The sequence below is a fragment of the Martes martes genome, assembly GCF_963455335.1.
Source record: "Martes martes genome assembly, chromosome: 10".
NCBI classification, from domain to species: Eukaryota; Metazoa; Chordata; class Mammalia; order Carnivora; family Mustelidae; genus Martes; species Martes martes.
This window is the reverse complement of record NC_137898.1, coordinates 42936277-43063900: the sequence shown is the minus strand read 5'-3', so window position 1 is coordinate 43063900 and position 127624 is coordinate 42936277. Positions and strand designations below refer to the sequence as shown.

Here is a 127624-nt window from a genome sequence, read left to right as displayed (position 1 = left end):
TGTGTATGTATAGCCATCATTTCCTGTGTGGAAGGTTCTTTACTAAGAATTTTACGTGCTTATCACAGTTAATCTTCTCAGAACCAATGACCTACATAGAATTATCTCAATTTTGCTGGTGAGGAAACTGAGGTTTGGGACTGTATTACCTATTTTCTCGTTTCTGAGATCCTGTTGAGTAAGAGGTATATTACTGACAAGGTTTTGGGAGAGAAGAGGGTACAAAATTAAATATAAATACCAATTTTAACACTTACACCTATTTGAAAAGAACTAAAATGTGAAAAAGTTTGCACCTTAAAATAGAGGATTTATGATATAATTGGCTCCATTTTATGGATAGGGAAACCAAGACTCAGGAAGGTTAAATTATTGCAGAAAGTGGTATCAGAGACCATGTTCCTTCTCTGTGCATTTTGCTGCCTTCCTGTGTGTGAATTGTGATGAAAATTTGTGATTAATAATCTCCAGGAAGCTAGAGTTCTGTGCCTATTGGTACTTAGTCATAAGAGGAAGATTGTGGAGTATAAACACTGGCTGACTTTGGTATGACCCCAGACCTCCACGTCCAGAAACTGGCACTATTACAGCCTGTAATGTAGGCAGACTGAAATATTCACTTTTTCCCCAAACATGTTATGTCTTCTGTGCTTTAAGCTTTAATGCCCTGCTTGGGTTTTTTTTTTTTTTTTTATGGTACTGGACTACTTCATCTCTTCCCCTCTTTCTGTCCCCAAGGACTGTAAGATCCTGACAGGTGTCAGATCTCATTTGTCTCTGTATTCCCAGTGCCTTACATACTTGAGTTTATGCATGTCTTCATTCTTCTGATAGTTGGTAAGTTTGCTGAATGAATATAAGTGTAGGATGACCAAAGCCATAAGGAGAAGATGGTATAGTGTACTAGTTCTCAGCCTTATTAGCGTTTCAGACTTCAAAAAAGATCTGTTGGAAGATACAGACCTTTCCCAGAAAAATGTACATGCCAACATACGCAGTCCATTTTGTGTCCAGTTCTGGGAATGTTCAGAGATCCACTGAAGCTCATCCTTGCACCCTGGTTTAAAAAACTCAAACATAGTCAGTGGGAGCATAATTTGCTACAATCTTTGGGCAAAGTAATCTGACATACCTTTGACACTATAAGAAAAATTTTGGAAATTTGTCTTACTGAAATTAAGGTACCCAAGACACAGGTACAAAGTTGTTAATTATATTAAAAGGAAAAAAAAAATCCCCAATCTAAGAAATGGGAACAGTGTATATTTTGCATCTTTGTTTGTAGCTTGAGAAAAGTCACAAGAATGGCTTGTTTAAAATTAGAATTTTTTTCTTGGTGTTCTGCTTCTGATCTCTGTTTACACTCTTTGCTTTCATAGTTATTGGTCCTATCAGAAATATTGTTCAGGGATGAAATTGTGGTATTCCAAATATCAGACACATGTACCCTTATCATTTACTTCTCTTTCCCCTCATTTTTTTCATTGTGGTAAAACACACATAACGTACAATTTACCATCTTAACCATTTTTAAGTATACAGTTCACTGGTATTAAATACATTCATAATGTTGCCCAGCCATCTCTACCACCCATCTCCATAATGCTTTTCCTCTTCTAAAACGGAAACCCTGTATCTATTAAATAATATCTTCCTACTCTTACCTCTTCCCAGCCCCTGGCAACTCAGAATTCTATTTTCTGTCTGTATGATTTTGACATCTCTAAGTACCTCACCAATGGAATAGAATAGATAGCCCAGAAATAAAATCCTTGCATACATGGTCAAATGATTTTTGACAAGCGTGCCAAGACCATTCAATGGGGAAAGCCAGTCTTTTCAACAGATGGTGCTGGGAAGACTGGATATCCATATGCAAGGATGAATTAGACTCTTACCTAACACCATATACAAAAATTAAAATAGATCAGACCTCAATGTAAGAACTAAAACAATATAACTTTTAGAAGGAAACATAGGAAAAAATGTCATGACATCGGACTTGGCAGTGATTTCTTGGATATGACACCAAGGCATAGGCAACGAAAAAAAAATAAGTAAATGAGACCGCATGAAAATTTTAAAAATGTGTGAGTCAGAACCCAGTATACTTCACTTAGATGTATGGAGCCTGTGTTGCTGTTCATTGACCAACAGTGTATGCTGCATCCAGGCAGTCCTACCACAGGCATCCTTTGTCCTTATGAAATGAAATTATAATCTTTCTTTTCTAATCTTAAATTCTTTTTTTGGAAGGATTTTATATAGCCTTTCCATTGTCATGCTCTATCGGAACTGGCGTACTCTGTCATCTTGCGGCTTTCCTGGTTAACAAGTAAAAACTTGGCACTACTGAGAAGGAATTGTTTAAGAAATGTTGTGTAACAATTACAACATTATGTATGATGGTAAAAAGTGGGAGAAAACCTAAATGCACATTGTGTCATTTATAAACTCACTGTCCTTCAGCTCCGAATCCACCATTCACCGCTTGCTCTGCTGTAATGAACCTGAACCTTGTAAAACCCTTTTTCCTTGCTCGTGGGGATGATGTTAAGTTTTATCAATGGAGTGCCTTGGGGAGCTACTAGAGGAGGAAGAAACTTCTCTTCCTGGTTCCAGGATGACTTTGTTTCTCCTTGTTCCGTTGTGCGGCTGGCACGTGGGGGCTATCCAGTGGTCCTCACCCATGTTGACTTCCCGAGGCCTCTCTATGGACTGTTTTCCATTGAGTTTCAGTGGCGTCCCTGCCACCGAATAGCTTGTCCTGAGTTCTACCAGTAGCACCCCATGGGGTAGCTTCCTGGTATATTCTGTTGGCAGATTCTCAGCAATGATCAGTGAGCCTCCCAGAAACCCCCTGGAGACTTCCTGGCAAATTTCACCAGCATCTAGTGATTCTCTCATTGTGAGGTCTGGCCTGCAGCTGATTGGATTTCTCTACCATCCAGTCGGGGATGGCCACCACTTCTTCACCAAGTTTTGGATCTCAGCTCTGAGGGGTGGGGGGGCACTCTTACAAGTTTGTTTCTCCCTTGGGTGCTTTGCATCAGCCTTAGGGGTGGTGGCTTCTCCCTATATATGCTATGTCTGTATAGGTAGAGCTTTCTACCTTTTCCTTAGTTAATCTCTTGTTCCTAGTTAATAATTCTCTTTATTAAACTTTCTCTGTTGAAATTATTGTGTGGTTTCCATCTCTTGACTGATAGATTCATTGTTAGGAGAAAGAGGAAATAAATGTGGACTATTATTCAGAAATTTAAAAAAAGAATAAATTGGATTCCTGCATCTACCTAGAAGGATCAACTGCTACAGAGTTGCCTTCTCTCCATAAACAAAGAGAAGATTGCACGAAATATATGAAATAATTGTTTTCAGATCTTGCACAAAAAGCAGCAAGCACAGGCCTGTGAACTTTGAGAGACAGTAAATAAAGGAGATGAGCCTTGCAATTGCCCCAGCCTAGTGCCCGGAAGTGATTTTCAGACTGCCGCACAGTGGGGTTCCCCAAACCATGATTAGTCTTGCTAGGTTATAAAGAAAGAGCAGAGTACAAAGGAGGCCAGAGTGCCAGGAAACTGCAGGATGGGGTCCTGGCAAAGAAGATTCCACAGAGAGAGAACTCTGGGGATCTCAGTAGGGGTCCTCATGAGTGTTTGGCTGAGTTCGGCCAGGATAAGAGTCACCCACAAACAGCAGGCCAGACACTTCCTGGAGCTCCCAAAACGGCTAGGAGTTGTGGAAAATTCCACAGATTTGAAAGGCTGAACACAGTAGGCATCAGAGAGAGTGCCCAGTGGGCATGAGAAGGGTCATAGCTCAGTAATGGGGATAATTATCCTCAGAGTAAAAGCTGCTCTTTGCTCACTTAACAAATATTAAAACAAGCCTCGGAAGAATCAAACTGATCCAAACATCCTTGAAAAAACAAACAAACCAACCCACACTACTGAAAGGAATATAACCAAGTCCAGCAGACAGCCTTGTAAAATTCATCATGTGAACATCGAACCAAAACTTACCAGGCATTCAAAGATGTAGGAAAATATCACCCATAACAAAAAGAAAAAAAATCAACGATCAAACATCTCCAGAAATGACAGAGATGGTAGATTTGCAGATGGAGTCCTTAAAATGTTTATCATCGGGACGCCTGGGTGGCTCAGTTGGTTAAGCGGCTGCCTTCGGCTCAGGTCAGATCCCAGCGTCCTGGGATCGAGTCCCACATTGGGCTCCTTGCTCAGCGGGGAGCCTGCTTCTCCCTCTGCCTCTGCCTGCCTCTCTGTCTGCCTGTGCTCACTCTCTCTGACAAATAAATAAATAAAATCTTTAAAAAAAAAAATGTTTATCATCAATCTTACAAATATGCTCAAGGATACAAAGGGAAGCATGAACCTGACGTGGAAAAAAAAATGAAAGAATTTTTTAAAAGACAAATTGAGCTTGAAGAGATGAGAAATAAAACATCAAATGAAAAATGCACTGTATGGGATTCACAGAAGATTAGACACTGTCGGGGAAAGATGAGTTACCTCGTAAAAGAAAACAATGGAAACTATCCAAAATGAAACAAAGAGAATCAGAAGACTCAGGAATGAACAGAAGCACCAGCAAGCTTTGGGACACGTTCACATTGGTTACTGGCTTCTCACGTAACGGAGGTCACAGAGGGGGACTGGGAGGCAGAAAAATATTTGAAGAAATATTAGCCAAGTATTTTCCCAATTTGAGGAAAACCATAAACCCCAGTTCGAAGATGCTCACTGAACCCTAAATAGAAGAACCATGCAAAAAATTACATAGTCACAGCAAAGTAAAATTGCTGAGAATAGTGATAAAAGGTTTTTTTAACAGGCACTTACCATATGATTCAAATACCCCTGCTGGGATTTACCCTAGAGAAACTAAAACTTATGTTCACACAAGAAACTGTACCCACAGATTTATAATAATCCAAACTCTGCTCATAATAACCCAAACTGGAAATCACCCAAATGTTCTCTGAAAGGTAAATTGATAAACTGTGCTGTCCATGCAGTGGGCTATGTGTTCATTCAATAAAACAGGACAAGCTATTGGACAACATGGATGAATCTTCAAAGCTTTATGTTAAGCAAAAGAAGCCAGTGAATGAGCCTGTCACTCTCTTTTTGTGAAGTTCTGGAAAATGCAAAAGCAGATAAGTGGTTTCCAGGGGGCAGGGAGCCCAAGGGAGGAGACTTATTGCAACAGGGCACAGGGAACTTTTTGAGATAATTGAAATTTCTTCTCTCCTGATGGTGGTGGTAGTTACGAGATTGACACATTTTTCAAAACTCATCAACTGCACACTAAAAGGGAGTGGATTTTTTCATATGTGATTTATACCTCAATAAAACTTCTTATTAAAAAAAGGAATGTGTTTAAATTTTTTTATCCATTGACCCAGGAGGATGTCCATGATGTATTGTTGTTAACAGAAGAAAAGCAAGGTTCTTAGTAGCTTAAGTAGTCTGATCACCTTTAATAAAGCAACACTGGAAAGAAATCCTCTATATCCCTCTATATGTGTACTGATGTTTGCAAGTTCATGGAGGATCCTTTGGCAGAAGGGTACACACCAGGCTTGGGTACATCATGAGGGTGGGAATTGAGAGGGAAAAGAGGGGAGATTGTTAAATTTTTCTTATATGTCTACAGGTTGTTTCATGTTTTACCATGAGCACCTATTCTTTTCATCATTCAAAAATGTAAAACAAATAAAGGGCATATCAAAATAAGACAGGGACGTGTGTCTGTAGAAAGATTCTGGTGGAGAGAAGGGTCCATTGTGACAGTGCACGGAGGTCAAAGGGATGAAGATGAGGTCATTAGACTTGACAAAAAGGAGGTCTTTGGTAACCTCTGAGAGCATCTAAGTAGTGGTGTGGGACCAGAAGTTGGAATGTGATATACGGAAGAAAGGTAGAGATTGGGAAGAAAGGCTTTGAGTGTGGACCACTTGTTTAAGAAGTTTGTGGTCATAAAAGGAAATTAGGAAACAGGTTAGGAAGGGAGCCACAGCATGAGTTGGAGGTTTCTGCGAGGAAAGGACTTCCTTGTGGCTTCTTGATGGTCAAGTGAGGAGAACCAGCAGAGAGTTACTGACCAAAGATATTGAAGAATTGTATAAAATGATGGTGACAGAGCCCTTGGGATGATGAGAGAGTTGCAAGGACAGAAATAAGAGATGTCTCACTTTCCCTGGAATTCAGTTTATTCCATTCACACCCTTCCCAATTGCTGTCTGCCCTGTCTGTAGTCTAAGGAGCCCAGCTTCCTAACGGGTAGCTGGGCCCTGAGTCCTGGCCCTGGTCTGGAGCACCAGCCTTGTGACCTGGTGCAAGTCACTTAAGCTCTCTATGTTTCAGTCTTCTTAGTAAATGGGCTTGATAATAGTACCTACTTCATATTGTTGCTATGAGAGAATGCATATAAAAAGCTTAGTTTGCTGCTCAGCTACTGGTCTGGGGGCAGTCTCTCTGACCTCTTGTGAGCCTAGGCCATGTGACCAATGATGTCACAAAGCACTAGTAGACTCCTAACTTCTCCACTAGGGCGGTGTGGATCCTTTGGAGCCAAGGACTGGAACTGACATGCAAGACCTCTACCAACTGAGGGTTTCATGAGCACACTCCTTTGCCAAGATCTTGGTGAATAGTCTTTAACTGTGCAGTTGTGTCTTAGACATTGTTTTACTTGTTATCATGATTGTACTTGGCTGGATGCTTTTTGTTGGACTTGCATGTTACATGGGGACATTTCCGGAGTTCATGGTAAGTAATGACCCTGCCTGTGAACCCCTGGTAGTGGGCAGTCCTGGCTCTGGCTCCCCCCTCCCAGCTGGGATTTCTGACCGAAGGGGAAGGATAGTTGAGGTCTCACCACTAATTAGAGGTCAGGATGCAATGGGAACAGAGTTAGTTTCCCAGGCTACTTCTCATCCCCTTGGGATATCTTTAAGTTCCACCTGCCTCTTGGGTACATAATAGCACTTATCTCAAAGCTTATGGAATTTATAAGGGGTCTGCTGCAGACAGGGTTTCAGGCCAAGCAGATCAGTGGTCACTGGTAGGAAAGGGAATGTGAGCATTGGGGGAACCTCCCAACGGCCCTTGTGTCATACAGAGGCGGTTACCTACTAGGCCAACAAGTAGAACCACTTCTACCTTTACATTTCTTTCTGACTCAGCCTCCAACTTTGAAGTGGAAAGAGAAGTGGTCTGTTCAGGAGAACAAGACACAACTGAGGAGCCAGACCTTGGATGAAGACCCACAGCTCTGAGTGAGTGGTCAGGTCTGCTGGACTCAACTTCTCCCTTTCCAGAGAACACCGCAACGCTCTGAAATCTCAGTGGAGAGTTTATGTCCCCCTGGGAAACATATCAGCTGGCAAAGGGGAGGTGGCTCGAGGTATGCGGTGGGGAAAGAAGACAGCAAGCCTTGCTTTGGGCAGCAGGCCAAGGTTCCAAGATTGGTTCAGCACATCTCCTAAGTATTCTTTTCAAAGACTGTTCCTGTCTATTAATATCTTTTCTCACAAACTGTAAGAAGTTGGATGAGTATTTTCAGTGCCCCCTTTTTGGCAGCTCCCAAGACTTGAGTTATGGTGAATGAGTTCAACCCCTAACCTTGCTCCTCACTAGCTGTATGACCTTGGGAAGGTGGAATTCTCTCTAAATCTCGCTTTCTTCACCTTGCCCAATGGCAATAGCTCAGTATCTTACTACTTTTGTGAGGATTGCATTTGGGAATTCATGTCAAGCATTTGATGCAAAGTATTTACTAAGTGCTAACTTAACAGATGAGCAAAATAATGAACTGGTCAGCAAAGATTGACTTGAGACAACAACCTCAAGCTATTTACCCAAGCCCACAGACCAACTCGTTTGTGAAGCTGGGATGCAAGCATAGGACTTAATATCCTCTTGGACTCATTCCACTGGACCAGGCTGCCTCTAGGAAATGTGAATACAGTATCCTTTTAGCAAGCAGCTCCTGGGGTTCTCACATCCCACTCCCTTTCATTCAGACCTGTTTTTTCAAAGATGTTGCCACTGTTAAAGAAACTTAAAGTCTTAGTAATAAACCGTTACAGGAGCAGGTTTTCTGGGAAGCTACTCTAGATGGCAGGGCATCAAGTCCCAACCCCAGGGGTACTAGGAACAGGGCATGAGGGTTCTTTTTTTCTTCCTCCACCTGCCTCAGAATGTCTATGTGAATATTGACCCAACTCAGTTCAGACCTCAGACCTCAGGGGATGGGGATGTGGACGGGGGCACTGGGCACCAGCTTAGCTGAGCCGCCTGATCCTGACCAAACCACCGAAACTGTTCTGCTCCTCAGCTTTCTCCTGCTGTGAAATGAGCGTAACAGCCCATCTTCCTTCCCTTCCCTTTCCAGCAAGACTGAGAGGGAGCATACCCTGCATAGTGAGGGTTTACCTGTGGTGTTTCACAAAATGCAAGATTTTTCTCTTTCAAGTAGCCTAGCAATAGTATATAAAGTAAATTGCTCACAGCATGCCTAGACAATCCTCCCAATTAATCCAGGGTATTTGTCTTGTTTTGTTTTGTTTGCATAGCAATGCTTTTTTGCATCTGATTGCATAAAACCGGTAGTTAATATTTTGACAAGAGAGGAGTTAATAAAGATGCGATGCCAGTTAGATCCTAACCACGAAGGGTCACCAGTAAACAACGCCCTTTATTAAGGGTTCTTTGGCCCCAACATGCCAGGCACCCTGGCCAACTGTCCCATAGCTGCTTACTCTGACTGGTCCCCCCCCAAGGTCACAGGAGCTGATGTCACAATTGGTGTCTGAGCTCTGGCCCCCAAAATGGCCATGGCAAGCCACTGCAGTTCAGACTAGACCACAAAACTCTCCAGCCAGGAGCTATCATGCTGGGCTATTCACCATCTGGTCTTGAATGAAGACAGCCCAGTTCCCAGGACTCAAGGAACTGAACACCTTTCAGAACCACTCATTTCCCCCAGCACACACCGCCCGCTGAGCAAGAAACTCCACGATGATTGTTGTCTTATGGTTGGTTCTCATTGCAGGAACCATGTGGAAGGGATATAAGTATCCCCCAGGAGGGGTAAGTGTGCTTTCAACTTTGTTCTCTATTCCTACTTTGAAATGTATTCCCCCGGATCAATGAGCTAAGCATCAAGACCCAACTCTAGTAACTTTAGAAACGAAGAGTCTTGTCTTTTTTTTTTTTTTAAGAGTCTTTTCTTTATTAAGGAAGTCCTTGTAGCTTGCGTCCTATTATCGTTCACTGAAAGTTCCCTCTCATGTCTTTTATACATATTTCCTTAAGAGTCTTTAGTCTTAGATTCATCAGTTTCAAAGAACCTGGAGGTATGGAGGTAAAGACATCTCAGGCCCAGAGTCACAGCTGTCTGACGTAGGTCACCTCGTCTTGTGCTCAGAGGGCCGTTTTGTGTGCTCTGGCTTCAGTAGCATCTCTTAAATCAGCTCACACCAGCAACCCAGAGACCTCCCTCTTTCTCCTCGAGTAAACGGTGGTCAATAAAGTGGTTCTGGTGCTAGAGATCTTCTCTCTTCCTGGTAGACCTTGGATATTTGTCCCTTTTTGGCCTCCTCCTCCGTGGCTATGTCCCTCTGGCAACTGGGATCAAAGGCATTAAGACACAGAACTGGACAAAACTACTTGTGCCTGTCCTCAGCAATGAGGGCAACTGCCTCATGCCCACACTCCAGCAGACACTAGGTAAGGCCCACCTGACATACTTTTCTCCCCCCAGACCCCGGTGGAAATAAGCAAAGATGATCCTGGCGAAGTAATGCAGCTCTGAAGCTTACCTGGCCGGCTACACAGCTCCTGTTGTTGGTTTCGCATAAAGTAATTGCACATTATTTTGTCACATTTTATGTAAAAAGTTACCGTACTTTTTAAGATGAAGACTTGGTATTCTGTTAGCTCGAAATGGGGATGCAGGGTGGGGAGGTAGTTAGATGAAATGATTGGGTCCCCTGTGTTTTAAGACTGGCAGTAAGACTAAGATACCTCGTTCAATTTGCCCCCTATTCTGTATCCTTAAGGATAGAAATTCTCCAAAGCTCCTTAGACCCAGTTCCCAAGTATAGGCTTTTTCCTGCGTCCAGGGTTCAGGGTTGAAAAAAATGTTACAGAAAAGGCTGCTGGGGTAACCTCAAGCCTATCCCTTGGGGATACTTCTCTGTGGCCTTTTCACAGCTATTATCAAGAACTTAAGGCTTACACTGTATGGGGAAAGGACTGCATTTTAATATTGGGTGCTTGTTATACATTATTTTTACCCTCACAATAACCTGGGTTGGCCACTGGCCTCATTTAACAAAATGGTAAAAATGAAGATGAGAGGTTCAGGGATCTTACCAGCCCCACAGCTCTGGATTGCAGAGTCAAGATTAAGATGCAGACCTTCTCCTTGGTTTTTATGTGCCAAGGAAAAGATCCAAACAAGAGCCCGGAATATCCAAGATCTTGGCTGTCTCTTGGCTCAAATGCCTCCCTCACCTGAAGAGCCAAGAAGGTGCCTGATGATTCTTTGAGCAGTGATTGCCGCTAACAGAAACACAGAGGAACAAAACATAGAAACACATAGAACAAAAGCCAACTAACTGCTCAGTCCTCAGTAGGATGCAGTTTGAGTTTGAGACCAAGGATGGAAACCTAAGTATAAGACCCATGCTATTATTCTGGGCGCTTGAGCCCTAATTCTTTGTAAGCCCTCTAGAGGTGGTTCAGGATTTTCTGACCTTGAGGGGAGTTGGGGGGCGGGGCAGGGGAAGAACCTAATGAGGGCAAGTACTTTTGAAGCAAACTGTATGGAACTTTTCCCATCCTGAGCTACATGGGGTGACTGATAGTTCCATTGTTCAAAAGGGCAACGTTACCACCAAAGTAGATCTTTTGGTTATGTAGGTAACATTTTGTCGATGACTATTTGGTTCATGTTTGCTAAAAACTCTCTTTAAGTGGCCCTGGGCACTGAATGGATTGCCCTTATTTTTTATGTTAAGAAAATTGAACTCAAAAGCCGTAAGCAACATTGTATAATCCTGACTCTAGGATAGTAGCATTTCTTATACCTCTTATGTGACCAAGACTCTGCATCTCATCCAGTTAAGTGCCTGCATTCTCTGGCTGCACAGCTGTGCCCATTTCCCTCCTATATATTCCAAAAGACTCATCTCAGGGACTCATCTCAAGTTATTTCAGGCTCTTTCTATTATAAGGGATCAGAGCCTGCTCATTTTCTTGACAAGAACTATATACCCAGTTCTTCTTCCCTCCAGTTTCCTGAGTATACCTCCAAACAATTCTCCTAACTTGGGTATCTGGTAGCAGACCAGCTCTCTTAAGCTGGTGGGGGTGGGGAGAGGTGTCAGTTGTGAGAGGACATGAATGTGTCAGGAAGAATGATGTGTGTGTAAGGAGGCAAATCCCATCTTAAGTCTGATGAGCCAACTGGGGGTTCTAGCTGGGAAAATGTTCAGGGCGATGGGAGAAGGAATATCTGAGTTTTGGTAAATAAAGGCAAACCAGTGAAAATATCAATAAAATATTTTTAATGCCTACAATTTCTTTTATACATAAATTGCAAAACTTTCACCTGTATATGCAAAAGTAGATTCTCTTGCAGGTCAACAGCACCAGAAAACAAGCTAAGCTAGGTAAATGTTTTCTTTTTTAAAACTTGATTTGTCCATTATGTAAAAGACATGATGGATTTAATAACTCCAAAGAAATCTATATCTCACTCTTAAGCATACACTGAACACCTGAATATTTTATCACATCCACTCACAAAATAAATAGTAGTCTAATATATTCAGCACATTGAAAATAAACCAACCAGTCTCTCTTCATATATTTATTCTCTTTCCAAACATGTTTTGGTCTCGTGCTATATCTCAGAAATGTACTAATAGCTGCTTTTAAGTTACAAAATACAAAACAGTAATTTCTTGGAGAAAATCTTGGGGTAACATTAAAAAAATGAAATTTCGAGTTCCCATATACTTTCTTTTTTGTTAACAGTCTTTGAACCCTCTCCTGGCACACATGTAAGGCTGTCTGTGACATGTGGTACCCTGGCCTCCAAGTGGACATAACTGCATTTACAGTTTAGAGAAAATACAAAGACAAGTTCTGAAAGTAGCTCGAAAAGAAAGTGCCCCTTGCTTTGACGTAGCAGCATCAAAAGCAAGTGGGACTGTGCAATCAGAGCCATATGAGTTTTATGAAAACTACTTTCCTTTCACATCATCTGTAGAGAATGCCACACCCATGATCATGTAACATTACAATCGTGAAATAACATTACTACATTCGTGAATTAACATTACCCAATAAAAGGCACATCTTCAGATATTGAATAAAATCTGAAAACCAAAATGGTAGAGAATACATTAAAAACCAAGCACTTAATTTGTAAACCTTGATAAAATAACAGCTTATTCCAGTTTCTTCATAGATTTGTGGGCTTTTTGAAAGGTCAGGAACTGCAGAACAAAATGGAAGACAGGATTTGGAAACAAGGCCAAGACTAATTTAAAAGACTTTCTCAGGACTTTCTTTTTAATTGAGCTACAGAAGTGCCCTTTTATAATGCTGATGCTGAAGAAGAATAACATCCGTAGAAGAAATGCATTCAAAAGTGATACACACATAAGGACACAACCTGACTTTTCAAGGTCTGGAACTTTTATTATCTAGCACAGTGGTGCCTTTAAGTACAAATAACTGCATATTGAGTAAAGTGCTAGTAAACTTTAAGCCACGAGAAATCTTTCGGCTATGATAAGCACTTGATTGTAATAGATTTTCAAAGTCTGCATATTGAAAAAATACATCCAAGAAAAAAACTTTTGAAGGGGGGGGCAGGGGGGAAGCACAAGAGTGACAGCAAAGGAAATAATGTTCCAAACCTGTTTCATTACATGGAACAGCACACTACCTTTAAATCAGTTTCACTGAAGGTATTTGAAATGGGTGAGAGGCAGCTGATAGGATTTTCTGCCAGTGTAACAGTTCTGTGTGGATGTTAGAAAGGGTGTTATTCCTAGTGATGAATACATCTTTCACAGGATTCAGCTTCAAAGTTAAATCCTTAAACTTTTGAAATTTGAAACTCAATTCAAAATGAGAGTCTTAAGGGCCTGGGTCACATGGCTGTCCTGTTAAGGGAGGCTAACAACAGTCATCTCTACTACCAAACTTGAATAAAGAAAGCTTTATGGATAAAAAGGAATACATGAAAGCAACCTGGAACTGTTTTACAAGCTTATGTCCCACTGCCCCCAACCGTCCACATTTAGAACCTAGGACAAATACTCTCTAGCATCCTATCTAATTTTCCGTTGTTGACTTTCCTTGAGACTTGGCTTCTCTCCAGCCAGAATCTACGTCAGCCTGATTGGAATTGCCAGGATTTGAGGCTTAAGAGATATCAAGTCTATAAATATGACTTGAAAAAAGTGAGAATGAAGAAAGTTCCACAGCCCAGTGAAACACCAGTAACAGGGAACATCCTTTCCTACCTGGAAAAAACATCTCTTCACAGTGCATAGTTAGAAATAAAAGTGCAATACGGGCAAAAGAGAAGGTGGTGCTCTTGATACACATGAATTTAGTTTTTGGTTTTTGCCATTAATTGCTAAAGAATTTAAGATAAAATGCAGTCATTATATCAAGAGGTACAGGGGTACCTTTTTCCAAAATATTTTTATAATGAAGGAAGAGAGGAAAGGGGAGTCTCACATGTCACTTCCTCAGTTTTTAAACTATTACTCTTCCAAATCTAATGTTTGAATAAAATAAGCATTTTTCTTCAATATAAAAGTGAATTTTGTAGATAAAAATCAATCAGCACAGTGACCTTGTCTATTTTATACTAAAGCCAACATAACAGTAAATCTGAAAGGAAAACTTGGAAACATGTATTTTTAAACTAAATGGCGTAACTTGTATTTTAATTTGAAAAAAATTTTTAATTGCTTTATCACCTAAATTAGTGAATAAGAATGCTCAGCATCCAATCCACGAATAATGCAGAATACAATATAATTTATTCTACTTTTTACTTCAAAGTCACAGAGATGATATCCATATGATAATTATAAAGCCTACTCTACATTTTCAAGTTCTCAATCCAAACATATAGATTAGGACAGGTCACTTTATTGCTGGCAACATTCATGGAAGGGGCCAGGTTCCTCATTGAAAGACAAAGTGAATTGGGAGCCGGGCAGTGCCCTACTCACACATCAGTAGAATTATGAAGTCACGAGGCAATCCTTTTTCCTTTTCGAAGTAGCAAAGGAACAATGTTAAGATTGGCTGGCTGGTGAGTGGCCCCACCTTAGAGTGCATAGCTCATCAGGATCAAGGCTGGCACCTGTGAACAGTTAACTTCCTAAGAGCACTCAACTGGGCATTCTATCATCTGCATTACAGATTTAACCCTGGAAAGTATCTGAAAATACTTTATGCTCCAATGACAGCCTGCAAATGACAGTATGCATTCCTTCTCCTTGAGTACCCAAGTATAAATCTAAAATCATAAAGGGGATTCTTCATTCTGAAGGCAGGACCTCCTTGCAACAGAGTGTCCAGAATTTCACAAAAATAAATACAAGCAGCAGCTAACGCTTCTTCAGCTTCTTGGCCTTTCGACGCTTCATTTCTTCTTCTTCACGTCTCATTTCCTCTAAGTCCTCCTGCATACCTAGTCTTAAACTGTCAAAAAAAAAATATTTGTCAATATACATGAAATTAACACTCTTTAAAAATTAAAAGCAAAATTTAAACAGAGCTCACATGGAACGTGCTGATGCATTAAAAATGCCTCAAAGCTTTACCACTGAAAACAAATCAGCAGGTATATTTTTTACTAGGAGCCTCTGCCACTGACTTCACTTACAGTAGAAAAAAGACCTCAAATAAAACCTCAACACAAAATATCTTAATGTTCCCAATAAAGTAGTAAGATATAAATTACTTATGATTAACAGCTTTTAAAAATAAGAAAATTTAGTCAATAAATAAAATAACATTCTATTTTTATCCCCTTCCTCCATTCATATCCCTTCTCAGGTCCCTAATGCCAGCAGTGGTATAGGTTAGCAAGATTGAGATGTGTCTGATATAGAAAGGGAATTAAAGATGGGGAAAGAGGGGCGTCTGCCTTTGGCTCAGGTCATGATCCCGGGGTCCTGGGAGCGAGCATGGCATCAGGCTCCTGCTCAGTGGGGAGTCTATTTCCCCCTCTGCCTCTGCTCCCGCTCTCTCTTGCTCTCAAATAAATAAATGAAATCTTTAAAAAAAAGGGGGGGGGCGCCTGGATGGCTCAGTGGGTTAAGCCTCTGCCTTCAGCTCAGATCATGATCTCAGGGTCCTGGGATTGAGCCCCACATCGGCGCTCTGCTCAGCAGGGAGCCTGCTTCCCCCTCTCTCTCTCTGCCTGCCTCTCTGCCTGCTTGTGATCTCTGTCAAATAAATCTTTTTAAAAAAAAAACAAAAAAACAAACAACAACACATTGTAATGGGATGAGAGGAGGCTTCCAGCACTTACTGCGTGCCTATATGGGTGAGGCAATGCACTAGGCAACTTGGTACACATTATTTTAATATAGTATCTCAGTAAGTAAAAACAGTAAATTCTCACTTTACAAACAAGACAACAGATTCGGAAACGCTAAGGAATTTGTCTAAAGCCCCATAGCAAGTAAGCAGGATTGTAATTCAGAACTGTGTGGCCCAAAGCTGCTGCTCCCAATGGTGCATGCAACTGAAGCAGGAAACAGAAAGGAATGTTCAGAACATTTCTGCACAAATGTGTTAAGTTTTGTGCTTACCTCTTTGCTTCTTCCTTCTGCTGTTCTTTCCAACTACTCTCCATGTAACGTAAGGCATAATCGCTTTCATCTTTGTATCTGGTAAGAGGAAATCAATGTCATTAAAAAAGTCCAACTTCCCAGTTTTTAAAAGGAACTGATTTTAAACGTCCTGGTTTAGGGGCGCCTGGGTGGCTCAGTGGGTTAAGCCTCTGCCTTTGGCTCCGGTCATGATCTCGGGGTCCTGGGATCGAGCCCCGCATCGGGCTCTCTGCTCAGCGGGGAGCCTGCTTCCTCCTCTCTCTCTGCCTGCCTCTCTGCCTACTTGTGATCTCTCTCTGTCAAATAAATAAATTAAAAAAAAAAACAAAAAAAAACGTCCTGGTTTAAAAAATCAGTATCTTTATAACTAAAACAGAAACACACAGAGAATCACTCTTTCTTGCTTGTCAAGGAGTGAGGTGGGTAGAGGATGGGTTGAGGGGAGTTTCTGAAAGCAACTATTCCTGAATTTCATGTTGATGAAGATACCAATCCAACGATGTTCACCTCTTTCACCTCTAGTTACAGGATAGTTTATATTAAAATTCTGAAAGTACAATATCCATGAAATCATTATATACATATTAATCTCATTTGAGCTTCATGAGAAAGGGAAGGACTTTAGAACAGAGACTGAAGGAGCGCCTGGGTGGCTCTTGTCAGTTGAGCATCTGCCTTCGGCTCAGGTCATGATTCCAGGTTCCTGCGACTGAGCCCTGCATTGGGCTCCCTGCTCAGTGGAAAGCCTGTGTCTCCCTCCCCCTACCACTCCCCCTGCTTTTGTGCTCTCTGTTAAATAAATAAATATCTTAAAAAAAAAAAAAAGAACAGGCACTGAAGCAGGCAGAATAGTGGCTTGATCAAGAATATGTAACTAGCTAATGACATTATTAATATTAGATATTTAAATCTGATTTTTCTTCCAGTTCTTTTTACTACTAAATACCTTTTTTTTTTTTTTGACACAGAGATTTTTTTTTTTATTTGACACAGAGAGAGGGAGAGCACAAGCAGGGAGAGCAGCAAAGGGAGAGAGAGAAGCAGGATGTCTGCCGAGCAGGAAGCCCGATGCAAGAATCAATCCCAGGACCCATGACCTGAGCTGAAGGCAGACACTTAACAGACTGAGCCACCTAGGTTCCCTAAATATCTCATTTATTTATTTAAAATATCTTTTTTTTAAACACCTTTTCTTAGGATTGCCTTCTAACTTCTCATATTTGATGGCTTTAAAGGAGATGGCAAATGTCGACCGATAGGCACTGAGATAAGTCCCTTCTGTTTTACACACATACTACATTTAATCCTTCTAGATGTCATTTTTAATTTATTTATTTGAGGAAGAAAAGAGAGACAGAGTGAGCAGAGGGAGAGGCAGAGAGAGCGTCTCAAACGGACTCCACACAAGCTCAGAGGTTAACTTGGGGCTCAATCTCATGACCCTAGGATCACCACCTGAGCTGAAACCAAGTGTCGGGTGCTCAGGTCCCATACTGACCGCTGTCCAGGGACCACACTTTTGAGCAGCATAGCTTTTTACATCAAATGAAAAGCAGATGTCAGATCAGACCAGCTTTCAACATAGCTCTATGGATGGCTGAGTTAAAAGCCAATCTAGTGCTCCAACACTAAACTGCTTCACTCTCATTAAATATACATCCTATAAAGAGTTTAAAAAGTTATTTTTGGGGGGCACCTGGGTGGCTCAGTGGGTTAAGCCTCTACCTTCGGCTCAGGTCATGATCTCAGGGTCCTGGGATCGAGCCCCTCATCGGGCTCTCTGCTGAGCAGAGAGCCTGCTTCCCCCCTCTCTCCCTACTTGTGATCTCTCTCTCTCTCAAATAAATAAATAAAATCTTTTAAAAAAAGAAAAGGTATTCTTGGCATGCAACTACACAAAAATTTCTGACTTAATTCTTAAATATTAAATGCCAAAAGAGTAAATCTAAAGAATCATCCAATGATTCCTAATAAAGAATTGTGTTCAATGCCTCTACTACTATTGTTTGCTTTGACTTCACAGCATGAGTCATTCAAAATAAGTGTATCATTTATCTAAATCTTCTTTAGTCTTACTTTTTTCGGTCATAGCCAAAGATCTCTCGAATGTGCTTGGATATTTCTTCCTGAGGTTCTCCTTCATCTTCAATAAAATCTTCCATTTCCGAGTCATATTCATCATCATCTTCCTCCTCTTCATATTCTCGCTGCCTTTTGTAACCACTAGGGAAGGGAGGTCTTTGAGGAACTAAGAAGAGAAAAGCCATTATTTAGGTGAGTATTAAAACTGAAAGTAGTCCCAACAAAGTTCTACATAAACTGAGATTCTGAGAACTCATTAAGACAGTATCCTCAAAAACCAGAGTCAGCGTGCTGGGCGGTAGCAGGGAGTCATTACTACATCATCCCTGCTGCTTCACGTTGTTTATAAATGGCTTACTGGAAGCATCTGTTACATTTTCTAGCCTAGCAATTCCCTTCCTTCTGGATTTTAAAAACTGGTAAAATTAAAAATAAATAAATAAAAATAGCTTACAGGATCATTAACTTTTATTTTACCAAGAAAAGACATTCAAAGCTAACAACCTACCATCTACGATCACCATAACTTACGTACATTTTTTTAGAAGTTCAACAAGGTATGAAAGATTCCCAGAATTATGGATAAATTGTTCAAAATGAATAAGGCTAACTTTAAAAAAACTCACTACATTATCCTTATTTTGTCATTTTGCCAGAAGACTGATTAAAGCTTTGCAGAAGACAGACACTGATCAGTGCACTACCATCTGGGAACAACTGCTTTCTAGTCCTTGATTATAGAGTTCCTCCTCCTGTTGTTCTCGAGTTATTGTTAATATGCATGGCCTGTCTCCTCAGCGCAGGGTTTCCTTCTCAACCTCTGCACTGCTGACATTTGGGGCCAGATAATTTTTTGTTGTGAGGAGACTGTACTGTGCATTGTAGGGTAACAGCAGCATCTCTGGCCTCTATCTCAAAGATGCCAGGAGCATCCCTACCCCCAGCTGTGTCAGACAAAAATGTCTCCAGAACTGCCAAATGTTCACTGGGCATCAGAATCATCCTTGGTTGAGAACCAAGGTTCTAGATGAATTAAGAAGTTTAAAGCATGGAATCTCGTGTTTTGTTTCTTTTTATATTCTCCATGGCACCCAACAAGTACTTTAACAAATGCTTATCACCATGAAGAAAAGCAGAAACACAAGGGCAATCAGAAACAGTTCCTGGTAGATGGTGGGTACTTAACATGTGTCTGGTGAATAAACAATGCACCAAAAGGCTTCAACTGTACAAATATGCTCCAGCTTTTGAAGAAGAGTCTCTCTAGTCCTCGTGAAAAGGTAAAGCTGAATTAACTCACTGAACCACATAAGGCATATACACTCACCCTGTCCTACAAATCACAGAGCCAAGTTTATTGCACTTGGAGATGTTACAGGGGTGAACACAGAGGGTCCTAGATAACTCTTTCTGAAGCCCTTTCCAAGTTATGATCACTCAAGGGACTCTTACACAACATAAGGATTTTATCAACTCAAGAGTACGTGGAAGGGTTCACAAGGCCTCTGGTTATCTAAAACAAAGTATTCTTTCCAATTTCCTGGTAACAAATAAATATTCTTAGGGTAAGGGACAATTTTACCTTGAGCAGATCTGTAGCCAGATAAGGAAGGCCTCATTCCGTTCATCTGTCCATTGCTGGATCGGCTAATTATATTCTTGGAAGAAATTGTTTCTGAGACAACAGTGCACTTGGGCTTTAGGGGGAGACTGGAGCTACCAACTGGTCGCCCAGGTCCCAAGCTGCTCACTGGTCTTCCGGGCCCTGAACTACTAACAGTCCGTCCAGCCAGAACTGAGCCACTTACTGACTGGCCAGGACCACTGACTGGCCGCCCAGGGCCACTGACTGGCCGCCCAGGACCACTGACCGGTCGCACAGCACCACTGACTGGCTGCCCAGGGCCACTGATTGGCCGCCCAGGGGGGCCAGAGCCACTCACTGGTCGTCGAAGGTCATGTGGACTGCGCATAGGTCGTCCAGAGCCACCAGAGCTGCCTATAGCTCTCCCAGAACCACCTGAGCCACTGGTGGGTCGCCCAGGGCCACTTGAGCTACCTGCAGGGTGCCCAGGGCCACCTGTACCACTGAGTGTCCGTCCGGAGAGACTTAAGTCACTGGCTGGCCTCTTGGTCCCACTGACCGATCGCTCAGGTCCTGAGCTGGAGCTGCCATTCTGGCGCCTGGGCACGGGGCCAGAACTAACTGTAGGCCGAGCAGTCCCTGTCCCAGGCCGTCCAGAAGCTGAGCTAGAGCTGTTGCCCGGATGCTTGGTACCTGGACTCTTAGCTTTATTGTGTGGGGTAACCATGAGTCCAGGCCTGGAATGGCTAGGATGGGGAGGAGATTTTTTGGCTTTGTGCTCAGTAGCAGGTTTCTGAGTCCCTTTAGCAGAAGTCTTTGGGACACTTGGTGAATAGGTACTGGAGTGGGGCTTTCCAGCCCCATTGAAGACAGGTCTGTCATGGCTCTCATGAAGTAAGGGTTGAGAACAATTGACAGATCCTGCTTTGGTCCTCTCTCCTGGCATGGATTTGGATGAAGACACACCTAAGTGTTTCTCAATGGCTGTGCTGGGTCTGGATTTCTTCTCAGCATGAGGAAGGGGAGTACCCCTGGAAGAAGGATGCTTGCTAAGTTTTGTGCCCACACTTTCTTTGTGAGAGGGTGCCTTTTTGGTTGGAGGTAGTCTTGCATCTGTCTCAGGTCTCCTTTTCCTTTGCTTTCTTTCAAGGAATTCTCGCTCCCTAAGTTCTTCTGCAGTCATAGGCCGCTCTTCTGTTTTCTTCACTGCCTTGATCTCCACTGGTTCGTACTGCTTTTTCTCAGCCAGCCTGAGTAGATCAGTGAAGTTCATGAGCGGTGGGGCACTTTTAAGGGGGACCTTTGGTTTGCTTTCAACTTTGGGAGGTTCTTGCTCTTCCTCATACTCCTGCTCTGACTCTGCTTGATTGTATTCTAAGAATTCATCATCTTCTTCCATCTCATACTCTTGTTCTGTTCCCTGGCTAGTGTGGCGCTCCACTGCCTGCCTCTTCTTTGATTTTTCCTCAACGGGAATCCCGTTGTAACCATGGAAATTATCCTTTGTCCTTTTGGCCATAGCTCTTGCTTTCTTGTCATGTTTTAGCTCAATTCGCTTTTTCACTAGTTCTTCTTTTCTCCTTTTCTCCTCTAAAGCTAAAAGAGACAAAACAAGAACAAAGTATTTCAAGGTCTGGAGGTCTCAAGCATTTCATCTGAAATCAGTAGGGGACCAAAATACAAGCAAGATTCAAGTTACAGTTTGAAGACATCTAGGAATGAAATGAGGAAGTCCTTTGAACAAGTATCTGTTGAGTCATCTTTACATAACGAGTAGGTCACATATGGGTCTTTCAATATGACAAAGCAGGTGAGAGACTGGGCTTTTAGTTTTAAATATAGAAAGTAATTCGTACCAAAAATATACCAAGTTAAAGAAACAGTAGGACCCATTTCACAGTCATTATTAATTATGAATAAATGAATACCTACATGTATTAAATCAGTTTCCTTGTCATTTGTCTGACATAAAACTACTGCTTGAGTTTACTGGTCTTCAAAAACTGTCCCTATTTTAACCTTTTAAGATAACATTCTTGATAATAATAACAAAAATTAAAAAACAAAATACGTAGAAGCAGATTCAAAATGAAGGTCCAAGAGTGGAATTCCTATTGGGACCTACTACGGCCAAGTGGAAGATATGGTCACTACCCCAAAAGCTCTTCAGAGGAAATAACATATGTAATCCTCTAAATACAGCTGATTTAGACACATGCACAAATCCGTTAGCCTATTATGTTATAACAAGCATCCACTAGTTAAGTACAAGCTAGTTGTGAAGGTGGAAGACTTTAAAATTGAGAATAAGATTACAGACACATACCTTTTTGCCTGAGCTCCTCTTCTTTTCTTCTGAGAAAAGCCTGAACGGCTGCAGACTGGACACCCTTAACTTTCGGGTCTTTTTTGGGAGGCCCCACTGCCAAACTATACCTTTTCTAAAAAGAAAAGGAGAGAAAGTTACAATCAATTCAACTTTTTAAAAATGTATTTGCTATTAGGTGTAAGGCACCATGCCAAACAAAATCAGAAAAACTGATTCTGAATAATTAAGAGATCATATAACCCACATGAAAGCTTAACTATAAAATTTTGGTCTGAATAGAATTATGCATGACAGGTTTTAGGCACAGAATTTCTTTGTAACATCCTAAATAATGCATAAGTGAACAATTCAGAGAAATACCATTTTTGGGTTATTTTCCCAAAAAGGTACTTGGACTGGGGAACTTTTGAAAAGAAATCACCACTTAGAACAGACTGGTTTTTTTTTTCCTCCAGATTTTATTTATTTATTTGACAGAGATCACAAGTAGGCAGAAAGGCAGGCAGAGAGAGGAAGGGAAGCAGGCTCCCCGCTGAGCAGAAAGCCCGATGCGGGGCTCAATCCCAGGACCCTGGGATCATGACCTGAGCTGAAGGGGAGGCTTTAACCCACTGAGCCACCCAGGCCCCCCTAGAACAGACTGTTTAAAGAAAATTTTTTTAAAGATTTTACTTATTTGAGAGAGGGAGAGAGAGAGAGAAAGCACGCGAGCTCGCACAAAGGACAAGGTGGGGAGGGGCAGAGGGAGAGAGAGTGAAGCAGACTCCCAACTGAGCAAGGAGGCAGGAGCAAGGAGTGGGGGGGAGAAGTAGAGGGGTGGCTCTATCCCAGGACCCTGGGATGGCGGCCTGAGCCAAAAGCAGATGCTTAACCAACTGAGCCACCCAGGCACCCCTGGGTTGTTTTAAAATTCTGATTAAAAAAAAAAAAATCGGGGTGCCTGGGTGGCTCAGTGGATTAGGCTGCTGCCTTCAGCTCGGGTCATGGTCTCAGAGTCCTGGGAGTAAGCCCCGCATCAGGCTCTCTGCTTGGTAGGGAGCCTGCTTCCCCCTCTCTCTCTGCCTGACTCTCTGCCTACTTGTGATCTCTCTCTGTCAAATAAATGAGTAAAATCTTAAAAAAAAAAAAAAAATCAACCTTCCTTAGAACTAAGCCTTTCAAAGTCTAACTTTTCAAGCAAACAGAAAAAACTACTCATAAATTTTCTCTCCTGAGTACCTTATTCCAGGTTGTTTTCTAGTAGAGACACAGCTACATAAGTTATTCTGTTTATAACATCAAACACTGAGATTTTACTTTGACCCTAGGCAAAGCAGATGGCAAACCACGGCTAAAAAGTATTTCAAAGAAATCTAAGCAGCAAGAAGTGCCCAATTCTCTTATAACCTTTAACCGTAGCTCTTATGTTCATTAAATATTAATATGCCACATAAACCATTTAGACAGGTTTCTACATCACCCAAAAAGTACTAACATTATCCTGGCACATATGGTATTTCTCTGTGCTTTGATTTTTATGTAACGACATTGGGAAATGACTAACACTATAGGTGTGTTAATCTGAACTATGATAGGAAAAATATTTCCATTTTATGAGTGTCTATCATTAGAGGAATAACTCAGAATACAGAAAACAGAATAACTCAGATTAGGATGATTCAGCTCTAGGACCACTGCACATTAAATATATGGGTAGGAAATAAGTTTTTAAATGCCCTCCCTTATTAGTTAGATGACATTCTTATCTACCGCACCTGTTGTTCTCCTAGTTAAAAAGGAAACACTAACCTCTGAACACAAATTGAGCTACTTAAGAACCAAAAAACGGATTCCCAAAATGTGTATGAAATTCCTAGAGGAAACCCAAAGGATCCATGCTTACTATGTGGCTGGCAAATATAAGGCATCCTGAAACAGGCTGGAAGTTCCAGCTACATTAGTCACCAACAAAGCTGGCCACGGAAGCAGGCCCTAATCCAACCTGAAAATCCTGCATGATAGTGATGCTGCAACCTGACACATCCCCTGACCGAAATCCCGAGAGCATCCAGATTCCTTTCCTCCATCCAGATTCCTCACTTTGGCTGAGTCACAGTAAAATCCAGTAATAAGTCCCTATGTTTGTAAATTCAATAGTAGGCCCTTTCCATTGTGGATTGGGGCGCCATATTTAAAGGGAAAAGGAGAGGGAAAGGAACACTTAGAGAAAGAATACTGCTTTACCTAACTAGCCATATAAAATTGCCCTGATTTACAAGAACCTCAAACATAGGCCTTATCTACAAGAAGTTCACCTTTTTCTAATGGATGAGCCATCATGAATATGATTTAAATTGCATAAGACATAATATAGACTCATAAGGAGACACATACACTCACTTCACCCTATCCCATTAGGTAGATTTGTAAGATGAAAGATGGATACTTGTGTCTGCAATTACTTGGTCCATAGATTCACCTGCCAAATCAAAGCTTATACAAGGTTTCTCCCACAAAATATCAATATACATGTACTGTTACCTTAAACAGCATTGGTTCATTATCTTGCTGTTACAGCAATGAGCACTTCCTAATTTGATTTCAGGATAGAAATCTTTCTTCCTAATCTGGGATTTCAAAAGATAGGTAATGGGACAGGACTAGCTGAAAAGCTACTCACGACTAAATACAAGCACCCAGAGAGAAAACAACAGTATCAATGGGGGCACAGTTGACTAAGCTTCAGTCATTTGCATAACATCTTCAATAATTTTTGCCCTTTTAGTATGCCACCTATATTTTTACTAATTTTAAGAGACCTAACACCATGACATTATTATAGTTTTACTTCAAACAATAATATCCATGAAATGATTGGTTTGAAAGGCCACATTTTTCCAAGTCATACTAAAACACAACCATTTTTTATATATGTATGTATATATATACACACACACATATATATAAATATACACATATAGATGTGTATATATATATGTATATATATATATATAAAAACTATGAGAACTAAAAGCATTTATGTATCATCTAAAATCACTGTACAGCCAGAGCTATATGCACTGCACTTCGGGAAACACCAAAAAGGAACTTAAAAATACAGGAAAGCCAAAGGAGGGGGGTGTTCAGGATCTCAGATTCACTCAGAAAAGAATTCCAAAAAGTATCCACCTATTTCCATCCTATTTCCATCCATTCACACTGCCAATTTTAAATTCAGCTTTTTTGTTCTAACACCCCTAATCCTCTAGGGTACTTATTAAGCTGGCTTTATATTTAACCCAATAATTTTGCAGTACTTTTTGTCCTGTCCTGTGATGTAGAAGGAATTCAATGAATCTATAAAAAGTCTTATTTCATGGGTCTGCTAGGAAACAAGAAGGGCAAGGTCCTAACTTGATGAGGTTTAATCTTATTCACTGACATGAGCTGAATCATAATGAATAGCTTCTTACATCCTTTGTAGCTTGATGTACTCAAAAGCCAATACCAGGTAAATACTGAAATATTCTCTTTAAAATATTCTCTTAGGCAAAGTTTAGGTCAAAACCTAGAAATCTGGGGTTAAAAAGGGGGGGGCTGGGTCTTCACAGGTGATTTTCTTAACAGTTGTATTGAGATATAACTCACATACCATAAAATCTGCCCACTTAATGTGTACAGTTCATTGGTTTTTAGTATGATCAGAGAGTTGAACAATCATTACCACTACTGGATTCAAGACATTATCCCAAAAAAGAAATCTCACCTTTTAGCAGTCATTCCCCACTTCCTTTTGCCCCTTTGTCCCTGGCAACCACTCACCTACTTTCTGGCAACCACTAACCTACTTTCCTTTGCCAATTCTGGACATTTCATATAAATGAAATCATGTACCCGGTGTACCATTATACAGTGATATGTATCACAATATAAGGTAAACTTTATAGGCCATAGACGAATAGTTATATATATGAGTACTTATACAACATATGTAAGATTTTTCAATTTTGAAAACCCTTATTGTTAATTTTCACTTGACTCTACTATTAAGTTTGAAAATAGATGCCTTCCAAAGGCCAAGAAAGTATCTTTGCGAGAATGCTCTGTAAGTTGGTTCTTAACATCCCTGAACTGAGAAATTGTAATTATTTCTCTGCCTTAACTAAAATTAAGAAATGATTAGTTTCTATGACCATTAAATGTTTCAGTAAGGATATCATTTTAATTCTTTTGGAGTAAAAACAGAATATATCTAAAACTTTATTTTTATTTTATACCTAGAACGTTAAAATGACAATTATTTGAGTAATACCTAAGTAAATTTAAATTTAAATGGTGATAATGTAATTTTACTATTGTCAGTGTTGACTTCTCATAATTTTTTTTTTGCTCAAATAAAAACTGAAAGGAAAAAAATAAAATCATACACTATATGGCTTCCATGGTCAATTATATGTGTCAACTTGGCTAGGCTACAGTGCCCGGTTATTTAGTCCAACACTAATCTAGGTGTTGCTATGAAGGTATTCTGCAGGGATGGTTAACATTTGCAATCAGGTAACTTTAGGTAAAGCAGTTTACCCTCCATAATGTGGGTGGTACGCATCCAATCAGTTGAAGGCCTTCAGAGCAGAAACTGATGTCTCAGAGAAGAAGGTATTTGCCCTACAAATTTCAGACTTGCCAGCCCCCATAATTACATGAACCAATTTCCTAAAATAAATCCTATTGATTCTGTTTCTCTGGACAGCCTGACTGATATAGGGGCCTTTTGTATTTTGGTATTTTCACTTAGTACAATGTTCTCCAGGTTCATGTTGTAACATGCAAAAGTACTTCTTTTTATGGCTGAATATTTCACTGTGCTGATATACCACATTTTATCCACCACAAGTTGATGGGTATTTGTATTTCCATCTTGGCTATTGTGAATATTGCTGTCATGAACACATATGTACAGTTTTTTCTGTGTGAGTACCATTTCTCTTGGGTATATCACTATAGATCTTCCTAACATTGAGCTAGCCAGACCTTTCAAAATGGGAGACTCTGGTGTCAAAAGATTTAAGATTTGTTGTAATAAAATATATTAGATAATCTCCTAGCCCTACAGGGGTAGCCCAGTAGAGAACCATGTTTTAAAAAGCCTCAGGCTGGGATTATATTCTATTCTATTTAATAAAGCAGATCTATTTGGCACTTTTTCCTGCATCAGATGGTCACATTTAGCTCTAGCAGCAGCACATCAAGATGCACCCACCAATTCTGAATCAGATTCAAGGCACCAGGCTGCTTCATTGTTTGAGCTTCATGAAAAGCAGCTGGACAAGAGTTTCTTTTATCCTAAGTGTATCCATTTTATTACACTGCAAGCCAACTCAGTCATTCTGCTGGACCCCAATGAATGATCCACAGCAGTGAAGCCTATGCCATTTAAATACAGTCTGAGAGATTTTGCCAAGATTTGTAATTCTGAAGCCAACAGACCTAAAAAACATTAACTCACTTTAAGACATATGTGTTCCTTGCATTGAAATTATACTGCCATGGTCAGATTAAGAAAATAAGGAGTTTTCTGTCTGGAAACCTGTGTTAACCAAATACGTTATGCTGGAATCAATAGTCAATCCCTTCTTGAAAGTTGTTCTATACTCAGGAGATAACATATAGTTGTAATAGTAGGAAACACAAATTTCCTGATGGCTTTACATATACCAGAGATTTATTATTGGTTAGAATTAGGAGTCAGGAATATTCAAAGAGTACATCCTTGAGTTTAATAATCACTACACAATTTCTGACATGTTCTCAAAACTCATAGTCAGGTCCGGAAAATTAACGGTTTGCATTAGGCTTGCTTAGCTGGGTGGTTAAGAGGGTAAAAATAAAACAAGCATGTTATTCAGGATTGCTATAGGATCAAATGTAAAATTTACTATTCCTGTGTCTATAAAAATATACCTGATTATAAAATGTAGTATCAGATAGGTACCTCAGAGCCTCTAGTCCAACCTCTATGTTAGAAGTGGCCCCAAAGGGGTGCCTGGGTGGCTCAGTGGGTTAGGGCCTCTGTCTTTGGCTCAGGTCATGATCTCGGGGTCCTGGGATTGAGCCTGCTTCCCCGCCCCCACCCCGCTCTTCCTGCCTCTCTGCCTACTTGTGATCTCTGTCAAATAAATAAATAAATAATCTTTAAAAAAAAAAAAAAGAAGTGGCCCCAAAAGCACAACTGTGTATTTACTGGTTGTCACACAGTTTGCAACAGAGTGTGAATTAGAATCTAGGTCTCCTTGTTTCAGGTCCAAAAGTATTCCCACTACAACATGTCTCACTTCTAACATAATCCAACACTTTCATCATTTCAGCTCTAACCACAATCTTAAATGCCCCCTCTTTAATCTCCATCTGCCTCTTGGATGGTGCCATGACCTCAAACAGGTCTACCACTTAATTTTCTAATCTTATCTTCCCTCACCCTCAGACTATTTCTGTTAACCATGCTGGCACTCTCCCAAACAGACTGTAAATCTCTCTCTACCCACCAGTTTCCAAATTCTGTTGGTTTGCCCTTTAAATTTCTCTCTCATCAGACTTGAGGAGAATTGCCATAAAAAAACCAAGAGTTATTGCCTAAAGCTATATTAGGCTGGAGTTGAGGGTAGGAAGCTGGATGGGTTTAGGCTTTATAGATGACAATCTTCCTCACATCCAATATACTCTTCATTTAACACAGGATCATGATTAAGAGCAAGAACTCTGGAGCCATAAGCAAATTCCCTGCTCTGCCATTAGTAGCCCTGTCGCTTATTAGCTGTGTGACTTTAGGCAAGTTTCTTCATCTCTCTGGGCCTCAGTTTCCTCATCTGTAAAACAACCTTCCTTATATGGTCATTATAGTGATTAAATTAATTAATAAACACAGTGCTTAGAATAGCGCATGGCACCAAGTAAGCATTATAAATATTAACTTGTTATCACTATTGTTCAGAAGGAGATTCTCATAGGTAAGAGAGATAACAGAATCTCTGTGGGGGTTAGATTTTCTAAAGACCTTCTCCCTAAAACACTGGTTAAGAAGTACTGCTCTAGGCTAGCAATCCAAAACTACTTCAGGCACTGGCAAAGTCATCTTCAGATGCAAGCATGGGGAGCAATCCCATTATAATTGATTACAGACCAAAAGTTGTAAAGTGACTGTCCACAGAAACAACTTTGTTGGCCCACACTGTTCTTTAAAAGGAAACAGGGGCACCTGGGTGGCTCAGCTGGATAAGTGTCTACCTTTGGTTCAGATCATGATTGGAATCGAGCCATCTTCGGATCAGGCTCCCTGCTCAGTGGGGAGCCTGCTTCTCCCTCTGCCCCTCCTCCGGCTCGTGCTCTCTCTCTTTCTCATGCTTTCTCTCTCAAATAAATAAAGAAAATCTTAAAAGAAATAAAAGGAAATACAACTACTATAACATACGGTAGGCTTCTTTTGAATACACAGAGCTTGGCCCATATCATTTTATATCCAGACTACTTCACAAACTTACATTACCTACCTGGCCCTGAAGACATCTGAATTTGCCACCTCAGTTCAAGTCCCTAAGCTCCTTTTTCAGTACCTATATTCTTTTTTGGTGGGGAGGGGGAGAGAGAGAAAGAGAATCTTAAGTAGGCTCTACCCCTAGCACAAAGCCTGATTCAAGGCTCAGTCCCAGGACCCTGAGATCACGACTTCAGCTGAAATCAAGAGTCAGACACTTAAAACGACTGTGCCACCCAGGCATCCCTCAGTACCAATATTCTTATCCTCAAGGGGCTATCACCCTCCAAACCCTTACATGAAGGCTTCTTCTTTACTCTTTGGTTTGAGGATCACACCAGAACTACAGTTATCTTGTCTGGGATGATTTTCAGAGTACAGCTGTAAGAAAGACCAAATAACTTGTCTCATGCACTACAAGCCATCAATTATAGTTACCTGCAACCTACAAGAATCCATATTCCAAGCTCTATTATTCTATTAAAACAAGAACCTTTATTTTTCCTAGAAGAACCAGGGAGAAAAAATTTAAGTCATGATTATCAAAAATAATTTTTCTCCTTTAAACTTAAACACAGCTTAAGACAATAACTGGTTACATCACTTTGATCAGCTGTTTTTTAAATTCAGTTTTCCACTGGGAAATGATAGCATGCCTAATATTGCTAGGCATGATGCAATACTTTCTTTGTTTTAACTAAAACATTATAAAGGTTAACTACTTTTCCTAGAGAAAAAAAAAAACAGGGAAGAAAGAGGTTGCATTACAGAAATGTTCATTGCCTCTCAAACCAGATACAATAGATACCTCTAAAAAATGACACCCTGGAAAGAGTTCAAAGTGGCCATCCAGGTGTTTTATACGTTAGCCTCCCTTGGAGCTAATCAGTGCTAGTCACCCTATGCCCTTTCTATAGCAAAGGTCTGACATAGAAACTCTGAAGACTGAAATCTGAACATCAGCTCTGATAAGATCCAAATGGAAGGTGGGGAAGAAGAGGACTAAAGGGAAAATAAGAACCAAGCACTAGAGAGGGAAGGAGTTATACCTGTCAATTACTGCAAAGCCTCTGTGGTTCTCAGACCATCAATCAATCAATCAATAAAGCTTGTGTCAAACATGGGTGTGTGTGTGTGTGTGTGTGTGTGTGTGTGACTTGAAATGTTTCTTTACTTGGATGATGGTTAAGATACCTGCTTTGCAATAATCTATTATACTGTACAATATACATTTCACAATTGATGCTGTGCTTTCAGAGGCTTTACTTTGAGCTCATAAAGTAACTTAGAATAATTAGATGAACCAAGTGAAAGCAAAATCATGGATTAAATTTAACTACTATCTTGCTCTGTTCCTCAACAGTTCCTTTTGTGATATACTGCATCTGATGTAAAAAGATAAGGATTATAATGGTAACTAAATCAAACTTCTAGGCCTATTACTTTTTGTGGGGGTTCGAGGGTAGGCTGGGGAAAGCATGTTTTCATAAAATATATGCCTACATTCCTCTATTAAATTTTAAATGACCTCACCAGTTTATCTGTCTTTTGTGCTTCCAATCTTTGTTATTTCAATCACAGATCTGTTGATAATGTACATATTCTGAAATATACACAGATTTTGAAACCTTCTGCCCTAGGAATACCTGCTTTTCTCCCAGCAGCTATTGGTTTTTAGCATAAGAGATGACTAACTTGGTTCTGATCCTTCTAAAGAATATTACTGGACATCAAAGCTAGTATTATCTATTCTTTGACCTCCACTGAAATTCAGGAAGATCCAAAATATGGATCTAACTATGCAAAGATGAATGGTTACCAGCTCCAATATTGACTTGTCTAGGAAATTTACAGTATTTGTAGAAAGTGAATTCTGTTGTTCAAAGTTTCAAAGGTTTAAGCCTATAACTTCCACCTGCAGATCTTATGACTCATGATTTAGGGTAATGATTATTCAGAGTATTTGGGATGGGAGATGAACATAGAGCAATTTAATAATTATTATACTAACAGATATTAGTTTTATTTATCAGTTATTTTACTATCTTCAGATTAACATTTTCAAAAGGGTAAAAAAAATGGGCCAGCCTCAGAAGACAAGAAAAGTACAGGAGTGGGAAAAACAAACAAAACAAAACAAAACCACTGCAAATACACAAAAATCTAAGAAATGCAGAACGCATAGTGAGAGCTCAATAAATTCCAGTTGAATTGACTTTAACGGAGAGCTGTTTGAGCTCTACACCTCAGTGCTCAAACCGCAGGTATCACAATGCAATTTGTCGGTTTACAGCTGTGCTGTGGGTACCATCTGAGGATCCAGAAATGATTAGTTTATGCAAAACAGCTACAACCCCGCAAACCAGGCACTCTCCATGACTTCAGCATGTAGATTTTAAAAGTCTTACACCGCTCTGCGAACATTAGCGAACTGGCAAATATTACCGAGCAAATGGGACCTAGATTTCAAACAAAGACAAATCTGGAAGGCCACAAGTAAACGGAAGGTGAAACTAGCTCACCCATTCTGTTGGCCAGGGACTTCGTGGAATCCGCTCAACTTCTCTTCCCAATAGAAAAGGTATTATTAACCCTTTGGGAGGTTATAATTTTATCATCTCGTTGGCTGGGTGGGTGGGGCCACACGTCAGAAAACTTCTTCGAGAAATCCCACAATGTTTAATCCCATCTTCGGCGGGAAATCAGCCAAAAAGCTGTAGTCCCTAAAACCCCTGAAACTCCCTAACATACATGCTTCTTTCCCAACCTCTGTGCTGACGTTTACGCCGAAGCCAGAAACTACTAGTGAAAGATTCCACCATGTACCAGGCACGGTTTCACTCACCAACCTTCACGCAACTCTATAATACCCGAACTGCAAAGCCCAAGTTGCAGGGGTGACTAAGCCAGCGAACTTCACTCTCCGGAAGGCTACCATCTCGCACTCCAAGCCCCTTTTCACCCGGAGTCCCCAGGAGTGCATACCCGAGAAAAGGAAATAAGGAGTCCAGGTCTTCCCTCTCCCGGAGAGGACAGGCGGATGCCTGGAAGTTCCACGGGCCACAAATTCCAAACTTGAAGATTCCCTAATCCCTACAGTAGCGCCCGGCTGGTACTTACCGGCACGTTGTTGACACCCTGTCCTTTGGAGGCTATCAGGAGAATTTCCCTGAAATCCATGTTGGCTGAGGCGGAGACACTGGGCCAGGCTTTCGGAAAGAAGCGAAAGTACGCCTTACCGAAGCGCCCAGCAACAGCCAAGTGAACTGCCTGGCCCACCCCTCTCCCACCCCTCCTCAACACGACCACTTCCGGCGCCTTCCAATGCCGTCTGCCCGCCCCTTTTCCTCTTGCGGCCTATATCCTTTCAGGTCCGGCGCTCCGCTCGCGAGTCTCTAGCGTAACTTCCGCTTTCAGGCTCCAGACGCGTAGAACGTGATACGTGGCTGCTGGCGTTAGCTCGGAGGGGCGGGACTAGGCCCTTCACCGACCTAGGAGACGCGGCCTAGTAAAATGAGGGGCGTGGCTAAGGGAGAGAGCGGCTTCCCTGGAGGCCGGGGCGCGCGACCTGATTATCTCGGTGTTCCTCGTGAGCTCTGAGTAGGGTGAGCAAGGGGTGGGGGATTACTTACCAGGCCTCGGCTCGCTGGGTGTCACGGGTGGGCGCTCAGGTCCGAAACGGCGGGGCGCCAACAGCTGAGCCGACAGTTCTCGAGCAGGGGGTTTCAGTTACCGGTTTCTAGGCGCTCGTGAAGTTGCGCAGGCGCACACGGTACGGACCAGTCCTCAGTGTTGGATACACATTACTCATCCCGTCCTGGCACATGGTGTGTGCTCACCTCCTACACAGATGCATGCATGTCATGTATAGATGCGCAGGCTTAGTGCTTTTGTCTCATCTAGATAATAAGCTTCACGTAGTGGATGAGTGAAGGAATTCTTTGCATACAGATCCAGTCTGGACATAACTTGGCGCACTGATGAAACATACATATATTTTCCGTATTAATTGGGAGTCCAGTCTCGGCTTCCTTTTAAGAGTATCTGGGCCCTGTAAAGTCGTCTCCTTCAATAAAATACACTAATTAGACCCGGGGTGGGAATAAGCCTCTACTGGCTGCTAACTAATTGGATGATCTTTTCAGTGTGATGGGAAAGTTCCCAAAGTGGGTCGTGGTGATGATTGTGCTGTAAATTTACTAAAATTCATTGTACACTTAGGTGAGTTTTGCAGCATGTAAATTATATCTAAGTAAAGTTGTTTTAAAGTATTAGGCAAAGCTGCTTGATCTTACTCTTTACAACTAAAGTTTTAATGCTGAGCTGTGGCCCTGACTGCATTTCTCCATTTAAGGCTGCCCCAAAACAGACCCAGATGAAGACTAGACTGATGGAAGACCTGGAATTCTCAACCTTCCTATTCCCTCCAAAGAGCCCAGCATAGCCTACGGCTCACGTATGCTATACATTCCTTTCAAATACATGCCCACCTACTTGAAGTAGTTCTCACTTGCAGGAGGCCAACTCTACAAATATTTCTCCATCATAATCACAGATTATGAAGAAGCTTGAGTGTAATGTACTGAAGAAGCTAGCAGATCTTAGGGGCCTCAACTGTAAAAAAAAAAAAATCAATACTAAGATTTTTGAATTTCCTTCAAGTGATTCTCTATTCAGCAGGTAGGATCATCTTTCAGTGTCTTCTGATTGTTCTTAGGATAAAGACAAAAATCTTAATCCTAACTGTAGCTTGTAAGGACTGCCATGATTTGCCCTGGCCCACTTCTGTAACCTCATCAGCCCTACATTTTCATTCCCTTATTTGTGCCAAGCTCTCTTCCATTCCAGGTCCTTCCCCACTTTTTCCTCTTTGCCTGCTCTGCTCCCTCTAAACTTTGCTGGGCCAGCTCTAATTCATCCTTTGGCACCATGGCCTTTGGTGAGTGGTTATCTGGGTTTAAGCCCCACTTCTGTTGATTTCTAGGTATTGTTTGACTTTAGTCAGGGCTTAACTGTACATCAGTTTAATCTATGAAATGAAAATAACAGTGTTATTAATAGTGTTATTAACAGATTACTGTAAAATAATTCAAGTAAGGTTACATGGCTGTTACGGGCTGAGTTGTCTGCCCCCAAAATTCATATGAAGTCCTAATCCCCAGGACCTCCCAAGTGTGACCATATTTGGAGATAGGGTCTTTAAAAAGATAATTAAGTTAGAATGAGGCCATTAGAGTGGACCATAATCCAGTATGATGGGTGCCCTTATAAGACAAGGAAATATGGACGTAGACAGGGACAGAGGAAGACCTTGTGAAGACACAGGGAGAAGATGGCTGTAAGTCAAGGAGAAAGGCTGCAGAAGAAACCAACGCTGCTTACACCTTGCTGTCAGACCTCTAACCTCGAAAATTGTGAGAAAATAGATTTCTGTGGTACTTTGTTGTGGGAGCCCCAGCATTCTAATACACTGGCATATGCTGAGTATTCAATAAATGTCAGGTATTATTTCTCAAGGAAGCACTTCCTAAACTAGTTCAGGACCCCTTTTGTGAATTCTTCCAGCTCCCAGTGTTTTCCTTTATGGAATCTTGCACTGTTTGTAATTACATATTTGTGCTTTTTCTTTCTAACTCCTTGGTTATCTCATGCTAGATTGTAAGGTCTATGAGAACAGAGACCACGCCTATATTACCCATTATTATTGCCATCACCAGCACAGTTCCCTGCTCATATACATAACAATGTGATGCATATTTGAAATTTGTTAAGAGAGTAGATCTTAAAAGTTTTCATCACAAGAAAAAAAGTGTTGTAACTATGGTGACAGATGTTAAACTAGACTTACTGTGGTCATAAATTCACAATATATACAAATACTGAATCATTATGTTGTATACCTGAAACTAATGTTATATGTGAATTATACCTCAATAAACAAAGGAAAAAGACCTACCATCAAAAAGACCTCCAGGTTTTGGGACCAAATTAATGAATCTTTAAATGAAAAGCCTTCAGTATTCAATATCATAATAGCTAACATATATTGAGACCTGACTATATACCAAATGCCTGACACCTGGATATCATCTGATTTAATCACAAGTTCCTATAGTAAGGCACTTGTTACTATTTTATGAGTGAAAGAAACTGGACTATTATTATACAATTAGCCAACGGGAAGCCAAGACTTATCTGTGAGACATTAGCCACCATGCTAGCCCACCTCTTTATATTTCAATTATTCCATTTGAACCGGTATAAATATATACACATAAGATCATAATCTAAGAGAGCTTAAATTAGGTAACTAATACATAGTTACTCAAAATCATCAACAACAACAGCCAGAGATGGGAGTGAAGTAAGGAATGAGAGGGAAGGTGCCGTTTTCCTGTACCCAAATAAAAGAAAATGTATTGGGCGCCTGGGTGGCTCAGTGGGTTAGGCCTCTGCCTTTGGCTCAGGTCGTGATCTCCGGGTCCTGGGATCGGGCCCCGCATCGGGCTCTCTGCGCGGCGGGGAGTCTGCTTCCCCCTCTCTCTCTGCCTGCCTCTCTGCCTACTTGTGATCTCTCTCTCCGTCAAGTGGATAAATAAAATCTTTTTTAAAAAAAGAAAATATATTATCATTGAATTCAGCAAATACTTCCTGAGGAACTACTGTGTGCCCAGCCCTACATACAATACAAAGAAAGGAAAGACCCAGTCCTTGCCTGGTTAGAGCGTTCATGCTTACATGAACACAAGTAACGATGTATTATTCACTGCATTAGGGTACAAAGTATTGGGGATAGGGTTGACAGATTTAGCAATAAAACAAGATGCCCAGTTGAATTTGAATTTCAGGTAAATAGTGAAATCCACTAGAAACAATCGTTGTTTATCTGAAATTCAAATTTAACTGGGTGTCCTGTATTTTTCCCAGTAACTGGAGAAGTGATAGAATTCCAGTTAGAACAGAAGCAAAGACAAGAGAGGCAGGAAAGCACATAAAAGGATTCAGAGAACAAGTCATGGATGTATTTAGAAGGAAAAATCAGGAATAGGGATAGGAAATAAGGTCAGAAAAGTAGGTGAAGCCATATTGCGAAGGTCTTGAGAGCCAGGAGGGAAGGAGGAAGAGGAGCTAGTAAAAGACCAGGCAGAAAGGCAGGTAGAGAACCAAAGGAGGAGAGTGCAATGTTCTAGGAAGCAACAGAGAAGACTTGCCAATGAGAAAGGGACAAGCTAATAGGTCTATGCTTCACATGTCAAATCCCACGAGGAGGTTCAGTAGGAATAAGACTGTGAAGGTCAACTGAGTTTATCACAGGAAAATTAAAATCATGAGGCGGTACTTTTTTTACCCATCAGATTAACAAACTTCAAAAAGTTTCAAAATAAGCAGTGTTGGTGAGGATCAGGAGAAATAAGACACTCCGGTGGGAATATAGATTACCTTAACCTCGTGAAGGCAATTTGACAAACTAAAGAAATAATATAATACACTTAAGACCCATACTATGTGTTTTTTATTGGACACCAGGTGCTCTTCTAAGCAGTTTTTGTATATTATCCAGTTTTCACATATTATCCAGTTTTCACAGCAACCCTAAGACAGAGGTACTGTGACAGATGGGGAAACTGTGGCACAGAGTGGCTAAGTGCACCTAACTAGGAAGTCCAGAGCTGGCACTTGGCTCTAGGCTCTATTCTATTACAATATACTGGCCTTCTCAGTCAAAAGTCTAAAATACAACTACTCTAAGACAGAAAGTCCCTTTCTAGGAATATGTTCTACCAGAATATTCACATATGGGTGCAAAGACAGTTGAACAGAGTTATTCACTGCAGCATGGTTTGAAAAACAACCTGAATGTCCGACAGGAGGAGCCTAGTTAAATGTCGGTACAACCTTAGCCTGGAAAACTATGCAGCTCTTACAAAGAATGAGGCTGATCTATATGTCTGCATATTTCTGAGGGATACAGTTACTGATCAATATTTATCAATCTCTGAGATACATAGTGAGGTGAAAAAAGCAAGATGTAGAACAACATGTGCTGCTAAGGGGGTTAGTAATGAATATAGAGGTACATATACACACATCTATGCTTGCACGTAGAAGGATGATCTTTGAACAGATGGGTGCCAAGAGGATCTAGAAAACAGCCATCTCTGGAAGAGAGAGCTCAGTCACATGTGGGAGGGAGGGAGGCTTACCTTCACCTTCTTCACTTTGGTGCTGTTTGAATGTTTTCTCTTGTGCCTGCCCTGCCTTTTCAAAACAAACCAAGTTTTTTTAGGTTTTATTTATCTATTTATTTATTTATTTTTGTTTTTTAGGTTTTAAAAAGGGATCACGGCAGCTAGTGACTATAAAACACTCCCCACTTTATTATGTGCCCTCACATGCATGTTTTTTCATTTTTTAATTTAAATTCAATTAGCCAACATATAGTACACCATTAGTTTCAGATGTAGTGTTTAACAAATTATCGGTTGTGTACAACCCCCAGTGCTCATCACCTCACGTGCTCTCCTTCATGCTCATCACCCAGTTTTACCCTAGGGGCACCCGCACCACAGTGCTCATACCAGCAGTGTCCACGGTAGCCACACCCTGGAGAAAGACGAGCTGTCCATTGACAGCTGAATGGATAAAGAAGATGAGATATAGATATACAGTGGAATATTACTCAGCCATCAGAAAGGATGAACGCTTACCATTTGCACTGACGTGGCTGGAACTGGAGGGGATTATGCTGAATGAAATAAGTCAGTCAGGGGCATCTAGGTGCCTCAGTGGGTTAAAGCCTCTGCCTTCGGCTCAGGTCATAATCCCAGCGTCCTGGGATCGAGCCCCACATGGGCTCTCTGTTCAGCAGGGAGCCTGCTTCTCCCTCTCTCTCTGCCTGCCTCTCTGCCTACTTGCGATCTCTGTCAAATAAATAAAAAAATCTTTAAAAAAAAAAAAGAAATAAGTCAATCAGAGAAAGACCATTATCATATGGTTTCACTCATATGTGTAATATAAGAAAGAGCACATGCATGTTTTTGGTTTTTTTTTTAATCCTCAGTCTTTGAGGAAAGCCTTGTTTATTCCTTTCTGGAGAGTTCTTTTATAGACATGAAATACCCTTTCAGAGATGCCCTTCTGGAACAGAGTCTGGACCAGCAGGGCTACTGCAGTGGCGCTTTTGTGATTCTTAGCGAGAGCCAGAGGCCTGGGCAGGGCAGGCCTGTGGGGTTAGCGGTCTCAGAACGTGAGCTCCGCAGTAATGAAGCCACCCAAACCTGACGGCCAGGCTTTTTTTTTTTTTTTCTTTTTTTAAGATTTGAGAGAGAGTGTGGATGGGGGGAGGGATAGAAGGGGAAGCAGACTCCCTGCCGAGCAGGGAGCCTGACATGGGACTTGATCCCAGGATCCTGAGATCATGACCTGAGCTGAAGGCAGATGCTTAACGACTGAGCCACCCAGGCACCCCAGCCAGGCTTTTATAAACAGTTGCAGCAATGTGACCGGGGGAGAACAGAGCAACTAGGGGTTAATGGGCAGGAGGAAGGATGGGTGGCCATGGTCTTTAAAGGCATTTGGTGAAGAAAAGGAGAGAGACATGCAGTCATGAGGGTAGAGGGCAGGGGCTCTTGGGAGAGAGGCAAACTCAGATTGTGTGACCAGTTAATGATGGAATGAGCTGGGTCTTTGCCAAGCTCAGGTCAAGGCTTTTATCTTAGCTCTGCCATGGCAAAACCATGCCTCCTTAGGCAAATTAATTTTTTTTGTCACTTTTTAAAATGTAGGTATTGCATAGTATTTGAATACAAGTCTTGACATTAAAAAAATTCATTTAGTATGAATAACATAAAAGCCCCCATCAGCCCTACTCAGTTTCATTTCTCTTACGAAGGTAAGTACTACACCAGATTGCCGTGGGCTCTTCTGAGATGCTTTTTTCTCCCACAATTATGCCTAAGGTACAATATATATGTAATACACATACATAGGGTACAATATATGTAATATCTACAAAGCAGTACAAATCTACGATACTATGTTTGGAAGCACAATTTGGCTTACGGAACTGAGATCGTTCTATGTATGTGTATTTATGTACGTATGTATGTGCAATTTTTTTTCAGTTTAAAATATGTCTTGGAGCTATTTCCAGAAAAGTACATATAGATGTACTCTATTTTTTATAGCTGCTGCGTCATATTCCATAGTACACAGTTAGCATAGCTTATTTAACCACACTACTGTTAATGAGTTATAAGGCTTCTTATAAATTTTTACCAACACGAATAATACTGCAAGAAATATCCTTGTACATGCTTTCATGTGCAAATATTCCTCGTGTTTTTCTATGTGTTAGATATTTAGGTACCTAGAAATTGGGTTGCTGAGATGAAGGGTATATATGCACAATTAAAATTTTGATGGCTACTACCTAATTGTCCTCCAAAATGTGCATACTCACTTCGATTTCCATCAACAATATATTGGAGCACCCTTTTCTCTGTACAGCAGCTCTGGACACTACCAAACTTAAGTTTTTGCCAATTTGATGAGTGAAAAATAACTCGTTTTATTTTTCCTATCCTCTTTTCATATGCTAATTGCTAATTTGTTGTTCTTTTTCTTCTTCTGGAAATTGTTCACATCTGCAATGGATATTTCAATTATTTCACTGGCATCTGTCCCTTTCCCTCTGCCATTGTATAGCAGAAATTCCATCTGGGTGGGATAGACCCTGTTCCCAGTTCTAGCGAGTGCCATAATCTAACCAGTATAATCTCACCCCCATTTTCCATGTTATTAAGGTAAAAGCTCTGTGGATCCAGGTCTAAATCAATCAAGCAGGAACATATATCCCTTAAGTAGAATAGACACAATGCCTAGGGCTCACAGTCTTTTAAAGACTTAAGAAAATGCCTTAATTTTTTTTAGAATCAAAAGAAAAAAACCAGAACTTTTAGGTTAAGGAGGATGCTTTCTTATATGTTATGAACTGAATTGTGTTGCCTCCCCTCCCCGAAATTCATATGCTGAAATCCTGATCCCCAGTGCAATAGAGTGTGACAGTATTTGGAGATAGGACTTTTAGGGAAGTAATTAAGGTTAAATGGGGTCATAAGACTGAGACCCTCATCCCACAGGTATCCCAAGGGATACCCAAAAGTTCTCTCTCTCCACGTCCACACAGAAGAACGGCCATGTGAGGACACAGCAAGGAGATGGCTACCTGAAAGCCAGGGAGAGAGGTCTTACCAGACGCTTATTCTAACAGCACCTTCATCCATAAACGCCTTTTCCTTTGCTTCCTTTTGCTATGCAGAAGATTTTCATTTTGACGTAGCCCCACTTTTTACTTTCGCTATTGTTGCCTTTTGGTGTCAAATACAAAAAATCATTGCCAAGACCAATGCCAAGGAACTCACCCCTGATTTTTCTTCTAGGAGTTTTACGGTTTCAGGTTTTATGTTCCAAGTCTTCAATGCATTTTGAGTTAATTATTGTGTGTGGTGCAAGCTAGCAGTCCAGTTTCAGTCTTTTACATGTGGTGGTCCAGACTTCACAGCATTGTTTATTGAAGAGACTGTCCTTTCTGTGTTTGTATATTGTTGGTTCCTTTGCTGAAAACTGATTGAGCATATATATATGTGGGTTTATTACTGGTCTGTAGTCTGTTCCATTGCTCTATGAGTCTGCTTTGAGGCCCGTGCCATACTATTTTGATTACTACAGCTTTGTAATATCGTTTGAAATCGGCAAGGAGTGGGGAAGGTGAGGAGGTCTTACCAGACACTCACTCTGACAGCACTTCGATCTTGATCTCAAGAACTGTCAGAAAATAAATTTCTCTTGTTTAAACCACCCAGTCTGCAGTATTTTGTTATGGCAGCCTAAACTGACTAATACAATACATAGTATTCATTATTCATCTTTACCACTGGTACAGTTGTTTAACAAAATAAAAAATAATTTTAAGAAAATTTTATGGAGGAAGGGGTTCATGAACACGGAAGTGTTTAGGGCCCATGGAAGTCATAATTAGCCCTGGAGTCAGGTCCTGGCATTCTCCTGGTGCAGGCCTTTCGATTTGTGGCAGGGAAAGAAGACAGCTCTGGGTGGTTAGGTGTGCTAATATAAGACCTGGCCTGGCTGCAGCCACCTTGCTGTTACAAGGGAAGCTGACACACAGAAGAGAGCAGGATAGAGGTCACTGAAAATGCAATCCAAGCTCTGGGCCCTCATGCCTAAAACACTGAAGAAAAAATATTTGGAGGGACCCCTGGGTAGCTCAGTCCGTTAAGCATCAACTCTTGGTTTCAGCTCAGGTCATGATCTCATGGGTTGTGAGACTGAGCCCCAAATCAGGCTCCCCCCAACCCTCAGCTCAACGGGGCGGGGGGGTTGGCTTGGGATTCTTTTCCTCTGCCCCCCTCTCCTATCTCTCGCTCTCTCAAATAAATAAATACATACATAAATAAAATGTTTAGTAAAAATTTTAAAATAAAATTTTAAAATAAAATTTTTATTTAACATTTTATTTATTTGAGAGAAAGAGAGAACAGAGTGAGAGAGAAAGAAAGTGAGCATAAGCTGGGGGGAGGGAAAGGGGAGAGGGTGAAGCAGACTCTTCGCTGAGCAGGGAGCCTGATGCAGGGTTGGATCCCAGGAGCCTGGGGTCATGACCTGAGCCAAAGGTAGACACTTAACTGACTGAGCCATCCAGGTGCCCCAACACTTATTTTTTGAAAGATTTTATTTAATTATTTGAGAGAGAGCGCGTAAACACAAGCCAGAGGGAGGGGCAGAGGGAGAAGCAGGCTCCTGGCTGAGCAGGGAGTCCCATGAGATGTGAGGCTCGATCCCAGACCCCTGGGATCATGACCTGAGCTGAAGACAGATGTTGAACTGACCGAGCCACCCAGGCGCCCCTATAAAACTTATTTGTAATGAAAGTAGCCCTTGGGGCGCCTGGGTGGCTCAGTGGGTTAAAGCTTCTGCCTTCGGCTCAGGTCATGATCCCGGGGTCGTGGGATCGAACCCTGCATCGGGCTCTCTGCTCAGCGGGGAGCCTGCTTCTCCTCTCTCTCTGCCTACTTGTGATCTCTGTTGTCAAATAATAATAATAATAATAAATAATAATAATAAATAATAATAAAAATCTTAAAAAAAAAAAAGCAGCCCTTTATCCCGCTCTTTTCCATATATCCTGGTGGCAAAACCCGTCAACTCTTCTGCATGCTTCCATATGTGTCTTTTTTTTTTAAAGATTATTTATGTATTTATTTGACAGAGAGAGAGATCACAAGTAGGCAGAGAGGCAGGCAGAGAGAGAGGGGGAAGCAGGCTCCCTGCTGAGCAGAGAGCTCGATGCCAGGACTCGATCCCAGGACCCTGAGATCATGACCTGAGCCGAAGGCAGAGGCTTAACCCACTGAGCCACCCAGGCGCCCCCCTATATATCTTAATATCTTTATAACTGCTCTAGATTTCATGTGTCTTACTATCTTTATAATTGCTATGGATTTTTTTTATTCTAATAACAAATGACAAATGTAAACTGACAAATGCAAAGCACTTAATAAATGGTAGCTTTGATGTTAGAAATCATCAAAGCAACCCAGTGAGGAGAATACTCTTACTGTTCTTATTCTCCCAATGAGGAAACAGGAGCAGCAGAGAGGCCGCTCCTTTCACGAGATTTCACACCTCGTTAGTGGCTGGAACCAGGATGCAAATCCGGGGCCACGGTCTTAACCACAGTGATTTATGTAACTACCTGCAATCATAATTTTGAAAACTGCTGGGTTGGAATGTAGCACAGTAGAACTTGCTGAGGATAAACAAGGTAGGGTGTGGTGACCACGGGCACCCAGATTCAGCGGAAGGCCTTGGAGAAGAGTTGCCTGATAAATTTCCCAACACCTAGTTAAATTTGGGTTTCAGAGAAATCACGCATAATTTTTTTTATTAACATATAATGTATTATTAGCCCCAGGGGTACAGGTCTGTGAATCGACAGGTTTACACACTTCACAGCACTCACCATAGCACATACCTTCTATCACGCATAATTTTTAGTGTAAGTATGTACTAACCAAAAAGTTATGTGTCGTATGTATGAAATTCATATTTAGCTAGAGGTCCTGCATTTTTTATTTGCTAAACGAGAATCCCAGAAACTAAGGGCGTGATTCCAACAGAGAGTTTAGGCCCCTGGGAGGAGCAGGCAATTAGAGCATCTGTGAGGGCCTGTGGTAAAGCCAACCCCTACCACTAGGCGGCAGTAGAGGACAGGATGGGGCAAGAGCAGGGGCTGGTGGTGGGTGGAGCGCAGGCCCAGGAAAGGGCCTTGGGAACTCTGTGCAGCTCCAATCAAACCACAAAAGAAGTAGTAGCTCACAGAAAAAGAACAGCTTATGCGTGACTGATAAACGTGAAAGGAGGCTCAATCCCATTCATAATTAAATGAATAAACCTAAAATAAAAGAGCTCTTTTCCACCTCTCCAGTTGGCAAAAATAAAAATATCAGTAAAAGGGTTAATAACACTCAGTGTCGTGAAAGTGTGAGGAGACTGGTGCCATCATCGCTAGATTAATATCAAAACTAAAAATGCATGCTGCCATTAGCCAATGACTGAACTTTTAGGGATTTATTAAGCACATGTGCTCATGTGAAGATATTCATTGTTGTACTAACCAAAACCAAAACAAATGGCCTAAATCCTTACCCAAAGGGAACTAACAAGCAGTAACAGGTCCACGTAACGGAATACTGGGCAGCTGTTTAAAAAATGCCATAGATTTGCTTGTGTATAAATTTGCTGGTGAATGGCATATCCGTGTTGATGAGTAAAGGGTTCTGGGATATTCTGCCGGGTGAGTAAAGCAAGATGCAGACCACTGTATGTAGTTTTTTCCAATTTGTTTATAATGGAGAGAGGAGGGATGAGACCTACTTATAAATTCATTGAACATGTTTGAGACACTACCCAAGAAACCATCCACAATGGTGCTCCTTGAGGAGGGTGGGTGGGGGTCCAGGATGGGAAGGAAAGTTACTGCGCACTGTGCAGGTTTTACTTTTCATCATCATCATTATCATCATCATCATCATTAACCACAAGTAGGTACTACCTAGAAATTTAAAATAAAGAAGAACTTTGAAAAAACAAAGACTGACAAAGTCAGACTAAGAAGTAGAAGGAAAAGTGTCCAAAAAGTAAGATGGGGAAAGAAATGGGTCTAGCCCCTAAGGCTGGAGTGAATCAAATGATCAAGGCAGTAGTAAGCTGCCTGGAAAAAGCCTTTGGTTTTCAGGAGGCCTGGTCTGGCCTCCTGTGGTGTGAGCTGGGGGCAGGAAGCTACTGCGGTGGACCCTACCCACTGGCGCCTCCTTGGGCCGCTGGAGGCTAAAAGTACATTCATACAAACTGAAGGTAAGCAAGGCCAGCACGGAGCGGGGCCTGAAACCTGTCTTCACTGGGGTACTTTACTTCAATTAACACAGTCTTGCGCATCATTTTTTAAATTTCACGAAGAGCTTGTGGTCAGCTTAGCCACTCAGGCTAGAAGGTTAACAGTAGCCAGGAAAGAAAGGCAGAGGAGCCCAAAGTAAGGGCTGTGCTCAGGGAGGGAAACAAAGAGAAGTTTAGAATTTAGAAGCTAGAAGTTTAGAAGTTCAGGAGCTAGAATTTAGAATAAGAACAGTGATTCTCAAAGTGTGTACTCCAGGCAGGGCCCCAAAACATTGAAAAACATGGACTCCATCTCCTACCACATTCGTGATTAAGAAATAAAAAGATATGGAAATCCAGCAAAGTTCTGAATATTTCCACTCTGATGACTTTGATCTTTTAAAATACCAAACATAAAATTCTCTTCTGATATTTCTGCTTCCCTTATTTGTTGACACGCTCAACCTGTGCTTAAGTCTCTCTACTGGAGAATTCATGACTATCTCCAGTCTATCAGTATCAAAATTACCTGGCTTTTCTTTTTTTTTTTAAGATTTTATTTGTTTATTTGACAGAGAGAGAACACAAGCAGGCGGAGAGGGAGGGGGAGAAGCAGACTCTCCACTGAGCAGGGAGCCTGGTGCGGGGCTCGATCCCAGGACCCCAGGATCATGACCTGAGCCGAAGGCAGATGCTTAATGACTGAGCCACGCAGGCATCCCCAATTACCTGGCTTTTCGGTGGCTACCAAATGGGAAACTCTAGAAGTGGGTCCAGGAAACGGAATTTTAGCCAGATGAAGAAATAATAGTAATAATAAATTTAAGTAGCCAGTGTCCACTTTGGCTCCCACGACTTTTGCCTCCTGATATTCACACCCTTGTACAGTTTCCTCCCACATTGCCCGGGGGCAGCATATGGCGGAAGTGAAGCAGCTGTGTCGCTTCAGAGATTAGGTTATAAATGATTTAGGCTTCCATCTGTACTGTCCGCTTTCCCTCTCTTTCTTGGATCTGTCGCTGTGGGGAAGGAAACTTCTATGTTGTGAGCAGCCCTATGGAGAGGCCCACATGGCCAGGCTAGGAAGCCTCTGTCCAGCTAAGAACCGAAGCTTGCCAGCAACTGGGTGAAAGGTTGGAAGCAGATTCTCCCACTCCATTTGAGTCTTGCGATGACTGCTGTCCCAGGTGACCAGCTGACATGTTGTCTAGGACCTCAGGAGATACCCTGACCTAGACTTATCTCTGCAAAAGCCACTTCTGGATTCCTGATCCCTAAAAACTGGGAGATAATGAATGTCTATTTTTTTAAGCTGCTAAGTTTAGGAATAACTAAGCAGAAACAGATAACTAATATAAGTACCATTTGTTGAAAGCTTACTGTGTATCATGTTCCCTTCTGAGTGTTCAACAGGAACCCTGTAGATTTGTTATTCCACAAGAATTTCTCAGCATATTTGTGAGATGGGAATTATCCACCCCATTTTGTAGGGGAAGAAACTGAAGTTCAATACAAGTGCTAGAAACCATTATTGTGCATATAAAGCTTAAAAGAGACTATCCAAAATGTTGAGTGAAAATATTACCAACCAGTTACTTTAACCATAAAATATTTTTTTTACTAGACCTATGCTTTGGCATAATTATCAGAAAATATAATTTTATATTTCTTCCAAAAAATGCACTCCCAAGTGTATTCGGAGAAGCTGAATTAGTTGACCATTAAGCATAATGTTTTCCACCTAAATTTTGGAGAATTTCTGCCAAATTCAGCATTTTAAAATTTAGGCACAATTAACACAAAGGCAGCCGGCTTTTCTGATAATTGATTGGTTTTAAAGTAGGTTCCTCCCCCCCCTTTTTTTTGTCAGTTTGTTTACTTATTTGTGTCAATAAAAATCAAGCCATCAGCACAAATGACAAAAGGGAAAGATAAGGGTTAAGAGAATTTAAATAACTTACAAGCATTTTCAAAGTGGTTAGTTGACTTGTTAAGCCTGGACTGGAGCCTTGGCCTCCGGACACCTAGACTGGGGCCATTCCTATACCGCGGCATTTTCTCTCTCTACTTTGTGAGATCCTGTTTGGTTCCTGTACATTCCAGTCATACCTGCAAGGTGCAGCTGGCTTGCAGGTTCTGAACGCACCCTGGATGTCAGGGTAGAGTGTATCAGCTGTGCCCTGTGACTTTGGGAGTCACCCAGGGAGGAGAGAGGGGAAGCTCTGGCTTAAGGAGCTGAATGTTATCTAATCCCTTTCCCCCAGCTTCCTCCTCCAACTGTGCTCATTTCTGCTGTTCTGGGAAGCGGCGGGAGAGCAAGTATGGATTTTTAGAACCATCTAGACCAGGTATCAAATGCTGGCTCTGCCAGTTACTTGCTGTGTGGTCTTAGCCTAGCAACTTGGCCTCTCTGTACCCGAGCTCCTTATTTTCATTCATTCATTCATTCATTCGTTCATTTGTTCACATGTTTCTTTAAAAATATTTATTGAGAGCTTTCTAGGCATAGAATTACCTGGTGAACAAAACAAAGTCCCTTATCTCCAAGAGCTTTCATTCTAGCAGATGTGGAGGGTTGTTGGGGAGACAGACAATAAACAGGAAAACTAATACATAATGATACATGGGGATGGCAGTAGGTGTTGTGAAGACAATGAAATAGGGTAAAGTGATAGAGTGAAGAGGGGTGCCACTTCTCCGTAAAAGGAAATGGTAATTCCTACTTCACAGGGTTGATCTAAAGATTTCATAAAATGTGACATATGGATAGACATTGTTCCAAGTAGTACAGATACATTAACTCATGCAAATCACCTCATTTTACAGATGAGCTGAGGCACAAGTAGGTTGTACTACTTGCCTAAGGTCAGGTAGTTAACAGATGGTAGAATTGGAACATGAACTCTAACATTCTGACCTCAGAGCCTATGTTTTTTTTTTTTTAAAGATGTTTATTTATTTATTTGACAGATAGAGATCGCAAGTAGGCAGAGAGGCAGGCAGAGAGAGGAGGAAGCAGGCTCCCTGCTGAGCAGAGAGCCTGATGTGGGGCTCGATCCCAGGACCCTGGGATCATGACGGACCCTGGGATCATGACCCGAGCTGAAGGCAGAGGCTTTAACCCACTGAGCCACCCAGGTGACCCAGAGCCTATGTTTTTAATTGATTTGCTTAATGTTGGTGGCTCTCTCTGCCTTTCATAACTTGATTTATGGAAGGTGGAGGAACCCAGAGTGGGGCACATTCAATTTTGTTGGAGGTGGAGGTACGCAGATAGAGGCCAGGTGGGACTAGGGCAGCTTGTGAAGTGATAGCAAAGGCATCTGGAAGGTGAGTAACCATGTAACCTGGTGAAGCAACTAGGTGATAAGGAAGGTAACAGTTGAGGATGATGGGAATAATGAAATACTGGGAGGAAGAGGGAGGGTGTCTTCATTCAGCTTAGGTTGCTATAACAAAATACCAGAGGCTGGGTCACTTAAACAATAGAGATTGTTTCCTCACATTGTTTCCTCACACTCTTTCCTCACAGTTCTGAAGGCTAGAAAGTCTGAGATCAGGGTGCCAGCATGGTCCGGTTCTGGTGAGTACCCTCCTCCTGGCTTGCAGACTTGTCTTCTAGGCGCGTCCTCAATGTGGCAGAGAGAGAGCGAGCAAGCTCTCTGGTGTCTTTTCTTATGAGGGCACTAATCCCATCCTGAGAGCCTTACCCTCGTGACCTCACTAACCCTAATTACCTCCCAAAGGCCCCATGACCAAAGACCATCACACTGGGGGTTAGGGCTTCACTATATGAGTTTGGAGAGGGACACGATTCGGCCCATGGCAGAGGGGATGGTTGGGACCTATGGTACCTACTGCCGGAATCCAAATCTACAAAGCTTTCATGGGCAGGAATCTAACAGAGATCAAACGTAATGGGAAAAATTGCCAATCCCTGAATTTGATCCAAAAAATGGCAAAGTCAGGGGATAGAAGAAAATATTTTGGATTTAGTTAACTATAAGCTCAGCCCAAGTAGTTGGGACAATGTGGTCACCAAAAGAACTGACACTTCGGGGCACCTGGGTGGCTCAGTGGGTTAAAGCCTCTGCCTTCGGCTCAGGTCATGATCCCAGGGTTCTGGGATCGAGCCCCGCATCAGGCTCTCTGCTCAGCGGGGAGCCTGCTTCCTCCTCTCTCTCTGCCTGTCTCTCTGCCTACTTGTGATCTCTGTCAAATAAATAAAAATCTTCTAAATGTAGAGTGCATGTGTTTCCATTCTTTAAAAAAAAAAAAGAACTGACACTTCTCCTCCGGTCAGATGCAGTATTCTTGGGACAACATTATACTTGGGCACCCCTATAACACAGTCCTAAGGTGTCTTTTTGTATGGGGTCTCCCTGCCCCGCTCATCTCAAAACACATCCTCCCATCTGCAACCCTCTTCCTCAGCTATTTTCCTTTTTTTTTTTTAAGATTTATTTATTTTATTTTATTTTATTTTTTTTAAAGATTTTTATTTATTTATTTGACAGAGAGAGTTCACAAGTAGACAGAGAGGCAGGCAGAGAGAGGGAGGGAAGCAGGCTCCCCGTTAAGCAGAGAGCACGATGCGGGACTCGATCCCAGGACCCTGAGATCATGACCCGAGCCGAAGGCAGCGGCTTAACCCACTGAGCCACCCAGGCGCCCCAGATTTATTTATTTATTTTAAAGAGAGAGTCGGGGGGAGGAGAAGAGGGAGAGAAAATCCCAAGGAGACACCACACTGGGCATGGAGACTGACTTGGGGGTCAAAGCAGGGCTCGATCTCATGACCCTGAGATCACGACCTGAGCCAAAACCAAAAGTTGGATGCTCAACCGACTGAGCCACTCAGGTGCCCCTTCCCCAGGTATTTTCAAACAGCTTGTTATTTGTGGACTTTCTGAAGTATCGATGTATTAATTTTTAACGGACCATATATTACATAATGTGCCACAGTACACGAGGCCTTCGTATAGTTAGTAGACAGCAGGAATTAAAATTCAAGAAAAATACACAGAATAGCAATTGAAGATTGAGAAAACTAAAATTGAGAACCAGCCTAGGTTTATTTTATTTTAGTGGTACTTTCAGGCCAGCTCACAGACATTGGGGAACCACTGAGGTCCTGGAGGAACACTGTTTGAGAACCACTACTTTACTATACAAGCATTTCTATTCTTGTCAACAACCGCCTCATTAACAGTGGGTTTTTTTTTTTTTTTTTCTCTCTGGCCACAATATCCAGTCCTTCTACTCCTCCCTCTTCATCTTTTCTAGTTCTCCTCCCTCCAAGGGGCCCCTGCAGGGTGTATGGCCGGTGGACTCAGACATTCCCTCGTTTATACAGCAAATCATCAGGAGAACGTACTATGTGCTGGACTTTGCTTTAAACACTGGTGATGAAATGATGACCAGAAACAGGCATGGGCTCACCTCTTATGGGGTTTCTAATCCAATCGGGGGAAGATAATCAAATCCACTGAGTTACGCACATGATTATAAATTGAGATGTTGGCTAGCAAAGAGCAAATTGATTCAGGCACCAAAAGGGTAAATATCAAAGGCAGCGGTTTGGTGCTTCCAACAAACAAGCTGAGTCACCTTTATTAATAAAGTTACATAATCAACCCCAGGAAGCCAAAGGGAGACAGTTTTCACAAGCATGTGGGTGACTTTAATGTCTTATGATAAACCCAGTATACAAGCTTAAGTAAACAACCCAATTTCACAACCCAAACACTGTAACAAAAGTAGTTTCCTGTAGGGTCTCAAGGTTATTAGTCAGTGATCCTTCAACTATTAAAACCAACTTGTCTTGTTATAAGGAAGTCGTTTGATAGTCTTAGTCAACAAACTTAAAAACTTTATAATTTTTTATATTATATAAAAACTTTATATAATAAGGATATAAATAAATACAGATTTAATGAAATTTTATAGTAACCTAGATGTATATTCTCTGTTTATTATCCAAGATGCAAGGCCAGCTGATACTTTATCTCCAAGCACTGTGTCAACAGTCTTATTCAAGATTCTTCAATAATTGGGGAACTAAGGCTTGTGACCTCTGGCTTCAGATATAACTTCTGGCCAAGTCCAGTTAAAGAATTTGGGGCGTGGTTAGTAATCACCTGTTTCTTTATATGTGCAGTAGGTCAAGTACCTTAGTCTCTCTGAGCCTCAAGTTCCCCATCTGCAAAATGAAACAATAATAGGGCCAATATCACAAAGGTATTGTGAGAATTAAAAAAGAAAATACAGGTACAGCACCCAGCACAGTGCCTGGCATACAGCAAACACTAGAAAACATTTGTTGTTATCAATTCCAAAAGTAGAGCTTCCAGGAAATTCACTGAAACAGAAATGTGATCTTTATGTCAAGCTTCAGTAAAGAATTTACATGTTTATTTACCAGATGAATTAATGTTCTTTATAGCTCTCACAAAAGCAGAAACTCTTTTTGGCAGTCTATCTGGAGAGCAATTTGTGAACATAAATACGGTAATTCCCTTTGTTCTAATCATCCTACTTCCAAAAACGTTTCCTAAAAAAATAATGAAAGACGTAGGCAGAGATTATACAGAATATGTTCATTGCAGCATTATTGAAAATAGCAAAACAATGTACATATTCAACAATTTGGGAAAATTAAGTAAACTGTGGTGAATCTAGATTTTAAAACTTGAAACATGCGTGGAAAGCAACTGGAAGGAGATACACCAAAACGTTCAACTGTAATTCTCTCCGGACTGTGGCATGCTAGGCAATTCCAGTTCTATTGTTTATACTTGTTCATATTTTCCAAATTTTTCTTAATGAATACATGTCACTTTCACAAGGAAAAAGGTTCTTTTTAATAGCCTCATAGACAAATTTTTCCCCTAAGCTCTGTAAAACACCACACTGGGATGGCAGAATCCTGAAGTGGGAAAGAACTGGAGAAAAATCATCTCTCCACCCTCTACTGTTCCCAGCTTCCTCCTGGACGACTGCAACAGCTTCCTAATTGTTCTCCTTGTCCCCAGTACTGACTGTGCCATCCCATTTCCCATACTGGTTGCTGTCAAATGAGACTTATATGGTGAAAATCTGCTGGTTTGCTCCAGATGCAAATCTTCCTGGTTCCCCATGGACTTCGTCACCAATTTTTTTTTAAAATCTCTTCCAACTGAGTGATTTCGTATATATATACGTGTGTGTGTGTGTATAAAATATTGTATATTTAATTTAAATTCAACTAACATATAATGCATTATTTGTTTCTGTGATTCATCAGTCTTATTTAACATCCAGTGCTCATTACAACACATACCCTCCCCAATGTCCATCATGCCATTACCCCATCCCTCCACCTCCCTGCCCTCTAGCAACCCTCAGTGTGTTTCCTTTGAGTAAGAGTCTCTTATGGTTTGTCTCCCTCTCTGGTTTCATCTTGTTTCATTTGGTCATCAGTCTGAAACTCCTTAGACCACCACAAGCCAGTGCCCAAAGCACATGTCCTACCACTCTCCCTGGCACCCTTTGCTCCAGCCATACCTACGCACACCCCACTCACCATACCTATGCACACTCCCGCCTTTATGTCTTTGGCACATGTCCACACTGCTCTGCCTGGGAAACCTGGCCTGCTCTTCAAGCTGTCCGATGCCCCCCACCCCAGTCCTGGTTACCCTTTGGCTACCCTTTCTTTGGTGCCCCTTTTCATCACAGGTCCCCATCGTTACTTACTGATTTGTATGCTTGTGTCCAACACAAACGTTGTCAAACTTCAGTACGCATACAAATCCTTTTCGGGGAGCTTATTAAAACACAGATCTCGGAGCGATCTGGGTGAAGTTCCATTACCTGTGCGTTTAACCAGCTTCCCAAGGGACTCTGATGCACTCCCAGGTCTGTGAAGGTTGAGAAGTCCCACCCGTCTTCAGAAGAGACCGTGCCTACGTGATTCCAGGCAGACAAATGCCCACTCGGAAAGGAAGGTAAGCATTCTATACGGAGCACTGATTTCAGCATCAGCGTGTTACGTGCCTTCCGCACTTTTCTCATGAAACTCCCACCAAAAACTCTCTGAGGGAATTACTCGTTTCCACAAAGGAAACTGACACTCAGAAAGATTCAGACATGTGCCCGGAAGAAAGTGGTGGGGCTGGGACTCTAACCAGGAACTGCTGGTTAGCCAGTGCTCTCTGGGTGCCCCATTCTTTATAGGGCACCATGCCTGCTGCTGGCCTAGACGAAGGGGGAAAAAATCAAGGTCATACAACCCTTGACATTAGGTTGAAGTCTATTTACAGGATTGGCCTCAATTCTGAGATTGCTTTCCATTTCTAGGGTTAAAATGTTTTTTCCTTTACTAAATGAGAGAGATGGTAATTGATTGCTTTTCCTTTTTTAGTCTTTACGTGGCAAAATAAAAAATTGGTGGGGCACCTGGGTGGCTCAGTTGGTTAAACGACTGCCTTCAGCTCAGGTCATGATCGCAGGGTGCGTGTGTGGGGTGGGGTGGGGGGGTCCCTGTTCAGCGGGATGTCTACTTCTCCCCCTCCCTTTGCCCTCCCCCCTGCTTGTGCTCTCTCTCACTCTCTCTAAAAAAAAAAAAAAAAAAAAATGCAACCCCTGTTCACTGTTCTTTTTTCTTAAATTAGACTTGTTCTGGAAATCTTAAAATATGGTACTGCTGATTTAAATGAGTGGGATCATCTAGGGGTTTTTTTCCCTCAAAAACCGTCCTCTTGCTCAAACCCCAGATAATTCTCCTTTCTTGTTTCTACTTCCTCATATTAATATCCCAACACTGAGGAAGAACAACTCAAAAGCACAACCCAAAGAGTTTAGGGTTGGATGGAAAGGGAAGATGGAGTGGGACTGAGGTTGGCAAGACAGCTGAACTTGAGTGACCCCCACATGAGGATTGACAAAACACTTGGACTTCGCAGAGCTAGGGACTCTAGACGCTTGGGCATTAGAGCTCATCTAATCCCACATACCCCATTGAAATCAGGGATCCCTCCTGGGGCATCTCTGGTATTGAACCCTATTAGGAGACCTTTTGTTTTGTATCTTTACAGTCAGAGAATCTACGTAGGTCCAATGGCCTCATGATGCCCTTGTCAAAAGACAAAGGAAAAGAAAGAGGAGTAGAAACCCAGGTGTATCTGGCTCCAAGCCCAGAAGTCAACCAAAGAGCCCAGAATGTCCTTAGTGACACTGACCCACATACTATCTCAAAAGAGCATTAAAATTTAGAACTGAGTGTCTGGAAAGAGGAGTCCTGCTAAAATCTTTGTCTTTTTCCTAAAGGCTCCAGGAGCAGACCCTGTATCATGGGCTACATCAGGTATTCCAGAACTCACCTGCAAGGTCCACGTGACATGGCATAGGCATTCTGAAACAGATGTCTTCAGAGGATGAGTGATACTCAGGTTTTATAACCTAGGCTGACTCCTGTAAGCAGAGAGGCACCTGTAGGAATGTCCTGTCCTGGGATGGGGTTGTTGAACCTCACACAGACCATGAGCTGATGGAGCACACAGTTGGGAATGGAGAAGGGTCATTGTCCTCTGTCTTCAAAGCTTCTGACCCTACCACAATGGGGAAGCAGAACCACCATCTGTCATCTGTTCTAGGAGGAGGCAACCAAACACAGAGACCGCAGATCATCTGTGGAAGCGTGTACTTCTCTGGGTGTGTCTCTTTCCTTGTGAGTGTGCTTGGCTCTGGGTATATTTGGGTTTAACAAGATATATCTATTTGTCTGTGTGTTTGCCTCCTCTCTGGTTCTCCTTTTTTATCCCTCCCTCTTCAAAATCATATCCCCCAGGGTTTGGTCTGGCCCCTTTTCTCTATTCCCTCAAGACCTTTCTCTGGTTAATTTCATTCACATGGCTTTCAGTATGGCTACGAATTCCAAATCTATATCCCTGTGTTCACCTTGGTCCTGAGCCCCAGGTTTGTATCCAAACACCTCGATTTGTTTGACACACATCCAGCTTGCTCCTAAGAACTCACCAACTCCCCCACATTATTATCAGAATATCTGAACTTGCCACACCCTCTTGAATACCTCTTCATTAATGTCTGATTTTCTTCCCCAGATTTACAGGTGGGACAGCGGTGGGATGGGATGTGGCAGGGTGGCTCTGAGAGTTGGTTAAAAGTGTTCTGGGAGCCCGGAACAGACATGGAGAAATTAGCAGGGATCCAGCAACAGGTCAGGAATAAGGTGAGCTATTGTCTACGGCCATACCACACTGAACATGCCTGATCTCATTTGATCTTACAAGAATAAGGTAAACAATTTAGAGCTGGATTACAATGCGAAGTGGAGCAAACCAGATGAGAACAAAGCATCTGGTGGCAAAACCATGGGGGTCAGAGATGGAGGAACTACTGGGTTAGATGAAGCTCCATAGGAGAAAGTGAGGCTGGCCCAGAATGATGGTCGGTCACCATTCCTACGTATTATCCATGTATCTGGCACATGAGATCTGGGGACAATCAGAGAAGCTAGGGAATAGAAAACACCTAGCTTACTGTCATCTATAGATCGAGACCAAACTCCTCAGCCAGAACATTCAGATCCCCTCTGACCTGGATCATGCTTATTTCTACAGGGTCACTCTTCACTTTCCAGCTCATGCCACTACTGCAGGCATTTCCCTGAATTCAGCGTGTCTCTTGTGCTCCTATGTGCACATGCAATTCCCTCTGCCTAGAACATTATTGCCATTTCCATTTCCATTTACTCAGTAAAGACCAACTCATCCCTATGGAGTTAGCCCCAGCTTCCTCAGCATCTCCAGGCACAATGAATGATTCTGACGTCTTTCTGATGTCACCTGAAACATGCTTTTTTACCTCAGTTCTTTCAGTTGCTGTACTACATGATAATGGTTTACTTGCCTGCCTTTACTGAGCTGTGTTGTCCCATGAGAACAGAGCCTGTATCTTACTGCAGTGTTTAAACCCCCACATCTAATATGGTAGGTAGCACATAGTTGGTGCTCAGTAAACAGTTGCTGGATGGATGGATGAATGGATGGATGGATGGATGGATGGACTCACATTCTTATCAGGGAGACGGACAAGTAAAGAAAACAATTACAAAGCTGTGAGGAAAAGGCGGTGCTAACAGGTCATTTTGAGTACACAGAGGAAGGAATACCTGACTTCGGGCAGCCCTACCCCCCTTTCTGCTCCCTGCAATATGATTCAACATAAAAATGCTAAACAGTAAAATAAAATTTTTGAAACAAACAGGAAATCTTCTCCCTAGACATGAAATGTCATAAGCGCTTTCTTTTGGGGAAGGGGAGAACACCTCTGCTTTGTGGGTAACTCTACCAGTCAGGGTGCTTGCACCCTCAAGAATATAACAGAAGAGAATGTCATGGCTCTTGGTAGAGACGTGGGCAGGTTAAGGAAACCAGCCAGGACTGAAGGGGTACCCACCTAAAGACAAGCGACAGCAGGAGGAAGTTGCCCTGCCTAGGCCTGAGGTCCAGGGTGGGAGCTAGAGCTGTGGCCATGGAAGAGCCCAGCCACTGCCAGAACTTGAGCTCAACCCAGCAAGCTGGTGGTGGTGGTGGTGGTGGTGGTGGTGGGGGATCCCCAATCACACCCTCCTTCCACCTTCAGATCTGCCTCTGCCTCTTGTTAGCCAAACTCCATCAGGAGCCAGAGGGCAATTGAGCCCAGGTGACACAATCATAGAGGTCAGCCTCTGGGGCAGGGGAGAGAAGGGCTGAGAACAGAACTGGGTAGTGAGAGGGCAGAGAATAATCAGCACTGGGGGGAGAAATGCCTCTGCTTTGCAGGTGACCTATGTCTGTGATCATTGCCTGCTGAGGACGCAAACATTGATTCAGGCCCCGCAGATGACAAGTCTACATCTCGGGCTTTCTCAATTTGGATACTTGCGTAGCCAAGCTTATTAAAATCCGTGCCCCTTAATTAGTAGGTCTGGGATGGGGCGAGGGTATCTAGGTTTTTAAAAAGCTTCCCAAGAAATTTTGATAGGCCTCACTTGTTGAGAACCGCTTTTATAGCCCTATCCTCTCACTTTTGTCAACAGGGAAACTAACCCCAGGAAGCGAAGACGGCCCTGACTTGTTCTCGCTCTGAGAATTATCCCTTGGGTGACATTAAAGGGTTTGGCTGGAAAACGGACATGTTGGCACATGTCTCCCAGCCCCATTTCTCCATTTTTTGATGAGGAAACCCAGGCTCCAAAGATGGAGTGACGTGCCCAGTTAATAGAGCGAGTAAGTCGCAGAGAAGGAGGGGCTAGCACCAAGTACAGTAGTTCTAACTTCCAATCCAGGCTTTTTTCTAGGCAGGACACTGTAGGAAGGGGTGTGTGTGGGGGGGGGCACCAAGCCCTCTAGGCAGCAATTATAGTCTCCCATTCTGGTAAGGTAGGTCTCCCCACTGCCCCTGGCCAGGAAGAGAGTAGAGCAGGCATAGTTCCCTGCCCACTGGGGCCCTACACAGAAGGGGCCTGGAGGCGATGGGAGAAGGCTGTGTGTGACCCCCAATCCCAAGTCTTGATTCTCACCCTATTGCCCCTGCCTCTGAATCTCTGCTTGTCAATTCTATCATGAAAGAGGGCTGCTCCCCACTCCACATGGGTGTCAGGTCAGCACAGGCTTTGGGGAAAGCTGGGCTGGTCCCAAAAGAAAAAGGAAGGGGCCCATAATGGGAGGGGCTCACAGAAGGCAAGCTGTAGGCTTCTCCTGGCCCAGCACCAGGTTCGGGTGCAGCCACAGTGTCAGCCCAGGATGTTTAAAACTCCTTGTTGGCTGCTAACTGAGGCCAATTAGGGCTGGTTATAACCTCTAACCCCAATTCCCAAAGCCTGGCACACAGTGCCTTCCCTCCTCCTGCAGAAAGACCACAGGCCATCCTTTAAGAAGTATCTGAAATCTCTGTCTCCAGGATGCCTCCCAGACTTTCCTGACACCGGCATCCCACTCCTTCCCTGTCCTACACAACATGATGGCCTGGGAGGAAACTTAGAGATTATGCACTTATTTTATATATGAGGAAATCAAGCCCAGAGAGGGCAGATGATTCACCCAGTCGCCCAACGTGGACCTGGCAAATTGGAGCAGAGATCCCTGTCCACTTGACTACTTACCATGTAATTCCCACGGTTCTGATGAAGCCTGGTCGCAAATGTGTCTGTAATGTGTCACAAATTAGTCTCTGTAATCTTGACACTCAAGCTTCTTAAGCCGGATTTTGGCAAAGCTAGTTCCCACTCGTGTGGGTCCTTAAGTATGCTCAGGTCTGCCTGAGGTCCTCAGGTCTGTCATTCCTGGTATGTTCTTGTGTTACACTTGTGTCTGAGCTATGAGAGGCATATACCTAAGAGCAATTAAGTATTTGTGGTCTGGAGGTGTGCCTGTCTCTGCCTCTCTTAATGTTGAAGGATGTGTGTCCACCTGCTGCTGGTGGTTTTAGGTCTACATATTTGTTTGATGCCTAAGGGTAATTGTGATTCTGTATATGTTTGTATATACGTGAGGACAATGGGTCTATGGGCTGCTCTGGACTTGTTGAGGTGTCTCCTTTCATGTTGAAGATGGTATGTACGCTGACCACTGTGTCCATTTGCATGTGTGTTTGTACAGAATGAAGGCTGTGGGTCTAATTGTAACTATGTGTGTGGGGCGTGTGGGTGGCTCAGTCGGTTAAGTGGCTGCCTTGGGCTCGGGGTTGTGATCCCAGGGTCCTGGAATCGAGCCCTCCATCGGGCTCCTTGCTCAGCAGGAGTCTGCTTCCCCCTCTCCCACTCCCCCTACTTCTGTGTGCACTCTCTCTATCAAATAAATAAGTAAAATCTTAAAAACAAACAAACCCGATGTCCATGTAAACTGCATGTTTAAAGGCTGAAGGGAATCAGTTTTTTATCCCCGGGTTACATCGTGGGCCCACGACAGGAATGTGTTTGACTCTCAGCCAACCTCGGTCTTCACTCGGGGGGATGGGGGAAGGGGGGGTCACAGTCAGATTCCGGGATGCCCTGGCCCGGGCTCCCGGAGGGGCGGGGCCTCGGACGCCCCGCCCCTCGCCCCCAGCCCTCTCATTGGCGATGTGCGCTGTGACGTCCGGGGGATCGCAGACAGAAATCCCAGCGCCGGGCGAGCGGGAGGTATTGTCCGTCACCCGGGGGCTTTGTTACGTCTTCGCCTACTCACCTGGCCGCGGGCGCGTCCTGGCCGCTGCAGCCCGGAGCGGAGTGTCAGCCGCTGCCGCCGCCGCTGCCGCCATGGTGTCCCCGGTCACTGTGGTGAGTGAGCGAGCGAGCGAGCCAGTGTCCGGCGCGGCCGGAGCCCACCGGCCTGGGGACTGGGCTGCGGCAGGCCAGGCCGTCGGGGCCGAGGAAGGGCAGGGATCCCGCGGCGGTTGGCGTCCCCGGGCGGGGAGGCGGGCGCTGCCAAGGGCCCCGCACCCGGGATCCGCGGCGCCCCTCCTCCACGCAGCCCCCACCCGCCCGCGGGAGGGAGGAAAACAGTGGGCACGTGACTCGGAAGCGTGACTTTGTTGATGTCTGTGTGTCCGACGCGGGTCGGCGGGGTGGCTGCCAGGGAGAGAGAGGCTGCAGCAGCTGGCCGCCTGGTTCTGCGTGGGCAGACCACAGGAAGGCGTGGGAGAGGGCCGGGAAGGGCAGGAGGGTGACTGGGACCTCTTGGGAGTCCTGGCCAAACTTGTTTCCTCCCGCTCCTCATCCTATAAACAAGCCTGGGGCAGGAGAGGGGACGCCCCTGAGTCCATGCAGCGTTTGGTAATGCGCTGGAGGAAGAGGGCTCCTTCTCTCTTGACCACTCTTTCTATTCAGACTTCTCAACTCGAACCTCTTTCTCTTCCCCACCCTTCATCTTCTAGTGTTGGATTCTCTCTGTCAAAAGTCTCGCCAGCTGCTACTACTCTACGGCCTGTTTCTCCTTATAGGAAATATGGGGCTGGGGGAGGGATATGGAGCAGACGTTGATGCTTCCAGGGCTGGCAGGTTGTTGCTGGGGAGAACTGGGGACTGCGGGGTTGTTCATCTGCTCCAGTTTCCTCCTCTACCCATGCCCACCCCAATGAGCCTGGATGGGGGAGATCTCCATAGGAAGGAACTTAGCCGTCTTTTCTCCCTGCTCTCACCCCTGGCAGAGCAAGGGCAGGCTTGGACCCTGGACCTACCCATCTGCCTCTTCCCAACCTCCTCCGTCACAGTCTGATCAGTCCTCAGGTAACTGGCAGTCTGGGAATCAGTGTGTTCCCAGAGCCTTGTGCTGGACAGCTCACCCAGCTAGAGGCACAATCATTCTGGGCAGAGTGTATGTATACAGGGAACCTCAGGAGTTTTGAATCACCCACAGAGACCCTGTACCTGAAGCCCCAAAAAAGGGGGAGCTTCAGGGGATCACAGATTCAGAATATTTGCAGTAGCCCCCTCCCTCAGCTTGGAGAGTACCTGCGGTGGCCTCGGGCATACCTTTCTTTAGCTGCCCTCCCCCCTAATCCGGCTGAGGCCAAGTCAGCTGCTCCAACTTCCCCCTCTCAGTTCCACATCTCCTCCCAGCCAGTCTGCTGGCTGCAGATCAAAAGCTGGAAAGAGAACCCCTCCCCTGCTTCCTGCCTCTCTTTTTGATGAACTCTTGAATTGCTCTTGTTTTCTTGGAAATGAGACTGACCAAGAGACACCCTGCCCCTTCAACTCCCTGATCCCTGAAATCGTCCTCTAGCCAGCATCCCTATCTCCTCTCCTTGCTCTTGGTGGTACCTTGAGGCTGGTACCTTTCGGGACAGCTGGAATGAAGGCTGAGGAGCAGGCCGGCCAAGGAGAGAGCCTGTGGGGGTTGAGGGCTCACCCTCACACATTCCTGGCACTCACCGGGAGTTGCCAGGGCCCTAAGCCTGTGCCCGGGCCCCACTGCGGAGGATCACGAGTTGGCTAGTTGTGGCGTCTCTGTGGTTTCCTGCTGACTCCACTCCATTCCAGACAGCCAATGGCTGATGGCTGGCAGAGACGGGTTAAAGGGGCTTTGGGGAGGGACAGGGAGGAGCCAGGAAGGGAGAAGCGTTGCTTGCAGGAGGGGACTTTATCCCCAGATATGTTTTCTGCCTAGTGAGTGACCATTCTGGTCCTGCTTTGGGCCAAGAAGGTACACGGGCAGCAGAACAGTGGAGCTCTTCCCCTCCCTTCCTAATTGGTTAAGCCCCAGGGTGATGATGGGAATGTGAGTACTCTGCTGGCTGGTTGGGACAGGCCAAACTGGGTTTCTGGGGGTCAATCCTCCCTGCTTGGGAGGCAGGTCTGGCTCTGGGGTATATGTCTGGGTTGAGGGTGCTGGCTCTGAACACCCCCGTGGGCTTCCGAGCTCCAAGTGCTGAGTGCTGCCCTTGTCCTGTGTCCTCCAGGTGAAGAGTGAGGGACCCAAGCTGGTGCCCTTCTTCAAGGCCACCTGCGTGTATTTTGTGCTCTGGCTGCCCTCGTCCAGTCCATCGTGGGTCAGCGCCCTCATCAAGTGCCTGCCCATCTTCTGCCTCTGGCTCTTCCTTCTGGCCCATGGCCTAGGATTCCTGCTGACCCATCCCAGTGCCACCCGCATCTTTGCGGGGCTCGTCTTCTCTGCTCTAGGTGATGCCTTCCTCATCTGGCAGGACCAGGGTTACTTTATGCACGGTCAGTTGCCCCAGTAGCTGCCTGGGAGGAATCCTGGGGCTGGGTGCTAGCGGGTCTTAGGTGGCCAAGGACTGGGGAGAGGGAGCTTTGGAACAAGAATATGGCGAACCTGAGGGGTTCTGAGGCCAAAGACTGTGGGGCCCTTGTTGGAGGATTCCCTTGCACTGATCTGGTGATCAGTTCTAGAGTTTCTCAGGGGAAGGGAGAGAATATCTTTACCTCTGTGCATTTCCTCCCACCCTTGAGACTTTCCAAAGCTGCTGGGTTATCCCCACACCCTGTTACTCATTACCTCCTAACCCCCCACCCTGTTACTCATTACTCCCCTGAGCCCGCCCTCAGCATCCCCTCATCCCCTCTCACTCCCAGGTCTGCTGATGTTTGCTGTGACCCACGTGCTCTACGCCTCGGCCTTTGGCATGCGGCCATTGGCTCTTCGGACAGGCCTGGTGATGGCAGTGCTGTCGGGCCTGTGCTATGCTCTCCTCTACCCATGCCTCTCAGGTGCCTTCACTTATCTGGTGGGGATCTATGTGGCCCTCATCGGCTTCATGGGCTGGCGGGCTGTGGCAGGACTCCGGCTGGTCGGGGCAGCCTGGCGCTGGACCGAGCTGGCAGCAGGCAGTGGTGCGCTGCTCTTTATCATCTCAGACCTGACCATCGCCCTCAGCAAGTTCTGCTTCCCGGTGCCCTACGCACGGGCACTCATCATGTCCACCTACTATGCTGCCCAGATGTTCATCGCCCTGTCTGCCGTTGAGAGCCGGGAGCCGGTGCAAGACTACAGACAGAGCAAGGCCAACTGAAGGGCCAGGGTCTGGTTACCCCTCTCTCCTTCGGGGGGAGGGGTCCAGAACCTGCAAGAACTGGGTCAGGCTGGCGGTAGGCCTAAGCTGGAGGAGCAGATACCACCTGGAAAATGTACAAGTTTGAGGGGATAAGCAGGAAAAGGATCTCTCTAGCAAAGCTTGTGGTCTGGAACAATTCTGAGAGCCAAAAAGAGCCAGCCTAAATCTCCTTGAGCCGGCGCCGGAATTAGACATCTCCCCACCTCTAACCCCACCGGGACCGTCGAAGCCCCTCTGGAGGGTGATGGTGCTCCTGTCTTGACCTCCCCCCACTTCTACTAGATGGAAGAGTCTGACTTACCCATTCCCGTTCTTTCTCATCTGTACAGAGTTGAGGGAAGAGAGAAGTCTGAGCTGAGATGACCCAAGCCCAGGGCTTGAAGCCCCTTTTGCAGGCCCCTAGTTGGGAAGATTGGATGAGGATGGAGTCTCCCTTTCCTTCATCTATCCTTGTTACTTGAACAATCTCCGTTTCTAAGTGTTGGGTGGGAAGGTGTAGGGGCGTCTTGTTGAGGTAGGTGAGACTGGGGACTTCATTGTCCTGGGAGCTTGGGTGACCAAGGATTTAAGTTGGTCCCATCTCTCTCAGGGGCTAGCCCAGAGTGCAGGCCCACCACCACCACCCTTAGACCCTGTCCCTAGGGCTAGAGTGAACCATGCCAAAGGAAGGGGCCAGCCTGTATGTGTGCATGTGAGTCTATGTGTATGTGGTCTGTCTCCCAGCCTGTCTGTCTTACTGTGCCATCTGTCTCTGTCCTGCTGTCTAAGTCTTATAGGGAGAGGGCCTCAGGGAGTTGCTGAGAGGGTGCTGAGCCTGGCTTAGAGAGCTGGGACCCTACCCTGCCTCCATCAGTGCTTTTCTGTCTGCCCCTTCTGTACTGGGAGCCAGAGGAGGGGGCTCCAATGACATTCTAGGGTCATAAGACCTAAGGCACATTCAATGCAAAAGGAGCAAGGATGGGACAACTCCATCCTTTGCTGCTCATGTGAAAAAAAATAAAAATAAAAACCAAGGGCCATTGGCTGTCCTCTTGTCCGCCTGTGTGGCATGTGCCTGTCCTGGAGGGGAGGGGTTGGGGGCATGGTGCCAGGGGCCCTGGATGTCCTTACAGCTTGGGTCACAGTCCTGGCCAGTGCATCTTGGCGCCAGGCGGTCTCCCTGGCTCTGGTGACATGGTGCTGGTTGGAATGGGTCTCACTTCCCTGGTCACGTGTCTGGGTGAGAATGGTGTTCAGGAGGATGGGGGATGGGTAGTATTTACTACCATCCAAGTTTCTCTTTGATATATTCCCCTGCGCACCGGTGCCTGGCACCTTTGGTAAGTCTTAGTTACCCGGTGTCCTCTATTGCTGCCCATCTCCTCCCAGACCTGCTGCGTGCTCCAGAATGATCCATATTCCCTTCAAGGGTCTCCTCTCTCCTTGGACTGTGGGCTCAGTTAAACAGCAGGGAGGAGGGAGATTAGATTGGTTGATTTGTACTTTAGATGGGAAGCCCAGGCCAAACAATGGAGTGGAGTCACTCCACTCCAGGGGCATTTGCATCTTAATGGGCAGTGCCCTGACCCAGAAGCAGAAAGGGAAGCCTTGGGTAGTGGTGAATATGTCCTTAGTGGAGAGGTTGTGGAGTTGTGGGGACTGGAGAGAGGAGGCTCAGTCCCATGTGGGTGGTGGCTGAATCAGTGATTTCCAAACTAGAATTTTTGCAGAGACACCTGGTGAGGGACAGTGAAAGAATAAGTAGAGGAGTGAGGCTCAGAGATCCCCCTATCCTTGTTTGAAGTCCAGTAGTTTATGATTTTTTTTTTTTTTTTGAGGAAGAATTCTGCTATAAAACCTAAATTTGAAACCTACTGAGCTGGATGACCGATTCCTTCTAGCTCTGAGATGCACTAAGTCTCAAATAGTGGGAACCCTGGATAGTAAAGAGGCAAGGCCCTGACCCCCTCAAACCCCAGAACTCTGATGACAGACCTATCCCGTGAAAAAATGGGAGGGAGGGACCTGGAGAAGGGTGAAGTCTATCAGGCCTTGCTTTCCCTTGCCCGGAAGGGAAGGGAGGGGAGGGGAGGGGAGGGGAGGGGAGAGGAGAGGAGGGGAGGGGAGGATGCGGTGTGGCTGCAGAGGAGCAGGAGGCATTTAGCAGCCCAGTCAGGAAGGAGCTGGTCACTCCCATTGTGAGTGGGTTTGGACTAAGCTCTTGGAGTCATGTGTCCCCATCCATGCCCAAGTCCATGTCCTTGGTCCGTGCTGCATGTCACTCTCAGGAACAGGCAGGGGTGAGCTTAGTCAATTTATTGTCCCATGCCTTCATTGACTTTTAACATCGACAAGCACCAGAGAGCCAACAGGGCTGCCCTCCCTGGGGCCACACACTGGATGGGCCCCCAAACCACACATCTCAACATCCTCCTGATGCCTGGGCTGGACTGGAGCTCACATAAGGTGCTTTGACTTCTTCTGCAGGCTTTCAGTGACTGATGCTAGGATGGACTTGTCATCTTTGTCTGAAAGAGCAAAACAAGGATTTGTCAGTGTTCATGTGCTGGGAGGAAGGCAAACTCCAACCCGCTGGCCTTGCAGTTAAGGCCCCAGTCTCCCAAGGTGAGCTGAGCACGTGGGGCCAAGAGCTACCAGTTACTCAGCCCTTAATATTTGCCAAGCGTTGCGCCAGGCCCTTCTGCGCACTATCTCATGTACGCCTCCAAACAGCCCTAAGGAACAGATGAGAAAACAGGCTCAGCGTGGTTTGCCAAGGTCACATGGCTAGACAGCGGTGGAGCCCGGGCTCTGGGCCCACGTGCTTACAACCAGAATTAAGTTGTCAGGGATTTCTCTAGCTGTGGAATGAAAGCTGGATGTCTCCCACGGTGCCTTGCCTGGCCTAGTTCTGTCACACAGTTGAGCCACCCTCTGGAGGCCTTATCTCAATGACTAACATCTAGCTGAGTCCTTGAGGGACAGAGCACCAAGGCGTGGTACTTTCCTGAAAGAAAGGCACCTACAACAGGACACCAATGGACTGTCATGGAGAGTTCAGGGAGTGGCAGAGGATGAGGCTGGAGAAGTAGATGTGAGAGGCAGGGGACAGGGTGCAGGGCCTTGCGGGTTGAGGTTTACTCAAGAGGGTCATGGAAGTTAGGGAGTGAAAGCAAGAAGGGAGCAGCGCAGGGCAGCTTTGCTTTTGGAGAATTCCTGCTACTCGCTGTGTAGTTGTGAAGACAGTGGGGTGTGTGGGAAGAAAAGATAGTTCCCCGACGTGTGCGCACATGAGCAGAGGTGTGGCACACCTGTGCAGAGGAAGGGTCTCCACTAGGTCCCCTTCAGTCCTTCCCCCATTTGTACTTCCCATCTCTCCTTACCCTAGACCAGTAGTTTTCGGTCTTGGTTGTGTATACGAATGACTTGTCAAAATTTGTGAACATAAAAATTCCTTCCAGAAGCCTGTCACAGAGACTCTGACTGGTGAGTATGGTTTAGGCCTAATCACCAGTATCATTTTCAAAGGCAAGTCCAGGCCCACCAAGGGTGGCAAACTATGGTTTGTTGAGGGATTGCAAACTCCCAAGTCTGCAAGGGCCAGACACATAACCAATGACATGGAGAGGATGGGAGAGAGGAACCATGTAGGGCCAGTGGGTGAATGTTTACACCACCTGATGGCAGAGGAAATAAAAACGGCACCAGGAGAGGGCCATCTTGCGACTCTGGAGCTGGTGGGCTGGAGGGACGCCTCCCCGCCCCCCGCCGGCCAGAACTGCCAGGTGCCCTCACCGTAGACTGTGAGCGCACAGCTGCTGCGGTCCTTGCCCAGCTCGTTCTCCACCAGCACGCTGTACTCGCCACTGTCCTTGAGCGTGCAGGTTGGGATGACGATCGTGCAGACCCCGCTGGTGGAGTTGTACCAGAACTTGGAGTTGGCCGTGATGTTGACGTCACCCTTGTAGAGGGTCACTGTGGGGCGCGGGTTCCCAAGGAAGGCGCAGGTCATGGTGCAGTCCTGGCCGCGCAGCACTGTGTGTGGCTTGAGCAGGATCAGGAAGCGCGGCGCGTGTCGCCAGTCCTTCTGCTCGTATGGCTTCAGCTTGGCACTGAGGTCCTCGACTGCACGGGCAGGACGCAGTGCACAGTGAGCGTGCCGGGGAGTCAAGCTGCCGCCCGCCCCTGAGAGCTCCCAAGGCGCCCCGGAGACCCAGCTCCCCAAGCCCTGGTAGCGTGGGCTACATTCCCATGCGCTGTCAACTCTGGGGCCTCGACCTGACACTGGTGTGCCTGAGGTTCCCCTTCCGCCACCCTCCCACCCCTTGTCACTCCAGGGTTCCATGATCAAAGCCAGGTGCCCGCATTTGGGTTTTTACGGCTTTCCAGACCGAGGAGTCCTAACTTCTTGCCAGCTGCCAGCTGCCAGCTTCCAAACCGAGCTGCTATCCGGCTGTTAACTGCCCATCCAGGCTTTCCCCAGCGTCCTCTCAGCCTCCACAGTCTCTCCTCACCTCCATTTAGCTCCTCATTTCAAGCTTCCTGACCCTATCCCCACCCTTAACCCCTTCCCTTACTGGACGTCATCCTCGGAGACCCTCCCCAGTCCTCACCCTCGTGGACCCCTCGGCTCTGAAGGTCCCTCTCAGCTCCACACCGACGGCCGTCCCCTGTTACCCCTGCCCCCAAGGGCACCTCCCCACCCTCACGGTAGTCCCACCCCTCAGAGTATCCAGAAAGTATCCTCTTCAGGCTTCAGGATGGCTACTTCCCCTCCCAGCATCCCTGACATTAGCCTTTCCACCTTAGTGATTCTTAGATTTCACCTCAAATCTTGGGTACCCCCGGGGAACGCCTATGCCATCCCTGCCATCGGGGATATAACCCCAACCCCTGAGTCCCCCAACACTCACTCTTGTCCTTGTTGACGAGCCAGGTGTCCTTGGAGTCAAGTGGATCACTGTCACCGATCTCGTTCCGGGCCAACACTCGGAAGTAGTACTTCCTTCCAGGGAGTAACCCTGTCACCGTGTACTTGTTGCTGAAGACGTGGTCGGCTGCTGTGAACCAGGTGGCAGTGCTGGCATCCCGCTTCAGGATGACGTAGTGGGCCTCGCTGTCCTCCTGCACGTCAGGGCTATGGTTCCAGGTCAGAGTCACTGTGTTGGGGACCTCCTCAAACAGCTGTAGGTTTGTGGGTGGCCGCGGAAAATCTGGAACAGCCACAAGGTCCGTCAGCCACCCTCGGGGGCCTGAAGAGTTGTGCCCCACCCCAGCCACCTGCCAAGCCCTATGGAAGATGGAATGGGGAATGTCTCTTCTTGGAATGTTTTGGAGTCAGAAAGAACTATTTCTGAGGTGTAGCAGCCCTCATGTAGCCTCTCCCATGTACCAGCCCTGTAAACTCTGGGACCCATTTCTTCATTTGCAAAATAGGGCTAACAGTAACTCCCCCAGAAACGTTGAGTAAAGTGCCTGGCACATAGTAACTGTTCAATAAAAGTTTATCCCTTCATCCTTTGGGGGTTTAAGGCTTGATTATAAAGCTTCTAGCCCTCACTATGAGGTCACTCCAAATTTTAATGGACCCATCTCCATCTGCCCCTCCTGCCTCCCACTCATTTTCTACTCTCTCTCTGCCAACCATACTCTGCATATGTCCCCAAAGCTCATCAGCTATGAGTGCAGAAACTGAAACAATGGTTTGGTCCTGGTTCAATACCTGTAGGGCTCCAGGACATTGAGACAATGTGGAAAATAACTTCCTCATGAAGGCAAAGGTCAGGCAGTCCTGATGTGTGGCTCGAGAGAAACCTTTACTACCTTCAGCCTGACTTTACTTTGGCAGGAACTCAGGTAGCAATGGGGAGCTCTGTTTCGGAGTGTGTGCAAGGGTGCCTCCCCGAGTCCTCTGCCCACAGTCGCACCTGCCACACGGACGTGGATGTCATAGTACGCCTCTCCGAACTCATTCTGGAGCAAGATGCGGTACACGCCTGAGTCAGAGCGCTTGGTGCTGTTGATAAGGAACTGGGAGTGGTTTTTGCCTTTGGTGATGGTTTCCCGGCCTTTGGTGGGGATGCCATCTTTCTGCCAGATCACGTTGGGTGGTGGTGAGCCCTGTGTGGTGACAGGAGATGGTGCTGGGGTCACCCAGGTGATACCTGGGGGCAGGCCCTCTCCCACTCCACTGGCCAGGGGTCTCCTGCCAGGCTCTAGTGCCAGGGGTCTGGCAAGGGGCAGACACAGAGATTATGATAGCTACGGCAGCCATCTTGGCTAAGTGGGGGGTAACGGGGGGCCAGGGTCTGGAATGACTCACAGAGAAGGCAGCATGGATGCAGAGGGCTGTCCCAGCACGAACCACCATGTGACTCTTCAGCCGGGCACTGAGGTCAAACTTGGGGGCAGCTGAGTGAGATAGAGGAGACAGAGGTGGGGCCGTGGACTCAGCTTTATATCCTCTCGAGAGCCTTTCCCAGCCTCTCCTCCATGCTCCCATGACAGGTCATACAGACAGCCAGCAGCCCTAACACTGTGAAGCATTTAGTTGTTCCTCCTTTGTCTTCGCCCAATAGTATGTAAGATTCTAGGGCAGGTCCTGTGTCTTATTTGTTTCTGTATTTCTAACACCTCCCTTGGCACACAGTAAATACTACTTGGCATACAGTGAGTAGGGTTTTTTTGAGGGAGTGGGACAGGTCACCCCTAGCCCCGTCCAGGCACAAGTACGGATGACTTCTTAATCATAGCATCTCCCAGTTTTCCTCTGTGGGCTGAAGTCCCAGAGAGGAAAGTATGGGGCTAGGATGTTGGGGCCTAAGCCCCTGCTCCCTCTGCATCCTCACCTGGGGGTGGCATGGCACGGACCCCCTCATCCAGCTCCACGGGCTCCCCAACCCCAGCCTCGTTCACAGCCCGGATTCGGAAGAAATATTTCTGCCTCTCGGTGAGGCCTCCCACTGTGTAGCAGGTGCCCGAGATGGGGATCTTTGTGCACTTGGACCACTCCTTCGTGTCCTCCGCCCGCATCTCAAGGATGTAACCGGAGGGTGGGTCTCCCTCTGCAGGCTCCCGCCAGGCCAGGGAGATGCTGGAGTTGGAGGAATCAGACACGTGCAGACCCTGCACCAGGCCTGGGGGTTCTGGGGCGGGGGCACAGACGTCCAGTCAGCCTTCCGACTCCTCTGCCCTCAATCCCATACCCAGTTCCCACACTCAGTACCCCTGAAACCTAACTTCCACCACCTCTGCCTCCAGCTCCCAGGTAACACTTTCCACACCAGCCCTGCATACTCAACAACCTCCAAATTCAATTCTCTCACTGGATCCACCCTTTCACCCTTGAAGTCAGTATCCTCCAAATTCAACATACCCTACACGCTCAATCATCCCCCTACAGTCTAAACTCCATCAGCCTTTAGCCCAACCATCTCCACCACATCCATTTGTGTGCAGTACCCCCATCCCACCTCCTAAACTCACCTCCCTCCCAACCATCTACCCTAGAGCCCTACCCCATCCTCAAACATGCGTCCACCACCTTACCTAACCAGAAATACTCAGAGTTTGATAATTTTTTCCCCTCACCCTGCCTCCTCGCTGACCCTGACTCTCAATCTTGATTTGCTGGCTTTCTTTTGGGTGTGAATGCTGTCCCTCTCTTAGGCTGGAAGCTCCCAGAAAGTAGAGATTGTGTGAAGGGGTCATCCTGTTAGACTTTCCCAGAGGAGAAATCCACTGTCTACCTTGAATGGGCTAATTCTGCTATGTGATGGGGCTTCGCAGCCCCCTACTCACTGACAGGGTCCTTGGCTACCACTGAGTTGGATGCCATACTGGGCTGTCCGGGGCCTGCCTTATTCACAGCTATAACTCGGAATTCATATTCTGTGTCCTCCAGGAGACCATCCACAGTGCACTTGGTGTCTGAAATGGGAATTTGAGGGGTCATGAGGCCGGGGGTCCAAAGATGGGAGACCACAGAGTGGGAGGACATGGAAGAGGGAGTTATGGGATGCTATTAAAACTCCCAAAAGAGTTGGGGAATGGAATATGTGTGGGGCAGGCAGGCATACATAGGTCCACCCAGCCAAGCCTCCCTTGATCTTCCTGGGCCTCTCTCCCTAGGACCTCACCTTGGATGGGGTCCTTGTTGACTGGCACCCATAGGCTACTGCCTTTCTTCCTCCGCTCCACAATGTAGCCGAGCACTGGGGCTCCCCCATCCTGGGTAGGGGCATTCCATGTGATGGTCATGGTGTCTTTGGTCACATCAGTCACTTGAGGCTGGGAGGCAAGACCCGGGGGCTCTGGGGGAGACAGAATTCAGAGGTTAGGATGGGGAGCATGTAGATGGTTGCCCACCCTATGCTGACCTCTGGCTCCTGCTTTAAAAAAAAACCCCGATGATTCTTAACTGTGGTTGCGCATTAAGATCAAGTGGGGAGTTAAAAAAAAAATACCGTCACCAAAAAACAGGGTCTGGGTTTTACCTCCAGATAGTTTAATTTAATTGGCCTGGGGTGGAGGCCAGTCACGGGCATGTTTTTCAAGACCTCAGATGATTCTACTGTGTGGCCAAGACTGAGAATCACCAACTTGAATCTTGCAACCTGTGTCATTCTCAGTGCCACAGTTCTTAATGTTCTTGACACATGGAGACACGGAGACTTGGAGATCAATTGGGAGGAGTGTAGCAAGCAGTTAATTAACATTATAATTAAAATGCTAATGTTGTCAAAGGTTTTCTTTGGGAAAAAGTTAGAATAGAATCAAGGTTATCTCTAAAGTAACATCAGTTCCACTTGGATTTGGGATGATTTCTGGAATAGAGAAACAAGTTGGAGTCATTTCCCTGGAATCCAATGCAGTTCTGGATATACACATGGGAGTGTGTTGTACATGAGATCTGAGTGGGAAAAGTCGAGAATTTCTGCCCAGAATGATGTTCTGCTCTTACTCTGGATTCCATCTGTCTCATAGGATAGCTACAGAGGTGACCCAGAATTTCCCCCCAGACAAGCATTCCTCACTGTCTGAAGACCCCCATCCTGACTTCTGAGTTGCCCACTGAGAAGGGGCCATGTCACTGACCAATGGGATTTCCTGCAAATACTTCATCTGTTTCCAGGGGGTCGCTCACTCCTTCTGAATTAACCGCCAGGATACGAAACTGGTAGGCTTTCCCCTCTTCTACTTTGTTGGTGGAGAAGTTCGTGACTTTGCTGTCCACCTCGCCTATCTTAATCCAGGACTTCTTGCCGACCATCCTCCGTTCCACTATGAACTGTGTCACAGGCCGCCCACCGTTGTCCTTCGGGGCCTTCCACTTCATGTGCACACAGTTCCCCGAGAGTTCCAGGAACTCCACCCGGCCCTGGGGAGGCTTGGGACGGTCTGAAGACAGAAGACAGCATCAGAATGGGAGCGAAGGGTCTGAAAGGCTTTATCCCACCTGCCAGAGGTCCGGCCAGACCGGGGATAGTTAGATTTGGAGCTTTCTAGATATCTTGCCCTTCTCTGTGTTCACTGCCCCTCCTTTTAACACTTGCCCAAAGAGTTGGATCCTTGGCCCCCTGAGACTCTCACTTGCCTAGCAGTGAGGGGACTGGGGACGTGAGGGGCCCCTGCCTCAGCTTATTCCCCCCTTGTCTCCTTCCAGACAAGATCTCCCCCTCCTCTCAGCTTCCAGAACTCCAATACTTTATGGTATTAATAGTTTATCTTATGTTAAAATTATATGTCTGCTAGTTTTCATCCCTTTTGGGTTGAGAAACTGCTGGGATACTTCCATCGCTGTGTCCTCAGCACTGAGAACACACAAGACTCAGTCATGCTGCTGAATTGAATTGAAACCCAAACTTTCTCACTCCACAGCTTGATGGCATGGGGTGTGCGTGCATGTGTGTGTGTGTGTGTGTGTGTGTGTGTGTGTGCGCGTGCGTGTGTGTGTGTGTGTGTGTGTTACAGGTTCACTGTGAGCTCACTAAGGCCAGCTCCTCATCTCTTTCCTTAGCCTTATGTTTAGACCCAGTCCAAATCCCTTTCATTTTTCCAACCTCATTTTATTCTCAATCCTATCTCAGCTCCCCTCACTCCATTTCACTTCTACCCCCAGAACTTCCCCACCAACCTCACTTCTATCCCTAAATCCAACCTCTGTCTAGGATGTGTCCTGCCTCTCCTATGTGCCTTAAACTCAACTGAAATAGATACAAAAAACAACCCAACTAACAAAAAACCAAGTCATCCTGTTGCAGGTAAGAAACTGAGGCTTCAGAAGGTTCGTGCCTTCTGTGACTCGCCCAAGGTCACATAATTAGGAAGTCAGAGCCTGCGGGCTTCTGGCTGCAAAGCTAGCACCCCAATCCCTTTCTCAACTCCCAGCTCCAGCTCTATCCACACCCCCAGCGGGAAGCAGCTGGTGCCCTGAGCCCCTCCCAGCCAGGGTCCTGCCCTCACCCAGCACGCTGAGGTGCAGAGTGGCTGTGGCTGTGCCGTGGTCATTCTTGAGCTTGAGCAGAATGAGGCCACTGTCCTCACGCACGCACTTTGAAATGGTGAGCATCGCCTGGTCTTCCCCGCGCTCCATTGACACACGCTCCTCCTCCGTCACCTCCACGCCGTCCTTGTACCACGTCACTTTGGGCAGCGGCTTCGCCCGGAAGGGCACCTTGATGTTCGCCGTGTGACCCACCTTCACAGTCACGGGGTGCGCCGCTAGCGCCTCCAGCACCGAAGGGTCGATGGTAGGTGGATCTGTGGGGCGTGTGGCAGGGCAGGCTCGCTCAGCAGGAATGGGGGCGGGGTGGCGAGGGGTGGAGGAGGGCCCCGTGGGGGTCTGGGAAGAGTTCCGAGCACTTGGGCGGGCCAGGCGTGGTTGAGTTTTGCTTCTAGGGGGCAGCGACCTTACCTGCAATGAACACTGAGGCTTCACTCTCTGCGCCCTTGGCCCGGAATGTGTACTTGCCCTCGTGCTCCGGGCCCATGTTGGGGAAGATGAGCTTGTGCACTGCACCCTGCTTCACAATCTGCACGCCGGGCAAGTCCGTGATCTGGGCAGCGGAGCGGGGTGGGGGTGGGGGCAAGGGGTGAGTGTGAGTACGAATGTATGCCCTGTCTACCCCTATCCTCCTTGGTCCCCTTCTCTAGCCCTCGTCTCAAACCTCCTTGCCGTCCTTCAGCCACACGCCCTCCACCTTCTCGTCGTTGAGCACGACGCACAGTTCAGCCGGGCTCCCAGTGGCCGCGTGCACGTCGGACAGCCCGCTCTTCACTGTGGCCAGACGCTCTGGGGAGAAAGGGAGCAGGGCTGGTCTAGGGTGCTGGGGGCAGAAGGGACTCGCAGGAAAATAGCTGGTGGCCATGGCCAAAAGAAGGGGCTGGGGTGCCACCTCTATCAAAATAATTTATGATTAGCAGGAGGTTTGGAAAAGGTCAATGGATGATTGGGGGGACTGGAGCAAGTAGGTGGGAAGTTGGGCAAAAGTCAGTTGCATTGGGAAATGGCCAAGGAGGGCTTATCACTGGGGGATGGTCGGTGGTGACTTGGGATGCTCAGCTGAAGAAGGGGACTAGATGGCGAGGCTGTGGGTGGATAGAGGAGATGGGATGGTTAGTTGCGGTTATGGTAGATAGGCTAGACTGTGCTTAGGAGTTGAGGGTGGTCGGGGGGAACGGTCAGGATTAGTGAGTAGCAGCTGGGCAGGGTCAAGGAATAAAGTCAAGGGATTTCATATAGAGTTCAAGAGATGGGGTACAATCAGGCCCTAGGAGGTAGAGATGTTCAGGGCCTGTGAGGTGGGAGATGGTCAGAATTTGGGAGATGGGGGTGGTCAGAGTGGGGAAGTGGAAACCGATCATGGTCTGAGAAGGGCTGTCCTCAGTAGGGGGCTGATCAGTGTCCATGGTAGGGAGCTGTCAGGGTTGGAGGGGATGGGGCAGTGGGGACTGACAGGGTGGTTGTGTACCCTCCACGGTGACCATGGCAGTACTGTAGTATTCCGTGGGGTCTCCATCCTGCATGGCCACCACGGTGTACTCGCCACTGTCACTGAGCTGTGCATCCTCAATGACCAGCTCCGCTCGCTTGCCCTCATGGCTCATGCTGAACTTGGTGCTGCGTTCCAGCAGCTGCCCGTCCTTCTTCCAGTGCAGCGTCACGTCCTTGGACGTCAGCTCACACTCGAGGCACGCTCGGCCCCTCTCTTTCACACGTACGTTCTTTAGAGTTCTCACAAACTTGATGGGGATGCCTGTGGACAGATAGGCCCAGATGTGCACCCAATCTCTGACATCCCTTCTCCGCAGCTACCTGCTGCCTTGCTCCTCTTTTTGGTTCCAGAAACACAGGGACTTGTGATGTGGAATGTGTGCAAACTGTGACCCACAGAGGTAACTGGTAGGGAGAGTTCCAGCTCTGGCCCTTCCTTGCTTGCTGACCCTATGCAATGCATTCACTCCCTGAGCCTCAGTCTCCTCATCTGTAAAATGGGATAACAACTTTCACTTCATCACAGCATGGCAGGCAGTATCTCTAATGCCCTTTTGGAACTCTGGCCATAATTGCTTTGTTTTTCTGGTGTCCAGGCCTTGACACGTGCTGTTCTCTCTGCTGAGAATTTCCTCTTCCCCATTTGCTGAAAGCTGAACTCCTTTTTGTTCTTCTTGGTAAGAAGCAGCTTGGCCATCACCTCATCACATCCTTTCTGATCTCACCTCGTGGTGCCCCTTCTTTGGGTTCCCACAACCTCTGTGCCTCCCTCCATCACAGCCATGATGATTCCACATCACGCGTGTCAAGTGCCGTTCACATGTGTGGCATGCTTCTGGGTGTACCCACCACCATGTGTGACTCTCCAAACTTGCTCTCATGTAAGAATGCAAGCGGTTAAGAGAGCTGTGCTAGAATATATGAGATTAGAGCCAGAAGGGCTAATCATTTCTGGACCCATGCTCTCTCAGCTGATAAAACCACAGCGTGTCTTGACTCCTTGCTTGAGAACTTATGTACTAATTCCATTTCACACCTACCTTCCCACTACACTAGAAGTTAGTGAAGAGAACCCTCTATCTTTCTAGTACCCATCACAGGGCTTTGCAAGGAGAGATGGGCGGATGGATGGATGGATGGATGGATGGGTGACTGCCCACATGGAGGTGGCTGTGGCATGACGCCCACCCCATAAGCTCTGGCCCAACCACTCACGGTCAATATTGAGCTGGGCCTTCTGTACCAGGTCCCCTGCCTCAGCAGAGAACTCGCCGGCATCACAGAGTCTGGCATCCTTAATCTTAAGCGTGTGGGTCAGACCATCCTCAGACACTGTGATTTCATACTTTTCATCCCTCTTCAGCTCCTTCCCATTGAACTTCCAAACAAAGTTAGGTACTTTCTTGGAGAGGCGGATCTCAAATACAGCCGTCTGCCGCTCTGTCACCTTCATGGGCTTCATCTCTCCCAAGAACTTCAGGGGCTCATCTATGGGAAAGCAAGAGGGACAGTCACTGGGCTGAAGCCCTGGTCTCTCCTGAGGGGTGGGGTGATGAAGGGGGCATGGAGCTTCAAGGGTCACTGGCCTCCTGTAGCCCACAATGGGGGAAGCATCCTTCCTTGCATTCTGCTTGTGACTCCCTCCCATGATGTTCAACCGGTCTCCTCCCCAGTAACATTAACACAGCCATTTTATGAAGCACTTATGTAGTTCCAATATGTGCCAGGCACTCTTCTAGCCAATTTGCACATATGAATGGATTGAATTCCCATATAGGTAGATTTTACTATTATTCCCCCACTTTATAGATAGGGAAACTGAGGCAAATAGAAGTTAAATAACTTGTCCCAAATCACAAGCTCATAGTGACAGAAGCTGGGACTTGAACCCCACCAGTCTCCATCAGAGACTGTGGGCTTAACCACGATGCCACCCGGCCCCATGATATTCACTACCTCATAGTCTTGTCCCATGTTTCCCTCCTCCATTAATGTCCATCCCCATGCAGTCCTCAACTACATAGCCCCACAAGCCTCTCTCCCATATCCCCATGGACCCCATCCCTGGCTATTCCTCCCTCGACACTGACTGTGTCCTCTTTGTTCCCCCTGATGCCCACATCCATACCCAGAACTGTGAGCTCTGCTCTCATCCGCTTGTCACCCACGGACAGGCTGTAGGTGCCTGCGTCGTTCATGTTCACGTTGGTAATAACCAGCATGTACTTGGTGCCCATCTGCTTCACATCATACTTCCCTAGGGAGTACTGGATCCTCAGTGGTTCATTTCCCTGCCTCACGAAATGGGTAGAAAAGCTGGTGAAGGACTTTAGGAGGAGACTTCCAGAGATTCAATTCCCCAAGGCCAGCCGGAGCTGGAGAGTGCCATACCTTCCTCTCTACCATCCTCAGACACATCAGAGACCCCTGAGATCTCTTTAGCCTCATCATCTGGCTCAGTGGGATCCAGGATCCCTGCTTCCCGTGAGACCTGCACTCTTAATGTGACCTTCAGGATTACCTAACCCAGCCTTTTCAGATAGGTAGACTGAGGCATAGAGAAAGGAAGGTAACTGCCTCAAATCAAAAGGCAAAGTGATGGAACAGCTAAGAATAGAGCCCAGCTCCCAGCCAGTTTCAGTCATACCAGGAGGCGTCCTCTTGCTGGGATGGAAGAGAGGACCTGGTTGGTGGGTAATGAGGGAGGTCTGTGAAGGGAGGAGGTGCAGAGAGGAAATGATATTGCCAGGGCAGGCCCTGCCTAGGGGCATCATCTCATCCCCACCTTCATCCATGTCATCTTGACATTGGGGTCCTTTAGCTCCATGATGCAGTCAAAGACCACAGTGGTGTCGATCTTGGTTTCTATGTCTTCCAGGGGCTTCAGAATCCGGATGGTCTGTGAGGTTGTGACAATAAAATGGCAGGCGTCAGGGACATCTGGAGCCTGAGCAGCCTGTTAACCCAGTTCTGGAGGAGCCCCCTTAAGGTCTGGGGAGAAATGACTAGGCTGATTGGATAGCTGTGCTGCCCCCACTTTGTGCCACTGAAAGCCTGCAAGACTTAGGGGGAGACAGATATGATGGACGGTGAGAAATAAACGACCATTTGCAGAACAGTCACTATGTACGGGGCCCATTAAGTTCCCTAATTCCATTGTAGATGCTTAATAAGTGCAAGCTGGTTGAGTGAATGAATGATGACAACTCAAAAACAAGTGAAAGAGGAAAGGAGAATTTTCACTTTGCAAATGAGAAACTGAGGTTCAGAGAGATGCCCAAGTTCACATAGTTAATAAGGCAGTAGAACTGGGATCTGAACCCAGGGGTGTCAGACTCCAAAGTCCATGCAAGCCCATTAGTGGGTAGTGGAGAGAGAAGTAGTAAAAGGAAAGCGAGTTCCTTTTCTGCTCTTTGAGCATTGTGTGCAGGGTGGAGAAGCCTTGCCACTGGGAGACACACAGGCACTAGCATTCCCAGACCCCAGCCTGCAGACCCTGGCCCCACGATGGGCACTGACCTCCACCTCCACTTTCTTCATCTCTTTGAGCTTCTTGAGCAGCCCCCGGAAGTCAGTGAAGCCATATTCCATGCAGACCTTCTCAAAGTCCTTCTTGGGCACCTTGGACAAAATCTCCAACATCTCTTTCTCACCTATTCCCTTCTTCTGCTTCTTCTTGGGAGCAGGGGGTGCCCTGTGAGGAGGTGGGTTCCAAGCTTGGACTCAGCACCTCCCTCTGAAGACAGAGGGAGCCTCTCCTAACCTTGAGATCCCCTCCCTACTTCATGGTTCTTGAAGCCTGGGCCATTAACTCGGGGCCCTATTGAAAGGCCTTCAAGAAGCTCTAGCCTTGAGGGTGGAGGGACAGCACCCCAGGTAGAGGGGCCTCCCATTCTCACCTCTTCTTCAACATCTTCTTGAAATCCATTATCTCTTGACCTGAGGACAGAGAGATGGACATGGTCAGACAGGGGGAGTCTGGTCCCTAAGAGGAAAGGCCAGGAGGAGGGAGCTGGCTCACCTTCTGTCACCAGCAAGGACACAGTGTAGATGGCATCTGCATGGTCATTGCTTGCGATGCACTTGTAGTTGTCAGAGTCATCAGAGGTCAGTGGCTCCAGCTGTGTTAGAGTCAGGCCATTAGTGAGGGAAGGGGGGCCTCCAGGGAGACTCTCAGGGAGAGGAGGGCCAGTAACGGGACCATGGGAGGAGAAAGAACAGAGTTCTGTCTGTGGGGGAGAGGGGAGACTATGCCCTTCACAATGGTAAGTCCTGGCAGGACCAATTGGGACAAGTCTCCGGATGACCCATCTTTCCTTTTCCTCAAGGGTTTGGAGCTAAAGGTTGCAGAAGCTAGTCAGATCTAAAGATGATCAGCCCTTAGTGGGAGCCTTCTGGAAGGCTCCCCTGAAGAGCCCAGCGACCCTGACCCTCACCCCAACGCTCTGCTCATTTCCTCCCTCTGTCCCTGTCTGCCACGATTTAACTTGGCTCCACCCGCCACAGCCCCGCCCCTTCTAGCCACGCCCACAGCTTTTGCCCCACTTCCCTCTAGGCTTGCTCTCCTGGAACAGCTGGGTCTCTTCCGGTGGGGCCTGCCCCTCCTTGGCTTTACCCCAGCTCTGCTTCACCTCGTCTGATTTTGGTTCCCTGCTCACTCTAGCAACGCCCCAGCTCCTCATTTGGCTTCTCTTATCCTGCCTCTCCTCTCGGGCAATGACAGCCTCTTCTCCCATGGCCCAGTTCTTGGGTCACTGTTGTGGCTCCCTTGTCCACAAGAGGGGCTGCGGCATGACCTCGGGTCCCTGCCTCTGACCTCATCCATAACTCGATCTCTGGCTTGGGTCCCCGCACCTTCAGCACATGCTCCTTGTTAATGCTGTCGTAGAACATCTTGGCCGACTCCTTGATGGGGATGCCGCTCTCTCTCTTCCAGGAGATGTTGGGTTTGGGGTTCCCCTGCACCCGGGCTCGGAACACGGCTTTATCCCCTGCAGTGGGCACGGGACGCAAGTTCACCTCCTGGCCTCCAGGGATCACATGGCCGCCCTGGGCAGGGAGGGACCCTCAGCCTGTTGCGGCCGGTGTTTGTGAAGGGGGGGGGGGTGTCTCTCGGGTGGTGGTGCTGGTTGGGGCACAGGGAGAAGAACGGGAAGCAGGTAGGGGCATGGAGAGACACGGGGAGCTACACACCCTCGGGCGCGGTGACGGGGTGAGGTTTCTCCACGAACTCTGGGACGCTCTCCCCCGGAGGGATGTTAGAACTCCGAGTGACCAAGTTGAAGAACTCTACAGTGCTGGAGGACTTCCTTGTCACGACTTCCTCTGTGGTGGCAGGCGAGAGGTCAGAATGGGCTCCAGGCGGAGCTCAGCCCGGGATTGGAGGGCTGATCTTTTCTTGACGGGACAATGGAGCATTCTAGGCCAGTGCTGGGACTTTGGCCAGGAAAAGAGGGCTTAGAGTCCATGGGTTGTTGTGTTATGGCAAATTTCAAACACTGGGGGGAGCCAACTCCTCTAACCTTCATTGGACTACATTATTGGGTCCTAATTTTTCTTTCTTTTTCTTTCTTTTTTTTTTTTTTTTGTTAAAGGAGACTTATTTGGGGGGGGGGGTTTCTTTTCTTTCTCTTTTTTTTTTTTTTAAAGATTTTATTTATTTATTTGACAGACAGAGATCACAAGTAGGCAGAGAGGCAGAGAGAGAGAGAGTTGGAAGCAGGCTCCCCACTGAGCAGAGAGCCCAATGTGGGGCTCAATCCCAGGACCCTGGGATCATGACCTGAGCCGATGGCAGAGACTTTGATCCACTGAGCCACCCAGGCACCCCGGGGGGTTTTCTTGAACTCTTGAGCTTCTCTCCTGGAAGTTCTGGTCCCCCAGCAGCCTTAAGAAGGGCCAGGGATTTCTGCTTGGGAGGCCTGGTAGCTTAGTTGAGCTCTGCTGTAGGCCTTCTGCCTGCCCTTCTGTGGTTCAGCATTCATTGCTATGGGAGTAGTAGTGACTTCTGAGTGAGGGACAGGAAACATTCCCCCTCCAGAGGGGCTATATGTGTGAATCTCCTTATCTGAGAGAGCGTATTCAATGTGGTAGGGTAATTTTATATTTGGAAAATAAAAAGTTGTATTTTCAGCATAAACTACAGAAAATCTTGTTGGCTGGTGAGCTGACAGTTAAAACGAATTGCTCGGATTCACAGAGCACTTTCCTTGGGTCAGGAATGGTGCTAAGCACATCTCAGAGATTATTTTATCTAATTCTCAAATACCCCAGTGAAGTAGGTGCCTTCATTATCCCCGCTAATCTGAAGGACTGAGATGTGAAAAAACGTCTAAAGAAGCTCTGCTTTTAGATAGCAATCAGAGGTCTCAGACAAGCAGTGTGTGGATTGCCCCTGACCTGCAGATGTGTGTATTTGACCTTTTCCATGGTTAAACAAAAAGGAGCCCTAGATCTAAAAATTGAGAGATTTCACATAAAAATTCAGATTTCTGGATTCTCAACACTGAGCTCATACACCCATATGGCAACGGTCAGTGGGTGGTGAATAGGCCCCTTTAGGGGGGGCATGGCCTCTGTGGTTCACCTCAGTCTTTTTTCTGTATTTATATTCCCTGCCTGGACCCTACTGGCCAGTGGTTTTAAACTCTGGCTGTATGTTAGGATCTTTGAAGAGCTTGAAAAACAAACAAATAAACAAAAGCACACCTGATTTAGTGGTTGGGTCAGACTTACGTATTGCTCTTTTTTCTTTTCCCTTCCTCTCTGCCTGCTACACTAAGATAATTCTAATGGGCAACCAGGGCTTCGAGTCACTGCTAGAATGACTTAAGTTTGCAACTTCTGGTCTCGAGTCCCAGCCGTTGCACTTGCCTTGCCTCACTGACCAGGAGGGGCTGCTATGGAGAGTTCATCTGGCCCTTGCCTCTGTGCACAGAGGAGTTGGAGGGCCTCTGCCCCTCCAGGACTTTGAGGGAGGGGCAGTGACTGGGAGGAGATACTGGATATCTTGGCTCCTGGCCATCTTTTAATCCCTTTCCACTAGAGACATGACTAAAACAATCTGTTCTGCTCTGAGACCATTTCTCAGCTTTCGCTTGGATCTGCCCTCCCCCCAAGTCTGGTCCCCAAGGGTTGAGAGCCTGGAAGCTTAGGTCACTTGTTTATGTGTTCATCTTCTCTCTACTGGTGGCTATAAACCTCCTGGCTCTGAAGGGTCAGCAGTACTCAGATCTAGGAAGGTGGTTACTTCCCTAACTTCCTTTGTGCCTGCAATTCTGCCATCGGAGACACATCTATCTGACCATGGCCCTGATCTCCTCAAGCAATTAAGTTTATCAATCACTCATACACATTCACGTGGTTGACTTTTCCTAAGCTGTCTTCCAGAAGATCTGATCTGTGGGTAACCATCCCACTGGCTGAAACTTTATCAAAGCGCAGGTTAGGAGAGGGTTGCTCTCTGTATCTCGGACTCTTGATGGCCTGGCATTCACAAAGCCTGCGGCCACCCAAGGGGTGGATGTGGAGGGAGAAAGGCTGCCCTTTCCCGAACCCCGCTCCCACCCACTGTACTTGCCTCCTACGATCTTGGTTGTCTGGGAGAAGGTCTGCATGTGGGTGGTGGAGCTGGAGAACTCCATGGACACGTGCTCCTGCAGCATCTGCTGGTGGTGAATGGTCGTCATGGCGACAGCAGGCGTGGGCACTCACCTGGGAGGACCAGGGAGAGGATGAGGCCATGAAGGACAAGGAAGGGAATAGGAAAGAGATCCAAATAGGTTATTGTGTGTGTGTGTGTGTGTGTGTGTGTGTGTAAAGGGACAGGGCAGCTGGACAAAGGGGAGATGGCTGTGCACAGGGGAGGGTGAGGGGAAGGAGGGCAGGAAGGCTCTTCTCTCTGGCTTTGCTTTTCTTTCCTTCATATCTCATCTTCCCAGGATGTTTACGAGGACCTCTGGGCCTGTCATCCCCACCAAGTAATCACAAACCATTCCAGATCTCAGGGGGGAGAGAATGCAGAGCTTAGATTTACCCAGGGAACCAAGTGAGGCCCGGGGGGAGTTGAGGGTACATACTGATAGCTACATGGAACTAGAGAGGTGGTACTAGATATGTCAGCAGGAGGGAATGAAGTCAGACCTAAGAAGGAACTTCCTGACTAAGCCATACTTCAGTGGGCCTTGGAAGGAAGTGGGGATTTTCCTCCTGAGCCCTGGGGACCCCTGGCATTGGCGGAATGCTAAGACAGATGATAGCATGTGTCTACAGCTCTGCTTTCATTTGTGACAGGGTAAAGACAGGTTGAGTTTTCATTTCTCACACTTCTTACAAACAATCAATAATTCAATCTCATAGTTAATAAAACAATAGAAGCTTCTCTTCGAAGAGGCTCCCTCCCACTCCTGAGCCCCCAACTCCCAGCCCTCCCCCAACATGTAACCCCTGAGGTGTCTCAGCTCCTGGAGTTCCCTCAGCCCCTTTTTGCACTTCAGGGAGCCCTACTATATACACTCTTCAGTCCTTCCTTTTTCACATACTACATCTTGGATATCTCTCCTTGCCAGTTCATAAAGACTTTCCTCATTCTTACTAATAGCTACACAGTATTTCAACGGATGGGTCAGCATGGCTGTTTTTCCATATGAGGAGACAGATGTCTGAGAGAAATCACCTGTTCAAGGTCATTCAGGCCACAATCCTGGCCTCTTGACTCCTAGTCCAGTGCCCTTGCAAGGGACCCAAGACCCTGGTTCTGAGCCAGTTGGAGGCTAAACTCCCATCTCCCCGCCATGGCATATCTCTGCCTAGCCTACTTCCGCCTCTGAGGTCTGAAACTGTCACCCGCTAGACCCCAAGAACTGACCTTTACTTCCCACCTGCTTGTGCCCACCGAAACTCTGTCCCACATTTTTCCTTAAGCTGCTTCTCTCTTAGCTCAAGCAAAAGACCCAAGGGGCCTAACATCCCGTGAAGGAAACCGAAACCACCCCTTAAGCAGTAACCATTCCGGGACAGGAGCTCGTCTGGGGCAGGTGGCCCACACCAGTGTGAGCTTAACCCCCAACTCACCCCTGCACAGGGGGAACATAGAGGGACCGACAGTTGCCATTTACCTTGAATACTAAAATCTCCTCAAGGAGGAGCCTCAGCCTCATTTACATGACATACAATGTACGTCTGAGCGTGTTTCCTTAATACGCATGTGTGATCTTATGCCCACGTCTACATGTGATGACAAGGCTCCCCTATTTAAATATTCATCCTAACCCTCCATAAAAGAAATCCACTCGCCCTTGGTCAGGGAGTCACGGCTTTGGAAGTTATTCCTCGTGATCTTATTTGCTGGAAATCACGTTTCCTTTGTGCGACAACTCACCTGGTGTAGTTTCTACCTGGGACTCGCGTTAGTTAGGTTACTCTGGCCGTCCTGTTCTGGGCTCCGAAGGTGGTAGGCTCTGACCCTTCTTGAGGAAAGAGGGGAGTTTTACCTTTGTGTGACCAGTTCCTCCTAACACTTGAATGCTGTGTCCACGTCTTTGGGGGTGAAGCTGTGCCTGGGCTATTGGCGGGCTGGTCTCCTCCTCCTTTTGCCCCAACAGTGGAGCCACCAGGAGTCACGGGTTCCTTATATATCTGGCCCCTTGGGGGCGATCCCTTACTGAGGCTCCACAGCTGTTCCAGCTAGACTGGCACGCTGCTTTGGGGGGAGGGGAGTGGAGGAAGGGAGGCTGGAGCCAAGGTGGGAGGAAATGCTGGGGTCTAGGCATGTGGGCGGGAGTCCAAGGGTGGTGGTCCAGGTTATTTTTCCTGTTCCCTTTTGGCTGAGGTTTTGGTTCTCACTGCTGGTGAGTGGGTCCTCTCTGAGCCGATGGACTCAGGGTAGAGTGTGTGTGTGTGTGTGCGCGAGCGCCAGCACGCGCGCATGCGTATACACACACGTACATGTGCCCACAGGCCAGTGGGGCCAGGGTCAAGGAAGTTGGCTATTTTGCAGAAGTCCTGGGGTGACTGTTCTCCTTGTGCTCTGTGACTGATGCCTGCACAGCTTGAGTGGCCTCCCAGGGCCACCCTGGGGGAGGAGATAGCACTGTTAGCTCCCCTCCCCACCTCCCACTCCTACGGCTCAATCCTCATCTGGGTGGACTGTAGGAGGCTCACTCTCCATGGCTGGAGGGCATGCCCCCCTGCTCTGGGACTGGCATCCCAGCTGTTCAAGCCTTTCCCTGTTGTTTCCTCATTGTCTGTAGTAGAGCTGGGTGCTTGAACCCTTGATCAACAAACACAAAATTCTGATACCTCCTAAAGACCCACTGGTTGGTCAGCAGCCCTGCCCTGGACCCTCCTGTGCCCTGGAGTGACACCCCCCCCGCCCCGCCCAGCAACCCCATCAGAGCTACTTTTGCTGCCTCCCTGAGGGCAGGGGTAAGAATAGAGCAGGAGTGTCCGGGATGGCTCAGGACCCGGGCCTTGGGGCAGAGTTTCTGGGCCCCTCGGGAGAGGCTACTCTCAGCCCGGGCCTTACAAGGGAAATTTCCAGGATGCAGCTGCTGTTGGGACATGTCAGGCTCACGGGATAAGTGGGTGGGTCAAAAGGGCGGGCCTGGCTGTGGCCTGAAAGTCTCTGCTCTAGCAGAAGTCTCTGCCAAACACTTTGCCTTCTCTGGAAGCCTCCCACACCTGTCCTTGAGGCTCCCCATGGTCCAGGGCTCCCGGGTGGGTTGGTGGGGGGGCGGGGGGAAGGTGCAGGAGAATTCTACCAAAATCAAATGGATTTGGTCTATACTTCCAATCTTCACCAGGGTCACCAGAGAGCTTGTGAGAGAGAGAGAGAGTGTGTGTGTGTGTAGAGGGTGCACAAAGACCAGATTACGGGGAGGTAGGGAGGGGAGAGGCAATCACACAGACCCAGGGGGCTAGTTTTGCTCAAAATGCTCCATTTATTGCTCTATTCAATGACCACGAGCAAATTATAAAAAGACACCAAATGTCTCTGTCTGCCGTGGAATAAATATTTAAAGTCAGCAATAAAAACACGTGGCTCCAAGATAACACATGTTGCCAAGAGTCATGCATGCCCTGCTGCCGGGCTCTCAACACACGCATGGACACGGGAACACACGCAGAGCAACACGCAGCGGGACTGCTGGGAAGGCTTTCCCACAGGGACACAGAGAAATGTTTCACACAGATCTGGTGCCCAAACCCCACCCCGCCATCAGAGCTTGCCCTTCTCCCACCCCCACTGGGGCCCAGGTCCTCTGGGTTCACAGCCCCCCTCTGTCCTTCCCCCCCATGCCTCACAGGCTGGTCACTGCCTCCTGAGGGCATCTGACACCATGAGGTCACCCTTGCTGTGACATTCCTCCCTCCCAACCCCAACCCAGAGACCTTTCCCCCAGCTGAGATCTCTCAGTCAACTCTTCAGGAGCTCCCCATCCGGTTCCCGTAACTGGGGCAAAATGCAATCTGCTGCATGGGAAGAGGGGGTGGGGGTCCGAGGCAGGTGCCTCGGCCTGGGCTGCTTTGGGGCTGGAGCTCACGACCCCTTTCCCGGGCTGAAGACACAGTGGCCGGTATAGACAGCAGAGACGGATGGACAGACAGACACACTGCGGCAGGACACTTGGGAGTGCAGCACAGAAACGTTTTGGATCAAGTAGCAATGGAACCATAGTTAAAAACTGAGGCCCCAGGTCTGCATGGCGCGGGTCAGGCCCCAGGGCCCCAGGCCTGGCCTGGCACATCCCTCCCCTTCTCCGCCCCCCTCCCCAGTATGTACAGTAGGAAGAGCTATATTGGGGGGAGCTGGGGCCAGGCCGAGGCTGATGAAGAAGGAAGGGAGGGAAGGAGGGAGCAGACTGAAGAGAAGGAAGCAGGAGGGGCAGGGATGGGGGGGCAGGCCAGGCCCAAGGCAGGGCTCTGCACGCGGCCAGGGTAGGGGCCCAGACTCAGGTTGGGTGGTGCCCAGAGGACCTCAGGGTCCAGGAGTGCCATCACTCTGGGGCCTGGCGGGACAGCTGCTTCTCGTAGAGGCTCATGACATGGTGCACGAACTGGTATTGCTCACATGTCTGGATCATGCCGCCCCTGGGGGCAGAGACACACGGGGGCATGGGGTTGTGGACGGATGGGCTGTGGGAGGGCGCCCCCAAACCCGTGACTACCAATCATTCGCAAGGGGTCTTGTCTTTGTATAGAGTGGAAGGTCCGATCCCTGCCAGCCATCCCCTCTGCTCCTTCCTGCCCCTCCCCCCTCCACACAGATATCGGGACAGGGATGGCATGCCCCTCTACCTCTCACCCCTGTCCTTCCGCTCACCAGTGGTGTTCCTGTTCCCTCCCCATCCAGCCTCCAGCTATCTGGATCCAGCTGTCCTCTCCACTCCCTACCTACCAGGCAGTCCATTTGCAGTGTGTCCTCTGGCCCCTGACCTCGTGCGTGCATCGGTTTCCCCCTGCTGCCCCTGGTACTCTGGTTCCCTGTGGGCCCCCACCCCTGCGTCTGGGCTGACCTGTCCTGGCGGAGCTGGCACGTGGTCTTAAGGATGTCCACCACTCCCTCATGCCTCAGCTGCTGGCAGCAGATGCTGGTGGCAATGAAGCAACCTGTCCTGCCGATCCCCGCGCTGAGAGCGGAAGGATGCGGGGTAAGGGACAGGGCATCTTCGGTAGTAGGGAGGCCACCCTGCCCAGGGGGCCGGCCGCAGAGACCCACCTGCAGTGGACGATGATGGGGGCACAGCGGGGCCCCTCCTGCTGGGCTGCCTCCTCCACCTCCCGCACCAGGTGCAGGAGTGGGGGCGCCCGGTCTGGGGTTTTCTGGTCGGGCCAGGACGTGAACCAGTAATGTTTCAGGCCTCGCTCTTCGGTTCCACTCTGTCCAGGAGACAGAGACCCACCCCAGATACATGTGAACTCTTAGACCCCACAAACCAGCCCACAGAGGGGATGGGAGGAGCAGCAAGAACACAGCGAGGAGGACCCAGGGAGTGGGACCGATGGCCTCTGCCGTCTACACCGTGTACGTACGGCTCAGTGGCATCAGAGACCCAGAGCCAGCTTGGTAGTGAAAACTCATCAGTGATGCTGGCACTGGTCTTCACTGGCCAGTTCTGCCCCAGCAACTCCAGGATCATCCAAGAGAGGCGGAGTCCCTCTCCAATCCACTCCTGTCCTCTGGTTCTTTATCTTGACAAACCACTTGGTCACCCATTAGTCCCTTGACTCGGAGTGCCGGGACTCTTCCTCTCCCATCACTGCTCTGCTCCGCCTGCCCTCCCCTGGCAAGTCTTGGCAGTTTTCTCTCTCCTCTCCGCCAGCACAACCTCTGCTTTGGCCTTTATCATCTCTGCCATCTCTCACACTTCCCTGACTACTCCAACTCCAACACCGCCAGACGTGGTCTGTCTGCAGCACCAATCTGGACAGGCCACTATTCTGCTCAGAACCCTCCCAGGGCTCCTGTTGGTCTCTGAATAAACCCATTCTTCTCAGTCTTCAGTCTGGCAAACAGGACCCATGGTCCAGGGTCTAGACCTCCAGGTCCTTCTCCCACCCCTATATACTAGTACTCAATGCTCCTGCATTCCAGTGGTCTGTAGATAAAACCTTGCCCCCCCCACCCCCCCCACCACCCCCCCCCAAGGCTGGTCTATCTTCCATGCCATTCTTTTTTACTTTTTTCTCTGCCTGGGATGTTCTTCCCCTTTGTTTGCCCCACAGTCAATTCTTATTCATCCCGCAAAAGCCCAGTCAGCACCATCACTTTCAGGAAGCCCTCTCTGAGCACCCTGGCTAACAGAGAGTCGGTCTTCTGTTTTCTCGCCCATCACTAGCTTGGTACTTACCATCTGTGGGTGCTCCTCTAGGAGAGAGTACAGGCTTTGGACAGCTCTATGTTACCAGGACACAACCCAGAATGAGGCTTAGGGTGGGCGCTTGTAAAGACTCATGGACAAAAGTAAATACCCCCAAGCTGTCCGGTGTCACTGAGACAATAAGGCAGCCCTCACCTCACTTCCGCCTCTTTCTAGGGAAGCAGAAAGCTGGTTCCTTGGGCCTCTAGGTTATTTGGCTATGGCGGCTACCCGAGCCTCAACCCCCACCTCCTGGCTCTCTCATGCCCTCTGGCAAGGACTAGATCTCGGAGTGTCTCAGGTGGCCACTGCCCTTCCAGGGCTGAGGGCTTTGACACCCCACCTTCTACCTTCTTTGGTGGGAGAGGGCCGATCAGAGGGACAAGCCTCAGGCCTTGAGTTTGACCCTGTGGCTGCCAGTGTCAGTAGACTTCAGACTGTTTCTGGATAGCGCACCAGCTTCCCGGTGCCTGGCTCACCTCTTCCAACCCGTGGGGTTATGCCATTGGGCTCTACTTTCCCCAAACATGGGTCTTATTTCTCGAAAACAGAACCTATTAATCCTCCTGATTCCAAAGGAACAGTCTCCTCTGTTATGCCCTGCATGGAAGAAGCACAACTTCAGGGTGGGAGGGTACCCTCCCCACACACTCTTCTGGGCTGTTCTATATTGTTCATATAGTATATGCCTTTTTTTTAAAAATCTTTTTTGTGTAACCCTCACGTCCCTGGGAAACCCAAACGCAGCAAGAAGCGCCTGCCCTCTGGTGGACAGGTTGCATACTACAGGAGCTCAATGTGACAATGGACCTTCTGTTTTAAGTAAGGACAGTGCTGGAGGCTTTTGGAGATCCCTCATCCAGGCAGTCCTGGACTTGAGCGTGTCTGAAGCAGAGCTGGAAAGCATTCAGAATGACAGCGTAGACACAGAGAGAATCCAAGAGCTTTAAATGCAACTGAGGTTTCGTCATGCCTCCGGTCATCCACCCCTCCCCCATCCCTGCTTATGGATACACCCTGAGAACGCACAGGCCTGGATCTCAGCTACAGGGGACTCTTGGACCCCGTTATCTGTGGTGCCCCCCGACCCCCGTCATGGCCCTGTCCCCCATCCTCCCCACCCGGCCCAGCCCAGCCCCTGGCCTCACCCTGAGGGAGATGAGTCGCAGCCGGTAATCCTCAGTGTGAATGACTTTCTGCACGATGATCTCCACACCGTCGTACACCACCTGCTCCTCCGGCCAATACTCAGTGCACTTCTGCAGGGCCCCAGACCAGCTGCTACACTCACAGTCCCCGCACCCGCCCCCCCCCATCTCCCCAGTGCCCCACCAGGGCCAGCAGGGCAAGATATGAAAGGGCAATGGGTTCGCAATTCGAGAGTGCAGAGTTCAAATCTCAGCTTCATAACCCGTAGGTTACTTCCCTCTTCTGAGCCTCAGGTCCTTCTTCTGGCAAATGGAAGTAATACCTACTTCAAAGGACTCCTCTGGGAATTCGAGTAAATGGGCTGGCAGGGGTACAGGAGTTGCCAGAGTGAGCCCCGGCTGGTGAGGAGGCAGCCAGGCAGCCTGTCTCCCATCACAGGTTGGCCCGTCTACGGGGCCCTGAGCAAATGACCTCACCTTGCTCGGCTTCCCATGTCCCCACTTTGGCAGCAGGCTACCAACCTCCCAAGACTGTCCTCAGGAGGACTACGGAAACGAGATGCTCTGCAAAGGGCACAAAGTGGCGGACCCCTGGGAACAGCACGGGGGGTGGGGTCGGGTGGGGGAGGCCTACCTCGTTCATCTCCTCGATGTTGGTGATCATGACGATGATGGGCGTGTGCTCCTGCCACACCATGCGCCAGAAGTCGCCAACCGTGCTGACGATGGGTCCCTGAGTGGCGATGTACACCTTCTCCTCCCCACCATAGCCCTGCGGCCAGCCAAGTCCAGGCTGTCAGGGCCGGATGCAGTGCTCCCTGGGCTTAGTCCTCACACTCAGGCCTTTCCCTGGGGGGTGGGGGTTGCTGGTGGGAGCCACGCTGGCTTAGGGCCAAGCCTGGAAGACGGATCTTGTAGGCTCGGGCCCCCCTTTCAGGGAGAGGTCACAGGGTCGGGGCTACGTACCCGGATGTAGTTGGCATTGATGTAAGAACTCAGAGGGTCTTCAGGGTCTGGTGAGGTCAGACACACTCTGCTGTGGGGGTCTGGGGTGGGGGAGACAGGTGAGGCTGGTATTTGACAGGTACGAAAACCCCTTTAGGGCAGGGCCCCATCTTATCTGGCCCACTACAGGACACCCGCATTTCTTCTGAGACTCTTGAAGTTTCTCCTTCCCCTGCCCACTAGCCAAACACTGGCCCATCTCTGTGGCACCAGCTCTCTACCTCTGTGGCATCAGTGCCTGCCACTTGTCTGTGTCCCTTAAGCTGCCCTGGTCTCCCCGTACCTCATGTTCTGGAGAGGACAGAGCTAAGTCAAGTAAAGAACGACCTAGGGGACATATCCCCATCAGCAGGGGCAAGCGTTTGGCACACATGGTCACTAATGTGCTGGGTCTGCTTGAAAAGCACATGGCCTTCCTAAGCCTCAATTTTCCTATCTGTAATAAGGGGGTAAAGCTGCCTACTTCCTACAGTTGTTGGAAAGATAAGTAAGAAAACAGCTGGGAAGGTGTGATGTAAACCATAAAGTACTTTGTAAATATAAAGGACTGTTGAGGTTTGGGGGTAGAAAGCCAAGGGAGAGCACAGGGATGGAATGTGCGGAGCCTTCCAAGCCTGCCATCGGCGGGATCTCGGCAGCTGACACACGTGTGCACAAATGGCTTTTTTCTTTTTCTTTTTTTCCAACCCATTCGCACATCCAATCCCACAGTTACAGAGTCTTACAACCTCCTGCTCCTCTCCCTGGAGTAGAATCTGTTTGTTCCAGCTAGAGCCTCCCTGGATGGAGTCTTCTCTTGGGGGTGAGGAGTTGGGACAGACACAGGGAGACTGCGTGGGGTGGCTTGGGAGCTTGGGAGGTGGTGGGGAGGTGGTGGCTTGGGAGGCTTGGGGAGGTGGTGGGGGGCCCGGGGCCTGGTTTCTGCTCTGGCTCTGTCATTAGCTCCCTGTCTTGTCCCTTCTCTGGGCTTCCCTTTCTCTCCTGAATAGGGAGGGCTGAGCTAAAGATGTTGCCAGCACCCATTTCTGGGGCTCTCCAAGGCAGACAGAGGAGCCCGAGAGCTGGGTTCAAGTCCTGATGCTATGACTTGCTGGCAGTGTGAACGTGAACCATTAACTTAGCTTCCCCATGTTCTGTCTGCAGACTGGAGACATCCCTTCCATCCTAGCCCTACCGGTCCTGTAAAGGTGAAAGGAGTGAATGGTAACTTGTCCCTAGGCCAGTAACTTAGCCCAACACGCACTATGTAGCCCAGAGCTGTTACGACTGCATTTATTACCAGCTTCCCTAGAAGTTACCGGGTAGAGAGAATTCCAAACCAGGGAGGGGAAACAGGTGACACTCACAAGCCTCTGCTCTCCAGCCCTTTTATGCCCAGCCCCAAGGCCTGAGGTCCTGGCAGCTGATCTGTGGACGAGGCGACGCTGGGCGGTCCAGGCAGAAGAAAGGAACAGGGAGGGAGTGCTGAGGGGCCAGGTCCCTTTTTGTGGATACCTGCCCAGATTAGGGGCCAGAAGTGGGCACAGCACCCTTGGGCCAGACACCAGGGCCTTTGGCATGAACTGGGGGCATGATGAGCCCACTGCCTTTGTGCCTGGCTCTGTGCTTGAGGGTAGGGACTCCTGGACAAAGGAGGTGCGGTCCCTGCCCCCAAGTACTGGGCGGGCAGGCAAGCAGTGGGTGGTCTGACAGCCCCAGGCTGGGTGTGACGGCCCAGCAGGGGCAAAGTAGGGGACACCATTCTGTCTGACTCCAGGGCACAGGCCAGCTTGGGGGATGGAGACATGAGCTGGAGAGGAACCAGCTGACAGAGGGTCTTATAAACCATGCTTCTAAGGCTAGACTGGGACGCAAGGAATACAAGGGTGACAATGACAGTGTTTAAGGAGAAGAAGGACACGACTGGATTTCTGTTTTGCACCATTTCTGTGATAATGGTAGACGATGGGCAGGAGGGGAGAGTGCGGCACTCAAGAGACCCGTCAGGAGATTACTGCCTGGCCCAAGGCCAGGGGCATTACGTCAATGCAGTCTTTGCAAATGGTGCCCCTGGAACTGGGCAAGAGAGACGCCCTAACCCACAAAAGTCACATGGCAGTGAGGATGGAGAGGGAGAGCTGATCCGAGAGACGTCCATTCATTCGCTCGTTCGTTCGTTCATTCATTCCCTCCCTCCTTCACTCAGATAGGAGCAGAATGTCTACTATGGGCCAGGCACCATTTTGGTATTTGGGAAACACAGTAGCAAAATATACAGAAATCGCTCCCTCATATCTCGTCTTCTGTGCTGCCAGCTGGGGTTAGCGGTCAGTCTGTCCTATGAACTGCCCTTGGATCTGTTCCTCCCATTAGACTGGGAGCTCCCTGTGTCTCATTCATGCCTCAGTTCCCAGCCCCTGGGGTGGGGGTTCAGTCAATGTGTGCCAAATGAATGAGAGAACGAGCCTCACAGCACCCTGGATCGGGCAGGCCCCTGTCCCCTCCAGTCTCTGAGGCCCAGGGTCAATTCCTGCCGGCTGCAGAGGATGCTCTGTGGGGGCTCCAAGGCCTGGAGGCTCAGAGCATGGCTGAAGTGGCTCAAGAGCTTTCAGGGATCCAGTGGGGACCAGGAGGAGAGGTGGCCTGTCTCCCGCCCACCCCCAGGGGCCATTCTGAGTGAGCAGCAAGGCCCTGGGTTCTGGGGGACCTGAGCCCCTCCCTCCACAGGGAGCTGATTGGTTGGAAGGTGACAAGATGAGGAAAGAGGTGAACAGCCCTGAATAATGCATCCTGGCCTTAAATGGTGCTTTGTTTAACCGGAACTACCTAGAGACTTGTGTAACCATAGCAACCACAAGTCGATATTTTAAAAGTTAAAAATAAGTCATGACATCTTACATGTTGTTGGAGATGCTGATGGCAAAACTGCTTTTTTAAAGCCTCGTTACTCCACAAACTGAGTGGAGTAGGTTGGTGGGGATTCACTTTCAACAAGTCACCCCCTAAGCTAGCCCTGGGGCCTGGGGCCAGAACTTGGCAGGAGTGACAGGCAGACAGGGGCTTGATGAAAGTTATCTGAAAATGACACCCCAGGGCTGAAAGAGGAGTGTTAGGTCACCTGGTCTAACTGCCCTCAAAGGGGGAAAATCCCTCTCAGATCTGCCAGGGGATGGATCATGCAACATCACTTGAATACTTTGAGTGGCGGGGAGCTCACGCTCTGGCAGACAGCTCATTCCCTTGTGGGGTGGCTCTTGCTGTTAGAGGACTCACAGTCCGACCCAACTTGATTCAAGGTAGACAAAAGAGCTTGCTTGATTCCAGGGTCAAAGAGGTCCAGACTGAAACTCAGTTCTGCACTTCCTGGCTATGTGACTATGGGTGAGTCACTTCACGTCTCTGAGCCTTATTTTCCCCTCTTTAAAATCTGCCCATTCTGAAGAGAGAAAGAGGCCTTCAAACTCCTGTCTGGGAGCTGCTATTATCCTCATTCTTTCTCTCTGGGTTTCCACAGCCAGGGCAAGGGTGAAGGAATGAACTCACCTCTGCCCTCACAAGGAGGGGCCTTTCCCTTCATTGGGTACCCCCAACCCTCCTCCTCTTCTCCTGGTGACTCTGGACACCTAGCTCTAGGGTTGAGATCTTCCTCAGGGCGAGGGGCACTGAGGCGAAGGTGAGCCCGTCCCCACCCCCTGGGGCGCGGAGTTACTCACTGGGAAGGATGGTTTTATACCGGTTCTTCCGCACCAGCCCAGGGATGTCATACTCCTTCGGATCCACAAAGTTCATGGGGATTTCCTGTGAGAGGAGGACATGGGGGTGTTAGCAGCTGTGGGCTGCCTCTCACAGACGTTTGAATCCAGCACTGGTCGGCCCTTAAATTCTAGCCCAGACGCTTGCTTGAATGCATACATTCATTCAGTGAACATTTACTAGTAAATGAGTCTGCACGTAAAAAGCACTGTGAATCGTGCCTGGTACGTAGGGAGTGTTTAATAACAGTTATTATTACAACTGTTGATCCGGAGCCAGCCTGGCATGTAGTAGATGCTCAGTAAATGGCTGATGAACAAGAACAAGAGAAAAAGTGACCCAGCCAATCCCTGCCTTCTACTACACGCCCAGAGCTGCAGTCAACCTGAGTGGCTTTGCAGATCCTAGTGCCCGCCCTGGACATCCCCACCTCGGGAGCTCAGCTTGGGCAGCTTGTCTTGTGGGAACATCCACCCCGTCCTCCTTTTCCTCTGTCCTGTCCACCTTAAACGACACCTCCTCCAAGAAGCCTTCCCCAATTCTCCGGCAGGAAAGAAGCCTCCTTCTTTGATGTGTTTGAGCTTCTCAATCTTGTTTTGTGTCAAAAGCCCCAAGTCCAAAGTTCTCTGCCTGGCATGTGAGGTGGCCTGGGATTTGGTCTTTGTTTCTGCTGCTCCCCCCACCCCCCCATCACCTCCCCCCCACAGGGGACTTGCTCTCCAATTACATGTCTGTCTTCTCTTCCCTGCTGTGAATATGCCCCTTGCCCTCCTGTCTCCAGGTCTGAGCTCCCAGCATTCCTTCTGACCTTCCGCAGCAGGTTCGGGAGCACTGTCCTCACCTTTCTCCATCTGTCCAAACAGTTCCTAGCCTTTAAAGTCCCTTCTTGCGCCCTCCCCACTGTTCCTGGGGTGACTCCCCAGTGCCTCTGGCTTCTTTGCTCCCCCTTCCACCTGTCCACATGGCTCAGTGCCTGACTACAGACAGGTTCACAGTGTCCACAGTTTCAGAACATAGTAAGTATGGGCTTCAAGGATCACTACACTCAATTTCTAGGGTTACTATGAGAATCCAAAACCACCCCCCAAAACCAACATGTACAAAAATGCCCATGGAGTGAGGGTATAGACTGTGTTCCTCTGTCTCTGGGCCAAATCCACAATGATCTACTGAACAGGAAACACCAGAGAGGATGTAAGCCCCTTCTTCAAAGGGAGGTGAGGGTGGTGGGAACTTACAGTGAAGCTGAGGGTGGGGTAGTTGGGGAAGGCTTTCTGGAAGCATCCAGTGAGGGGATGATGTGAGCAGACACCTGAGGAGAAGAGCCTGGGGGTGGGGGGAGGTGGTGGTCCAGTTTGAAGTAGACAGTCCCTGTAGGCGTGGGAGGCTGGCCCAACTCAGCTAAGACAGGCCATGCCCAGCCCTGGAGAATGTGGAGCTGTGGGTCAGAGGGCAGCAGAGGCTTTCTCAGAAGAAATAGCCATCAGGTCCAGGTAGGAGGCAAGGTGGCCTGTGCAAGGGAAACTGAGGGAGGCACATGACTGTCCCATCTCCCTGGCTTCTCCCAGGAGGGGCTCTCCCTAGATACTCAGGGCCTCTTGCCCTTTTCTGCCTACACTGGTAGGTGAGTTCCTGGATGGGTGAGTTCGAGTGAGGAATGCACTTTTGGGCCCAAACCCCTTCCTTCCTCTTCCTTGGGGACCCTCCTGCAGAGAAAGAAATGTAGGGGTACACCACCTGGGGTGGGTAGAAAACTTGTTAATTCCTAGTATTAGGAAGCTCGCTATTGCTCCGCACCTAAGCCTCATTCCAAGCTTAGTTTCATCAACAAAAATGAAGGTGATATTGTCATCTCCCACGTCTTAGCTAACGACCGGCTGAGCGCTCAGGCGGGCAAAGCAGAGATGTCATTTATTGGGCCCCTCTAAGTCCAACAGGAGGCAACTGGAGGCCCTTGCAGGGGTCTCAGGAGCTGGAGGTGACCGGAGAGTTGTCAGAGGATGAACAGTGCTTAGAGATGTGGGGCAGCAGGAGGGAGGGGAAACAGTCGAATCAGAAGGAAGGCTTTCTATCACTTTCAAAGCACAGTGCTGGGCAGTTAGGACTTGGGGACGCCACTGGACACCAGTCACTGGGCTGAGGGCTCTGCACATGTTAGCCATCTCTTTAACCCTTGCAACATTCGGTGATTTTTATCCCCATTTTCCAGACAAGGAAACTGAGGCTCAGAGGGGAAGCAGCTTGCCCAAGACGGCAGGAGAGCGGATGGACACCCCGCTCCACTGCCTGGCTGGACGCGTGACTGATGTGAGCGGCAAGATCTGCCCACTGCGGGTGGCTGGCTTGGGGGGACTCACAAAGAACTCTGCCTGCAGCAGGAAGGGGTCCAGGGCCTTCTCGTGAAGCTCCTCGGCCTGCAGGACCCGGGAGGCGCTGAGCAGGTACTCCCGGGCTGACTCCTCTCGTGGGGACATGAGGTAGCCAAAGCCCTCCTCATTGCAGCCGGGTGTGCACATGTCCAGGGTCAGGGAGACGTTGGAGCCCCTCCTGGAAGGACCGGGAAAGGGGCAGTACGTCTCAGAGGTGGAAAGACGGGAGAGATCCAGAGTGGGAGCAGGAGGACACCCAGGAGAGGAGTGGGAGGGGGACAGCACTCCTGTGCGAGGAGTACGAGTCTCAGCCCCGAGGCTGAGGCCTGACTCCCCATCTCCTGCCTCCTGCAGTGGGTTGCTAACCAAGGGCGGCTGGGGGCCCCAGTTCCAGAGGTTCCATCCAAGGCAATCTCAGCAAAGCCCTCCCTGGGCTCTCTTCTGTCACTGCTGTCCCAGCCCTGTGGCCCCAGGTAGTCATGAGAGGGGGCACCTGCCTAGAGCAGAGAAGCAGGGCTCTACCCTCTGTGTCATGGCCTTAGGCCCACCAGTCCTGGGTAAGGCTGCCAAGGAGTCATGGACATCCCCTCCAGGAGAGGTCAGGCCCCTTGGCTGTCAGGGAGGGAGTCCCGGGGCAGCACACAGCAACACAGATGTCTGCACTAGACCAGCTCTACTATCATGTTCAGTGTCTATGGCCCAGGACAGCTGAAAAGTCCTCATTATATAGGAAGGGAAACTGAGTCCCAGAGAGAGGATAAGAATTGCCCAAGCTCACACAGTAAGGGGATGGCAGAGCTGAAACCAAAAGAGAGGTTTTCTGACTCCTCATCCAGGGCTTATTCCATGACGTCACATGGGTAACACAAATCTGATGTGATCTGGCTTACCCAGCAGGGTTCTGAAAAGAAGGTGCTGACACCTCCCAAATTATGCTCTAGGGAACACTATAGGACACTTTATAGAAGTATAGATGTAGGATTCACTCTATAGAAATTGAGGAATGCCACATGCTACCCCCTTACCGATTTACAATGAACACAATCATGTTAAAGGTCCTGACAAGTCCTGTAATAAACAAACCTACCCAAACTTGCTCGAGTATGGGAGTTTACGTGTGACTGTACACACATGTGTACCTGTGTGCTTACGTGCTCATGTGCAGTAACAGCATTTACCTTGGGCCATTCTGATCTATGTAATCAGACCTGAGGAGCATGTGTCTACACTTGGTTAAACCATGAGACTGGCTCTGACCTGGCCACTGGGAGTCAGAGTCAGGCGCCTGCCCTTCTGATGCACAGCTGAGACCTCAAGAGCCCACAGAGCCCACCCCTCCTCTGCCCTTCCCACCTTTCCTGTAGACCCATGGACTTGACAGTCAGTGAGGCAGGGTCGGCCTCAGGCTTGATGTCCATCACACAGTCAAACACAGGAGTCTCAGGGACGGGGTCCAAGTCCAGGAAGTCATCCTCGGCTTTCTCTTCCATCCACTCTGAGTAGGTGAAGGAGGGCTGGCGGCTCACTGACTGGCGCCTGTCTTCAGGGGGTGGTGCGGTGGGTGGCTCTGGGGGGGCCCTCAGGAGGTGCCATGCCTAGTTGGGACGATAAAGCATCATGGACCTGGGGCCACGCTGGCTAGTCCCGGAGTGATGGGGTAGCCGTGAGATTGAGCCCCCTGCCCTCAGTGAGTCTAGAACAGCCCTGCTCTCCTGGGAGCAGTGTGCATGGCACTATCACCTAGATGGGAGCTTCCAGCCCCCACCTTCCCCCCTGCCCCCTCCCCTGCCTGCCCTCAGTTTCCTGGTTATTGAGATCTTCTTGGAGGGGTGTGGGGCTCCTATACTAGTCTTCTCTGGCCTTGGTCCTTCCCTCAGCCTAGAACATCGCAAACCCATTTTCGAGAAGAAGGTGCCCTTCATCCCAGGCTGCGCACACTGGTGGAAGGAGACAGATGCCCTGACCTGAAACATCTAGCTTGGAGATCCAATGGGAGCTGGTGGGGGCTGGGCCTCTGGGTCTGAGGAGGGGAGCACTGAGGTCAGGTCAGGTCAGGAGGCACCTTACCAGGGTGGTAATGAGGATCACAGACAGAGTAACCAGCAGCAGACTGGGGACTTCCCAGGTCCCAAAACCCAGCCAGGCCTGGGAAACACGAGACAAACAGGTCAGGGGGTGGTGGGGACGCAGTTCTCATCCATTCCGACAGTGACAAAACTGAGGCTCTGAAAGCGTCGACCAGGGCTGGGTGGGGAGCAGGGAGAAGGGTTTTAGGGGTGTGGAAGTATCTTCTGAGCTCAGAGAAGCCCCATCCAGGGGTTGGTGACACTGGAGGTCCCCAGTCGCTCCCTCCTACCTGGGAGCCCCCTGGAGCTTACTCACCATGGGTCCGAGCTGTTCCAGGAGTGTGAGCAAGGAGGAGAGGAGGTCTGTGGCATTCTGTGACCAGATGGGGCCATAGCCGCTGAGCCAGATCACCCCACAGGCAAGCTGAAGCCGCCGGGGGTAGGGGGGAACGAACTGAGTTTGGAGCCTGGGCTTCTTGCCCCCATATTCCCCCTGCAGAGCTCGCCTGCAGCCTCACCTAGCCCCCCAAAGTCCAGATTGTACGGCTGAGGGAAGAGGCCAGGTACTGCGTGCACGGAGAAGGCCTCAGGATGCTCCCTGCAGAAAAGCTGACTGGAGGGAGCTAAGATAAAGCCCCTCCTAGAAGGGATCTCCCCTCCCCAACCAGGTACATACATAAAAGGAAAAGTTTCCAGAGCTATCTCCCTAGACAGGAAGTCCTCAGAGAGACCCCTGCAGGCCTGGCTGCTGGGGAGCCCTAAGTTCCTGCTTCTCGGCTTAGGGAAGGCAGGCCGTGAGGGTCTTCGCTAGCGAGGCTGTAGCTGAGAACCCCAGCCTCCTCCACACACCCGCCAGAGAGCTTCGAGTCACCAAGGGGCACCAAGAAGGCCCCTCGTCCCCCACGAGCCCCAGGAGGCCATCTTGGTGAGGACGTGGTGGGCTGTCCCTCCACCTGCCCTCTCTCCAGACCCTCGTGAGGCCCGAGGTATCCTTACCAGGAACTGCGAGGCAGCCAACAGGCACAGGCTGCTCCTGACATGGAGGGAGTGGCTCCCAGCGCCTGGAGGTGGCGGCTTCTGAGCGGGCTCCGAGGGCGGTGAAGGCGGCAGGGGCGGTGGCATCTCTCTGGGCGAGTCCATGAGCCCTTCGGCCTGGTCCAGTGCCTCCATCACTACCGGCTGGGGGAGACCTGTGGAGGATGGACAGGTGCCCGGTGACTCGGGCCCCGGCGACCCCCGGCGGGCCGCTCCTTCTGGGGTGGCTGTGGCTTCCTCTCAATCCGGGATCAGTCAGCGTGGCTCCACTTCCAGCCGTCACCCTCGATTAGCAAAGCAATATTCACCTACCTTCGTCAGAAAGAGCTAAGTGTGGGTGGACAAATTATTTCTCTTTTATTTCTCCAGTAACAGAGTTAAAATGGCAGGAGGTTTTTCAGGGAGTTAACATCGCTGTGTTTACGCAGTTTCATTCTTTTCCATTTCTTAAGGAAACAAAAAACAACCACCTCAAACTCAATTAAAAGGGAGAGAGAGAGGGAGGAAAAAAAAGACACGGCATAACCAGGCCGTGACCCCGAACAGCCCTCCCACGCCTGCCTTCCAGATTTTTGTCTCTTGTGGTCTGTGGCCTGACTGGGGCTGAAGGCCGGACCCTGGACAAGATCCCGGCTGTGCACCCCTTCCCCACCTCAAGGCCCCACACTGTGGGGGCGGTTGGGGGTGTGTGGAGGAAAATCTTGGGGTATAAAATCAATGTCTAATGTCTCGATCTAGTTCTGGGTCTGTCCCTAGTTGTGTGACCCTGGGAGAGTCATCCCTTCTCTGAGCTTCGGTCTCCGTACCTGGGGGGAAACAGAGGTTCAGCTCGACCCTTGGGTTCTGTACTGCTTTATGGAGCCCTGATGCTTTCTCAGAAGCAACGGGTGTTACCAAGAGCTCTGAGTCCTTGGTATGGAAGCTCTGCTTGTCCCCATTCCATACCCTGGGTTCCTTCTCAGATTATTTCAACACAGGGTTCCACAACACAGGTTCCATGTGAACACCACTGGCTTAGATCTGATGAACTGGCCGTAGGGAGTCTATCGGCACCCACTCTGGTTGAGTCCCCAGTGTTGGATGTCTCCACTGGAAGCCACAAGGTTTATCCTACTGCCAAGAAGAGAGGGGCTAGCCAAATGGGTGTTTAACAGCTTGACAGTGGGATGGGGCTGTCCACACAGCACCATGTAAATGGGACAATGGACTCCTTTCCTAGCTGGGTGACAATGGAACACCCCTAGCCAAGACCACGTGAGGCTAACAGTTTTTTGTCCACGTGCTTGCTTGCCCACTGGACAAACATTTACTGAGCTTCTTCCGTGGCCTCGATCACCGGTGTGGTGCAATGGGCCCAGGTCCTGGTGACAGCTCTATCTGGTTCCTCCCAGGTTCCTCCTTCTAGATGCTGACCTGGCGTGGCTCCCCATGTAATGTGATCCAGCCATACTCCTCACAGTTCCTCAGGTGAGCTCATCTACTTGCTCTGCGCACCCCTGCCCCCCATGTTTTGTACCTATTAGTCCCTCTGCTTGGAACATCCCTCCAACCTCCTGCTCCCCTCCCCTGCCCACCCCCCCACACTCTGCCAAGTTAACTCCTCTTCACCTTATAGAACTCACATCACATGTCACCCCTGAAGCTGGTCCTCCCCTGCCACAATTTTCCTAGCATGGCCTGCCTCTCAGTACCACCAGCAGCAGCAATACATCTGGAATGTGGGAGACCCTGCTCTGAGTGCTTTATATATGTGTGACTGTCTTCCCTCTTCACAGTACTCGTATGAAGTCAGTACGACAATGACTGTCATTTTATAGAAGAAGATGAGGTACAGGGAGGGTATGAGACTCTGCCCCGGTCATTTAGCTAAGAAGTCATTGAGGCATGTTCAAACCAAGGCAGATAAACGGACTCTGGCTGTTGTTTGTAAAATTATTCACTGAATATCATCTCTCCAACTTGTCTGTAATTTCCATGAGGGCAGGAGTGGAGTCCGTTTTGTTCATCACAACAGTCCACAGCATCTAGCAAAGTCCTGACAGGTAAGTCGACAATAAATATTCCTACCAAAATATTTGTGTATAGGATGGTAGGCCAGTGTTAACCACTCAGTTTTCTTACCAGATAACTGGGGGTGACGATCCCTTCCTCGAAAAGCTGTGATGAAGACTGTAAATATTATAAATGAAACACTCAACACGGCACCTGGCATCTAGTAGGTGCTCAATAAATGTCAGATTATAATAACAACGTTAGCTCCTAATTCCTGCCTTCAAGAGGCTCCCAGTCTCATGGGGAAGACAGACCAGTGGATACACACCCATAATCCACTATATTCATTGGAAAATCCAAGTGCTGGGGGAGTCACTGAGCACGCAGCTCAGATCCTGGCCAGCACCGTGAAAAGGAAAAACTGCTGCTAAGGATGGGTCCTGCAGGAAGCCAGAACTTTCCACCGTTGAGATGCAGAGGCTTGATTGCTCAAGAGGCGAGGTCAGAAAAAGCAGTCAAAGGGTGATGCCAAATTCTGAAGAGCGGGAGGGGTCCAGGGCCCAGAGGTCACCTGGCTTGGCTCTACAATGCATAACCTGCAGACTGTGGGCTATTCCTCCCTCTCCTTGGGATTCAGTTTCCTCCTCTGAAAAAGAGGGGCTTGAATTGAACTTGAACTTGGTGCCTCTCAGATGTTTCTGCCACCCTCAGAGGAGAGGGGACACGGGTCTTCAGGAGAATAAACGGCAAGCAATCACGATTTTGGACCTTGCTGCTTTGTTTTAAAATTCATGGATGCTCTGGGTTCTATGCTATGGCGTATCTGTACTTGTTTTGATATTAAAATAATGGGATTTTTCCTCCTCCCAAAGCTTTGAGTCAAATTTCTCCTTCAGGAAAACGCTCTACAATTTATCCCGTGGCTTTGCCCTCGGGGTACACGCACCCCAGTCTGAGAAGCGTGGAACCTGCCGGCAATAAGCCATCATGTCGCAGTTATAAAAGATTCTGTAAATGAATATTTAATATCATGGAAGGAAATTTCGATCGTATGGAGAAAGGCAAGGTGACAAAACAGTATTATCTCCTTGGCCTTAAAAATTAAGAAAATACAAATATGCAAATAAGAAGGTGGTAAATGCCCACCATAAGACGAGAAGTTAATGTGAGATGTTGCTTGGGAAGCACATTGCATGGCAAACTTCTGGCATACAGTAAGTGCTCAATAAATGCTGGACATGGTAAATGGAAAGAACAGAAGCCAGGTGTTCACAGTGGTTCTTTGGAGGAGGGGGAGAGGAGAGGAGGGCTTTTTGTCACTGTTTATATACTGTCAATTTCCTCCGATACATATATATATACAGTGATATGTAGATACATAAACACACATGTGCCCAGACACATACACACATATACACATACACATGTATTTATATATAGTGGAAGAAATATTTAAAAGAGGGATCACTGCTCTGAGTTCGGACACCACAAGGCCTCGTTAATACTCCTAGATTCCTGGCCCTGACTGTCAGACCTGTCCCACCTAAATGCATGAGGTGGGACATGAGAGCGTGAGAGTATACGCAGCTCTGTGACCCACTCAGCAGCATAACAGCCACTCCCAAGACAGGCCCCCGATGATGTGGGGTCACCACTTTTCTGTATAAAAGACGGCAGGTCGATTGCCTGGCACCTTGCGGGGGCTGATGGGGGACTGCAGGCTAGGAACCTGTATGCCCATCTCAAAGAGAAAAAGTGAAGGCTGCTCTTCTGTTTTGTTTTGTTTTTAAATCCAGAGGGCACCTGGCAGTGAATCCAACTGATGGGTATTCACTGAGCACCTGGGAGACGCTTACCTTTCAGAGCAGGCTTTACCGAAAAATTGTTCTGGGCAGAACGCAGACGCTTGATTCAGGAAGATACGTTTTCAAAAACACAGTATACTGTGCATATCGTTTTGGAGGGGGTCCACAGACTCTAAGTTAAGCACCTGTGATCTTGGGTGTGGGGAGCAGAGGTCTGTGAGAGAAAGCAGTGGAGGCAGGGGAGGTGGAGAACAGGCTCGGGAACTGTCTCTCTTTTAGTCTCTGTTCATTCAGGCATGAGCCCAACACACACAGATTGGGCACCAACTGTATACTTCTCTGAGCCCTGGACCAGGCTCCAGAGACCCAACAGTGAACAAAACAGTCTCCACCAGCAGGCACCACCGTGGTCCTGGCCACGTTTGTCCTTTCGGCTTCTGGTCCCGCTACTAGAGATTATGATGTCAGCTCTCGCCCTTGCCCTGCCCACCCTGCCACTCGCTATCCTGTGGTGGGAGCGGTACCCCTCCCCAGGCAGGCTCTGCATGGTTCACAAAGTGCTGCTGCACACGCAGTTGCGTTGGCTTCCCTCGGCAGCCCCGTGAGGCAGACATTAGCATCATCAGCCCCGTTTTGTCGGTGAGAGGCGGCTGCTTGTGTCAAAGGCTGGCTTTTCAATAGTTCACAGCGAGGTAGCTGCCTTGCCACGCGTGAAGCCCTGACTCAGAGGCAGCTCGCTGACGACGCTGTTAGGCAGGGCTCCTCCTGGGCTTGCCTCCTGCGCAGGGTGGAGGGGAGTTTCCAGGCTCGCCAAAGGGAGGCTGACAGAGGTCAGATGGCTTGCCCAAGGAAGCCAAGACCTGGGATTCAAACCCAAGGCTTCTGGACACAGAGTGATCTTTCCAGGCTTGCCCGTTTGCCATACTGCTTATCAGGAGGGGTCACTGCAGCGAAGGAGGGAGGCTGTGAGAGCCTGGGAGGGAGGGAGGAAGTCCCTTCGTCTGGGGGAATCCCGAACCCTCACCGGCTGCAGGGGGTGGGGGTGGTCGTGCAGCATTTGTGCCTGACCACCCTCTCCTCCGGGGCTGATGGCTCCTCAAAGGCTACAGAGTCGTGGAGGGAAGAAGCCCTGGAAGGCAGGTGTTTGGGATTCCGGCCAAAGCTCTAGGGACCCCGGGTAAGGCCGGCAAGCAAATAGCCTTCAGATTTTACCTGGGGCATGTGGAAGCGCTGTGATCCCCCTCCTGTCACCTGGCACCTGAATCCCACCATTAAACTCCGCAGCTACCGTGTGCCCTGGGGCTGGCGCCGCCTGAGCTCTGGAACCGTGGCTGCTCCTGTCAGTGACTCATCCTTGGAGCTCACAGGCTGCCAGCCCATCGGAACTGGAGCAGAAGGCTGGCTCAGCCTGTTCCTGATTACATGACAAAGGAGGTTCTGTCCCATTCAGCTTTTCTTCCTTTCCCAGACACGGCCAGGAGTGACCTCCCAGCCATGCCCACATACTCTCGGGGGGCCCTGACCAACAGAGCAGCACACTCAGTCCCAACCTGGCCTTTGGAATCAGTGACAGTCAGAGTCTGACAGGCCCCGAGGAGCATCTAGTCTAGTCTGCTAATTTCAGGGGGAGAGACTCAGGACCAGAGAGGGGAAGGGGCTTACTCAGGTCACAGAGCTGGGCAGCAGTAGAACTGGGATCTGAACCCAGGTCTGTGGGCTTCTACTATCCAGGATCTTTCTGTTATTCCACAGAAAGATCTGGAAGCCCTACAGAGGATAAGCCAGGGCAGGCCAAGCAAGCCTATCCTGAGGTTTTGCTTGGGTAAGCCCCGACTGTAGAACCAAGGGAAGTAGGGGCCCCCAGGGGATTTGTGAAGGATTGGAAGAGTCTAGAAGGAAGAGGCCCAATTAGCTACTTATGCCACCACAATGATCACACTCCTCAGCCATTCCCCGGGGAAAGGGACAGCCTGGCCTCGAGGGGCCAGAACTCTGTCCTCCCTGGGAGAGGCTAGAGGGTGGCCTCCATTTTCTGCTACCTTTGGAGGTGTGTAGCCGGCAAAGTAGGAGTCAGAAGGGATGTGTTGGGCGGTAAGGAGATTCCTCAAAATAATGTTTTCATTTCACAAACATTCACCAAGCACCTGTTCCATGCTCTTGGGGTGTTTTGTATCTTGATCCTAATGGTGACTAGCAGGACTCCTAGGCGTGAGAATAGCCCTGACATGTGCATACGCGTGCACACACACCCCCACACACGTGCATACACACAAATCTAGCCCCACTGGGCAAAGGTAAAATGGTGGGTGTAGGGTTCTGGAAGTGGGCACTGGCTCCCTACAAGTCCTCTGCCTCCTCAGTCCTGCTGATCAGCAAGCAAGCAGGCTGCCACACCCACAGAACGAGGCAGAGAGATGGCAAGAACCGGGCTGGCCTCGAGTACCTGCTCTCGCATGGTAAGCTGGCTGAGGGTAAGGCCCGAGTCCTCCTCGCTGCTGCACTCCCCTGGCAGCATGGCTTGCGAACAGGAGACTGACTTTGGCACAAGAAGATTCTGGACTAGGACCTGGGCGCCCACCTTTTATCACCATTTATCAGCTACCTGACTTAGGTGGGCGGCTTACCCTCTGTATAACGTGATTCCTATGGTGGTTTTCAAATGTATCTGTGAATTCCTCCACAATCTCCTGTGGTTGGGTAGTAGAACGAACGTCCCCTTCCCCTGCCCACTATCCCCAGACTGGATGATTGCCCTGAAGATGGGAATGTGGGAGATGATGATGTCTGACCCTTGAGACTAGGTTGGAAAAGTCCATTTAGCTTCTGTGGCTTCTCTCTGGATGCTTGCTCTGGAGACCTTCAGCAGTCATTGGAAAACATCGAGCTGCCCTGAGGCTGCCTTGTGGAGAGAGACAGCAACAGAGCACGTGACTGAGAGAGTGAACGCATCAGACCTAGTAGGTGCTCAGGAAAATCTGCAGACTGAAAAGCAGCCCTCAACTCAGCACACAGGTCAATGCAGTAGGAGGGGACCTGCGCCGGAGGCCCCACGGGATAAATGAACTATCACATGTAAGGGACTTTAGTGTTTCAAGCTGATATTCTGTGAGCTCCCCTCAAGCAAGGTGAGAAATCCGTACCACAAAAGAGGTGGGGGCAGCTCTATTATGCTCCTTTCTGTCTGATGCAGAATTCTCCAGAACTTTCCTCAGTGACTTGCTTCAAGCTAGGGACCCTGGTTCTCAGACTGCTGCAGAGTGCAAGCTCGTGGGTGTGAGGTTTGGGTCACACAAGCTCTGCTTCCTCCAAGCCAATTCTCTTAACCAGCCTACAAGACACGGTGCCAAGCACACCCATGACTGCTTTACCGACACCAACTCATTCAGGCCTTATAACCATCACAGGAAGTAGGTAAGGGGACCGTCCTCTTTCACAGACAGGAAAACAGGAGTTTAGGAGGTTAAGTGACTTGCCCAAGGCCATCACGGCTCGTGGAAGGCCCAGCCAGGCCTCAGACCCAGGCAGCTGGGCTCCTAACCAGACCCTGTGTGGCCCATCCCTGGCTGGATCTCCAGTACTTCTTCCTCCTGCCTACCAGGGGAAGTCAGTTTGGGAAAGAGCTGTGGCCCATTCTGGAACACAGGGGACAGGGGTGACCCCAGAACGGAGGGGACAGGCCTTCTCCCATCAGCACCATCACACCCCAGCATTGCGGCAGGGTGGGGAGAGGCTCTTCTAAGGGCAGGATGGGCAGAGAAAAGTAGGCTTGGGATGAAGATGAGAAGTCTGGGAACTCAGGTGTCCCATGCTCAGTCTGGAGAGGAGGTGGTGGGTGCAGGGTGGGCAGGGGGTACCGGAGGCTGTGTGCAGACAGCTGAGAGGCTGTGCTGGGGAAGGGGGCGTGGCAAGGGGCAAGAACGGGACCCACGTGTGAATGCTCTCAGTAGGCCAACTTAAGTAACAAGAAATCTCTCTAGAACCTGACTCTTGGGTGCTATCTTCCCATCTCCCAACGTGGCTCTGTTTCCAGGGAGGTAGTTTTTTGTAGTGGCTCTTGGCAAAAGTTTAAGAGTCACACAAACTTCGGTTTGAGGCCAGACTCTGCTGTTCACTACTTCTGTGACCTTGCATAAGTGACTTACTCTCTTCTCTGGACGACAGATATGGTAAGACTTGTTTGTTGGATATTGAGGAGATCATAAAGTAAGACATGCAAGGCGCTCGGTCTGGTGCCCGACACATGGTGAACGCTCCATAAACAGTAGCACAATTTAGAGAGGAGGAGGAAGAGGGGAAGGGAGGTGAGAGTGAGGGAGAAGCAGCAGGCAGGACTTCCCTTTCATCTGCCAGGTGAGTCCCCCAGGAGAACAATGGATGCCCTGACCCCATGTGGGCAGAGGCTGTGAGCTATAGGCTGGCAGCTGGGGTTGGAGGATGGAGTGGGCATGGGCTGAGGGTGTCAGGAAGGGGGGGGGGAGGAGTAGTGTTGTCTCTGCCAGTTAATTAAATCCAGAATGCTAACAAGCGTTCAAAACAAAACACAACTCAAGTAATCTTTGGATGGGATATAATAAAATGGTTCTATCTGAAATTGCAAACAGCTTTGTGGCTGCAAACAATGGCTTAGTTCTTCGTGCCTCTCCAGAGCAGAGGTCCAGAAGTACGAGGGTGAAAAGGGTGAGTGAAACTCTGAAGGTGCACCTCCCCCACGTACCCACCCCGGCTTCCCATGCTCAGAATTAAAAGAACGGACAGAGAGGCCTTAGGGTGAGGGTGTATGAGAAGTCTAAGTGCCTTAGACTTCAACGCAAATGCATGGGGAGGAAGGGACAGACTTGAGAGAGCATTTGGTCTACCGCCCATTTCACAGATGAGGAAACTGAGGTTCAAAGGGTGAGAAGCAGAACCAGGATTGGCACACATGTCTTTAACCCTCTCATTCAGTTCTCTTTCATTATGCCAGCATGGGAAGCTTCCCAGGGGCTGCCAGTGGGCATCTGAAGGGCTGAGGCCAAAGGCCTGAGTCCTGGCTTTGGGTTCTTCGGTGGGCCCTGGTCAGTGCCCCCAGAAGTATAGGCAGTGGTAGGAAGGGAGCAGGAGCGACCCAAGACTCTCCAGGACAGCAGCACCCTCACATCTCATGCCTCCAGAGGCCGCCATCCTGGGTCGGCCCTCTGCAACCGGGAAGGCTCACGATGTTGGTAAAGTGTCAGGAGACAGCAATCATAGTCCTAGGTCTGCCTCTCCTGAGCTGTAGGGCCCTGGGCCTCTTACTGACTCTGTGGGCCTCTGAGGCCTTCTGTAAATTCAGAATGTGACCAGGGGTCTCTAAGGGCCCTTCTGGTGCTAAAGACACACCTATTTTTTAAAAAAACAATTAAAAAAATTTAATTCAATGGTCTCCCCTTGTTCTTAGGATAAAAACCAAACTCCTTGTCATGGTCAACAATAAACACCCAGCACACGTTGGCCCCTGCTTATCTCCCTAGCCTCTGCACACACCACCTTACTCCTAGTTCTCTCTGTTCCAGCTTCTTCCAGATCCTCTGCGGGAACTGGCCTGGGAAGCAGATATCTGGAAACCAGTGGTTCTGTACCAAGAAATTCTCACACAGTCCCTAAGGGGGTATGGAAGTCTATGCTGTCTCCGGTGGGAGTGGGAGAAGTGGGGGGATTAAAAGTACAAATTAAAATACATGCACACAAAATCTCACCACCTCTTCTGCAAGAGCTCACAGAGACGAACAAAAAACATACACTAAATACCTTAGAACACATTAACTATGGGGAGGAGCAGTATGGCAGTGGCAGAGAAAAGAAAATGAATAAGTGAACAGAACCAGAGAGGGGCCTCTTGTAGACCAGTGGGGATAATGGGACCATGCACACGAATACCTCAAACGATCATTACCCTGCCTCCCAAGGAAACAGGAAACAAAGCCACCAAATTGTAAGTTCGGTCAAGTCCTGATGGCGAAAGACCAACAGCCAAGGGAAGGCCTATTATCTTGGCTGGTCCCAGACCTGGGAGTGCTGGAGAGAGGGACATGGCTCTTCTAACCCTAGGGCAGGCTCTGGTGGCTTGGGAGTAAGCGCCCCCTGTAGGGGGAAAGGGTCATGGTCTTGGCTGAAGCAGAGAGAGCCAATTGCCAAGGAGAACCCCCCACCCCCACCGGAATCTTCTCTTTTCTGAACAACTTCACCAACATGATATCTGAGTCATTGTGTTGGCTTTCTCCAGGGAGTGGAGAGGATTCCAGGGCTTGGTAACTGTCTCCACAGACGCCCTCACAGGACTAACTAACCCCATTAAGATCCCGGGGGTTGGGTGACCCTGAAATTCTGGGTCTGCCAGGATGGGCCACCCAACCTGGAGGAATGGGACTGACCCCAGAAGGCCTCCACTACCCCCAACTACCACTCTTGCCTGGCATGGATTGATTAATATTTTAGGATGGCTAATTGTTTTTTAAATGATTTTGGAAAATATGAGGGAAAAAACCCCTCATAAAAGCATAAAGGAAACTCAAGTCATCCATAATCCTACCACGCTGAGAAAGACACTGGTTTCCTTTTGACATATTTTCTGGTATTTTTTCTTCCTTTGTGGGTGGATTTTTTTCCCTCATAAATCATTCTGTGTATAGACGTATCCTTAGAATATGTCTCTTTGGATTTCAAGGGTTCAACTTTTCAGCAGCATGGCAGGCGGCCTCCAAGGTGGCCTAATGATTCCTCCCCCGCCGGCATTCACACTGAGCGGCCACACATGTAAGAAAAGCTTTCTTGGGCCTCTTATCCCAGCCCAGCACCAGGTGAATACAGCTAAGTGAGTGACCTCAGCTGAAGCCACATGAACAGAAGAATCTCCCAACAGAGACTTCCAGGACCCTCTGAATCATGAGCAAATAAGAGGCTGCTGTTTTCACTCCCTAAGTTTTAAGACTATCTGTTAGGTAGTAAACAGATTAACCAAAAGAAGAGGTTGGGACTTGAAAGGAAGAAATGAGCTCAAATGGAAAGATGAGATTTTTGTTTCAGTTGCTGAAATATTCTTTTTAAAAAACTTACTCATTTATTTATTTTGAGAGGGAGCAGGCACAGGGGCAGGGAAGGACAGAGGCAGAGGAGAGAGAATCACAAGCAGACACCGTGTCCAGCAGCTCAATGTGGGGCTTGAGCCCATAATCCCGAGATCATGACCCCAGCCAAAAACAAGAGCTGGACGCTTAACTGACTGAACCACCCAGGCACCCAAGATGAGATTTTTCTAGAGGGTCCCTGGGCCAGGCAATGTGAAAGGAGACAGCATCTGCCACTGCGTATCTTAGAGATACGCCAGATGTCCATTTGTCTAAAGACCTTTAGCATCAACCTGTGTCGAGGCAGACAGCCTTTCTTCCCGTTGTGAAGACTCTTTGGTCACATCACACATCCAGGTAACTCCCTAGAATATCAGAACCATTTCCACCCTGGTGAACATCAGAATCATTTCTACCCTGGTGAAGGAAAATGAGAGACCGTCTTCCCATTCCGCCGCCTGACTCAGCACATAGACAACACTCTTGCCTGTGTCTGTGCTGGTTCTATGAGGTGCCAGGTCTGTGGCGGGGCATCAAGAAAGACCCACAAAACTATCCCCTCTACCCCACTGCTGAAGGACTGGGCTGTGACTTGATGCCTGGGCCCTTGGGAATATTTGAAGGCTTTTCTGTTCACACTCCATATCCTGGAGCGATCCTCACCATCATTGCTAGCTAGCATGTATGGAGCATTGTGGAAGAAGCACTTAGCCTGCATCAACTCATTTAATCATCACAAAATCTCTGTAAAGATCTTATCATGGTACCACCTCATTTTAGAGTGAAGAAGGTGGAACTCAGGACACTCAGATAAGTTACCCGAGGTCATGCTGCTGATCTGTGGCAGAGCTGGGATTTGAACCCAGATGGGTCTGCCTCCTCACAGCATCCCAAGACTCAGCTAGATGGGTTCATCCCTCCATATCTACCCTAGCATCTGAGAAGAGTTAACCTCTACCATCACTGATCGGTGGGTACCTGGGTTGGTTCTTCTCAACACAAAGGTATCATTACAGAATGCTCTCCAATTAGGGTTCTTAAGCACATCCAAGTGGTGTTTCGTTTTTCTTTAATTTCCACTCTGAGGACTCAAGACAAAGACACCTCACTACACCGCTAGCCACAATAAACTTTCCTAAATGTATTAGAAGTTTTGAATGAAAACAGAACTCCAATGATACAAAGAAAGAGAAGTCAACAGAACCTAAGCTGCTCAGTGTTGACAGGGACAAGGGACCCCTCAACAATACAACTATATCCAGGCCGTGTCTATCTGGGCTCCTGCACTTACTCCCAGACCAGTCTGAACCAGGGCTAGGTACCAGACCCAGACCAGTCTTTGTGAGAATGAGGGTTAGTAGATGGGGAACAAAGCCCATTAGGAGGTTAACCTATTCCTTAAAATGCTTTGGTAGCTGGTTCCTAAAGATGAACCAGAGCCCTACTCATCCTTCAGGTAACAGGTGAAAGGCCAGTTCTTCCAGGAAGTCTTCCCTGACCGCCCCCAAGAGAAGGCTGCATTAGGGGTGCACACTTCACTGGTGCTCTGGCCTCCCTGAGAGCAGGCTCCAGGGTCTGTCCTGCTCTTCCCTGTGTCACCATAGCCTGGCCCAGCTGTGGGCACAGAGTGGATGCTCAATGTAAGTTTGTCAAATTGATAAAAAGCCTTTTCAATTGGCCCTTGCTGGCTTCTGGTCCAAGATCTTGTCTGTGTCACAAAGGGACAGCTAGGGAAGCTGTGATCTGACCCTCTGTCATGGCCAGGGTTAGTCCCTGCGGGATTAGGGTAACAAAGACTTCCTCGATAATGTATCGCCTTGGGACACCTGGGTGTCTCAGTCGGTTAAGAATCTGCTTTTGGCTCAGGTCATGATCCCAGGGTCCTGGGATCGAGTCCCGCGTCGGGCTTCCTGCTCAGTGGGGAGCCTGCTTCTCCCTGTCTGCTTTTCCTCTGCCTGCACTCCTCCTGCTTGTGCACACACTCTCTCTCTTTCTGGCAAATATATAAATAAAATCTTTAGAAAATGGCATCCCCTTTACTTCATACAATGTCACCCAGGATGGTCAATGGTGTCTTGCTGAGACCTAGACCTTGTCCCCCACAAAAGAGGGTCAGCTTGATAACCATGATGATTTAGAACCTAGGGCTGGGCAGAGGGTAGCTTTGAAGGTGCTGGGACTTAGGTGGGAGTGAGTAGGGGAGTCACCAGAAGGCCAGTTGCTCCTACCAAATGGGCAATGGCCTCCTCAGGCCTTCAGTAGCTGCTTACAACCTTACAACCAAGCTGACTAATCACGATGCACTTACATCTCAGGGTGGCGGTGACCTTCGCGGCTCCAGGCAGCTGTTGGCTGTAGGATGCTGCAGGAGCACCTCTTCCTAAGACTAGAGTTGTCCTTACCCCAGCACCAAGCTCATTCTCCTCTGGCCACGCCACTCCCTCCGGGGCAAGGAGTCCAGAGGACCAGGAGTTATGCCCACGCTCTACTTTTAAGGACACGCCCTGATGACTGGGATTCTAGAGCTCCCTTCCCAAATGTCCCAGAGCCTGCATGGGTATAGGTACACCCTTCTGAGGGTGGACACGGCCTTCTGCTGGGGTACCTTTAGATTTGAGGGGTGGCCAAGGGGCAGAAACCGGGGTGGGATGAGGAGCACATGTGGACCCACAGACCGACGTGCCTGCATGCATGCTCATGAGGGCCCCCGCAGTGCAGGACTCAGCAGAGGGTGGCGCGTCACCAGGGCCATGATGACGCGATGATGACGACACATCATCATCGTTCGCAGCCTGGCCTTGGTCCCTGCCCATGTTAGGAGCAGGCCAGCCTGTGAGCCTGCCCACTGGAGACCGTGGGAGTGACACTGATGACGTCATGCCACCCATTCCCAGCACCTCCTGGGGCCTTGTCTACCTCCTTCCTCTGACCCAAAGAAAGCTGCTGCTTCCAGGCTGGGCCTGCAGTGGTGGTGGCTGGGGAGGGAGCGGAGGCCACAGCATCAGCAGGGTTGCCTGGTTTCTTGCAAATATGAACACCTACACACAGAGGCGGGGGGAGTGTGAGTTTGAATGTATAAATGTGTTTGGGTGACTGCGAGCAAGGAAATGAGCAAGCACTGGGGACTGAAAGAGAAGAAAAGGAGAGTGACCCCGTGCATGAGGGCGAGTGCACGAGGAAGAAGGAAAATGTACGTGTGCGTGTGCACAGAGTGGGGTGCATGGAGACTGCATGCTTCTGACGGCCTGGGGAAAGGATAGAGAATGGGAGGGAAGGAGTATGCTCGCTGGTATGTATGTGTACGTGAGAAGGGGCCTGGCGGCGGAAGAGAAAGAGACCTAAAGCCTGAATGATGGAGAAGGCGGATGGGCCTGGAAGATGGCACCACAGAGCAAAGAGATGCAGAGCACGCAAGCGGAAGGAGGCTCGCAGGTGCATGGGCTTCAAGTGGGTGTGCGCCCGTGGGGCTGCATGAGGCAGAGAGAGACAGGGCGTGTGCCTGGGTAGCTGGGTGTGTGGGTCTGTGCATGTGCATATGTGCGCACGGGGCTGGGACAAGTGAGAACGGAGATGAGCGTGTGAGCACAGGCGGGCGGCGCCCTGGGATACGAGTGAGCGCACCTGTCCCCTAGAGCTGGAGGCCTCCCTGGGGTGTTGGCTGCTGGAGGCGGTTTTTACCCAGAAATCTCAAGCTGGGAGGTCTACACGACTAGACGTGCTAGTTCAGGTCCAGGTGACCGTGGCCGGGCGTGTTGGCCACGCCGCCCCTGCCTGGCAGTGCGTGTGGGAATGCGTGAGTCACTCAGGCAAGGCCAGCCCTCACTCCACCTCATCTCGCCCAGCGGGAAGACAGCTGGGAGGGGAAGACACGACTTGATGGCTGTATTTTTACACCATCCTTATGCAATTGCTTGCAGTGCCCTTGGGCTCATTCTAAAGGTCCTGCTCCCCAATTCTCTCGGCCTTTATACCCCCTCTTATGTCTAAGTTGCTGCTCAGATCGGTGGTTCTGGTGATGAGCATTTATGGAAGTGTCCTTACCAGCTTCTAGAACCGCCCTATTTACAATACGAAACCACCCCCCAGTCCTTTCTCATCCCTCCTTCTCGGCTTTAATTTCCTCCACAGTACATACCCCATCTACCATCCTAAACATTTTACTTATTTATTTATTCATTATCTAGCTTTCTCTACAAAGCAAATGCCTATGGATCAAACTCCAGGGACTGTTCTGAGCTTTCCATTAACCCATGTGCTCCTCCAACAACTCTATGTGGTTGTAAATAGTATTCATGCTTGTCTTTTGTAACTGGGAAGCACAGAAAGGTTAAGTCGCTTGCCCATGATCACTCCCAGGGGTAAATGGTGGAACCAAGCCCAGGTCCAGAGTCCCTGCTTTTTATCAGTGCACCACACTGTCCTATGAGGGTGGACATTTTCTCAGTTCGGCTCCCTGCCGAATCTTCAGTACTTGCACGAGTGCCCTGCACGGGGATTCCCTCCATGAACAGTCATCCAGGGAGTGAAGAAATGAGTGAAAGACTCCCCTGGACATGCAGGACAAAATAGGCACTCGCCTTCAAAGAACGCGTGTCCCGCGGACGAAAAAGACAAAACATGATTACAAGATCACATTGTGATGGCATGGTGCGTGGGAGTCCAATGGGGCATCTAATTTGCCTAACCTCTAGCAGGCAGGGCTTTCCAGAGGAAGGACACAGATGGAGACAGGCAGGGTGACATTGCCCATCTCCTCCAGACTCCTCCCCGGGGCAGACACACCTTAGTGCTTCTTGCCTCTGTTCACACAGTGCCAGAAACTGGTGGTGGCTCCGTGGCGACAATGGAGGCAGAATGGGGAAGTGACCAGGAGCATGGGCTCTGGGAAGAGACGGCACAAACTGAGTCCTCACTCTACCAAACACCAGTGAAGTGACCTTGGATGGACTCCCTCACTTCCCCGGGCCTCAGTTTTCTCATTTAGAAGATGGGGACCGGAAATGATCTCAACAGGCGTCCGTGAGATGTACGTGTGAGTATTTAGAACAGTGCCAAGCACAACGAAGGCAACATGTCCGCCCCACTGGAGATAACCAATATTCCTCTTCCATTCTAAGCTGGTTGCTGGTTTTCAGAGAGAGTTGAAATTTCATATATTATTACTGTAGTCTCTCTCCTTGTGGTTCCACGCTATTTTTTCAGAAGCAGCTCAAAGCAGGGCAGGGAGGACACCTGTTTTATTTACCACTAGGTTCCTAGCACCTAATATAATACCCAACACGTAGTGGGGACTCAAAAAAAGTGTTTGTGGAATGAATGTCTGTGTAATTATATCCAATCCTTGTAAGGATAAATACTCATATTGCTGTTGTTTCCATTTACAGATAAGGCTTAGAGGCCCAGCAGGGGTAAGTGACCTGTCCATAAACACAGAGCCTATAAGCCAGACTCCAATGCCAAAGCCAGTGCTCTTTCCTTCACACTGTGCTACTCCCCACACTCCTATACATCATGTCCTATTTCCCGTGGGTTTTTTCTAGCCACTGGGCCAGCCCCGGTCATAGAATCATCTCTGAATTCTATGACTCATATCTGAATCACGGAACGTTTAATAGTTGAAAGGGACTTTTGATGTCATCTCGACCTCCCACCCATTGTGGAAATTTCCTCTCTACTGTCTATCCAGATAATATTTGAGTGCCTACAGTGATGGAACACTCATTTTCTTCCTCTTGAATTATCCAGTTCCATGACTGGACCACTTTCAGATTCAGAAAGAAGGTTTCGGGGGCTCCTGGGTGGCTCAGTCAGTTAAGCATCTGCCTTTGGCTCAGGGCATGATCCAGGGTCCTGGGGTGGAGCCCCCGCGTTTGTCGGGCTCCCTGCTAAGTGGGAGTCTGCTCCCCGCATCCCGTCCATGCTCTCTCTATCTCAAAATAAGTGGTTGCGTCCAAGCCAACCGAAGGGAAAAAATATAAATAAATAAATAAATAAATAAATAAATAAAATCTTAAAAAAAGAAAGAAAGAAAGTTCTGGATCCCTCGCACCAACAGGCCTCTTTTTAATTTCTATGTATCGGGTTTATGCCAGCCTCTTAAGAGACACAGAACAAATCTTCTGCCCTCTCGACAGGACAGCCTTTCATGTATTCACAGACAGCTCTCACGTCCCTTTGGAGAATTCTGTTCTTGAAGCTAGCTGTTTCCCGTCCCCACAAGGCACCTGAAAGATGACACCCATCCTAGACCAGCTAGACAGGCCTTCCAAAGCGTTTTTGAGCAATGGTACCCCCTACTGGATACGGCGTGAACTGCACCGAAGGGCTCCATCCCTACCTGGAGGCCGGAGGAAGCTTCATCAGCAGCTGGAGCACTGGCTCACGGTGGGAGCAACACAACCACTTATTTTAAAAAGTCATCGCTTTAGAGTCACACCTACTTGTTTTCAATATCTGTCTTAAAGAGTGTCACTGAAAATGCCACTAGAAGCTTCCTTGCCAGTCATGAGGTTTCTGACAAGCTAACCTTGGGACTTTAAAGTCAGCACTCAGAAGGCTGTTTCTGAACCAAAAGGATTGGAAGGAAAGAGGGAAAGAAGTATTGTGTCATGGGATCACGGCAGTTTTTTTCATTTGTCTTATATCTATCATCTGCAGTGAATATTTGTTATAAGGAAAAAAGTTTTATGAAAAGAGAATGAATACTAAGAATGTCTCCTAGCCTCCTTTCCTTTATTCCTCCGTGAGCAAGGTACCTGGTCTACAGCTGGGACACGCTGTCACCCCAGGGGCAGGGGCAGGGGCAGAGCGGTAACATCTCTGTGGTGACTGACGGCCAGCCAGGCTCCTGGTGAGCATGACCAATCAGCCTCAAGCATTCCCATCGGACCCTCACAGCCCAGGTTTTCAATAGGCCAGGCGCTTTCTCCTCATCGCCCACCCACCTTGGTTCATGCCACATTCAGGTGGTCCATGTCCCCTCGCCTTACATCCTTTTTTTTTTTCCTGCCTTACCTCTTGAAGTCTGCCCCACACACTGTTCGTCAGCGGCCAGGACCCCAGCATCACCAGACTCCCCAGCTCCTCAACCCTCTCTCGACCCTCCCAGCACACCCCCAGCTGCCCACTCTTCCCTCCATGGGAGCCCAGAGCAGCTTCGAATGACAACAGGTCATGAAAGATGATGAAAGACATCACGGATTAGAAAAACAAATCCTCATTTAAATGGAGACCTTGTGAGCAGCCGAGTCACCCCTCCGGAGCAAGTTCACAGCTAAGCGGGCTCGACTTCGGCTGGCACCATCTGGGGCTCTCTCTGCGCACGGGGAACTCTGGGGACCCTGGGTGCCCGGGAGACTTACCCGGCAGCCTCTCGCTGCAGCACATGTCCAGGGCCCCTCCCTCGGAGTCATCGGCTGGGGGCTTCTCTCTCTCACTCCTGCAGATGAAAAATGCCAGATGACACCGGGCAGCAGGGATCAAGGCAGAATGCTGAAGAAGGATAAAAAGTCTTCTTCACACTGTGTCCCTTGGAATAACCCTACCCCATGGTGGGGGGAGGGGGCGAGGAGAAGGACCAACCTACAGGAAGGTCAAGTGGCAGAGGCAGGAGTAGGATTGTGCAAGGGTTTTCCCCATGCAATAACCACCCTGTCATCACCGTCATCCCCTCTGCCATGGAGGGAGGGCTTACTATGTGCAAAGCACTTACACACTTTATCACATTAAGTCTTCACAGTGACCCCACGGATCAGGGATCAACCAATAGGCTCAGAGGAGTTAAGTAACTTGCCTAAGGTCACACAGCTCATTAGGGCAGAGCTGGGTATGAAATTACAGTCTAGAACTCCAGGCGTATGCGCTCACTGTTGTGTTATTCTGCCTCCTACTTCTGGAGGGTTTGAATCATAGGTGAGCAAGAAGAGAGGTCTGGGCCACACACAGTCTGTGCCCAGCTCCTTGAGGCCTGCAAGTACCTTGTGCTTCGGGCAGTAGAAAGTGGCCTGCAAAACTCTTTTCCAGAAATAGTTAGAAAATGTAATATATATATATATATATATATATATATATAGTGTGTGTGTGTGTATTCTAAATGTTCTATTTCTTTCTAACATCAGAAAACCCCCTTTCTAGCCAATCAGGGCACCTTCCAGGACTGTAATGGGGTCTAGCTTTTCTCCTTTACCCCGTAAGCTGGAAAAAGGTTGCTGGAGATCAGCCAGACCCCAGGAAGTGTCAGCCGAATAGACACACCCTGGGAGAAACTGGGTAGCTCACAGGGTTTCCCCTACTTTGGAAATGGCCTGATATGCAAATGTGGGTTCCAGTGGCCCTGCCTACCCTTCACGTTCTCACTCCTGGCACAAGCTGACCGATCAAGGGCTAGACACACCAACCAGGCCACGGCAAGCAGATCCTCTCCCCTGTACTTTTCAAATGCATTCTGGAGGGCCTGCAGTCTGTGATTGCTAGCTCTAAATCATGATGGCCACAGTGTCCTGGAGAGAAGGTCCAAAAACATCTGCTGCTATGGGCCTTGGGGCTGCTTCATTCCTGCCCATCCTGAGTCTTGAGTCTGTCTATCAAAACCATGAGATGCCCCAGGATCCTGCCAATAAATTCCAACATTTCAGCTTAAGCCAGTGGGATCTGATCTCTGAAATTAGTAACCCAAAGAAACTTGAATACGGCACTGCCAGCGTAATACTTCCACGAAGTCTAAGAGGTCAACTACCTATTGGGTAGGTCAACCCACTATTTCTGCCATCCTGCCTCTCAGACTGGTCCTGAGGCCCTGTTAGACCCAGCTGCAGACCAGAAACAATTAAGGATAGACAAGCAGGGTTAAGGGCGACACTTTATATCCTGACATCTTCTGCTCTCAACTGGCATTGCGTTATTTTATCTTTTCCTCATGCCAACTGGCAGGGACTCTGAGGATCCCAAACCCTGGAGCCCAGCTCTTGCAGAGAGAAGGCTGCTATCTTCAAGGCCCTTTAAATGTCTCCTGAATCCTTCCACTTTTCTCCCTCTCCACCACCTACGTCTTGGTCCACACCAGCCTCTCCTGCCTAGATTATTCCGGCAGTCTTTTAACTGGTCTCTGGCATTCACTCAGGCTGGCCCCTAAAACATTCTCCATCTGGTTCTAACACATATGGCTTCACAGGTTGTGCAGTTTACAACTTGCACAACTGGATGGGGCAGGCCTGAGCTAGAGATGATGGTTTCAAAAACTCACCGTTTATCAAATAACTTTCTTTAAAAAAATACTTTAAGTAAAAAATACTTTAAGTGGCATCCTACTGCACTTAGAACAAAGACAGAAATGCTTTAACATGCTTTACTAGGTCTTGCATGATTTGACCCCCGTATATCCCTCCAATCTTATTTCATACCCCCTTTCCCTCTGTGCTCAGCACCCTAGCTGCAATGGACAGGCTCTTTTCTCCACAGTGCCCCTGCACATGCTTTTCTCTCTGCCTAGAGAGCCCCTCCAGCTCTACTTCCTAGTACTTTTTACTCAGAGCACTGGACACAGTTCGAAGTTTCATTTTCATGTATGCCATTGTTTGATTAACATTAGACTACAAGCTCCATTTCTGTTTTATTCACCACTGTACCTTCAAAGCCTTACACAGAGTCTGGCTCAAAGTAGGTGTTAAATAAATGAATAAACAAATAAATACTCATTGAATCCGTTAATGTTGTCCTGACCTTCTTGAAAGAAACATCAAGAACCTCAAACATGGCCACTCTCTGAGCTGCCCTGTGGGGAGGTCTTTGTGAAGCCCCCTGGAGCCCTCCTCCACAGCTGTTGTCTGGGGCAGGCACAGAATCACACATCTGGAAGGCCCCTCTTTTAGGAGAGGAGGAAAGGTGGAGAGGCACAGAATGGAGGTCTGCCCTGCTCCAGGCACCATATTGAGCTGGTGGCCATGGGGATTGGGACGCTAGGCTTTTTCTCTCTATCATAAAGAGCAGCCCGGCTGGAAGGCAGCTCCTGAAGGCTGGCTCCTGGCTGGGTGCAGAAAGGTGACCAAGGTATCCAGATACCTCTGGAAGGGGACCCATGTGTGACTCACAGCTGCTTTCACACCTTAAGCCTCCCAGGCCCCAAGCCGTGTTCAGAATAGCTCAGCACTGCATGTGTGCGGCGGACTCTATAAATAAGCTTCCTAGAAAATGACTAATTTCATAATCAGAAAAGCAGAAAGAGTAGCACCTCTCATCTGTAGAGGAAAATGGAGCAAGAGCCCGCCGCTCGGCCTTGTAGTTGAAGGACTCCGGGCAACCCGAGTCCAGATCTGCATGGCTGGGCTGTTCAGGGAAGGTCTTTGATGAGATCTCCGAAGAGAAGAGATGGTCCATTCAGGCTGGATGGAGAAGCCCAGTCTCTGGACACCACTCTCTCCTCCCCGCCAAGAGCAGAAATAGCTGCTTGCAGACGATTCCTGCAGGCTCCCTCCTTCTCCTCGATTTCTAGGAGCTGGGTGACGGGAGCAGAAAATGCAGCAACTTGCTGGGCTGGCCCCCCACTGCTGCTCTTAGAACCAGAGAACCCCAGAGATGAGAAGACTTGGAGATCACCCAGCCTGTCCCTCCCTCACTGACGGAGACTATCTGGGCGGGGACAGAACCTTCCCAAAGCCACTGCCTCATTCAACAAGCGTTTGTGAGCAAGGCACGGGAGTTGTCCTAGGAATACAGTGACGAACCAGTCAGGCTCCTCCCTGCACAGCTCCCAGTCGTCTAAGGAAGGCACGCGCACACACACACACACATTTGCGTGCGCACGCACACACACACACACACACGCGCGCACAAGGCTGCTCCCGCACCTGCTTTAATCGATGTCTTCATGCAATACCTTGGGGTGCTCAGCTCAGATTGTGGTGAGTGGGCAGGGTATGGGGGGGGTCTTCTGCAAGGGGAAGATAAGAGCTGGTTCTTAAAGGATGTTTCTAGATGGATAAGGGTTCACAAGAGAAAGACCCTCCTTCACAGGGCAGACAGTGAGAGCAACGGAGAGATCTGAGATGTATGGAACATTTGGCGCCAACTGGGGGGAGCAGGCTGGTCAGTGGGTGGGAAGCGATGGGGGCCAGGCCTCACTGCCAGGAATCCTGCCTTCCCCAGTGGGGTAGCTTTCTTCGACTTGACCATGGGGCTTGCCTTGAACTGGGGTGGCACAGGCCCCTCACCCATGGCCTGGGTGGGAGAGGTCTATCATCGGAAGGGGAGGCCAGTAGCATGTGTTTGAGGAATGGACACTAGACCTGGCCAGTGGCATGGGATATGGTCCCAAACTACTCATTTTCCTAAAATGTGGTAAAATTCATCGAAGAGAAAAATCCACTATTTTAATCATCGTGAGAGTGTACAATCTTGCGCTATTTAACACATTCACAATGTGGCACCACTGCTCCCACTCTCGAGTTCCAGAGCACTTTTATCGACCCGAAAGGAAGCCTCGGACCCATGAGGGAGCCCCTGCTCACTGTCCCCTCCCCTAGCCTCTGGCAGTCATTCATCTGCTTCCTGTCCACATGGATTAGCCAGTTCTGGATATTTCATAGAAACAGAATCATAGGCGATGTGGTCTTTTGTGTCTGGCTTCTTTCATTTCAGCATAATGTTTTCTAGGTTCATCTGGGTTGGAGCACACATCAGTGCTCCGTTCCTTTTTATGGCTCGACAGCATTTGGCTGGGTGGATAGACTACGTTTCATCCATTCATCAAGCCATGGACATCTAGGTTGCTTCCACCTTCTGGCTATTATGAACAGGGCTGCAATGAACCAACCTCTCCTTTAAACTCTGCCCCCAGCATGCTCATGACTGGGTAATCTTTTCTCACCCCGGGCCCCTGAAGCCTCATCTATCAAATACGGTGGTCAGACCCCTCGCAGCCTGAATGGCATCTTTATCACTTGTTCACAGGCATGCATGTGTGTGTATGTGTGAAGGTAATGTGGACCCTGCAGCTTTTCCACCATTGCTGTTTGCTGGACACTGGGCCTGGATCAGTCTGCCTCATCTTTCCAGAACTCATGGCTAGTGTTGGGTGGGGGAGGGTGTCAGAGGACAGGTACAGGCTGCAGGCTGGGTGACTCAGCATTCTAGCAGAGCCCCATCTGGGATAGGCTGGGAGCACCTCACCTCTCCCTGGAGGGTGGGGAGGAGGACAGGTGAGTGCTGTGAGGAGGTGATGCCAGTTTTGCACAGGACTAGTATAGAGAATTGGTTAAAGGTTTTGGGATGGAGACCAAGGAGCCTGTGCCCTCTTCCTGGGCAGGTGAGGGGCTAGGAGGGGCTAGAATGCTGAAGCCTTATTTCTGGGTGGGAGCCTGAGCCCCCAGCAACCTCCTGACCCAACCCCAGGCCGACATGTCCTCTACCTTGGGCTTCACACTCCTGGGGCTCTGAGCCCCTGAGACATCCCCCCACTGTCACCATGGAGCTCCTTCTGCCCTCCCAGAGCTCTGATCCTACCAAACATCACTATTCCCTTAATCAAACACATATGCTCCTCTATTTCTAGGTCTTTGTTCATGCTGCTAACTCAACCTGAAATTTCCTTTCTCCCTCCTGCCAAATCTTACTCATCCTCAACATTTCCTCTTCCGTGGAGCCCTCCGTGATCTCCTGGGGAGAACCAAGCTCTCCCATCCCCGGGCTCCCCACACTCCTGGCTCACTACTTCTCTCTGCTTCTTGCTTTGTTCTGTTGCTGTAGTTGGCTGTTTAGACAACTGCCTCCCCAATCAGGTTTCCAGTCCCTTGAGAGCATCCCTGCCCCCTCAGCCACCTAGGCATCCCAACTGTTCAGGACATAAGCCTGCTGTTGTACACGTTTGAGGTCAAGTGGAAGGCAGTGGCAGGGTCTTAGAGGTCATGGCTCTGGGGGGCTATGGGAGGACAAACTCTAGCTGGGAACCTCCCAGCCTGGATTAGATGGCCAGGCCATGACCAGAAAGAGGCCCATAATGTGGTCTCGATTTTCATCAGCGTGTTCAGCAGGCAGGGGCCAAGGACATGATGGTTTCATGGAAGACAAAGGATGAAGCTGACTACTTCATGCAAATGAGTCATGTGTCCCCACGCATGCATAGGGAGAGGGCTTGCCCTTCTCAATGCGGTGAGCGGCAGGGACACCCACACACACCACTCACCTGGCTTCCTCATAATTCATTCCCAAGGTGTCCAGATGGGGAAAGGCGCCATCAGGGGCCAGGGCCGGAAGCTTCTCAGCAAAAAGCACACTGGAGATGCGAATGGAGAGGCCGACTTTAGAACACTCAGATGGGGGACTCAGGCAAGAGAGGTCATGTGCCTTGCCTCACATCACACAGCAGGGACAGCGGTTTTCAGTTAGTCAACGAAAATCCAAATTTCCTTGGGGAGTTAACTCTCTTTTTTCCCCAGGTGCCCTGCTTGTCCGCTGCCACACGGAAGGCCCAAGACCAGAGGTCTATCCTGTGTTATTCCGTGTTAGACCTTTCTGCCTGAATGACTCAGTCAGTTTCTGTTGCTGGTTACCAGAGAACTCAGGCTGATGTGCGCAGCGAAGTTGGGGAACAGACAGGCTCTGAGCCCCAAGCTCCCAATGCTTAGTTCACTGCTATTTCCATCTTGCCAAGCTGCCTACCCTCCCTGCCCAGCTGTCCACTGTCCGGCCATCTGTCCCCACGTCTGAGCAGACTGCAAACTTGGAGTGTTCGGGTTCCCAAACACAGGGTCTGAGTGTTCCTTGCTTGGGATGTGCCCAGATAAATGATGACTTCTCCATCCTGCTCCGTTGGTGGGAAACCAGGGCGTGGGTGTGGCAGAAACCCAATGGAAGGGAAGGTGGAAAGATCCTGGAGAGGCCCAGCCTGCAGAGGGGCTCATGTGACACTAAGTTTCCCATGTTCCATGTGAATCAGATCCAGAATTGGAACGTTCGTTTGCTCAACTAGTGTTTACTAAACAGCTCCTATGTGCAGGCCACTGTGTGAACTCTAGTTCACGGCCTTGTGGGGTAATGTATGCAGGACAGCAAAAGGCCAGTCTGATGGAGACGCTCAGGGTACTGTGGGGGCACCAGTGAGGTCCCTAATGGGGCAGAGAAGTCGGGAAACTTCCAGGGAACGAATCTATGGTGTGCCATGAAGGAGGAGGTGGGGTCAGCAGCTATGGAATGACAGGGGCAGGTGGGCCCTTCCAGGCAGAAGAAGGGCATGTGAACAGGCCTGGAGTTAAGAGAAAGCAGGTCACGTTCAAGAGATGGGAAGAAATTCAGTCTGACAAGGGGAGAGTGAAAAGGGAACATGATGCGGGACAGGGACGCTGATGGAGATGCTCATTTGTGATACTCTTATTTCTTGTTTTCCATCTCTCTCCCCTCTCTCCCAAGGTGAAACAGACCTTCATTCTTCAAACAGCCCTAGGAGGAACATAGTTTAATTTCCTGTGTTTTCTAGATGAAAAGATGGAGATTCAGAAACGTGAAGTGACCCACCCCAGGCCACACAGCTAGTAATGACAGATCTGCCCCTCACTGTCCATGTTCCTAAGCTCTCTTCTCTTCTGGCTTCCTACCTTTGTTGAAAACAGCACTCTGAAGGTAGGAAGAGAGTGAATGTGAATGAATCAGCAGACTACAGCGGCTGTGGGGTAATGGTTCTTTTTAAAAATTCCTCACTGTAGGTCTATTAGGCTGCATCCCATTTCACAGATGAAGAAACTAAGGCTTGGGGGTGAAGAGACTCTTCCAGGCTCACTCAGTGGGCAGATGAGTGAAGGAGCCAGAGGTGGACTCTGGCATGTCTGTCTTCCTGCCCAGGACCTCAAAGGAGCTCCTTGCTGTAGGGCCATTCACTTTTTGTGCCCTCTCCAGGCCTGGAATGACTGGAAATCCTGCCCTGGACGATGGTCTCAGGTTCCTCCATGGGAGTAATCAGCCCAGAGAGTCCTCCATGGGATACTGGTTTGGGTGGGGATGTCTATGATGGCAGCTGCGTTCCAATCCCGGAGCAACAAACATACTCTCTGGCCAGTAGCCCAGGACTCTTGTCCAAGGCCACCCTGTGACTTCGGGCCGGTTGTTTCCTCTAGTCCGAGTCTCAGTAGCACCAGCTAAAATCAAGGGACTTGAACTTAATGAATTTTAAGGGCCTTTCCTTAAGGTCAAGCCTCAACTTCAGGGCTGTCAATGGATTTAATGAGGCGGGGGGTGGAGTGGAGGGGCAGGGAACCAGCAGAGGGTGCTCCCAGCAGCAGGGAGACAAGGCTTTGGTCCATGGAGAGGATCCCACCCCAGGCAGTCACTGAAAGAGGGAAGCCATGTTCACTTCTGATGATTAGTATCTGTTGCGGATAGTCCTATTTGTATGGTGAGCCCCCGGAAAGATCAAACCAAGAGCAGGATTCCAGCGTTCATAGGTCATCTGGTTCAACCCTGTGTTCCAACACTCTGAAAACACTCATTTCCGTTCCCTCTCTCAACACCTCCTGAGACCCAGGTAGAGAGTCCAGTGTACAAGGAGAAAACAGACCCTCACAAACGTGAAGGCACGATCACATCTCTTGTGAGGGTCTACTGCTATCTCCATTTGGTTAATGTCCACTCCTACCTGTAACACCTTGGAATGTAATTTTCCCTTCACTGGAAAAGCCCCCTTTCCCCTTCCCAGCATGGAAAACTCTTGAAGACCCTTTTAAGCTCTTGTCCAATGTCCCCTCTTCCTTTCTCACCTCTCTGTTCAGAAATGATCTCTTGATGCCTGTATCCCCAGTTCCCACGGAGCATCTGTACACAAACCTGTGGACCGGAAGTCCCACGTGCTCCCCCTCCCCCACCCCCTGTATTGAGTGCTCGCCGTGTACTGGAGACCATGCCAACTGCTGGGCACATTCTCCATCCTTCATCTCTCGCTGTAACCCCATCAACTAAACACAGTGCTCCTCCTCCTCCTACACATGCGGAGATTGGGACTTGGAGGGACTGAGTCATTGTTCAAGGTCACACAGTTGGTAAGTGGCAGAACCAGGCTTCCAGCTCAGTTTGCCTCAACCCCAGGCCCAGGCTTTATTTAAACCACAAAGTGTGCAGCTTCTGGCACGGACCCTCTTATTTCCCATACCTATACTCGATCTGACACCTGGCAGAGAGATTCAAGACGTATTTCTTGGAAAGATCAATTAAAAGCAGGTTAGAGACGGAGTATGAATAAATGGCTCATTAAAAACCAAAATCACAGGCTGTGGGATTGGGCAGCCTGAGTATGAACGAAGGATTCCCCCAGTAGTTGCCCAGTCTTGCATAAGATACTTGAATTCTCTATGCCTCAGTTTCCTTACCTGTGAAATGGAAAAAATCATCTAGACATCGAAGGATTCTTAAGGATCTTAAGTGAGGGGCGCCTGGGGGGCTCAGTTGGTAAGCATCTGCCTTTGGCTCAGGTCATGATCCCAAGGCCCTGGGATCCCTGCTCTGCTGGAAGTCATCTTATCCCTTCTGCCCCTCCCCCTTCACTGATGCACATATGCTTTCTCAAATAAAATCTTAAAAAACAAAAACAAAAACAAAAACACAACCCTGGAGTGGCTGGGTGGCTCAGTGGGTTAAGCCTCTGCCTTTGGCTCAGGTCACGATCTCAGGGTCCTCGGATCGAGCCCCGCATCGGGCTCTCTGCTCAGCGGGAGCCTGCTTCCCCCTCTCTCTCTGCCTGCCTCCCTGCCTACTTGTGATCTCTCTCTCTGTAAAATAAATAAGTAAAATCTTAAAAAAAAAAACAACAAAAAAAACCCCCTAAAAACCTTAGCTGTTTGTCTTGTACACATACATTATCTTGTATGTCAGGTATTGCCTGTTTCTCAGTGAATACAGCTCTTCTTTCCCCACACAGATGAGGCCTATGGAGACTCTAGAATGAGTCTTATGATGTGCCGGTAAACTGGTTCTCAGAAATATAAATAAATAAATGGGAAAACCCTGATTAGTGACACCTGCCGATTTCCATGGCGTAAATGGTCCCACCATCTACCGACTGACAAATGTGAGGGTCAGGCTGCCAGTCATGGAGGAGATCAGGAGTTTTACTCCAACTCTCTGAGCCTGTTTCCTCATCTTTAACATCCCATTGTGGGGATGAGTAAACATCCAGCTCC

General features: G+C 48.1%; 4 protein-coding genes across 4 annotated transcripts; 1 reads left to right on the top strand and 3 right to left on the bottom strand.

The window, feature by feature from the left end:
• Positions 1-11585: 11585 nt before the first annotated feature.
• Positions 11586-32810, bottom strand: SPTY2D1 (SPT2 chromatin protein domain containing 1). Its single transcript, XM_080815287.1, has 6 exons — positions 32537-32810; positions 21907-22021; positions 19578-21176; positions 17990-18161; positions 15893-15970; positions 11586-14774 (listed from the first exon to the last, which is right to left on the bottom strand). The coding sequence occupies exons 1-6, from the start codon at positions 32594-32596 to the stop codon at positions 14681-14683; spliced, it is 2118 nt and encodes a 705-aa protein (XP_080671413.1). The 5' UTR covers positions 32597-32810; the 3' UTR covers positions 11586-14680.
• A 26187-nt stretch (positions 32811-58997) lies between these two features.
• TMEM86A (transmembrane protein 86A) lies at positions 58998-63440 on the top strand. Its single transcript, XM_080816818.1, has 3 exons — positions 58998-59171; positions 61292-61556; positions 61926-63440. Exons 1-3 carry the CDS (start codon positions 59151-59153, stop codon positions 62360-62362), a joined length of 723 nt encoding a protein of 240 aa, XP_080672944.1. The 5' UTR covers positions 58998-59150; the 3' UTR covers positions 62363-63440.
• Positions 63441-64609: 1169 nt separating this feature from the next.
• IGSF22 (immunoglobulin superfamily member 22) lies at positions 64610-82066 on the bottom strand (the record flags this gene model as incomplete). Its single annotated transcript, XM_080816817.1, has 22 exons — positions 64610-64911; positions 66179-66508; positions 67297-67596; positions 68311-68503; positions 68706-68794; positions 69232-69528; positions 70184-70312; positions 70522-70695; positions 71480-71782; positions 72848-73144; positions 73299-73440; positions 73552-73676; positions 74356-74640; positions 75594-75866; positions 76507-76669; positions 77164-77277; positions 77898-78072; positions 78278-78317; positions 78400-78499; positions 79233-79369; positions 79572-79703; positions 81949-82066. 22 exons carry the CDS (start codon positions 82064-82066, stop codon positions 64841-64843), a joined length of 3987 nt encoding a protein of 1328 aa, XP_080672943.1. The 3' UTR covers positions 64610-64840.
• Positions 82067-86374: 4308 nt separating this feature from the next.
• Positions 86375-120784, bottom strand: PTPN5 (protein tyrosine phosphatase non-receptor type 5; the record flags this gene model as incomplete). The annotated part of the gene is given in 16 exon segments (XM_080817753.1): positions 86375-86468; positions 86894-87007; positions 87097-87257; positions 89386-89496; positions 90020-90157; positions 90352-90431; positions 94083-94167; positions 96480-96669; positions 97845-98086; positions 98559-98636; positions 98874-98981; positions 99554-99747; positions 99905-99919; positions 117833-117909; positions 120697-120751; positions 120754-120784. Coding segments are annotated over 16 exon segments (1773 nt in total).
• Positions 120785-127624: the final 6840 nt, after the last annotated feature.

Excerpts from the sequence above, each read along its gene's own strand:
- SPTY2D1 (XM_080815287.1), bottom strand. The coding sequence starts at position 32,596 with ATGGATTTCAGGGAAATTCTCCTGATAGCCTCCAAAGGACAGGGTGTC. Across the intron at positions 21,177-21,906 it reads AGAGGAGCTCAGGCAAAAAG|CTTTAGAGGAGAAAAGGAGA; the intron begins GTATGTGTCTGT and ends TGTCTCTTTTAG. Across the intron at positions 15,971-17,989 it reads TTTGGCTATGACCGAAAAAA|ATACAAAGATGAAAGCGATT; the intron begins GTAAGACTAAAG and ends TCCTCTTACCAG.
- TMEM86A (XM_080816818.1), top strand. The coding sequence starts at position 59,151 with ATGGTGTCCCCGGTCACTGTG. Across the intron at positions 59,172-61,291 it reads TGGTGTCCCCGGTCACTGTG|GTGAAGAGTGAGGGACCCAA; the intron begins GTGAGTGAGCGA and ends TGTGTCCTCCAG. Across the intron at positions 61,557-61,925 it reads CCAGGGTTACTTTATGCACG|GTCTGCTGATGTTTGCTGTG; the intron begins GTCAGTTGCCCC and ends TCTCACTCCCAG.